General features: G+C 35.6%; 7 protein-coding genes, 1 long non-coding RNA gene and 1 other non-coding gene across 21 annotated transcripts in view; 6 read left to right on the top strand and 3 right to left on the bottom strand.

The window, feature by feature from the left end:
• LOC125678695 (protocadherin Fat 1-like) overlaps positions 1 to 49088 on the bottom strand; it is a 54469-nt gene extending 5381 nt beyond the window's left edge. For 2 of the 6 annotated variants that reach the window (XM_056155164.1, XM_056155168.1), the window contains exons 1-28: positions 48944 to 49078; positions 39007 to 42378; positions 32731 to 33045; positions 28977 to 29038; positions 20854 to 21159; positions 20169 to 20382; positions 19526 to 19665; positions 17037 to 17247; positions 16365 to 16640; positions 13116 to 14611; positions 12831 to 13008; positions 12318 to 12539; positions 11847 to 11867; positions 10446 to 10567; positions 9549 to 10365; positions 8963 to 9316; positions 7796 to 8850; positions 7517 to 7676; positions 7040 to 7273; positions 6561 to 6706; positions 5890 to 6127; positions 5564 to 5778; positions 5255 to 5392; positions 4937 to 5080; positions 2521 to 3574; positions 2178 to 2345; positions 818 to 981; positions 60 to 465 (exon numbers count right to left, since the gene is read on the bottom strand). In XM_056155164.1, coding sequence (XP_056011139.1) covers positions 60 to 465; positions 818 to 981; positions 2178 to 2345; positions 2521 to 3574; positions 4937 to 5080; positions 5255 to 5392; positions 5564 to 5778; positions 5890 to 6127; positions 6561 to 6706; positions 7040 to 7273; positions 7517 to 7676; positions 7796 to 8850; positions 8963 to 9316; positions 9549 to 10365; positions 10446 to 10567; positions 11847 to 11867; positions 12318 to 12539; positions 12831 to 13008; positions 13116 to 14611; positions 16365 to 16640; positions 17037 to 17247; positions 19526 to 19665; positions 20169 to 20382; positions 20854 to 21159; positions 28977 to 29038; positions 32731 to 33045; positions 39007 to 42358 — 12208 coding nt within the window. In that variant the 5' untranslated portion in view covers positions 42359 to 42378; positions 48944 to 49078. Of the gene's footprint in view, positions 1 to 59; positions 466 to 817; positions 982 to 2177; positions 2346 to 2520; positions 3575 to 4711; positions 4730 to 4936; positions 5081 to 5254; positions 5393 to 5563; positions 5779 to 5889; positions 6128 to 6560; positions 6707 to 7039; positions 7274 to 7516; positions 7677 to 7795; positions 8851 to 8962; positions 9317 to 9548; positions 10366 to 10445; positions 10568 to 11846; positions 11868 to 12317; positions 12540 to 12830; positions 13009 to 13115; positions 14612 to 16364; positions 16641 to 17036; positions 17248 to 19525; positions 19666 to 20168; positions 20383 to 20853; positions 21160 to 28976; positions 29039 to 32730; positions 33046 to 39006; positions 42379 to 43458 lie in introns of all 6 variants that reach the window. The other 4 variants (XM_056155163.1, XM_056155167.1, XM_056155162.1 and 1 more) reach the window with 4 other exon arrangements.
• A 573-nt stretch (positions 49089 to 49661) lies between these two features.
• Trnag-gcc (transfer RNA glycine (anticodon GCC)) lies at positions 49662 to 49732 on the top strand. The gene has a single exon. It is a non-coding gene; the product is annotated as a tRNA-Gly (tRNA).
• A 10862-nt stretch (positions 49733 to 60594) lies between these two features.
• Positions 60595 to 61674, bottom strand: LOC130051918 (uncharacterized). Its single transcript, XR_008800185.1, has 2 exons — positions 61060 to 61674; positions 60595 to 60944 (listed from the first exon to the last, which is right to left on the bottom strand). It is a non-coding gene; the product is annotated as an uncharacterized LOC130051918 (long non-coding RNA).
• A 5430-nt stretch (positions 61675 to 67104) lies between these two features.
• Positions 67105 to 81288, top strand: LOC125681475 (uncharacterized). The gene is made up of 8 exons (XM_048921602.2): positions 67105 to 67202; positions 67834 to 68106; positions 68950 to 69087; positions 70473 to 70523; positions 71740 to 72027; positions 74038 to 74159; positions 79428 to 79647; positions 80058 to 81288. The coding sequence occupies exons 1-8, from the start codon at positions 67148 to 67150 to the stop codon at positions 80126 to 80128; spliced, it is 1218 nt and encodes a 405-aa protein (XP_048777559.2). The 5' UTR covers positions 67105 to 67147; the 3' UTR covers positions 80129 to 81288.
• Positions 81289 to 87692: 6404 nt separating this feature from the next.
• Positions 87693 to 93263, bottom strand: LOC125681900 (uncharacterized). 5 transcript variants are annotated; one of them, XR_007372354.2, is made up of 5 exons: positions 91485 to 91806; positions 90053 to 90769; positions 89713 to 89901; positions 89365 to 89491; positions 88921 to 89032 (listed from the first exon to the last, which is right to left on the bottom strand). XR_007372354.2 is itself a non-coding variant. In XM_048922155.2 (4 exons), exons 1-4 carry the CDS (start codon positions 91540 to 91542, stop codon positions 88055 to 88057), a joined length of 1017 nt encoding a protein of 338 aa, XP_048778112.2. In that variant the 5' UTR covers positions 91543 to 91806; the 3' UTR covers positions 87693 to 88054. The 5 variants fall into 5 exon arrangements, 4 of the variants coding, with proteins under 4 accessions (XP_048778112.2, XP_048778109.2, XP_048778110.2 ...); XM_048922155.2 differs by lacking the exons at positions 88921 to 89032; positions 89365 to 89491 and adding an exon at positions 87693 to 88107; XM_048922152.2 differs by lacking the exon at positions 89365 to 89491 and having other exon boundaries at positions 91485 to 93263.
• Positions 91892 to 97457, top strand: LOC125681901 (uncharacterized). Its single transcript, XM_048922156.2, has 5 exons — positions 91892 to 91977; positions 92156 to 92431; positions 92728 to 93111; positions 94275 to 94385; positions 96209 to 97457. The coding sequence occupies exons 1-5, from the start codon at positions 91911 to 91913 to the stop codon at positions 96265 to 96267; spliced, it is 897 nt and encodes a 298-aa protein (XP_048778113.2). The 5' UTR covers positions 91892 to 91910; the 3' UTR covers positions 96268 to 97457.
• A 167-nt stretch (positions 97458 to 97624) lies between these two features.
• LOC125682275 (uncharacterized) lies at positions 97625 to 101681 on the top strand. 2 transcript variants are annotated; one of them, XM_048922741.2, is made up of 5 exons: positions 97625 to 97876; positions 100004 to 100246; positions 100392 to 100787; positions 100981 to 101058; positions 101331 to 101681. In XM_048922741.2, the coding sequence occupies exons 1-5, from the start codon at positions 97822 to 97824 to the stop codon at positions 101525 to 101527; spliced, it is 969 nt and encodes a 322-aa protein (XP_048778698.2). In that variant the 5' UTR covers positions 97625 to 97821; the 3' UTR covers positions 101528 to 101681. The 2 variants fall into 2 exon arrangements, with proteins under 2 accessions (XP_048778698.2, XP_048778699.2); XM_048922742.2 differs by lacking the exon at positions 100004 to 100246 and having other exon boundaries at positions 97628 to 97876.
• Positions 101682 to 108773: 7092 nt separating this feature from the next.
• LOC125681096 (60S ribosomal protein L28-like) lies at positions 108774 to 119445 on the top strand. The gene is made up of 4 exons (XM_048921018.2): positions 108774 to 111990; positions 115287 to 115410; positions 115866 to 115984; positions 119330 to 119445. Exons 1-4 carry the CDS (start codon positions 111907 to 111909, stop codon positions 119408 to 119410), a joined length of 408 nt encoding a protein of 135 aa, XP_048776975.1. The 5' UTR covers positions 108774 to 111906; the 3' UTR covers positions 119411 to 119445.
• A 3016-nt stretch (positions 119446 to 122461) lies between these two features.
• Positions 122462 to 130382, top strand: LOC125681573 (ATP synthase subunit C lysine N-methyltransferase-like). Of its 3 annotated transcripts, none has more exons than XM_048921724.2 (6): positions 122462 to 122561; positions 124620 to 124689; positions 126219 to 126415; positions 126733 to 126870; positions 130008 to 130058; positions 130161 to 130382. In XM_048921724.2, exons 2-6 carry the CDS (start codon positions 124626 to 124628, stop codon positions 130308 to 130310), a joined length of 600 nt encoding a protein of 199 aa, XP_048777681.1. In that variant the 5' UTR covers positions 122462 to 122561; positions 124620 to 124625; the 3' UTR covers positions 130311 to 130382. The 3 variants fall into 3 exon arrangements, with proteins under 3 accessions (XP_048777681.1, XP_048777682.1, XP_048777683.1); XM_048921725.2 differs by having other exon boundaries at positions 122475 to 122561; positions 124608 to 124689; XM_048921726.2 differs by lacking the exon at positions 122462 to 122561 and adding an exon at positions 122796 to 122854.
• Positions 130383 to 144179: the final 13797 nt, after the last annotated feature.

Below are 144179 nucleotides of genomic sequence, written 5' to 3'. Positions count from 1 at the left end.
GCAGATAACCTAGCAGTTCCTTAATCTTTTTAAACACTAATAAATGTATTTACACTTACTTGAGCCATAAGGAGGAGACACTGTGTTCTTACAGTGGAACTCCACCTCCTGAAATTCCTGTGACTTGACCACAGCATTCTGTCCTTTCAGTGGCAGCATGATGCTGAACAGCTTGATTTCCTCCATACAACCATCAAACCCTCTCCTCACCTCTGGGACGCCATTGTAATTGACAAAGACATCAGCTCCAAAGTATACATCATTATTTCGAAGGTTCAGGACCCGGCTTTTGCCCGGAGCAATGGCCATGTTGGTGTATTTATTGTCCAGGGTCAGCTCCGCGTGTTTATCATTCCTCTCCACATTAATGGTGTGCCACTTTCCATCATCCACATGGATTGGGATCATCACCAAGCCTGCTCCACTTCCATAGTTAAACTTGTACTGCACCATGCCATTGTAAATCTGTGGAAGAGATCAAGTTTATGATATCTTGTTTTTTAGCGAGAAATTTCCTACCATTTTATTTTTGCCCATTTCATCTTCATCCTGAATGGTCAAATTCAAAACTGGGCAAATTTATATCCAGTCATTATCCTAGAGAAGTAAATAATGAATGGATTTGGGTGAATACTAGACTGGGCAGAATCATTTCTTAATGTGTCTGGTTGTGAACACTAGACTGGGCAAAATCATTTCTTAATGTGTCTGGGTGAAGATAACACTGGGTGAAAAATTTCCTGGTATACAGAACATACCAAATATGAATGACAATTAGAAGCTGAACCATTCAGCTGAGTCGGTAGAGAAAACAAACCTCTAAAATACTGTAATCCACATCTCCTGTAGCAAACATCAGGGAAGCAATGGAGCGGTGAGTCTTGATTTTTAAAGACAGACTCAATCTCTTCTCTATCGCAAACTCTTCCTTCAGAGTCCATTTGGCAAAACTGTTCCCAGAAAAGGTCATTGGTTTGATACCTATTGTAAAACGAAAATAAATTCATAGAGGAATGGTACCTATTGTAAAACGAAAATAAACTTATAGAGGGATGATACCTATTGTAAAATGAAAATAAATTTATAGAGGGTTGATACCTTAATTTGTAAAATGAAAATAAACTTATAGAGGGATGATACCTTAATTTGTAAAATGAAAATAAACTTATAGAGGGATGATACCTATTGTAAAATGAAAATAAATCTATAGAGGAATGATACCTATTGTAAAATGAAAATAAATCTATAGAGGAATGGTACCTATTGTAAAATGAAAATAAATTCATAGAGGAATGGTAACCAGAGTAAAATGAAAATAAACTTATAGAAGGATGATACCTATTGTAAAATGAAAATACACTTATAGAGGGACGATACCTATTGTAAATCGGAAATAAATTCATATAGTACAAATGATTTAAGTCTAATCTGGCCTCCAGCGTTGGGTGTTATTTTTACACAAAAATGCTGGTGTCCTTATGATATGACATCATATATGTATGAATGTTGTGTAAATGTGCCTAATGATGTATTTCTTCAGGATAAGCCTGTGGTATAGACATACATCATGTTCTCCCACGCGCTCAATGTTACAGAAATAAAATACAGACACTGAAATGCTTTATTTCTCACCAAAATTACAAGAAAGGGCATGAAACTACAGAGTTATTAATATTATAGTATTATCATATAAAAATTGAAGTTTGAAAATAATACCTGTAGGACCTTTTCATCTATACATGTATTACTTCAGAAATCTACCCCCTCTCTTTTAGTCAAGCATCAATAACACACACACCACTTTGGTATCTAACTTATCATTTAAACCACGACCGTACTGCAATTTTGTGGTAGCTTACCATTTAAACTAGTCTTACTGCAATCTTGTGGCAGCTTACCATTTAAACCACAGTCTTACTGCAATCTTGTGGCAGTTTACCATTTAAACCACAGTCTTACTACAATCTTGTGGCAGCTTACCATTTAAACCACAGTCTTACTACAATCTTGTGGCAGCTTACCATTTAAATCAGTCTTACTACAATCTTGTGGCAGCTTACCATTTAAACCAGTCTTACTGCAATCTTGTGGCAGCTTACCATTTAAACCAGTCCTACTGCAATCTTGTGGCAGCTTACCATTTAAACCAGTCTTACTACAATCTTGTGGCAGCTTACCATTTAAACACGATGCATCAGTACACCTGTCCTCCTTTTCACAAAACTGTCCCTTCCGTCCCTCGGGACAGGTACAAACAGGGGTCTGGTATGGTTCATGTCGACACACCTGGTGGGGCGGACAGGTAACAGAGATACAGCTATCATGCACCTCGGGGCAAAACACATCTGTAAAAGAGAAGTGAAGGAATGTCATAAAAACTCGCCTGATGTGATGATTAAATGATCAGGAAGATATTTTGCTTTCAATCATGTCTGAAGTTCACTCTTTCAGAGTCTACTTGTTTAAAAGTCAATCTTTTATACACAGAAACTTAGTATAAGCTCCAGTATTCATTATTACCTTCAATGCCATTAGAACACAGACATTTGTAGGAGTAGGTGTGTTTAGCTGTGACAAAACTCTTTCCCTCCACTTTAATGGAGGCCAAGCTCTTGTTGAAATTGATGACCCCTATACACTGTCCATCTCTGCAGGACTCCTGGGGACATATGTCTCCAAACACCTTGATGACCCGGGCATTCATCTCACTCTGTATGTTGTTCATGTTCTGTCTCAGTTTCCTCTCCAACTTCTTCCTTCTGAAGAAACCTCCATTGGCAGACTTCTTCACAGCAAACAACACATCCAGATTTTTCTGATCAACGCTGCGTTTCACTCTGGTCTGGGGCGCACTACCGAGGTTACTTGATGCTTGGACATTGATGATCTGAACATCATTGGCTCGCACATTGAGAGCTCTCTTGACAGCTTTCTGGAAATTCCTTTGATGGTCTACCAGGAACCGCTCCGGTGACAGATTCTGAATTTGCATCGTCACAGAGGATTCAAGCATGGCCATAGAAATCAGAACTACATCAATCCTGATTATTCCATAAGCAATGTTCTTTTTATCGGAGACACTGACATTGACGAGGTAAGTCCCGGAGTCCAGACCAGGATAGGCAATGATTCTTCCGTCGTTAATTCCCACGTCAAACAAATGACGATTAGGAGACACCACCTGGTAGCTCAGGGTATCAAATAAATCTTTGTCCGAGGCGTCAACTGTCCCAATAACACCGCCTGGAAATCGGTCATCATAGGAACTGATGGTGATGTCTAGATTTTTCACCTCCGGGGGACTCATGCCTTCTTCTATGATGTTTATGGTGGTGAAAACATCTGAGTAGAGATTCGGTGTGCCATTGTCGAACACTCGCACTACCAGGGAGTAGGAGTCTCGGATGTCTCTGTTAAACTTTCCTGCTGTGCTGAGGATTCCTGTGGGCTCGATGCGGAACTCCTGACCTTCATTGCCACTGACAATGTCAAAGGTGAAAGGTGGGCCATTGGGGTCAAGGTCATTATCTGTCACTGTGTAATGTATGATCTTGTAACCGACGTATTGGTCCTCCTGTAATAGAAAACTTTACTGTTACCTTGATGGATTGCTCATTTAATCAAACGAGTCAAAAAGTTTTCAGTGCAAGAATTATTTATATGTGAAACATTTCAAAAATATTATGCAGCTTCCATATTTGTGATCTCTTGGTATTGAGTGCACAACTGAACTTGAGCTGACAGTTGTCAAAGAAATACATGCAAAAATATGACAAATAAAGCAAAATATTACAACATTGATGTGCTTGAAGTAAATCTGACAAAAAACACAAACACATGTAAAAACTTACACAGGATTCAGATTTGAATTTGACAGCTTGGTTGGATGTTAGTGTACCCAAAACCATCAAATTGTCATTAATGATAAGCAGGCAATCTAACACAGAACTAGGCTGTGATGTGTTCCAGTATCGCTATATAAATATATATATACACCCGTGCCCCATTACTAAACATTTAGGTAGGTCAGATCAGTATAATGCTATAGCATATCAAACCAGTGTATACCACAAAGAAAAAAAAAACAACCAAAAACTTTGTTCTAAACAGTCATGTTCTAAACAGTCATGTTTTAAACAGTCATGTTCTAAACAGTCATGTTTTAAACAGTCATGTTCTAAACAGTCATGTTCTAAACAGTCATTTCAAGATCTCTCAGGTCTCACTGTCAATTATTTTGTAGAAAATCATGTTTATTGCTTTTTACAACATCCAGTGTCCGATGGTTTTATTGCTTTTCACAACATTCACAGTGTCTGATGGTTTTCTTGCTTTTTACAACATTCACACTGTCCGATGGTGTGATCAAAGTTTAACCATTCTACTGTCTGTCCTCTTTAAGATTGTGCCAAAAGCATTTGTTGGTGCATATTGTTGATACATATCTAAAAGTGCTTTGTTCAGTGAAAATGCACGAGACTGACAAGGTTTTATCTTTCTGAAAATGCAAGTTCTATACCACTAAAATTGCATACCCTGAGTTAGAATACTGAAAACTATATATACATGTACATATACACGGAATCCAAAAAAAGAGGGGTTAATATCAAAACTGAGTTAAACACTTGTATATTAGCAAAGTAAATTCTGCAAATATGACATGCCAACTGAATCTCTCAAAACAAATTTCTAAGTTGGCAGCGAAACTTACAAGTCCAGTCGGAGGTTTCTGTTTAAACAAATTCCAAATTAGATATAATGCTGGTTTTAATGCTGACAAACAAGAGAAAATTTTTTAAATAGAATCTGTTTCCCCTCAGTCCATCTCCAAAATTTCTATAAAAAATCTGTCAACCAATCCTTAAGCCATATTAATTGAAGAAAAATGTCTTGGCATAAATTGAGATTTGTAAAGAATACTATTTATTGTACTGACCTGGACAGTGGCATTGTAGCTGGGCTCTGAAAACAGTGGTGGACAATCGTTAACATCATCAATCTCCACTGTGACGTAGGTGGTGCTACTCAGGGGAGGCAATCCCGAATCTTTGGTCTCCACTAACAACTTGTACTTATCCACCTAGATAAAACAATATGTAATAGTAACATATTGCAATAGTCATGTGTTCTGTGGAATCACAATGCAGAGTGCTAATCTCTATCAGAAGTGTCTATGAGGCTTGGACTGTCTAAAACATTGCAATGTGATTCAATCCAATCCTACTTGTCGCATGTAAACTTCTACAGAACTCACCATTTCCCTGTCAAGTGGTGTTCGGATGGAAATCTCTCCAGTGACAGGGTGTATCTCAAAACTGTGCCAGTTGTCTCCTCCAATGATTGAGAAAGTGAGCAGAGCATTCTGTCCCTCATCAAAATCATTAGCATTCACCTAAAACAAAATAATTCCCTCCTTATAACCGATACAGTAAAAACAAAATAATTCCCTCCTTATAACCGATACAGTAAAAACAAAATAATTCCCTCCTTAAAATTGACACCACTACAGCTTTACTTCTGAATACTACGTGCAGACGATTATTATCATTACAACAATACTTACCTCAAACACAGTTTTTCCAACAGGTGTATCCTCCGACAGACTCATTCTGTAGGAGGCTTGGGAGAAGAACGGCTTGTTGTCATTGATATCAGTGATGTTGATTGTGACATACGTAGAACTGCTCAAAGGAGAGTCACTCAAATCTGTTGCCATGACAGTCAGAAAGTACACAGCAGTTACTTCTCTGTCAAGGTCATTGGCTACTCTAATCACACCTACAAAATAAAGGAATTTCATTTTAAAGAAATCCTCACGTCAATTCTAAATGGAAATCATGGTAACTATTTTTTGTCTTTGCATCAAAAATATCGGTTCACACAACTTGCCTTCACTTTCATCGATGACAAATTTCTTATTGTTGTTGCCTCCTATGATGTTGTATGCCATTTTTGCATTGAGACCTATGTCTTTACTGGTGGCCAGGACTTTGATGACCTCTGTACCTACAGTGGAGTTCTCAGGAACTGCCGCTGAATACTGGGACAGAACAAATTCTGGTGGGTTGTCATTCTCGTCTTGTATTTCTATGGTCAATGTTGCAGTTGATGTCAGGCTGGGTATACCCTAATAAATAGAAAATTTAACTGTCATGATATTCTTTTTATATCTGACAACAAAACTGATTTACTAGTTTTTATCAATTCTAAATACACCAAAAATCTCACAGCGAAAATACATACTTGTATGTTGCCGTATATCACATTTATATTTTGTGATACTTTATTATTGGAGAAACATATTTTTGGCAAATGATCAGTTTGTTCTTTAGCATAATAGAATTCATGATTATCTTATTTTCATAGCTAAGATCCTCATTAACTTATGCCTAATATAACTTTCAATATCCAAAGAAATGTAACTCACTTATGCTCTAAACAAATCTGTATTATGGGCGACATCTGTTGATATGTTATTCAATTGTGAATTGAAACATCAAACTAAGAACCATATTCAGAAAGTTAATGGTGCAACATTTTGCCTAGTACTTATTACAAACCTGATCATAAGCGTAAATGTTGAGTGTGTATTGGGAGATTTTTTCTCGGTCCACAGGCGTCATCAGTTTGATAATTCCTGACTCGGGATCAATAGAGAATGTTTCGTCGTCCCCCGACATTCCATATTTAACCTGTCTGTTGATACCTGTATGTTTCAAAGTATATTTCATCAATAGTGTATTTCAGTGAAGGCACTCTGAAAATTTCCAGTGAGTATTCTTGCTTCAATGATAATCATATACTATAAATGTACTTATATTGGAGCAACCAAAATTTACACAGTGTAGTTTTATATTAGCACATTTCGGGACTTGTTGTACTTTTTGTGTATAAGTATTACATATAAATATCTACAAGGACAGGTGTACGGTGATGAGGAACAAGTGGTATTCATTCCACTTCCTTGCTCCAGTATGAAAAATTAAAAATCAGACAACGCAAATTCATTGATTATAATTTGAAACTGAGCGTTTGATACCCAGATCTGGATCTTCAGCGGTGATCCTCAGCAGCAGTGTGTTGGCTGCAGTTGACTCCAGCAGACCAAACTTCTCGGGTAGGTCTACAAACTCAGGGGCATTGTCGTTGACATCAGACAATTCTACGTAGACATCCACATCACAGGACAGTCCCCCGCCGTCCACAGCACTCACCACTACATGGTGATGGGACTGTTTCTCTCTGTCCAGTGTCGTCTTAGGTGTCAGGATACCTGCACATTGTCCAAATAATGGTCAGTGAAATTTGGACAGGCTTGACAATATTGGTACAAAGACAAATTTCAAACAGGCACGTATCCTGTAGGTCTAGTTTTCACAAAATTACTGGTAAAAACATGCAATTTACTCCATAGGTATTTTATGTTGCTTATGTATTTGCTCAGAGAGAAATATTCTCACATATAATCAGTAATACATTTCTGGTAAAAACAGAAATGGAGAATGATCAGGCCTACCTTTCTCCCTGTTGATGGTAAAGAGTGCACTCTCCTCCCCTTTGATGATGTAATGGATTTCCCCATTAGGAGTGTACATGCTGTCTGCATCCGTAGCCTTGACCTGGGTGATGATTACTGAGGTCCCTATGTCCTCTGAAAGGACGTGCTGATGTATTGGCTGAAAAGACAAATGTCATTAGATGTACTGCTAAATACCCATGAAAATTTTTCTGTCTTTTACATTAAAATCATAGGGACTTGTACCCCAACAGAACTGAGAATTTTGAAGAAAACTACCTCATCGCAGACTGGCGAGTTGTCATTAGCATCGAGAATCTCCACACTGACTTTAGCCATGGATACCAAAGCTCCGTCGGTCGCTGCCACTGTCAGGTCATAGGAAGGAACAGTCTCCCTATCTAACGGCTTAGTCACATAGATATTCCCATTCTTGTGGATTTTAAACCTGCCCATGATGTCTCCCTCAGCAATGAAATACTCCACCTCACCGTCGGAATCTGCGTCTGTCGTCGTCAGAGCCAAAAATACCGTTCCCGAGAAAGCGTCTTCGTTGACCGCTGTCTGGTATTGTTGTTGGCTGAAGATAGGCGGGTTGTCATTGCAGTCTGTCACTGTTACTGCGACAGTGGTGTTACCGACCACTTTGCTGGTGAAGCCGAACTTCTGCTCCGCCACCACAGTGAGGTTGTAGACCTCCTGAGTTTCCCTGTCTAGTTCCGATACCAAACTTATCCAGCCAGTGTATTCATTCATTTCAAACAAATGCTCATATTTGACAGTTGTCTGATGATCAAACTTGTACTGGCCAGTTGTTATAAATTTTCCATCACTAAGGAGTCTGCACTGCACTACACTGGTTCCCTTCTCCTGGTTTTCAGCCACAGATACAGCATATAAACTGGTCTCAAAACTGGGAGGATCTGATTGGAAGTTCTGCACAGTGATGGTAATATGGGAGTGTGCAACAACCTGTGGATTATCTCTCAATGCAATCTGTACTGAAAACTCATACTCGGGCAATTTCTGTACCCTCCATAAATCCAACAGAATGATTTCACCCTCACTATTAATAGCAAAAGTTTCGGGACTATTCCTTTTCTGGGTGAATCCAGAAATAATGCTGAAATCCACCAGAGACTTTGTCACTACTACCACTTTGCCGACAATGTCTCCGACTCGTTTGCTGTCTGAGATGATGAAGGTGGTTTCTGATTTGGTGAGAGGAACTTTTTCTTTATCGCTGGTGATGTAGATCTCTATGGGAACATTGCTCTTAAGCTGGGGGCTTCCATGATCCTCTGCCTCAACAAAAAACTGGAACAAATGGCCAACTGAAAATAAAAACGAAAACATTGTTCACGAAAACTCAAAACATGAAGACGGCCTGTCCCTTCACACTTTATAATGAGACACATAACTGAACAGATTTTCCATGTCATTTACCTCTGTCACTTAAATCTGCCTTCACACTCAGAGTGCCCGTATCAGGTTCCACAGTAAATAAAGTTCCTGCTATGATCAGTGAGGCATCATATATATTGTAGGTAATTCTCCCAGCCTCCCCGTGGTCAGGGTCCGTAGCCTGGACCTGTACCAGGGGTCTGCCCTTCCCAGCATTCATTGGGACTGAAACTTTGTACCCTGTGTGGAGGAACTCGGGATCATTGTCATTGACATCGGTGATGTTGATGATCACAGTTGTGTACCCCATTCGTCCACCATTGTCTGTGGCTGCTATGGTGACAGAATACGATGACTGGTCTTCTCTGTCAAACAATCTCTCAGCAAATATTTCACCTGAAAAGAAGAAAGCAAATATTTGTGCAATTCTTGAAATGTTTAATATGCAGTATATCAATCAAATTTAGTACATGTATACTGAATAGAAAGAAAGTTTAACTTCCAATTTATGAATGCCCATTTGGTCCATATCCTATACAAATCTAAATTTATTCATTATTCTGAAGAAGCAACAAATAAATTTGGGCAAATTTTTTAAACAGGATGATATCTTTCTCGAAATATTTACCAGTGTCTGCGTCAATGGTAAAGGACTGTCTCATTTCTGATGACATTACAGAGTAGGAGATCATGCCAAAATATCCGCGATCTTCATCCACAGCCTTCACCGATGTGATGGGTATCCCTCTCCCTACATTTTCCATCACTCTGGCCTGGTACAGAACCTTAGTGAAGATCGGGGAGTGAAGGTTACTATTCTCTAGAGTAATCGATACTGTCGTAAAGCTAGTAAACACTCCATCAGATACCGACACGTTGAGCGTGTATGCTGGATAAAGGATCGAGTGTCTTCTTGGGGAGATCGATATCAAGCCAGACTTGGCATGAATCTGAAAAACCTGATCACCATTTCCACCTACGATAGAGTATTCTAAGTTTCCTTGACTACATTTGTCCGGGTCTGTGGCTGTTACCTTGGCAACATGTAAGCCTGGGGTAGAATCTTTTATGATACCAGAGTATGTGGGCTGATCAAAATAAGGAGGGTTATCATTGAGGTCACTGACAATAATGTGAACCAACACACTCATGTTCAAGGCTGGCATGCCACCATCAGTTGCCACAACATTGAACAAATACTCTGGCATTTCCTCATAGTCCAGTAACCTTGCAGTATGGATAACACCTGTGGTCGGATGGATCTGGAACGTGAAGACACTTCTGGACGTTTCCAATGGAGACAGGTCATAATGGACTTGTCCATTGATTCCAGAATCCTCGTCCGTTGCGGTGACCTTGAGTACAAAGGTTCCCACGGATACAACCTCTGATAGGACCTTGGTGTATTTATAGTGCGTAAAGGAAGGACTTTTATCATTCACATCCTGTAAACACAAACATTCTACGTATTGAAAGCATATTGAGTACAAAAAGTCTTTCTCTTTCTTTCTGAAAAAGTACTCACCAAGACATTAATCTGGAGTTTTGCCTCCCCGTATGACCCAGTTAAAACATCAGTGGCTCTCACAGTCAAGTTGTACACTTTTGTTGACTCATAGTCCAAAGCCGTGGTTAGAGAAATAATGCCTGCAGGGAACAAACATATACAAGTTACTTCCCTTTCTTTATCTTACAATGAATTGATTTCTTGCATCTTATCAGTGCAAATAAACAGGAGTAATTTCTCAAATTTCAGGCCTCCCTGCTGAATCAAAAATATTTAACAACTCTGAACAAGAAACAGAAAGATAAACTTGTATAAACTTAATTCTGCTCATTATTAATCTTTCGCAATTCTTCATGAATGTGATATACAATGAAATACTGGCTGCTCACTTGTTATACTTGCAAGGAAATTCTACCTCTTTAGCAAAAGCTGCCAAAGTCTGTTATGCGCCATTATGTAAAGTCTCAACACATTACTTGGCTCATATAACAGCAAAACTTCCTGATAAACAATTTCATACATGTCTAAATTTCTAACATTTGTTTCATAATGGGATACAATTTAAATTGATATGCAACACATTACAGCGTTTGTAGCTAATGAACTTTGTAAAACACCTCCTATAGTGTGTGCATGTCTCTGTCATTCCTAGTAAACCTTATTACGGGAGTGGTATTTCAAACATTTGTGTTGAAATGCTATCAGCTCACAATAAATGGACCATGCACTTAATTTTACATGCATCCAGTATGAAAAGTATCAAATTTTCTCTACTTCATTAATTTCTCCCCATCAAATTCATCTGGACTGAAATGAAACATTTTTTATTTACAAAGTGAAAATAAAAACCCAGCATAAGGTGTGTGCATGGAATACAAACTGGAGCTTAGCCATACTAATTATAAAGTCTCTTCTGAATTTTAAATTCTGACCTATTGCATGCAGTTTGCACTACGATAATCTCATTCATGAGTCACATTTTAGTGTATTGTTTAGAAGAAATACCATAATGTAACTAAGAATGACTCATATCAAATTCTGACCTCTGTATGGCTTGTTGTCGCAGGGAGTGACAACTGACAAATACATTCATGGTAAATTACCGACAAGCCAAATCAAATTTTAGTGCACAAAGTAACAGAAAACCTGGCAATCATATCCAAGCATTGAACAGAACCAAAATCAGAAAAATAAAACGAAATGAAAATCTGCTGAAAATGGCTGCAGTGCTCATCATCTGTGAAAGTTATCATTTCCCCCAACTATTGATTTTCAAAAATGGCTGGCAATAATCTCTTGTGGGTACAAGTAGCACATGCAAGGCTTGAGAGACCAAGATGCAAAGGTTATGGGAAGGGTAATTCATTTATAACTGTCAAGCACAGAGAAAAAAATTGACCATTCAAATCCCATACTTACATGGACCCTGATGTTCCATGCCTTCAATTGAATTTTGGGTAGAAAACAGACATTACAAACAATATCTCACAAAGACACATACAGCATGTATCACAATGTTGTTATACAAACCAGATCACAATTTTGAAGTATTTAGTGAGGAGTTCTCATTTACAAGCTAGGGACAACTATTACTATGCAGATTATTTGGGAAATTTGTTCTTTGTTTTTCATACAATAACATTTTCAATCACATGACTTTATATATACATGTACATAAAATATCTATTAACGATAGACTGAGACTTTGATGATTCATGATACAGAAGCATGGCGGAATTTTGAAAATTAGCTGCTTTTAAGCTATGGCATGACAAGGATGTGTTAATGTACTGATTGACCACCACCACACACATACACCCTAACCCCAGGTCTCATAATGCTTGTCCAACAGATAATGGATTTTATGTTTTATGGCATAATTTTGTTTACCAATGTTAAAGTCCACTGTGAATTCCTTATAGGGATCACCATCTGTAATGGAGTAGATCAGCTTCTGGTTGCTGGGACTGACAGCCTTAAGGCTCCAGATCGGTGTCCCAGCAGGGACATTCTCCTTAACATCCACAGAATAGAAATACTTGTTGAAAATGGGATGACTACGGCTGATGATACGTATAGGGACTGTAACCTCGGCTGACTGCGAGGGTTGACCTAGACATGAAAACAGAGGAACACAATCAATACACCCTGCGACCTAGCGTCTGAGACTGATAGAAAATAACATGCTAAAGTGCCTCAAATCAATCCTCTCAGTAAGACAAATCACTCTCCAATTCCGAAATCCGAGAGCTTCCACTGAGAGATTCCTAATGGATGCGCGCTTACTGATGAGGTGAATTGGAGCTTTTATAGCAATAAAATTTGCCTTTATTTCCCTTTTCATCCAACAAACCAGACAGTTTTTCTATTAAGTTATTGGTTCAACACTTGTGTTTACAATACCTTTATCTGTGGCCTGCACTACTACTGACAGAGTCTGGTCCACTTCCTGATTGGATAAGGAAGTTTTCAGTCGAATGTGACCACTTCCTGCATCTATTTCAAAATTGTTTCCCACCTGATTTTTAATGGCATAGGTCACATTTCCATTTAAATCAGCATCTTTATCTACAGCCATCACCTACAAGAAATGATAAAATGTTGCTCAAACAAAGTATAGCTATTGTTATTTGTGAATGTAAAATGTTTATTAAGAGTCCACAACAACCAAGCCTCCTGATTCCTAACCTGAGTTACAACAGTCCCCTCATCTGCGTCCATAGATACCACAGCGTCATAGGGCTGGTTCACAAACAGTGGAGCATTGTCGTTTTCATCCAGGATGGTAACGTGGATCATAATGTGCAGTGGCTTCCGTTTTCCACTGAAATCCTCCACTTGGGCTATAATCTTGTACTGGTCCCTCTCCTCTCTGTCAAATGGTTTGCCTGTTGTCTGTAAAACCCCAGAGGTCCTTACAACATCAAACATGCCTTTACCATTGAGAAGTGTGAAGAGATTGGGCTGGTTTAATACACTGGCTACTTGGAGTACTGTGAGAGACTGTGGCACAGCGACATTTTCATGTATGTACAACTTGTATTCATTATGGTGTAACAAGAGACTGACATCATCAGAGGCTTGGATAACTGTTAGGACTACAGATGTACTGGTAACATATTTTCCATCTGAAGCTTGAATTGTCAGTTGATATTCATCAGACATGTTAGAATCATCCACAACATATATGGTTCCTGAATTTTTGTCAATTTTAAACTTCCCACCATTATTTCCATCTTTTATAGAGTACACAATATTTGCGTTGTCATCCAGATCTGTGTCTGTTGCTGTCAATGTGACGACCTCTACATCCGAGGCTGTGGGAAGAAGGATCTCGACCCGGAATTCTGGGAGTGAAAACACAGGTGGATTGTCATTAACATCGGTCACATTAATCACAACTTGGGCTGGTTCTAAGGCATGCAGTTGTGGCTTACCAGAATCTTTCACATGAACTAAAAATTCAAATGTTTTAAATTTCTCCCTGTCAATCGAAACTTTAGATTTAATTGCCCCAGTCTCCCTTGTAATGGTAAAGAATTCTCCCGCCTCTTCATCAACTATTTCATATACTAATTGTGCATTCTCATCAATGTCATCATCCTTAGCTGTTATAACCAATGGTTTTCCATCTGCTCCCAGAATGAGGCTGCCAGGAAGTGAATTTTCACTTATACTTCCTGTGTAGAAGGTCTCTGTGAAGTAAGGCTCATTGTCATTGGCATCTAAAACATGAATCCAGATAAATGTGGAATCAGCTTTACCCAAGGTGTTGGTGGCGAGAACAGTCAGATTGTAAAAGTCCACAGACTCATAGTCTACTGAATCTTTCAGGTACACCACTCCAGAATTCGGATTCACGGAGAAGGTCATATTATCATTTCCTGCGATTATTTCATAGTTGACTGAAGACTGACTTTCAGCTTTCACTGAAACAATAGGTTTTCCTATCGCTGAATTCTCTATCACTTCAGTTACATACTTTTTGAGTGAGAACTTGGGTGGGGCATTATTTGACATAGTGATGTGAATGTTGACTGTAGCTGTACTACTGAGTGGTCGAATGCCTTTGTCCGTGGCTTGGACAATGACACTGTAATCAGTCCGCTCACTCTTGTCCAGTTTCTTGGCCACAGAAATAATGCCTAGGGTCTCATCCAGTGCAAATGCCATGTCGATGTTTCCTGGATGTCAAATAGAAATATATCAACATTAATTTCGGAATTGATTTTTTCAAGAGATTAAGAAAAATCTCTGTGATGTGAAACCATGAAAATGAATCATTCTCTCCACCAATTAAATGGGTTTTTTTTATGAATTCAAGAATAAGTATCTTTGTGGATGCATGTAAACATTGAAGAAGAATGCTTGAAATGGCTTTCAGCTTATTCTTTTTTTCAGACAGCAGAGCCGATATCATATCTCTTTTATCAATGAAATGGAGAGGAATGAGAGCAATTTTTCATTACTTAATGAATGGATTGACAGCAAAAATGATAAAATGCGCATGCATAAAAGATTGAACAAATCAAAGCATATCAAAATAGAGACGTCTGACAAGCAATTTCCCTGTTATCTACATGAATATACATGGGTCACTATGCTTTTATGTTCTTTACAACCGGCATGAAATAAATGTCTACTGCTTTACAGTTGGAAAGGCCAATAAACAAGACATTTAATTTATGAATCAACACACATCTATCAAAATTTTGAATTTACTACATTAATAAATCAAAAAATCACATTTAAGACCTTGTGCTAAGAAATTCAAGCCAGAAATAGAGTATTTTTCACTCTAGTTGGTTAAAATTATTACAATCCATAAAATTGTGATTAATTTTCTTGCTCATGCAATACATGCATATCATAGGTTACCCTAAAATTAACCAGAAAATTAAAATTAATACAAAACAATTTATGGCATCTGTAGTGGTAAACACATAATATATATAAATTACATATGCCAGGCATCAATTATAAAGAAAATATGCAATGCCCTCTTTCATTTCAAAGCTTCCCATTGTTATAACACATGTAGGGATTTTGTTTGGGAATTAGCAATCTGATTAAGATCTTTGTTTCCTGTTATAATCTCCTGTACATATTTCTAAAGTCTGATGTTCATACTAAATGAATGATATTCTTAATTAATGTTTCTCTGTTACAATTAATGGTGTGTGTGACAATGAAACCCAGAAAACAAAGATTTCAGTCAGATTTTTCTTTCTTTTTTCAAAAAATAGGACATCGGGTTCTTTAGGAAAGATAAAACATTCAGCATGGACAAAATAAAACACAAATACATCATGTGCACTGATACTTTACCAACATCTGTGAAGAGACAGGGACAAGTAAAAAATACAATGTACTAAAGTTCAAAGACAGCAACAATACAGTGCAAGTATTTCTACAAAACGACTCAGTGTTAGAATTAAGTGCAGATCAAAACTACTCCATGAAATTTACGAGATGAAATTCATTGCCGTAAACTGACATCTTCTTAAAAATCTCCAGAATAGGTGACCCTTATAGACTGACACTGTATAAAGCCAGTCATGATGAATTGTGAAACAGCTAAATATAGATGAAGAATGTTAAGTTATGCACACAATGTTAATGAATACCCAAGGATACTTATTAAAGATGCGTAAAATTTTACAATGACCAAACACAGCAACATGACAAAACATTTACGAGGAAGTACCATCCTGGTCACATAGATAAAATACTGCACAAGTGTCAATATGCTAACGATCACAACTCATTAACCATCGCATCCATAGACGTAATTAACAGGTGACCGTGTTAAATACTAATTGTGTTTAATGACTGCCGAGTTAGTGTTACTACCCACATATAACATTAAAACAGACGAGGATATACAGTCTGTGAATCGTGATGATGAGATTGCTGAACTGAATTAGTCGTTTTTACCCGAGACGATGGAGTAAGCTATCTCAGCATTCTGCCCCTTGTCTTGGTCAATGGCCGTCAGTTGTGCTACAAAAGTCCCGATGGCTGATGTCTCAAACACATTGGTCTCCATGACATCAGAAATGAATTGTGGGGGGTGGTCATTCTCGTCCAGCACCCTGATGGTCACCCTGGTAAAGTTCTTGTTGTTGGGGAATCCCTGGTCTCGGACCATAACAGTTAATACGTGTTTGGTCATCACTTCTCTATCAAGAGCTTGTTTCACACTGATCACACCTGGAAGAAACGAATCCTAATTAGTCTAAAACTTTTAATTAACCTCAAACCAGTGTTTGTTTCCATGATTTGGTTTTAACAGGCTATTAAATATTGCCATTCATGCAGTGCACAGTTATATGGAAACTGGATGGGGTCAGCACAGAAACCACACCAATTAACTTTTACGCTTCAACACAAAGCTAAAAACAACCAGGTCCTACTCTCTGTTTCATTCATAAACCTGCAAAATCTGGCAATATGTTCTACTGTTTCATTCATTCATAAAAAACAATGACCCCCATCTTTTGTTTTAATGTGCAAGGGTGCAACATGGCATTTTCCAGATGGTTAACAGAAAAACATTAAAGGCCTCCTCAACTATTAAACTGTTATTTCAAACAGAAATTTTTGTACCAGTTTCACTGTCAATTTCAAATAATTGCAGGCTGATTGCGTTTGCTGCTCCTGAAAGCTTGTAGAAGAGTCGACTGTGTAGATCTTTGTCTGTAGCCGAGATGGTAAGGACACTGGTTCCCATGGAAACAGACTCCGATATGTCCTTTTTGTATACAGCTTCCGTGAATTCTGGCGTGTTGTCATTAATGTCTAACACCGTTACGTAGATCTGTATAACATATAAGACAGTATAACACATTGAATTTTAATACTTGTGAAACAATATTCGATATTTTTCATTTATAAACATTATACAATAAATAAAACAGTTCATAGAGACTAGTAGCAGTTATCCAAGGTACCTCTGTCATAAAGGTAACATTTTGTTTCTTATCAACAAAACAGTTTGCAGTTAGTTAGACCAATTTGTGAATAGACGTTCTTTTTTATGTCTAATGATTTCCAGATGCTAAGAAAATCCATTTATCTAAATTTAATCCATTCTCTGCATTATTAAGCATTAATCAAGAAAAATTTGTGTACTGCTGAGAATAATGGAGGCGGATACACTGAGCTTTTCAAGGCTTACGTCTTAGCTTAATTAACAAAGTATGAACTCAGCCCACCAAATAGGAAACTCTCTTCCACCACCAGGAGAATGGGGTCCATCACTATTTACAGTCATGGTTATGTCAGTTAAAATGCATGCTTTACGTTTTACTTTCACATTATTTATGTGGTGTTGAATCATAAAATATGGTTTAATTGTTTAACAACACTTTTATGTCCCATTTGTATTAAATTCTAAAATTATAGCACATTCTCCTTTGAAAATTGACTTCTATGAGCTCCTTGTTGAATGTGTCTGTGTTCCAGTATAATGGATATCTTATTCAACAACCCTGTATCAATTTGTTCAAACAACCCTGCATTAAAGGACATACAATAAATCTGAGATTCTCACTTTTTCCTTCAACAAGAACCCCATAGAGTGAGAAATGAAGGCTCTGAGCATACACCTGTAAATTACACCAAGAGGTTGAAAAACACAATCTCTATCACTTCTCTCATTGATGAGTTGTGAAAACACTTGGAAGTCTATGGATGCTCTTCAATTCATTGTGAGCAAGCACTTCAGATTATCAGAGTTCATATTCCATAAAGTACAGTGTACACAGTCCAAGACTATTCTCAGATTTCTATATCTCATCATTACCTGGGTTTTTTTGGTAAATGTTATTATTTTTAGTGAACGGCAAATACAGGAGGATTATCCCAGATAAACATCTAATAAACTGATAAATCCGGGTTTCCTACAGGCAAAAATTTCTCCTTTTCTCTGATGTACTTTTTAAAAAAATCCAATCTGCGTAGGAGCTATGCGATTAGACGGTCTTTTTCCATTTATCAACTGTTTCTTTTTAATTTTTATTCAAGGTGATTAGAGGGGGAGACATTTGAGATATGTCGAGCAATTGAACATCTAAATTAAGTGCAATTTTTGCAGCTCATGAAAAATTAGAAAATAATGAGTTTGGTTTCATGCCAGGATGAAAATATACCAATGATTTCGCGTAAAAAAAAAAAAAGAGCATTGCAGAACATTTGCTTATAGTAAAATACAGCATCAGAAATATTTACATTATATAAGGTTAATCTGCTCCCTAAAGCCACTTGATTTATTTGAGCCATCCATTAAAAATGAGGAACTAATTGGCAATTCAAAGTTTCTCTATGCTTCTTGTCGGTTAGATTTGTAAACAGAGTGATAACATAGTCAGCTTGTTTTTCTGTTGTCTCTCACTAACGGAATAAATTTGGCAGCTTCATTTCCAGTGATTCTATCTTTAAATGCATGAAAGAGCAAATCTTTTTCACTTCAAGGTGTGGGTTGTAAATAGGAGAACTTGTGCAGATTTTAAACATCACGATAGATCAATTTAAAGGGCTTTCATCACACTGATTCTCCGAAGAACTGTGCAACTTTGAAGCATTTTGACTTCTAACTGCGGTTAAATGCTCTCACATCAACTATATGAAGATCTTACTTCAAAATGCTTGATAAAGTCTTCTTGCCTACTTAGAATGCAATTTTCCTCAAAATGCCTGATAAAACTTCCTGTATGATAATGAGGACTGATTGTAATCTTTTCATCAGTGTTAAAATTAACCAATATTGCCTCAATTATCAAACTTGGTATAATTTGGCACCTACAGTTAGATATCTATTGCAAATATTAAACATTTATTTACACTTCACACTTCTGAAATATCACTATCAAATAATCATGGTTAATCTAAGCTTACATTGTAAATATAAGAATGAAATAGGTAAAGCTTTGGTAATTAAGGTGATAATCAGACACTTAATCCCTAAAATGTGGAGGGCTTAAAACAGGATGAAAGGGTATTTAACATCAACAATGGCCACTGTCAAGTTTTTCTTCTTTTATTTGGATTCTCTTTTGCAGTGAGGAAGATGAATGAGAGTTATAAATTGTTATAACCTTGACAGCAGTTTGATGGATGCCATCAGTTGCCATGACAGTCAGATTGTAATGGTCCCTTTTTTCACGGTCTAGTAACTTTGTTGTCACTATACTTCCAAACTCAGGATTAATACCAAACTGGTTTTCAGGATCACCATCTACAAAGAAAAAAATTCATATAATTATCCATGTTAATATAAGCAATAAGGTAATACATCTCATCTGGGGAATTTTTTCTTTCATATGTGTATGACAAAAATGCTAACAAAGCACAATGGAGGGCTATGAGTGACAGGTCACACTCTGTATTTTGTCTAAGCGCAACCTCAGCACCAGGTGGGGGCTCGTGAATGGCTGGGGAAAGCCATGATCTGTTGTGGATATAAACCTGACATTTATCAGTATGTTACGTCATAACTGACATACTCAATACAACAATAGTTGACTTTTACGGAAGACACTAAACCTGCACATCATATTCACCTAACATGTAAAGTCATAATCGTAACATGGGAAAACCATTAATATTTGTAGGGACCGCAATTCTAGGTCTTTGATATGACACCCGATGACCTGGTCTTGGTTTATTATAATAGCCCATCTGCTAATCACTGACATTGGACAAAGCTAGTGCTCGTGAAGCATAAAAACCTTTCTGTACCTGTCAAAGAGTAAGAGAGTTTGTTCCGGTCAATGTCCTCAGCTTGGTACACGTCCAGCACCTCCCCGACCTTGCTGTTCTCCATAACCTGAACCTCGTAGTAAGGGATGGGAAATTTGGGAGGGTTCAGTGAGGAGGCCGGGACAGGGAGCACCTCCAGCCTCACTCTGGCTGTGGCTTTCTTCTTCTGTTTGCCATTGTCAAAAGCCTGGACCTACAGATTGAAAATGAAAATATTCTAATCCTTCTATCTTGTATGGTGACTGAAGGAAAACAAAGTGACACAAAACACAGTATTAGTCAACAGTAAAACAGTAATAAAGTGTCTGGGACTGACAATTTTGCTTCCAGTTAAGGGTTATTTCTGCTAATTATCCACTCCCTGTGCTTCAGTGGGGTCACAAGTTTTAAATAATTTTGCTAAAACATCATCGAAATTTTGGGAAAAATGCCTCTCCAATTTTTTTAAAAGAAATAAAGTCTTAATTGTTTGTATTATGTGGGTATTTAAGCAATGGAGGCAAAGGGGTAATTTGTATATTAAATCGACTTTTGTTATCTTTCTAGCAATGAGGACAAAAATTCACATTTTGTTACAAAGTGTGGATTCATTACATCAAGGCATGTTTATTATAACAGGATTTTGCTGTACAAAATAAAAAAAAACAACTTTTCCTATATATACCTTTAAATTATAGCTTCCCACTCTCAGTGCACCCTTCGCAAAAATCATCCCCGTGTCTCTCTCTATACCAAATATCTGTTTCTTGCCCTTGATTTTGTAAGTGATCTGGGCATTAGGTCCTTTGTCATCATCCTTGGCAGTCACCTTCAGTAATGATGTCTTTCCACTGTCTTCTGTAATTGCCATCAATCTGGTTCTGTAGACTTTCTCCAAGAACTCTGGCTTGTTGTCATTTTGGTCGAGGATTTCAATGACCACATGGGCAGTGGAAGACAAGGCAGGATATCCAGAATCGCTCACCACAACCTGTAGGGAAAACAACTGTTATAGAAGTTCTGTGTCCATTTTCAATTGTTTATCAATATACTGTAGGATCTTAATTTTATTATCTTGTAATTTAAGTAGAAATAAAATTACTTCCTTTCCTTTGTATATGGCAGAAATACATGTACAAACTCTTGATTAATAGATCACTTGCAAATTCATGTTCTTGCAAATTTGATGTCTTCAAGTCATATTGCAATATTAAGTACCCGCATAGGAATCAATAGTAGTTTATGAATACATGTATATACATAATCTTTTTTATAAAAAGGAACACTGTTTTATTACAATGTCCACAGATTTGGCCCCAGAGCAATAAAACTGAGAGGAACTCCATTTTCATGTCAGTCCAGCTTTTTATAAGGATATAGATAAAGTGAAATCTGAGAATGAGATCAAAATTTGTCTTGACAATCTAACTCTTCAAGAGTTTGAATGCCACAAACAATTCTGTTGAAAGTTGTTTATTTGTCACTTGAGGATTCCAGAAAACACAGAAAGTTCCCTCTCATGACGAGGATGGCACTCTCCTAAGATTCATTCATCAACTCATTAAGGTAAAGACAAAATTACTGTCAATTTAAAGCCTTTTGATTATTCACCGAACTCTGAATTCACCAACTTTTATAGGTCTGTGTGTTCAGTGTTATTCATAAAAGAAATTCTACGCAGGAAAAAAATTTTGATTCCAAGAGAAACCTACAGTGCAGCTAGTCCTAAATGAAAGTGAGTTTGACAGGCTCGACCTAAAACACTTCACCATAAATCATTACAAAATAAAGAGTTCCGACAAAGTTGCATAATTTCATGTCAATTTCCTCTTTCCAAAAAGATAATTACCCTCAAAATACCCGATAATTGATCCCCATGAAACCTTGCACTTCCGTTTCATTAACGAGAGGAGGCTCATTTCATTGCTTTGTGTCGGTTCAAGATTTTCATTATTAAAGATATACCCACACTTCCAAGATGTCAAAAACATAATTAAACCTATTCTTCTGATGTCAACAAATTTTATCTTTTAAAGAATGCGACAGGTGATTCAAAAGTGAAAATTGAACATTAAAAAAAGCTAGTCTTTGACAAAGGAATTCCATCATCATATTCATCATTTGACATATAGCTGACTGACTATTTTGAAAACAAACACAACTGACAGAGACAAAGTCATAATTTTATTTTATTGCTATGCTTGTGAACTTTCAGAAAAAGGTCACCAGTATTATATCATTTCATCTAATTTCCCCTCTTATTTGGAGAGGCGGTCTTGGCAGACGACTGGCGTTGTCGTCACATAGGGATCTAACTGGAGACATGATCTGACACCCACAAGTATACTTTGAGCTATAATAAGATTTAATATATACGTAAACAGTCTGTGCAAGGGCCCCCCATCAAAGCTGACTGCCTCTAAAACGAAAAACTGGAATGTCTATTTTGTTAAATACCACAAAAATAAACTCTGCAGACAGGGGTGGGCATTTTTTTTTTATACATCATGGTTGACATGAATTTAAACTTATCCACAGATTAAAAAAAATCTCATCTAAATTTATTTGAATTTTTCTCTTCAGTTGACCATTAACATCCATCATTCAGTGAACTTTGATAGCAACACTTCATCTCAATACCTTGTCACTTTTTAACATGAATTATAGGAAATAAAATCAAATGGACTGTACAATCATTATAAAACTCTTAAAAAGTCCAGCTTCCATGGCTCACCCAACACCCAAAGTGTAGGACACTGCAATGCCCCCTGTGGCTTTGTGTAGCAGTGGCCCTAGTTTCCATCCATGGTCTATAAAGCAGATGGTGTTGGGAGATGTTAATGAAACCTGTATTTTCTTTTATCCGTCTCCTTGTCCCCATTTATGTTAAAGTTGTGAGAGGTCATGTGAAGAATTTCACCCATTAAGATTTATTCAAGAGATCTGTGTTTGCCAGTCAGTGCTTTTAATGAAACATGCAGCCCGCTGACTTCAGTATATCCTTTCAAAATCTCCTGCATCTCTACTTCACTGACCATTAAAGTACATCTAACAAGGAACAAAACTCCATCAAACCCACCTGTTGTTGGCATCAGCAGGAGAAGTGATGAAGGCATCAATATTATCATCTTGTATTTCATACAAATAAACTTCCCTTACACACACAGATGGAGTTGAGATAGGAGCAGAACTATTTAATCTATACTTAGATTGATGTTACATAAAATTCAAATAAACCTCATGAACCAGTAATTCTAACCCTTGAGTGATGTACCAAAGAAAACATGACCTATGACAAAATAGGACTCGATAATAAACAACCCTAATTTTCTGTAGACATGCTGTTTCCCCAGCCTGAATTTTTAAACATCAAAAACACCTGGAAATGCACAAAATTGACTTTTTAAAAAAAAAATTAAATTTGCAATTGAAGTATCAACATATTTCTGTAAGTCATCAAGACTGCTTTATTCTAATTTAAAAAGGTATTTAAAGATGCATTACAGAATGACAACAAAAACATTTGAGAACCTATGTAAAAATACATTCCTCCATACAAGTCAGTACCACAATCCATTATGTATATCGATTCAGTTCATTAAGAATAAGGTCCATACCTTGACATATATTTCAAAACTTGATGGACTGATAATTGATTTCAAAATGGGCGATATTTCAATATGAGCAATTTCAATTTAAGACCAAGGTGAAAGTTGCAGACATTGACATGACAGAGACACAAGAAGAGAAAGATCTAAAACACCATGCCGCCCTATCACTGATCTCACAGGCATCAGGATGTTCCATGTGAAAGGGCTTTTAGAAATCTACTCCTTTTTTGCAAATACTAACCCTCTGTATACAATTCTAGATATTTTAAGAATTCAGCCACACCAATTGTGCCAAACAATTGAAAGAATATTTTCAGTAATATATTTTATCTATCAAAAGCAAGAATACCACAGATACCACTGATACGTCATTAACAATCAGATGAAGCATAAAGAAACTGCCAATTCTTTCAACACCCTGGAGATTTTTTTGCCGCATAATATACATATGCCAAACTCTCTTGGTTTACAAGAACTGATCACTTCCATGGACCCCGAGGTCACCGAGTGACCCTAAGCTACTGCCTCTCATTCTAGGTTACTTGGGGGACAATCTTGGCCATTACTCAGGCTTAGGTCACACAGAATAACCACAGAGAATCTCTCTATTGGATGAAAGGCAGCACACATTCATCTAATATACTCTCCCTGCTGAAGACACTTGAGCTGGAAATTGAAATCCAAGTGCCACCTTTACAGTCTTCATAATGCCGATGGGGGAATATAGAGGAAGTGCTTACACTTTAATCAAGATTATTAATATAGTGTTTCTTCATCAAATCACTTCCATTTGACAGTGATGAAACAGATTATCCCTGAACCGTAACCCCCAAAATGTTCTGTATGTGCTATTCTCAGTCATAACTAAAGTCTAGTCATTCCAATATTGAAAGGAAATGGACCCATTTTTTCTATTTCAATGGTAATATAAACTGAACTTTGTTTAATTGTTTTGCCTTGGCTTTCTTCAAATGACTCCTCAATTTCAATACATATCTATTACTTTCTCAGATCTCCCCTATTTCCTAAGGAAGTTTTATTTAATTATTTCACTATCTTAATTAATTCACCTGACAGAACTTATGAATTTAGTGAATGAAAATAATCAAAGTATACGCAAACAAGCTTAAATTTCACACCCACTCCATTCATCCAACTTATGTAAGATGCAAAAATATTAGTCATACAAATGGCAAATAAGCCTCTAAAACGCAGAGAATGAATAACAAAAATAATTTACATGCATAATTTTATTACAAAGTCACCAGAAAAATATGTTTATAAAACAATTTAATTATACCATTTTACCGTGCTGCATTCCAATATTTTAGAGAGCAAGCTGTTTTATAATCACCCAAATTGCTCACTTTGATTTTTTTTCTGTATCATTTAGTTGCAATTCAGAAACAATGAAAAATTCAAAATTCTCTGACACGTCTATACTTCACTCTATAATGTTCATTACAATGCACAAGGAAACCACTTTATTTATCTCAGAATCTAACATTTCAAATAAACATTTTTGAATTCAATCTTTCAGCTATGATGAAAAGTTAACCTTGCCAAACAAATAACTCCTGGAGTTTTTTTTTTCTTTCTTCCACAAAATCTGTAAATATGATTCCTACACACGACGCCACGGTGGGGGTTTAAACCAAGACTTCTCGTTCATTGAACAATCCCTCTTGATCCACACAACCCCGATTTCAAAGGAAACGGAACATTATTTGTGGAAGCTTTTAATGCTGAACGAAACAAGATATTGTTTTTGATCAACAGGCTAGGAGACTTTTTTGTTGATATATTTTAAACGGTAAGACCAACAGTTGGAATTAAAAACCTTTATTAAAGCTCTTCCTTTTTCAAATAACATTCACCTGAATGTACAAATACCACAGATTTGATATGATGTAGAAAAAATATTTAAAAGATTTTCAAATGTGGCCATTAGGACCCCATCACAATTGTTCATAATGTCCATTTAAAGGAAACATGTACATGTATCCCCTAAGGAGATCTGAACAAAACATTAGTCTATAGGCAGGCTTTCAATATGGTGATGTGAATGTGTGTATTATTGTTGTTTTTTTTTCATCTATTGACTCTGTATAACGAAGTGTTAGGAAGAGATCTCGCCATACATCATGCCCTCAATAGTACCATTAAATCGAACCTGTTTGCTCAGCTCATCAGCAGAACAGTAGGGGTGTCTACAGCAGAGGTGTGATTGTGGACCAATTATAAGCTAATCAGCCGCATGATGCCAACACCCAAGATACATTCTGATAGAGAGAGCAATACTGGGACAGGCAGCCCTCCTCTTTCCCCAGAGTGTGTAATGATTCTTTTGTTCTCTGGTGTGCACCACATAACAGAGACTCTGATAGCATTCAGAATAAAGGCTGCTTAAAGTAAATGTCTGTTGGAGAAAGGCAATAATAAGGGTATATATCTCTATGCAACTGTTGTGTGCAATTATCCAACACGTTGGCACGGCTCGATCCATTTCCACTCCTCTGTGTAGGCTACCCCTGCCAGATTGCTTTGTGAATGTTTGCTGTTTTACAAACATTTCTGAGATGGTTCCCTTTTCAATTTGTAATAGCACTTCCAGAAATCACATCAAGCATTTGACAATGGCAATGGAAAACTCAAGTCTACTCTTCTTTTTAAACAAAATACCTTCATGATTTAAAATGGGATGGATTATAGAACTCAAGACTCCCACTAAGAAACCAAATTTTGAAAAACAATGATCCATCCATATTGGTATTAAAGCAATAGAACATGTTTCTCTCATTGACTTTGCCTTTATATATTTTGCATACCACCAAATCACAAACATTAATAATCACCACATTGTACATGCAGAACCCATCTCTTGCCCAATTTCACCCCATGGTTCCTTTCCTTAGTTAATGCAAATCTGCAAGCTGTTGTAATTAGATTTACTTAAAATCAAAGAGGCTGCATGTCTGGATAATTATAGAGAACATCCACCTCTCTATTAAGCCAACAATAGTGGGTCTGATCTCAGGTATATATTCTAAAATGTGGGGGCGCTTTCTGCATCAGAGGAGCATCATTCTCTTTGTAATTCTCCTGACCTTGTCAAATTTAAACAACTACAAAAACAGAATCGTGACAAGACCCAAGCACAAGGTCAAACAAATTTGACATTCCAAATCTTGCTTTTGTTCCTAACCATACCCCAATGGCTATCAGAGCATTAATTACCTAACTCATTGTCATAGTTTAATCGATTTCATACAGATAAAGAAAAAGTTTTGAAAATGACCAAATCAGATTTTCTGCTCTATCTCCTTCCCTGGGTCAGCTGTAAATGTCTTCCACACATCATAAATGGCAAGCAAGCACTCAAGGAAATTAAATGAAATATCCCCAATTAGTCTTCTCAATATTTATTCCTTTCAGACTGTCAAATTGCTTGAGGGAGTCTTTACTCTCTTTTAAAATCCTTGTAAATCTTGACAAATTTAATCTCAATCTAAACATGACTTAACATTATTTAAAATCCGAACAAGAGGAGTTTTATAAGGTGAAGGGTAGTGTCCATCCATAAGCCTTCAGACTATTTATAAACCCTTCTGACCTAAATTTTACACAGAATGGGTCCATTTGCATGTCTAAAATATATCTATCATTTTGACATATCAAATAAGCCCTTATCAGCTATTTCTCAAGAAAAGTGTGAGTTTTAAACAGGGCAAAAGTTGAACACCATTTAAGGTATTTTGTTCACAATGGTTTCTTTGTGTCCTGGTACCCCCCAGTAATTATGCCACTCATGATAATATCAGTGGGAAATGTAATTTTTAATACCAATGCATATTATCAATTCATGACTTTCATAATGTCCCCGGACAAAACTTTTTTTTTCTCTTGAGTATGTTTCAATGTGCAATTTTGTATGCTTCCAACGCCTGTGTCCCTCTTACGAAGAATGAATTCTCCAAGATTGAAATCGATATAGTCTTCATCAATATTATCCATTTTATTCTCCTCTGTGGAGTACACTAAATTGATGTATTGTCCAATTTCTTGCATACCAAATTAAACATCTAAATACCCTCTATTTTGCTAATGATAAAAACAGGTGCTTAACTTGTTTTTTTTTTTTTTTAATTTATTACAAATTCACATCTGAAAGAAAAGACTACTTGAAAATCAAATTATCAGAACCATGATAAAATGTCTGCCTTTAATAGTGTCCCCCCAAGAGAAGTCTGAATAATTGATTTACACTTGCATCAATAGCATACGGCTTCAAAGTCACTTATCAAAAGCAAACAATCCATGCAGAGATACATGGAAGTTCTGATTGACTTGTTTGAAATTGAAAGAAAACGCGGGTCCGAAAGTGTCCAAAGGCATGCACATACAGTCCCACACTGAATGACACTGCTCTTTTGGATAGGTTAACAAACATTCATTTTATACGCGACCTTTTGTACCGGTTTCCAGCATTTGATCTTTCTTTAAGTCAACTTAAAGGTGTCCCCACAAACACCTGGGACAATAAGTAAAGAAAATAAGTTTTATTTTTTTTAAACGCAGACATACTTTTAACCCAAGCAGTCTCTGCATGACTTCATTATGTTCAAATAGTTATTTTATTGGGCACAATAATTGATTGATCTTTCATTCTTTTAATCACAAACAATTTATGGAAATGCTCATAAAAAATGAACAATTTACTTTATATTAATGTTCATTCAAACCCCTATGCTTGGTTTGTTGCTTTGATTACAACTTTGAAGTTTGGCATCTTTAATGTAATAGAAGTTTAATGATTCATTAAGAAATTCTTTTCTTTGAATGATTTGAGCTAAGCTGTCATGTGACTTTGGTGTCTCTGCCCTTGTGTTCTGTATGCACTGACAGCATCAGAAGAACTGGGTTCCTCTTGACAGAGCCTGCTGTGAAGCATACACCAAGGATTGTTATAAATTACCTGTAGAATGTGTGCACCTGAGATTGTTATAAATTACCTGTAGAATGTGTGCACCTGAGATTGTTATGAATTACCTGTAGAATGTGTGCACCTGAGATTGTTTTGAATTACCTGTAGAATGTGTGCACCTGAGATTGTTGTAAATTACCTGTAGAATGTGTGCACCTGAGATTGTTATGAATTACCTGTAGAATGTGTGCACCTGAGATTGTTTTGAATTACCTGTAGAATGTGTTTCTCTTGTCTTTCTCTGTCCAGCCTTTTCCTGGTAGTTGTGATCACTCCTTAAAAAAAAAGAAATAATTTAAAAATTTTAAAATATTCAGTATTTATGTCAAATTAGAGCAATGAGCAACACCACTACACTGTGTGTACACAGTGTTCAATTGTAGAAATAAGTGATACATTACAAAAAGCACAAAGTAATATGAATTCAGTATTTAAAAAAAGTACATGTATAATATAAAACAGGATCACAGTGATAAGTTTCACCATGTAGTCAACAGAGAATATGCTACAGGAAAAAAAACTTTCTTCAGTCATATTAGATTTCCTGGTTTGTGAATATAAAACACATTTTTTCACAACTTTCAAAAAAGTCATGAACTTGGAATATGTATGAAAATCATGCAACAGATAGTAAAGAGACAAGAAAGGTGTGAATTTCAGTTTTATTACGTAGACAAAAGATATTGGAGCAGGTTCTTACAGCAGGAATGAATGACCCCTACACAGTTGCTATCCAACTCCTCCCCACTCCAACCTTGAAGTGGGACAAACAAAGAGCCCTATCCTGTTCACCTTTGCTCTCAGTAAGTGGATATGCCACTCTGAAAGTGAGCTCCTGGGCCCCGGAGACTCTACTAGATGGTGGGTATACACTTCATACACCACCCCTAGAAATAAATCATCCAGCGTCGATGAATAGCATTCACAGTTAAACTTAATACTTGCTGATAACAATCTGGTGGGGATAATTAATCATGTGAGTTACTATCAAATAAAACCTGGTAGATCACTACAGCTGTCAGACCAACCAACCACTTAACAAATCTAATTATGGTTGTCATAAGATTTCTTTAGATTTCTATCAAACGTTATACATGCAACAATTGTGATCATCTAACAATGGAGTTTATCCATTTTCTGAATCCACAGGTGTGCTTTATGAAAATTTATCAGGTCTATCTCGATATTGTTGTTCATAATGCACTAAAACAGATACTGAACATTGCTCAGGGCTGCTCAGCAGTAATACACGATCTCTCTAGGATAGATTCTACCGTTAATTTACTTTCCTAACCCAAGGGTACAGTAAACAGGACAAAGCACCTGGCGTTGTCAGGGGAGCGAATCAGCTAGTGACAGGTTCTCAGATTGGACTTCCATTGTGTTTTTATGGCACATGTGCATGTGTCAGGCTGGCTCTCTTCTGATGGAGAGATCAATTTGAAGTACAGCTTTTGATTTACTTATCCTGGTGATGAATTTTTACCTCTGACCTATCTGGTCCCTGAAAATCGGTCTAAAGCTATCGTGCAACACCCCACAATTCAAGTCAGACAACGAAAACATGATAAATGATTCAGACTTGCAATTTAGTTTGCTTTATATAACATGGCACACATTTCTATGTCTTTTTAAAGTTCCCTCAATTTAACCCCGATTCCAAAGATTAAAAAGAGATGACAAAAATATTGTATGCGATTGAAAAGCTTTGTGGCTTATGAAGTAATATGGGATTTTTATGCCATGCTTGATGACAGGGGGTAAGGAACACAAAGCTAGCTCTGGCTTAGCATGTCTGTCACATGAAGCTTTTATTCAGCCTTAGATAATTTCTTGTCTGCCATTCCAAGACTTTAATTACGTAAACAAAAATGTAAATAAAATACTTCAAAAATCAAAAAATCATGTTTGTATTTTGAAGTCTTTTAAAATCCATAATGTTTGCTGAAAGAAATGAACATCAATATGCTGATTCATAGCTTAGTGCAAGAAAATCATAATACCACCGCCTCTTAGTATTTTTATTACAAAATTATACTTGTTACATATTCTCCAGGCACCATCATCATTTATTCCGCCAATGGTGAAATCATAACTCTTTATAGTGTATTACAGAAGGTAAACACATTTAGAGAATGCATCAAAGGCTCTCGTTCTCAGCAGCAAAGAAAGTAAACACACAAAAAAGCATACAAATAGTAGAAATTGAAAGTAAACAGACTCCAAGATCAGAAAAGGGACGGGACTCTCTTACTGAATAGAACTTGGTCACAGAAAATAAACTGACATATGGATGAGTGGCCACAAATAAAATTTCTCAATGCAGCTCAATCCTTCGAGCTTCCTACAAGAACAGATGGTTAAGACTGGTCCCACTCCAATGTTGACAAAATATTTTCAGAAAGGTGTATCAGAACTTATTTGTGCTCTGTCAATGGCATCAAGCTTCATCAGTGGAGTAAAAAATTGAACAGATGAACATGAACAGACTAAATCTTAACACAAGATCATTTTCTGGGTGGGCAGAACTATACAATGCTTCATTATTTTAGTGCAAACAGTTAACACATGTCATAGTTCTCCAAACAAAACGCAGTCTGTGTCAGTCAGAGGCTTGACAAGCTGAATGGTAATCCTTGATATGGGGGGGCTGACTATGGATAATGTACTCCGACGAATTGTGAAAAATGATAACATTTACAAGAATTGATAAAGATTCGATAAATTCAAATTTGATATCTGTAAGGCACAAAGTCATTCATGCTGCTGTCTATTTCATACTTTGGTACCCCGATGTGGTTAAATTGTTTTGTCCTTGTAAGAAATCTGACTCCTTGGCCAGACAGTAGTCAAAGTACCAGAATAATAGCTGCTAGGCAAATAGACAAGCCGATTTAATCCTGTACACAGCAAAGTGTACCTGCATTCACATGTATGCATAATCAATGAGATGCAACGAAGACCTTATGAAATTTTCCCCATGAACAATTTCTTGGGAATGCAATGGTCATATAATACATCAGCTTATAAAATCTGCATGCAACAGTTTACTTGCTTCATTGATAAAGAGGTGACTTAAGTACTTGAAACCATGCCCCTAACGTAATTAAGACTGATTTTTTATTTTTACTTTGCTGCCAAAAAATTAATATCGAAATTATCTATGCTATTGTCTTTACCTCAAATTAACACAACATTCTACTGCAACAAAAATATTTCCCATTTTCACCGCTTTAATTAAGAACTTCAAACAGGATATTCTCTTTAAAAACTTCCCAAACATAATTAAAAAATGTCTGTAATTCATTCCCAGATCCATGTTTTAACACCTTCATCATTATGTTTTGTTATTAAGTTTAAAGCGTTTGATCTATGGAGGTTTTTAATGTGCAGTAAAGCAGATACAAAACACCATGTGGTCTGATAAAAAGTAGCAATATTGTATACAGAATGCCTGCTTTAAGATATGGGTGTCCATTTAAAATACATCCACTTCTTTATGTAAGAGAGCAACAACGACTTTAGCACCCCCCACCCGCAGGAAGATCCGAACATGTGACAAATTGTTCCGTTTTGTTTGATTTACTTGGGCACCCCATTAAACACAAGCCAGCTGATACCACTTCATTTTTTGTTCTCTCTCGCTCAACTGACCCCTGTTAAGTAAATCTGCTGCTACAAAAACTGCCATCATATATCTTTAGCTTAGGGCACAACATTTTATGAACTTGTTCTTAGATATCTCTGAATGGATACAAAAAAAACCTCCCTCAGTGGGAGTTACACATTCACATCTTACAGAAATACCTATGTCGTTCTAGCCATCAATGAAAATAAAAAGAAAGTTAAAGATTAATCCCCGATCCATTCAAACACTTAATTTTCAAGCTATGCTTTGAAGTCAATGCATGGTCATGTCTCTAAAGTGTAAACAGACTAAAGTAAAAAGGGGGCAAGATTTCGTTACCTGTGATTCCATTAATCCTAAAGAACGATGAAGGAGCTGTCTCCGCTATGCTGTAACTCAGTTCCTGCTGCGATGTGATGTCATCATCGTAACCCTGAACCTGTCCGACCACTGTGCCCTCTGCCGCATTTTCTGTGACATTCATGAAGTATATTGGCTGCTGCATCTGTGGGATATTGTCGTTGACGTCCGTGATTTTGATGTAGACTTCGTGGCGTGTGTGGAGGGGGACAAGGCCTCGGTCTGTGGCATATATTGTGAGCCAATAGTGGGAGGTGCTCTCACAGTCCAACACCCGACTGGTTCGAATGATGCCTACAACATAGATATTACACAATCAAGAAAAATTGTGGAATAATCACCCTTTAGAATGTAGAAAGTCATGTAAATCTGGTATAAAATGCATAGTATACTAAACGCAAACTATTTTTTCTTTCAACATTCCAGAATTAATATATACTTTTGTTTTGTATCACAGGCGAGATATGGGCATTTTGTTTAGGCAATTCGTCCCCTTGCCTTTAGGACAACAATGCAAGGGTAGGGAAACGAGATTGATTTCGCTCCCAGAGTTCCTCACCCTCATATTCCCATTACTTTCCTGGCAAGTTCCTATTTCCTTACATTGTCACCCTAGCATGCATATAATTAACTTCTACCTGCAAGGGAGCAAGAATATACGGATACAAAAATGAAAGAAAGGCCTTAGAGAGCAAACATGCCACTGGAATCTTGTTCCCTCAATCATCCTCATGTTCTTACTCCTTCATACTTTTATGCTAAAATTGAGTGTTAGAGGAAGCAGTACTAATTCAGAACACTATCGAACATTCAACCTCACTGGGAGTTCTTAGGGAAGTTTTTCAAAAGAACAACTGTTAAAAACTGTATCTAAGATTGTCCACTTTCTCATTGATTTTTATGCTTATCAAAACCGAGATAAAGCATCAATTAACAGCACAATCGCCACGATTCTTTCTTTTTTTCAGAAGCTAAAATCCATTCTTCCCCCTACAGAAAGCAATCACCATGGATTCCAATATAAATTACAAGACCATTGTCATATTGATCAAGAAGCAAAGGAATTGCCAACAGATGGCTCAAAGGTTCACACTACATTGATAAAAAATTCAGACCTTACTCTGAGGATGTGAATCTACAAAGAGCTAGTTATTAGAAAGTTCCATATCCGGAAAGGTTCCATTTATGCCCCCTGCTGTGTCGGAGAAACTCAAGTGAACAGACTGCATATCATAATATTGTAAATATGGATAGGGCAATTAATATATTTTTAATGAACAGTACTTTCTTCTTAACAAACCTTTATTTCATTTGATTATGGTCCCCAGAAAAAATGACCCAAATTAAAAAAATTACAGCCATTTCTCTCCTTCTTTAAAATATTAAACTTGCCCCCCCCCCCTCCCTCATCTGTAACTGACTCTAATTGTAATTTGTAGTGTATACCTACACTATACCATTATTTCAAGTGTGTGATTTGCTCCTTGAATATTCCTTTCACTTTCTGTCCCAAATTAAAATATATTTCTAATCTATAGACCAAAACTGACGGGACATAAATGGGAGACCAACAACATCCTACCTTTAACCTCAAATTGAGAGACAAATGGATGGGGTGGGAGTGGGGGGTGGGGTGTGTGCACTTTATGTGGACAGCAGCACTTACTACAGACAAATATGATTATTCCTTGTAAATCAGGAAACCTATTTATCAGGACTCCAATCATGGTAAAGGATATAGAGTTGTAATTTACAGTTTACTAATCATGTGAAGGGAATCTCCTATTCTATAACATTAACGCTTTAATTTTCCTATCTATCCATTTGTAGAACCCTACATATCTCAATCACCTACATGTTGTCTATATACACCTTGACCTAAATGTAGCTGGCCATTAGACAAGTTTTCAGTTTTCTTTCATGCTTTTTTTTTCTCTATAGAAACTGGTCATCAGACAAATTTTAAATATTTTCTTTCATGGTCCCCCCCCCCCCCCCCCCCTTGTATTTCTTAAATGTCACTAAACCTTGTCTTATTTCCTGATGATAATGTCATAAAGGTAAATTATATATCAGTAGTTTAGAGATGATCAAACACATCAAATTACACAGCAAACTGTATAGTTCACAGACAGTGAATAACAAAGTAACTAGCTCATATTTCTTACAAGGTGTCATAAAAAATATATGACAAATTACAAAGTCTACATCTAATTTATTTCTCGATCATGCAATTGTAGCATGCATGTGCTTTCACTTGAAACGTATATTACAATCCTAGTAGATATGTTATAAATAATTTCCTTGGTATCTTAGACAGCACAACTTCACAGACATGACAAATTGCTTTATATATCACAATCATTAACCTACCAAAAACCCTGGGAAAATACTTTAGCTAGAAATAATACCTAATTGACTTGCGGATTCAAAGCTGCACTGATGACCTTTATACCCATTGTTTTAGATGACATTTCGACTAACATTCGACTAGTACTCAGTGCCAAATATCGGTGTAACAAGCTAGCTGGTCTACAATTGCACATGTATTGTTGTCATATTCTGTACGTGGCATGACTCCGGATTTATCTTCAAAGGACAAACAACTTTATGATGCCTATCTCCAAAAAAGTACATGCACTATTAATTAGGAAAAAATAACATCAAAGCAGCCAGCTTGGTGACACTATGGTGCAGCGCGTGCACATCTAAGGAAATATTAGACTACTTCCAGTACATCTGATACAAAGAATTTGTCCCACTCATTATTTGAGACATTGTCTGAATAATAAAAGTGCATTGGAATATATTTACAACACATTTCTAAAGTTATTTGTCTCGTAAATTTTGAATAACAACTCCTTTTATTCATTTGTGGATTAACTTTTTTTTGTAAACTCTTATTCAGTAAAAAGTCCCCATCTTCTGGGGCGAAGACCCTGCTGTTTTTAAACATATGCTGAAGTTTACTGGGCACACAGACCAAGAATGCCTGGCATGTTATCTGTTTCAAATGACCATAAAACAATCCAACCTGTTTATTTTCAGTAACACTCCAGCAGAGTGGTCCAAATTTCCATTTCATTTCTGTACTTTATAACCCTTGAATGGCTTTGGTTCATGTGCAGTGGAAGGAATTTGAATCAACTCATGTGTTGCCTTGCTATCTTGTAAATGGATTGATATTTATAAATATTCAATTACTCTGCACTTTTGATGTCCCTGTACATACTCTAAAAATCCATTTGATGCTTTCCTTTCGTGGACAACCAAAGTTATAACACATTAAAGTTGAATAAAAGTCCATACTCTACGGTGTAAATATTTATTGCCAACAAAGAAAAATATTTTGAAGGCTAAACTACACAGACAAAGAGTTAAAAGCTATAGAGGGATTATGAAAGCCAATAATTAAAAATTTACACTGTAAGAAATGTTTAGAGGAAAATTAGAGAAACACACTCTGCATTTGTTTTGACAACAAATTTCCATTTCAGAAATTGAAAATTTTGATATAGGACTTGTTGACTGGTAAAACAAATATTTTCAATGCCTGAACCACAAGCTGATTATTTACTTATTTTTCAGTGTCAGAATGTTTAGTCAGAGTAAACCTGCTCCTTTCACTGGATAAGTAACCCCCAATCAAGCAAAGTACCTGCTGAAATGCTGACTGATCCCGCCATTATTATAATTGCTACACCTAGGAATCCGATGGAAAGATTAATTTCTTCCTGGACAGGTAATAAGATTAGGGGCCTCAAGCTGCACCAATGACCATTAGGACATATCATTGCTAAATCAGAGGCCTTGCTATTTATTAATATGTTCATTTCATTCATTAATTAATATGATACTTAGACAATGTATCTGTACAATTTGATGTTGAATGATCTAACAGAGAAATACTGACAGCAGATTGATGTCAGCTGCTCAAACACTATCATTGATCATGTCAATTACAAGCTTATACTAATTGTAATGTCATCATGCTACTTAGGCTGTGAAACAGAATTGTCAGAAGTCTTTCCAACCCTGACATTTGTCATTCAGTGACCCTGACCTACTACTTAAGACACTTCCAAAACTGTTTAGGGCAATAAGCTATACCGTACATCAACCGTACATCAAGACAGGACTCGGCTGTGACAACCAAACCTCCCCTAAGACACGACCTTTAGCTTGGCTTCAGAAAACCACAAAGGTGTAAATAGAGTTCATATTACAGGTAAAAAATTGACATGTCTCCGGCTATCCAACCACTAGTGATGGGATAAGTAGATACAACAGTGAATGACTGATAGGCCTGTACTGTGCATACATTCAAAAGCTTGTAAAAATACAACTGAAATAGGCTGAAAATGCTCTTTTGCCAATTGTTATTTTTGACAAACTGCGAGGTTTCTTAACAACAGGTGTAAATGTTATACGATGTGATAACCCAACCTGTGCCGAAATGACTGTACCCGAGAAATACAATCCACGATGGTGGCGATAAGTGGCCATGACATATGACAAATTATCAATATCTCTTCTACAGCGCAGGGTGATCTAGACATTTTGATAAGAACACAATTACTGTGATTTTCGGAATGACTCAAAAGAAATTTTGTGCATCGTGACTTTCCATGTTTTCTTTCATTACTTATCCTGTTTATGAGTATCATAAAATTACATGTAATTACACCATGCACCAGCAGATAAACCGATAACACCTTGATCAATAAACCTGCAGTTTTCATTTCTTTGAGAAAGCATATAATTCAAAATTGCTATAATATCAATTTCAAATTACTATGAAAATAGCTACTAAATACTTTTTTATAAGAGAAAATTTAGAAGAATTAAATGCTCACATGAACTCATCTATAAATTTATTTCAGATTATGAATTGACCGTGAGTGGCCCTTTAGTGTTATGGTTTTCAGCTTTGTAATTAGTTTCATGCAGTACATGAATATGGAGCATTCCTTGGGACAATATTTTCACATTCCAGGTTTTAATGTGATCAATAGGAATAAATAGAGTGTCAAGAGTGTTTCAGACTTGTAAGAAATTAAGACCTTTTGGTACAAAATCTGTCCACTGGCAATTTTCATAACAAAAGATGACAAATTTGAAGTGTTTAATTGTTCAATGAAGTGCGAAATATTAGAACATTAGAAGTGTGAAATATTAGTTTAATAACCTTTTGCCATTTACCTCCAGCACTCCAAAACATTGTGTCTTCGTAAATAGTTCAGAAAGCTACTTTACAATAGTGTTGCTGCCTTAAAGATTATTAAACGTCTATGAGATCTATAACCTATTAAAATAAACCGTAAAATATATTCTGACCTAAAGCTGTATATTTTAATAGAAGACTTTGTATCAATGTTCATGGAAAAACAGTAAATCTGCTTTACCCTCTTATTTCACAAATGTGTTACTTAAAAGATATGACTGTATTAAGAAATTTAACATTTGAATTTCATCAAGTGGCTATTCAATTTAATATTTTAAATTCAAACCTAAAAATGTATTCTTTTAAATGACTGTCAAGACTCATTTGGACATTACAAGGCAATTATTACAATTGATGTAGAAGGGGCTGACAAGATTTTAAAATAATTTACCAGGTAAAAGCACCTGCAGATCTTTTCCACCTTGAGGGTAGTTTATATCATCTAATGCAATCAACCAGATGTTTTATTGGAACAAATTTTTGTATGCTATAAAGCCCCCAACTTTGAATGGTAAGTGTTACGATAACAACTCTAATATCATGCTCGAGTTTGCTGGGGATCATCTCAATTTTCTGCATACTGCCAAATGATGTAGAAAGTGTTTGTTGAAAAAATCCTGTGAAAAATGATCAATGTTATGCAACAATAGAAGTACTGTCTTACATAAATTACTGCTCTTTACATTCTGCATTATGTCTCCAAGAATCTTGTTTATGGATTTTGCAACAGGTGCACCTAGGCATGAAGATTCATGTTAGTCTTTGAAGAACATATTTTGTGCTAATATAATTGCATCCCTCTTTGATTAAATCCCTACTAGTGACACAAGCTATTCATCTTGTAGAGGAAGGTGTAATTATTTCTCAACAAAACCATACCTCACAGTCTCAATAACTTTATAGTCATGCATATCAGCCTTTAATGCAGTCTTAAGCTTTTGATTTGTAAAGAACATGCTAATGAGTGCTGACTTTTTGTCAAACAAGCACTGTCTGTCACACTGACAGGTATTGAAGGACACAATTCTTACCTTCATTGTCAATGCTAAAGAATCCCAAACCGCTGCCCTCTCTGATGGAGTAGGTCAAGGGGGTTGCCATGGAGACGATCCAGGGATCTACATCCGGGTCACGGGCTGTGACTGTCATCACTTGTGTACCAATAGGAACGTTCTCCTTCACAATGCCGTATCCCACAAAGTCGTCAAACTCAGGTGCTTCATAGTTCTCATTAACATCTACAACTTCAATATTAATGAAGCAAGCAGATACCATGGAGGGATTACCTCCATCTTCAGCATGGGCACTGATGTTATACACTTGCTTGGTTTCATAGTCAAGAGATTTGATTAAGCGGATGACCCCTGTATCCCCATCAATCTCAAACATGTCCTCGACACCGTAGATGAGTTTGTAAGTGAGCCTTCCATTTTCTCCTTCATCTCTATCCTCTGCCTTGATGGTGGTGACCACAGTTCCCACCGGAATGTCCTCTTGGATTTTGATGTCATAACTGTCTGGGACAAACTTGGGAATGTTATCATTGTCATCTAATAGAATCACTTTCACAGTAGATGTGGAGGACAGAGGTTTCTTGCCGAGATCCGTGGCTTTTACGTGCAGATGATACACACCTTGTATTTCTCTATCCAGAGGCTTTTTCACAGATATTATTCCACTTTTTGAATCAACACAAAACTTATCCTCATCTCCAGCCAGTGAGTAGACTACTTCTCCATTGTTTCCGATATCCAGATCTGTAGCTATCACCTGGATGACTGTGGCATTCACGAGCAGGCTTTCATACACAGACACCTCATAGTTGTCCTTCTCAAACTTTGGTGCATTGTCATTCTCGTCTTTCAAATTAATAGTGATGACAGTAATATCAGACTTTCTTTTCGCTGGGTCGGCCATGTCGGAAATTTGTATTTCAAGGTCATATTTTGGAATATTTTCTCTGTCCAGTTTGGAAACGACCATCAGCTCACCTGAAGATGGATGGACTTGAAACTGATCAAGTGAATCACCATCAAGAATAGCAAACTGCACCAAGCCATTAAAGCCTTTGTCTTCGTCTGTGGTCCCTATTTTTAAAATGCTAGTGCCTACAGCTGTACTTTCCGAGATTTCTAATGTTTTAGACAGTGTTGAATTGAATTTGGGTGTGTAACCATTGGGTGTTTCTAGGGCTCCTAATTTGGGGTCAGATGATGGGCCTTCATCATTGTTGTGACTAGATACCTGCAATATTTTCAGAAATCTCTCTGATGCATCTGTGGATTGGCATTGTACATTTGCATCTTTGTTTGATAATTGTATATTTTTCTTATTGTTCACCAAAGTCAAGTTAACAAAAATTGGATCGGAGTCAAATTTTCCATCGCTGACAACAATAAGAATTTGCCGTTGGTCTTGATTGTGAAGTTCCACACTACAGTTCAAAATTAACTTCCCAGTGCTTGAATCAACTTCAAAGCAGCCATCTTCATTTCCAGACTTGATAGAGTACGTGAGATCACTATAATCAAAATCAATAGCTGGGGTGGTTACAATGTCCGTCCCTATAGGGGCTTCACGGGAAAGGTACCCCGAGCAATTCACTTTCTCAAATAGTGGACTGTTGTCATTGACATTGTGCAAATGAAAATAAAGCAGGGTTTCTGATTCTCGGCTGAATGGACTGCCCCAGTCTGTTGCTCGGACAACAGCTCTGTAGTCTCTTTTCATAGTCTCATAGTCAAGGCTTTGTGCGAGTTTGATGTCACCAGTAAAATGATCAATTTCAAATGGCAATGCATCTTGGTTGGTGATAGAAAAGCTGACTCTTGCATTCATGCCCTGATCAGCATCTTCAGCGACCACTTTGTAGATTATGGTACCCTCAGGGGTATTTTCATCAAAGACAATATTAGTCTCATTTACTTTGAAAACTGGTGCATTATCGTTTGTGTCTAGGATGGATATAGTGACAGTTGCAGATGCTTTATTGAGAGTACCTACTGATTTGGGATTGTAGGCATTGATGACTAGTTCAACAGAAGAATCAGTTTCTGCATCTAAGAGTGAGGCCGTTCTAATTAAGCCGGTTTCTTTCTTGATTTTGAATAGATTTTTGTCATTTCCGGATAAGATTTCGTACATGAGCTGAGATGTCGCCCCCATTTGATTTGTAACACTGGGCTTTACATAGTACACGGAGGTCTCCACTGGCACATCCTCTGGAACTGAGCTCTCATAGTGGTCAGAGACAAATATAGCACCATAATCATTTAGGTCATCTACATGAACATGAATTTTTTCATGAGTCACTTTAGGGGGATTTCCTGAATCAGAGGCTTGAATGGTTATATAAAAATTATTAAAAATGGAACTCTGTCGCTGTGAGTTTGTGTATAGTAGATGATATTCACCTATAGTGTCCTTGGATGGAAGCACTTTAAAAAGACCACTTGGATCATTGTAGATTGAAACATCCTTAATTTCGCCATTTTTCCCAGCGTCATCATCACTAACAGTTAACACAGCATATACAACTCCCGAATTCCCTGTATTTTTAATTTTACGGAAACTTTTCACACTTATTTCTGGTGCTTGAAAGTTCGCTTGTGTGACATATATTGTTATTTTCGCATTTCTTTGCATTACAGCACTGTACACTGATTTAGGCCCTCGATCCTGGGCAGTCACTGTAAGATGGTGTATTCGTTTCTCAAAAAAATTTAGTGGTCGAGTTACGGTTATAGCTCCCGAGGATGGATGTACAGCAAAAAATTTAGTTTTTGTCAACAGGCTATAGTAGACTTCTGCATTGACCCCCTCATCACCGTCCGACGCAGACACAGACAGAATCGTGGAATGTAAGCCAGTGTCCTCAGACACAGTCACGTTATAATTCTCCCTGTCAAACAATGGACTGAGATCATTCTTATCCTGCACGCGAATTATCACATTAGTGTACGCCGTTAACACATCCTTCTGTGTTACCTGTCCAACAGCTTTCACTTTTAAATAATACTTACTAATCAACTCACGATTTAGACTCCCATAACTACTAGTGTGAGTGCGAATTCGTAAAAACACAAAATCTCCAACTCTCTTATGCTCCACTTTGAAAATGTCTGATCGATCACCATCGACAATTTTGTAATTCACATCTACTTTGGGGTCTGTAATGTAAATACCCATCTTCTGTGAGGCCGTGATGTAGCTCCGGCTGGGTGCCCGCTCCGGAATGGTGGCATTGTACAGCTGCGAGGTGAAATGAAACTGGTCTTGTGACATTACTTCCCCCTGTATCCATGGTATATGGAAGACCAATGCAATCAACCACAACTGGAGCCATTTTCTGCTGTCCCACCAGGCTTGGGCAAAACTACCCATACTGTTCACTCTTCACATCTCTGTAAAAAAAAAACCCAGAACAAATTCAAGTTAAACTGCTTACTTGGTGAAAAGATTAAACGTCATTCTGAAATTTAGATCATGAAGATTGACAGTTTTTACAACTGAACACAATCCATTTAAGGGCTTTAAAAAAACAAATTATCAATCAACACAGCTACCCCACGGAGTGTCTAATTGTGGCATTTGAGGAGCAAGTCCATATCATTACATAGGACTTGGAGATCTTACACAACAATGCTGTAAATGATTAGTTTTTGTGCCTCTCTCCTGAGGCTAAATTGTAATTAAATTCAGGACAAGGTGACTTGTCAATCACTAGGCAGGATATGTTAATCGAAAAACCCTGTACATCTTTTTTTTCTTTCAAGACGACTTACAAACAATATACAACTATATCCAATGATCATACTGAGAATTAATTTCAACAGAAAATGACAAGTATACACTGCACAGGGATATTTTAATATGCATGTTCAAATATACATTCAACTGGTGGACAAATGTCACACTTTACGAAATCAATAATTACGAACTCGAGTTCAAAATAAAAATGTGATTTCCAAATTCAAAATTATTACTCGCCGTCAATTTAATATCAAGGATCCAAAGCATTTGAAAGCTCTTGTAAGCTTCTAAGTGTTTCAATCTTTTAAATCAGATTAAATCATATTTTCCATAAACTAGATCATAACAACAAAAGAAGATAAACAGTTGAGAAAGGCCGAGCTGATTTGTTAGTGCCCATTATCAAATGACGGCACATTATCCTCTGCATTGTATTATCTCAAACTGCAGGTAGTGGGCCAAAACTAATATGTACCTAACTCCCTTGAGACTCATTCATCGAATTGATATCGTTTTATCAGATGGACTTGACTTAATACTCATTCATAAAGACTGTGAATCAAATATAGTGTCATTATTTATATTAAACACACCTGCAGTCAAACCATATTTAGAATGCCTGAAATCAACACAACATGAATTAAGTAATGGTAGTCATATTTCACCATGAAGCATAATTCACACAGTTTCAAAAACTGGTAAAACATTGTCTAAAAACTAATATGGTGTACCTTTTAAGGTAAATTCACATGTAAATCCATTGAGAAAAAGTGAATTGTCATTAATCTCCACTTTAGCACCTCATAAAACCCAATCAATCACTAGATTTTCAGATCACCTGTTCCCTGACAGAGCTCACACTCCAATACTCTACCAAGCTCTTATCAGATGTGTTTTCAATTTTCCCAGGTGAAATGGCCACATCTTGAAAAGCGAAAAACGAAAGACTTGTTCCCTTGCAAAATGCTCTGAGCCGTGATAAAAAAAGACAAATTAATTTACATAACAGACCGTTGGTTTCCTGGGCTTTATTGAATCGGTGTCAGACCAAAACAACAAAATGTAATGCACTACCTAACCCCTAAACACACCTGTAAATTACCTTTATCAACAGCACACAGTATATCCTGCTTGTGTGCACTTCGTCAATGAATGAAAAGAGTACCGCCAACAATTTAAACAATATGGCTCCTATATCCTTTTAAAAATTGAATTCAGAATCTATTATCTTTCTAAAAACCTAGTTAACTGGTTTATTAATGTTTACATACATTATAGGTACATTAAATATACAGATTAGAAAATGATAATTCAATATGCAAGTACAGTTATAAATTTCTTCTTGTATGAAGAGACACAGTGCAAGTACATTAAATTTTTGATGAAAAGAGTCCAATGACCTTATTCTGCAATTTGAAATTTGAAATGCGAAGAGATGGTCTAATTAAACGTTTCTGCCTCACTTCATTTTCAAATTTTATACTCTATAATTTGCATAGGGTCCCGATTTTAAATCAGGTGAATTTTTTATTACCTGTGGCAATACACAGGACACAAAATCAACTTTTTTGTACCTGGCACAAGGTAAAGTATTAATTTACTGCTGTACATCATGACCACCCACTAAGCCTTTGCAAATCTCGGTCATTTTTCTTTGGGCTTCCACTTTAACCTTTCATCAATGATTTTTATTTGCCAAACCAGATGAAAATCATAGGATCTGATATAAACAAAGAAACCTGAACTAATAAACTGTTGATTGTAAAAACGAAGAAAAGAATTGATTGAAAACATGGCAGCTAAAATTCGTAATCAAATACACATTCAAGCACATACCTATAAACATAATTCTTTTCTAAAGAATCATATTAACTTATTAAACAACATAAAATACAATATCACGTGCGAACAGCCAGACTTTCATCAATACACACTAGACTCCTCCCTCACAGAATTGTCTATATTTATGGACAGCTAAAGGTCTTACTTTTATTTTCTTATCAAACATAACACACCCATGATCAACTTGTAAAATGATGTTAACCAGAATTTGCACATACTTGCAATGGAAGTCCCAGAAATAAACGAAACATAAAGACCTGACAATGAGATGGGTCGTACACAGCTGGCCGAACCCTAATCCCATTGACAAATTGGGACTTTAATGGCTGTGGTTTACCCACGTCACCTTGCAGTCTTTGTATCATGTCAAACCTTGTCTGCCCCGTGTCTATAGTCTGCTAATAGGAACTCCTCTTAACACTTCAAAAATACATCCAAACTGAAGTGAAAAGTCAACAATAATATACTTGCAAATAATCGATGTGAATTGAATCAGACAGTTACATAAATGTTGGGTGCTACTCAAATTCAATAAATTTCATACATTTATAAAACACAATTTATGCAATATATGAGGTGGGGGGGATTATGTAGTCTCTGTCTATCAAAATCATTTCAGTATGCAGTAAGATCTTCGCTAGCCACAGGTTAAATTTCTATTTGAGAGGAGAGAAGTGTTCAGAAACCTAGTAGGCTAGCGAAGATGTGCCATAAGATGCATATTTTCTATAACTGAAAATGACAAACCAAATGCCCATTTCATATAACCAGATTTTCATATTTTTGAGACCAGTTGATTGACAGCTATGTTGTATAGAGCAAGCATTATGTACTAGTAATTTACTATCTGTCCTATCCAAAAGTCAATATACTTTAATTTAACTTGTCCAAATAATGGCGATATATTCTGTCTACATTGCGTATGTACACAGGTGTGCAGATAAACATGTCTCCTATGTGGTAACACAATGTGAAACACGACACATACAGTCTGTCTGGCATTCAAAGGCTGCAATTAGCTGATTACGACACGTTCAACATAATCGACATGTAAAACATAATCATGTTAATTTGCAGGTTATGTGCATGTACTTTGATCACCTAGAATACAGAATTTTGGTAGAAAATACATTCAGCTATAGCACATTTTAATATAAGTGGGTTTTTTCTTCTTCATTTAAACAATATTTTTTCAATGAATTGATGGGATTGGAAAGCAAAACAGACTTAGCCAATATATACGAGACCTCTCCCTTTTTACGTAACGCTGATAGTGCTAAAAAATTGCACAATAGAGCAGGTACTGGCCGAAAAGACACTAGGAACTACAAATATTTATTGAATTCCTTTATCAATACAAGAAAATAATCCCAAACATGTAAAAATAAACATCAGTAAAGTCTGGTTGATAAGTAGGTAAATCACAAATATTTTAACTAGGATTCCCTCACAGAACAACATCTGAGAGAAGCCTTTGTACCATCAGCAACCTGTAATATCATTAACACAACAAGCAATGCTGATGCATTCAGGTAAAACTTCCACAAAACAAATCGCCTTCCTCTGATAAGAACTTTTGACCCCCACAATCAGGAGAGATATAGACAACACAAATTAGGTCTGAATTGCCTGTACAAAAGATGACATTTGTTAGACCTATCAAAATAAAACACAGTCATTGTACTTATCACAACAAACCAACACCTTTGCATAAAACCTTACAAAAATACTGAAATAATACTTGTTTGTGGAGGTGAAATGACTTCACTATCAGACAACCCCTTACAACAAAGGAGTAAAACTTGATATGGGCAGAGAGCGGGCGATGTAGGCACTCTAAACATGACTTACAAAGCTGTCGCAAAAAAAAAAAAAGATGGCAAACTCTGATAGTATTTATGTCATGTGTGGTGGTTTATGAGTGAGGAAGTGTGGTAGTTTGCTGTGGTTCACTGACCACTGATGTGATGTCGACAGGAGGAGACAGTGCGACTGCCCAGCATTGTCACAACAATTCATCAACTCCAACCCCAAAATCTACAAAAACACAGCCCTTTGAAGAAAGCAAACAATTTGGAGTGCACATGTAACCCTGCAATATTGATAATGTACAAAATCTTTTGTGTATTATACACAGATCCACACTGCGTGACACAATCAAGACTGACAGAACTCGAGATGATCAATTGCTCTGGTCTTTTCTTGATCTTCACTCTTGCAGAAGACTTCAGAGTTATGTTAAAATCGTAAAAAAAAATATCTGCAGACTTCAATGCAGAAGGAAGACTTTCAGATGATCTGCAAAATCAATAGACCCGGGGATGAATCACTACACAGGCTGTATCCTTATGGCTGTTGTCTCCGAACTTCTTGTACTAACCTTTATAAAATTCAGATAGATCACCCATCATAAATCTATTCCTTTCTTTCATGGATAAAGACAGTTTAAATATTTATCTGGATGACAGAGCACATGTAAAAACATGAAAATGTATATCCTAATCTATCTACATGATCTATAATCATATACCAATAAAAAACAAGATATGTCATGAAAAAAAACCTGGACTGTTCACAGCAGGAGTTTTTCCAAGTACTCTCTCTGGTTACTCTCTTTGATGGAAGTTATAAATTCTCTTTCGTTCAGAAATAAGAGGAGTTTTATCAAATAATCAGATAAATCAAAAGAATTTTATGTTGTGTATTTCATGACTATTTGTCGACACCTGCCTTTCTCTCTCCCTATCCCATTTTCTAACTTGAGTCCCCTGGCTAGAGTAAAATGGTTGCAGAGTATTTGTTCTGGACCAGTAATTGCTCAACACTTGGCCAAGTATAATAAGCACCTTCAGCACGATAGAGTGACTGATAAAGATAGAAGTAGCCCAGTGTTTTGTCCAGGGTCTACTCAGAACATCAAACAGATCATAATCACATCCTCCCTCCTAGTCTCACTAACAAGGTGTGGAGTTTTACACGACTAAAATGACTTATACCTGTGTCCCAAAAAACTCTTGGGCGTCAACGAAACACATGACCAAGACTCTATATATTCTGAATGTTAACTACATGACCAAGACTCTATATATTCTGAATGTTAACTACATGACCAAGACTCTATATATTCTGAATGTTAACTACATGACCAAGACTCTATATATTCTGAATGTTAATCTACATCATCTGGTGACTTGGTACTGAGCAAAAAAAATCATATTTGGCTGAGCGACACAGGGGGTTATAACCATGCCGTGATAAAAACATGCTTTGGTAGCAAAATCGAGTCATCAGACCTGTAAGGACTTCCGCCTGTGATTTATGTGATTAGAAAACTGTGCAGACTTACCTGGCTCATGCCAGTTCTAAATCACCAGCTCAACTCAAAGACCCCACTGAACGGCAGGAATCACAAAGAAAGTACGAGTAAAAAAAGACTTAAATCCCTCAAGATTTAAAATATGATTAATCCATGCTTCATGTTTACCATATCCCTCAGTCTGGGCCAATAACCTTTCCTGAATGAATCAAGAAATAATATCCTTTATTTTCAAAGTCTTTTCATCCCAATTTTGCAGAATAAATAGTTTATCTTTATACACAAAAGGTGTGTATTTTCACGTATATGTCCTGTCTGCGGTGCTCAGTATCACTTAACAACATTTGTCAAGATTTTAAAATCAAATACATTAATAAGAAAGTGAATCTTAAAGTCCAACAAACCACTATTCAAACAAATGAATCACCCAAAACTAAACGACTGTGCATTATATCATATCCGATGACAAATAACAAGAATCCGTATCAAGATTTGTTGCTTAATCCATTTAATCTATTAATTAATGCACTGGGACTTAATTACCAACTTTTAAGAATATAATGTTGTTTTTTCATTATAATGAACAGCAATTATAAAACTCATTTTCAAACAAAATTATGAAATTGTGGGCAATTTATGAAAATATTGACAAAATAATTTTGTACATCATCAATTAGATACATATTCAAAAGACAACTACTTTATTATCTCTAACTGATTAACAACTGATACAAAAGCGTGTTCTCTAATCAAAATAAAATTCACTTTCACAGTTCTGATTGACCAGTATTAGTACCATACCGTACACCAGAGTGAACTGCACATAAAATGCAAAAATTTTCTAAAAGCGGTATATGCAATGTTTAATCATTGATTTTTTCCATTCCAAAATATCTTTACCAGCTGCTAAGTAAAACATCTTTCGCTTTTTTTTAACACTGTCAAACGTGTCACAGAGTCTGCTTTGACAAACATTACTAGGCTACAAAAATTGTATATGGATCCAGTAATATTGCGACAACAACAAAAAAATCCTTGAATATAGAAACCGTACAAACCTTTATTAGGATTCTCAATTTTCCTTTTTTAATCTCAAGAATAACATCATACTGTGCACATTTTTTGCCGACTTTCTTCTTTCCAGTATCGTCAAATGTTTGAGGTCGGCCATGCTACACTCGAAGTTGATTGAATGGGCGGAGTAATTGTGTGCATATTCAAATAGTTCGTATTTACATATTTATTTTTCATTCATAATACAAACCAAAAGTTACAAAAACTCATAGTGAATTTCTAAGATGATTTAATCGACTGATTTGATTTTTTAGAAAATAGTGTATGACAATTCGATGAATATAAAAAAAAAAAATGTTTATGGCGTATGAATAATTTTCGCTCCGCCCATTTCAGGTGAAAATACACGCAAAGGTAAAGGTCGATGGCGACACGGTGACATGGAGTGGGATTGTTTATAATATAACCTAATGATTTTCTTTATATAAAATTAGAGTCGTTGCAATCACTAGTATATTATAATAATGAATATAAAGGGACAGAATTTTGGAAAACACGTGATCTGATGCATGATGTGAATATTCACATGAGCTTAAGAATTCATACGCCACTTGATCAAACTTTCTCCAGCTGCATGTACTAGCTATTTGGTCTAGAGTCACTGTAAAATATAAGGAAAGCTTCGTGATGCTAATGAACAATGTTCGTGGAGCCTATTGAAGGCATGGAAAAGACTTCGGGTGTAACTTCTTTTGACTGTAAGCATCGGTGGTTCAGTGGTAGAATGCTCGCCTGCCACGCGGGCGGCCCGGGTTCGATTCCCGGCCGATGCACTATTTTTTCTTCTTCTTAAAACAGGTATCCTTCTTCAATATTTCTTGTTTCGATGCTGCTTTACGTCCCCTTTGATAAATTTTCACTGATATTGGGAAATGAAGGACCACAGAGTTTGGTATGCATAATGAAAGGTGAAGATAACGTACACCGATCAAAGTAAAACTTATACTGTATCAATTTTGATGCACCAGGTGCGCAGATGCTCAACTGAAATGTTTGAAATCCGAAATAACAATCAATTTGCTAGAGCTATTTTAGGGAAAAACAGAGTGCAAAATGTGGAGTCAAATTCGTCTAAGGATACGGATAAATCCTATAAGCGATACAAAATAGATGGTTGGGCAAACACAGACCCCTGGACACACCAGAGGTGAGATCAGGTGCGGCCTAGGAGTAAGCATCCCCTGTCAACCGGTCACACCCGCAGTGAGCCCTATATCTTGATCAGGTAAACGGAGTTATCCGTAGCCAAAATCAGTGTGCCACGAACGGTCTACACAGCACACAGCATTTGACCCAATGATAGGTTGTATTGGCAAACTAGATCGTTATAACGACCATAGAATTTGTGAAATGTTGACTTTAACGAGACTGTTGAAACCCCTGTACCATCAACTTGTTTGTCAGCTATATTAATAGCTTGCCTCGATTTAAAAACTGACCACACGTACGCAGAACAAGCTCTTGCGTATCGAATCAATTGAGAGATATAAACACCATACATGCAGGAGATAATGGACTGTTGCTACGTAAATATGGGAAGTTGACGATAGAGAAGCTGAAATCATCCCGTTTGTCATAAAGTTGAGTTGTTAGTTTGCCGTTAATATCTACTTTCAATAAAAATATCTAAGTATGAAGCAGAAGTGGTCGATTCTGTGGTGTCTTTTATTTTGAGTTCACTGGGACATATCGAATCAACATATGAATGAAAATTATTATTGTTGATAGATAAAACGTCGTCGATACATTTTTATCTAAATGTCGAATTAAAGACAACAGCAAGAGATTTTTCTTCTCACGTAGAAGTTTTTGAATAAATTCTGCTTCATAGGAATATAAAAACAGATCAGCTAACAAAGGAGTATGTAATTCGTGCTCATGGGGATTCCAACAGACTGTTGAAAGACCTGGTCACGAAAGATCATGAAGATATTATGAATGAGGAACTCCAGCATATTTTCCAGAAATCAACATGAATCTTTTTCTTCCACTGTCTATCATTGTTGCAAGTATAATACTATTTACCTTATAGGAGTTATCAGTTCGTTATCTTGACCTTTTCTATAAAAGGTAACTTAGTTAATTAGTGTTCTTTAGCATGAAAGGTGAAGATAGCGAACATCGATCAATCTCATAACTCTTATAAGCAATACAAAATAGAGAGTTGCGCAAACACGGACCACTGGATGTACCAGTGGTGGGATCAGGTGCCTAGGAGGAGTAAGCATACCCTGTCAACCGGTCACACCCGCCGTGAGACATATTTTGATAAGGTAAACGGAGTTATCCGTAGTCAAAATCAGTGTGACAAGAACGGTCTAACAATCGGTATGAAACACGTCAGACAGCATTTGACCCAATAATAGGTTGTATTCGCAAACAAGCTCTTGTGTATCGAATCAGTTGAGATATATACACGTCATATGCAGGTGACAATGGCATATTGCTACATAAATTAAGGAAGTTGACGATGGAGAAGCTGAAATCATTCCGTTTGTCATAAAACTGAGTTGCCGTTAATGTCTACTTTCAATAAAATATCTAAATATGAAGCAGAACTGGATGACTCTGTGGTGTCTTTTATTTCGAGCTCGCAGGGATATATCGAATCGGCATATGAATGAAAGTTATTATTGTTAATAAATAAAACGTCGTCGATATATCTAAATGTCGAATTGAAGGCATGTAGTGCTTACGGCCATAATCTGTATTGTGTCAACGCCTCCGTTTTTAAGGTCTTCAATGTCGGGCACTTGGTGAAAGGACATTCACAACTTAAACTGGAGTTTTACCTTATACTGAGGTTTTACCTTAAATTGGGGTTTTACCTTAAACTGGGGTTTTTACCTTAAACCGGGGTTTTACGCGGCGGGATCGAGAATTGAACTCGTCCTGGTTGCGAAAGGAGCGTCCTTGATGAAATTCATTCCACATAATATAGTACAATAAATACATTGAGCAAGTTTCCAAAATGACTACAAACTCCAATATTGAAGTTGGACCTTTATTTGTACTTCTACTGAGCACACTCTGCTCTGTGGATATTTCCCTTCGGTAACTTGACAGGACTTTTCCTTATCCAAAAAACTCATTCAGTTGTGGAATCTGATTTAAATTGTGCCTATGATGTGAAAGACTCGGTTAAAATTTAACGATATTTACCAACTCTGAGTCCTTCAGATAGCTACATTACAGGAGTACGCCACCACTCCCAGTCATGTTGTCATTTGTACAGCAGATATTATCTTAATAATAGTTTTTCGTGAACTGAAGATTTCCAATTTATTGCTTCACTTTGTCAATACTCAGATGACAATTATAAGATGAAAAAGTGAAAATAACGAACAGTGATCAATCTCATAAATCCCATAAGGAATACAAAATTAAGAATATAGGACAAACACGGACTCCTGGATACACCAGAGGTGGGATCGGGTGTCTAGGAGGAGTAGGCATCCCCTGTTGACCGGTCACATCCGCCGTGATCCCATATATCTTGATCAGATAAACGGAGTAAACCGTAATCAAAATCAGAATGTAAAGAACAGTCTAACAATACGCCGGTTTCGAGATACGTCAGAGTTATTTCCCTTTGGAGAACTCTCGTACATAGTAATGCGCGAAAGAATTTGTTTACACGCGGGAGTGGGACAGATATTCATCAAAGCGTAAGTGAATGTACTCAGTAACTTTCTCATACGCTGTTTGATGACCCGAATTCGACTGATACACAAACTAAGTAAGTGATAAGTATTTAGGGAGTAATTAGATACATAGAATTCTTATCCTATCACGTTATCTCGCTGGTCATAAGTACCATATCCAAGATATTTCTTGCAAATATGACATTGTTTGTATGTTTCCACTTCGGTAAAACATTTCTTTCGATAGTATATTTTGTATTTCCCACATTTACATATTTAAAGAGAAGCCGCTTTTAATACATTTCATCGTCTTCCTCGTTGGTTGTATATCCACTCTGTCCCACTTAGGCATTAAAAGTTCCACTAAATGCACCTCCTATACAGAAGAGTTCGTATCTCGAAACTGGCGTATTGGTATGAAACACGACAGACATTTGATCCAATGGCAGGTTGTATTTGTAAATTATATTGTTATAACGACCATAGTATTTGCGAAGTGCTGACTTTAAATGAGCCTGTTAAAACGCCTGTAACATCAACTTATTTGTCAGTAGCCTACCTCGATTTAAAATTTATCATACGCAGAACATGCTCATGCTTATTGAATCAGCCGAGAAGACATAAACACCATAGGCACGTGATAATGGTATATATTGCTACATGAATAAGATAAAAACTCAAATGTCGGTTAGATATGGTATATACATAACTACCTATAGGTCTACTAATACATATTTGCAAATGCATTTATATGTTGGTGTTATGTAAATTCCATGACTGCCTTCTCATCGTTTCGTTGTTTTATCTCTGTGGACTGTCACTTCGGACTTCTTTTTCGTGTGCTCCTTAGCTGTCCCAGATTGGTTGAATGAGGAGAAAAAAATAATCAATTCAAAATGATTTGCCCTTTTATTGCATTACATGTCTACATATATATAAGTACCATGACACACACTTAGTGATCTAAAAAAAAACCATGATACTAGTACTCATTAAAACAAATTTATATTAAGATGATCTAGTTTATAGGAGATTTTCCCACAGTGCTCGATAACTGCCAAAGAAAGAAAGACAACTCTGTCTGCCTCATCATCCCCTGTCATTTAGTATAAGTTACGATGAATTGAACGGATGTATTGGCAGTTTTAATTAACGTTAGACGATATAAGGTTTTTTTTTAATCTTCTGCTAGATAGACATTTCAATTGGTCGGATGAGCGAATTAAATAACGCCAAAGTAAAGAAAACACTTATAAAAAATAGTACTGAAAACACTTATTTGACACTGAATATCAAATCTATTCATTGAGCATCGTCCGTCGTTTTCTCTGCTATACATGTACAGATACATTATATATTTTGTATAAGGTTGATCATGTGATATCGATAGTAAACACTCCAGTAAACTTTCAAAAGTTATATATACAATCTCTAGAATATAAAGTTATATATACAATCTCTAGAATATAAAGTTATATATACAATTTCTAGAATATAAAGTTATATATACAATCTCTAGAATATAAAGTTATATATACAATCTCTAGAATATAAAGTTATATATACAATCTCTAGAATATAAAGTTTGTACACTGTAACTTAATAACGTTTTGCAATATTACAAATATGGAACGCCACAACTGCCTTATGTGGATGATATTCATGTTATGACGATGTTTTAAACATTACATGTTGATACTTTAACATTATATGCTGATACTTTAACATTATATGCTGATATTTTAACATTACATGCTGATACTTTAACATTACATGTTGATACTTTAACATTATATGCTGATACTTTAACATTACATGCTGATATTTTAACATTACATGCTGATACTTTAACATTATATGCTGATACTTTAACATTATATGCTGATACTTTAACATTATATGCTGATACTTTAACATTACATGTTGATACTTTAGCATTACATACTAATACTTTAACATAACATGCTGATACTTAAACATTACATGCTGATACTTTAACATTACATGCTGATACTTTAACATTACATGATGATACTTTAACATTACATGGTGATATTTTAACATTACATGCTGATACTTTAACATTACATGATGATACTTTAACATTACATGGTGATATTTTAACATTACATGCTGATACTTTAACATTACATGATGATACTTAAACATTACATGATGATACTTTAACATTACATACTAGATCTAATACTTTAACATTACATACTAATACTTTAACATTACATGTTGATACTTTAACATTACATGCTGATATTTTAACATTACAAGTTGATACTTTAACATTACATGCTGAAGGTTCCCCATGCGTAGGATCGCTTCCTACTTGTACTTATAGTAAGAAAAAAAGGTCATTTGAGTGGTGAATGCTTTAAGCTTAAGAGAAAAAATGACCTTGACAAACCACAACGACATGCCTGTACAACATTTAGAAATGATAGGAGAGCCTTTGTTTCGTTTTGTTCTGACACTCCTGATGTTCAGTTCTGTTAATTCTATGGAGGATTATAAGCCCTTTTTGTCTCAGAGATTTGTTTCACACAGTGGCTCTAGTAAAGTTAAACTTGTTCAGATCTTAAAATTGCCTATGTCTGAGCAGACTTCTACTGGTGGGTCAGTTTTATTACAGGGTGTTGAGCTAGGCGTCATTGATGTTCCCTTACTTAGAATTTATCTGAAATCAGATTTAATTAATGGACCAGTAACCGTGGGTGTTCTACCTACTCTTTCCTGTTCAATGCGTTTCCTTGTTGCTAGACAACGATTTAGCTGGTGGCAGAGTTGTACCAGATCCCATAATTTGTGAGAAAATCCCTTCTAATGTCGCGTCCGATGATGAAGACGACGACTTATATCCAGTTTGTGCTGTTACTAGATCGATGACCAGAAGAAAAGAAGTTGAGGCTGACCATGTTCAACCCCTCAACACGGCTGGTTCATCTCATAAAATTGACCTCAGTGATACTTTCTTGTTTGACCTTGATGGTAGTTCAAATGAAAACAGACAGCCATATAACAGTAAGTCTCCACTGAAAGCCAGTGATGATGATGATCCCAATATACAGTTAGACCAGTGGCACCCTCAGTAGAGAGCAGCTACTGTCCGAGCAAAATAACGACCCTGATATTATCCAACTGAGCAAGAGGGCACTGCCACCGGAAGAGGCCGCCTAGGTTGGAGAGTGCTTCTATACTAACGACGGGATCCTTATGTGAAAATGGCGACTACCTGATGTACCACCGGATGAAGTATGGCGGGCTGTTTACCAGATAGTGGTCCAAGTTATGTTTCGTCGGGACATCATGAGTTTAGCTCACGATGCACTCATGGCAGGTCATTTAGGAGTAAACAAGACTTGTCACGGAATTTTGAGTCATTTCTATTGGCCTGAATTAAGAATGTTTCTGTATTTTGCAAGTCTTGTCATGTTTGCCAGGTGGTAGGTAAACCTAATCAGAAAATTCCATCTGCCCCTCTCCAACCCATTCCAGCATTCGAAGATTGATTGATTGAATATTGTTTAACGTCCCTCTCGAGAATATTTTACTCATATGGATACGTCACCACTGCCGGTGAAGGGCTGCAAAATTTAGGCCTATGTTCGGCGCATATCGCCATTGATCAGGGAGGGATCTTTATCGTGCCACACCTGCTGTGACACGGGACCTCGGTTTTTGCTGTCTCATCCGAAGGACCGCCCCATTTAGTCCCCTCTTACGACAATCAAGGGGGTACCGAGGATCTATTCTAACCCGAATCCCCACGGGAAAGCATTCGAAGAACCATTCAGTCGGTTGTTAATAGTTTGTGTAGGACCTTTGCCAAAAGCTATGTCAGGGAATCAGTATTTACTTACTATCATGTGTACGTCCACTCGATTCTCTGAAGCTATACCTCTTAAGAATATTAAGGGAAAGACTATAGTCAAGGCCCTTTCCAAGTTTTTCAGTTTTGTAGGAGTTCCTAAGGCTATTCAGTCAGACCAAGGTTCAAATTTAATGTCATGGTTGTTTCAACAGGTCAGGCATGAGTTAGGTGTTAGACAATATAAATCTACTGCTTATCATCCCGAGTCTCAGGGGGCACTTGAACGTTTCCATCATACCCTTAAAACTATGAAGGCATATGATAAAGAAACTGGGGTGAAGGGGTTCAGTCCCTTTGAAATACTTTTTGGACATGCAGTTAGAGGTCCTTTGAAATTGCTGAAAGAAAAATGGCTTACTGAAACTAGTGCTCTTAATCTTTTAGACTTTGTATCTAATTTCAAAGAGAGGCCACATAGTGCTTGTAAATTGGCACAAGAAAACGTCATGAGTTCTCAAGCTAAAATGAAAGTTTGGTATGACAAAGATGCTAGGAACAGAGTTTTTAACCAAGTGATAATGTTCTTGTATTTTGTCTGTTCCTGGTCATCCTTTGCAGGCAAGGTATTATGGTCCTTATGAAATTTAAAGCAAGCTTAGCGATTTGAACTGTGTAGTTAAGACACCTGGCCGGCGTAAAGAAAACGAGTTTGTCACATTAACATGTTGAAAGAGTATTTTGATAGATGTGGCCGAAATTCTGTAAAATCAATTTCCACTTTAGCCAATGTTAAGACATTACAAAATTGCACTGAGAATGAACTCAGTGTAGAAACTAGTGAAAATGACTTCAACCAGAATGTCCGTTTAAAGAACTCTGGAATTATTGTCAATCTGGATACCTAACTTGAACATTTAAAAATTCACCAGAGAAAACAAGTTCAACGTCTTATGGCTAATTATCCTTCAATCTTCTCAGATGTTTCATAAAAGACCAATGCCACTTGTCATGATGTTATAGTTGGTGACACTTTCTCCATCAAGCAGCATCCCTATCTTTAAAATTCATTAGAATTACAGTACTTAAGAAAGAAGTGCATTGCATGGTGGACAATGACATTATCGAACCAAGTAAAAGTGACTGGAGCTCACCTTGCATTCTCGTACCGAAACCTGATGATATTTACCGATTATGTACTGACTTAAGAAAACTGAATTCTGTCACGAAAACAGACTCTTATCCGATTCCTAGAATTGATGACTGTATAGACAAAATCGGAAATGCGAAATTTGTCAGTTTTGACCTGTTGAAAGGTTACTGGTAAGTGCCAGCGATCTGAAAGGACCAAAGAAATATCTGATTTTGTGACTTCCGATGGTGTCTTTCAATACAAAATGATGCCGTTTGGTATGAAAAATGCTCCAGCAACTTTTCAGAGGACGATTCATTCCCTTCTTCATGACCTTCAAGGATGTGAAGCCTGCATTGATGATGCTATATTCTACAGCGATACATGTGAGGAACATCTCCAAATCATGCGTGCATTCTCTGACATTCTGGCAATAGTAAACTTAACGGTGAAGTTTGCACAGAGTGACTTTTGTCATGCTACTGTAGAGTATTTAGGGCACAAAGTATGTCAGGGTTATGTTACACCTATTATGACTAAACTGGAGGCTATTGCAAAGTTTCCTATTCCTACAAACAAGAAGGAGTTAATGAACTTTTTGGGCATGACAGGCTTTTACAGAAAATTTGTCCAAATTTTTCTTCAACAGTTGGTCCACTGACCAACTTATTGCAAAAGAGGGTTAAATTTGATTGGACAAAGGACTGCGACGAATCATTTTGTAAAATTTAATCTGTTCGCATGAGTAGTCCAGTTCTTTCAGCTCCAGATTTTTCTAAGCAATTTACGCTTACTGTAGATGCTAATAATGTAGGAATCGGTGCTGCTTTGTTTCAAGAACATAGTTACAATGCAGATAGAGTTGATTCTTGTTTTTTAAAGAAATTCACAAAATGTCAACAGAATTATTCAACTATTGAAAAAGAGTGTCTTGCTTTGTTGTTAGCTTTATAACATTTTGATGTTTATTTGAATGTTACTGTGCATCCAATTCTTGTTTTTATCGATAACAACCCTCTCACCTCTTTTTTTGCATAAAATGTCAAACAAGAATCAAAGACTCACAAGATGAAGTTTATTATTGCAAGAGTATGATATTAATATCAAACATATCAAAGGTAAAGACAAATAGCAAATGCCTTATCTAGAGTGTCTTGAGTATGTTTTGTTTTATTGCTTTGATTGATGTACATATGCATATGTTTATTAGAGAATTTAAGTTTTCATTGCCATTCAAACTTTTTAAGGGGATGTTGTACACTATTATCACTCAATTGACACCTGTGATCTAGAATGTTCTAGAGCTCGATGTTTACTTCTTGCTGTGTACTACTTGCACTCAATTGACACTTGTGACCTAGATTGTTCTAGAGTCCGATATTTACTTCTTTAGTAGAAAAATGACGTAATGGTTCCATCATTGTTTTTCAAGATTGTACTAGGAAATACTTTCGTATCATAAATACACTGTGAATTTCTATGAAAAAAGCTCTGATTAGACAAGCAATAGGCATTTGTATTTTATTATACTGGGAACTAAAATTTTGGAATGAACTATTGTGTGTGTGTAGATTCAGTTCGGCACGGATTTTGATATTTATTGTTCAACTACCGTAAGTTGGTATTTTGCTATTGTTACAATTTTGAATTATTAATTGTAAATAGATATTATTAATTGTTTGATTGCCTTTGTAAGTAAATTCTGTGTCTTTTTTATCAAGGCTAATTCTGACCCATACCAGTGTGTGTATGTGTGTGTGTCCCACACACATGCGTATAGACAATTTTGGTGTAATCTTTTCACAGTTAACTGCATGTTGAAGACCAGTTTTGAACAATGAAATGCTCATTTAATTAATATTGGAGTAGACAAGAAATGATAGTAATAATTGAGATTGTAATGTATTCTGTTGGGTTTAGGACATTACAGAACAAAGCATTGTTGATTCTTTCATTCAAAGTTGTAATGTTACGTTTCTTGATAATTCATCCAAATGTACATGTATTCTATCAGACTGGTCTCCACAGCACTAGTAATCCTCATCACGCAAACCTCATAAAACACGTTCTTTACAGATCAAATGTTTATATTCTTCACATCAGTTTTAGACACATTGGATATCCCAGTCGATGGGATGGATGAATATGAGTTACCGAACCTGTACTGGATTCCTAAACTTCAGAAATCCCTTACAAACAAAGATACATTGCTGAATCCAGTACATGTTCTTCAAAGCCCCTATCTTTGCTTCTCACGAAAATATTAACAGCTGTGGAGGAGAAACTTCAAACGTACTGTTCCACAACGTATGCCAGAAGTGGTGTAAATTAAAAGTGGATTCTAAAAAATCCTAAAGAACTTTAGTAAATTTGAAATCGTAAAACTTTTCTCAAATCAACACCAAAACGTATGACTTTTCAACACTTTACACGACCATTCCGAAAGAGAACTTAAAGACTAGACTTTGATATCATTAACAGCTGCTTCTTCAACAAAAATGGAAAACGAAATATTCATATATCTAGTGATCATTACTTTGTTAAACACCACTCAAATTCTACGAGTACTCTGAAGTTGAAATTCAAAATATGCTGGAGTTCCTCATTGACAATATCTTTGTAGTCTTTGGTGATCAGGTTTTCCAACAGTCTAGGAATTTCATGGGCACGAATTGTTCTCCTTTGTTAGCTGATCTGTTTTTATATTCTTAGGAGGCATAGTTTATTAAAAAGTTTCTAATTGAGAAGAAAAAATCTCTTGCTTTGGCCTTCAACTCGACATTTAGTTATACATGTATCGACGACGTTTTATCTATTAATATTTACATTTGCAACTGTTTTCTCCTACATAACACTATTACGAGCAATACGTATTTATTTCTGGATAAATCTACTACGGGGTCAACAGAGGTCACGACTGTGCGTATGAACATTTGTTAAAAGTAGGTAACAGGTACTACTTTTACTAAGGCAATACACATCTAGCAATCGCTCTCACTTACTACAGAAATCTTTCAATAGATGAAATCAACATCACAATATGTATTTACGGTTTTATTTGTATTCCAAGCAGTGAACTTTCATCAATAATTGATAAAAACATTTCTGTAAACAATGTCTTTAGTTACTAGCCTACTAGGCCTAATGTATGTCTAAAATTTCGTCTGCTACAACTTCACCCTGGTCATCGGTGATGCGGAATTGTACTTACTGCTAGACGATGGCATTAGGCTTTAGCAAAAAGGTCATTCACAGGATGTATGGCCGATAAGTCGTCAAAGTGCATTAAGACCTACACACCACACTGCTTCCGTGCCACAGCAGCCATAGTGCTTGATGTCGGTTTCCAAGTTTATGTCGGGACATCGAAGCGAGGCGTCGTTAAAAACCTATTACAAAAAATTATCGAGTCAAAAGAAGCGCTCAGTGAGCGCTCAAAGTATTTTAGGAGATAGTGCCAGTTCAACGAGTCTAGTTTATCAACAAATCCAAACCGTCCCTTACCTTCGTGCAGTTCCACATTCTCTGCGATGTTCAGTTCTTTCCGGAGATTCATCTGAGCTGCGTCCTCTGTCCTGTCTATAAAAGATTTGCCTACACCTGACGACTGCCGCCCTGTTCTTCATGTTCCTCCATCTCAGTCTTCTGTTAACTCCGCAATATCCACAGAATATCTTTCAAAGTCGGTTTTCAACGTCTTCACTTTTCAAAAGTCAAAGCGCATCACAACTCTAAGTGTAACACTGCGCATCCCCGTTTAAATCATAATTCCCCCACCCCCTAAAATTAGACATATGGAAGAGGTTTCCATTATATACTCCCGAGTTAATGTATAAGTATATGTTGATATACTTCCTTTCTAGCGTCTTAATAATTAAAACAGTTCTTCATTTTATATAACTTTGTTTTGTGTTGTCGTCATTTTGAACATCTATGACGCTTCGTTGTGGACGTCAACAATTTGAAATGTATGGAAACGTGTTGTTAACACAATTCAGCAATGTTACCAACCAAAAATGTAAATATAAGTAATAAGGTATCATTTAAAAATATTTATCGGGATATAAATACGGGTTGGTACATGATCAAATTTTCCATAAAGCCCTTCGGGCTTTATGGAATTTGATCACGTGACCAACCCGTATTTATATCCCGATAAATATTTTTAAATGATACCTTATTTCTTAAAGAATACATGTAATAATTTTCATTCATATGTCGATTCGATATGTCCCAGTGAACTCGAAATAAAAGACACCACAGATCCCTCCACATCTGCTTCGTACTTAGATATTTTATTGAACACATATGCTAAAGGCAAACTAACAACTCAACGTTATGACAACTGGGATGATTTCAGTTATGATTTCAGTTTTTCCATTGCCAACTTCCCATATTTATGTAGCATTTCTCTATTATCACATGCGTATGGTGTTTATATCTCTCAACTGATTCGATACACAAGAACTTGTTCTGTGTAATCTCAGTTTTTAAATGGAGTTGGGCTGCTGACAAATAAGTTGATGTTACTGGGGTTTTAACTGCTTATTTACAGTAAGCATTTCGCAAATCTATGGTCGTTATAATGACCTAGTTTGCGAATACAACCTTCATTGGGTCAAATGCTGTATGATGTGTTTCATACTGATTGTTAGGCCGTTCTTGGCACGCTGATACTGACTACGGATTACTCTGTTTAGCTGATTAAGATATAGGGCTCACGGCAGGTGTGACCGGTCGACATGGGAAGTTTACTCCTCCTAGGCACCTGATCCCACCTCTGATGTGTCCTGTTTGCCCAGCTCTCTATTTTTGTATTTCTTATAGGGGTTATGAGATTGATCAATGTTCGTTATCTTCACCTTTCAACAAACAATGCATCTAAATACAAAAAAACTGCATTGGTCAATCATTAAACAATGCCATCTTCTGAACAAATACAAGTGATTAATCGTGTGAATGATGAGAGATGTAGCTATTACAGGATATAAAAGGGGAATAACTCTGGTAAAGAGAAAATACATGTAGTATACTTACTCCCAGGAATTAAATTTTTACTATTGCTGTAATAACATTAGAAGACCAGGAATTAAATTGTCATAAAATCATTTGTCAGGATTTTCAATTGTCATTTGTCCAGGTATTGTAATCAAATGAAGAAGTACATAGTTTCTTTATAATGATTGTGATCATTTGTCAAGAAATTCTTTTTGTACCCATGTTTCGTTTTTGTTCTGGCACTGATGTGAAATCTCTCTCTCCTCAGCAGCTAGGAATTAGCCAATCAAATGGTAATTTCTGACAGGAATATTCATCTTAACTCATGCAATATAAAACTGTCATTGTGCTACAAAAAATGATACACTGAGGACATAACAAGCAGGTTATGGAACATTCCTAATATATGTAAGCATATCTATAGTCATTGAATGTTACTTGGCAGATGCATTTTATTCATATAAAACATATGGAAAACAAAACACAGCTGGACCTTATGTTTTAAAAAAAGAAAGAAAAGAATCCCTGCTGACCCAAGGCGGCCAAGGAACAATGATGGACCAACAATATAACTTTCTACATTATATAGTTTTCTCTTAAAATTAACATTCGGTGTCTATTCGAAAGTAACCTTGCGTTATATTTGCTATGTTTAAAAATATGTATTTAAAGACCAGCCCTTACCAAACACACAAGTAACATTTAAGAAAGAAGACTAAATTACATTATGTTATACGATGAAAATAGTTCCTGAGATTTGTATACAAAGCTATTCTGCCAACCGTTTTTCATTGAAGGAGAGAAAATATTTTGCAAATATCTATGATAGATATTCAACGCTGTCAAAGGTGAGTATACGTATCAAATCCTTTATAAGAATCTTTCATCTTTAAATATTAATTAAGTACCAGTAATGAAACCATATTCAACAATGTAAACTATAGTTTACAGAAGCATAGTCACCCACAGATAATCATATTCGACGATTTAAAATGTAAAACCAAGTGCACGTTTTGATATAAATGTAAATTTTGATTTGCATACACAATGTCATGTACTGTATATATTATAGTTATACCTATAGTTTTATTAGTTTATGAATGTAACACTAGTACTAATGTTCTAAATGATAGCGAACTATGGCTGACGATTGGGAACTATCTGCGAGTGTAAACTAACATGGAGCAGCAAAACACGAAGAAGTCCATGGTTTGTGTCGGTAGCATTACCAGCCAGTTGAGAAATGACTGATAACGATGTTTGTAAATACTATCTTCATAATCTAAGTAAAAAGGTAGGGCACGCAAGAAGTTTTTCATAAGATGGTTAAAGATGATAATGGATGTACAAAAAACCCTAATAGTGAATCTGCACAAAATCTGCAATTATATTTACACTGCAAGTTACACATTTATTGTTTGTGTGGTTTGCTATTCAATGTGCTTTCTAAGGAGCTAAATGGGACACTTCCTGTTCATTAGACAAATAGAGCGAATTAGGACATGCCCTGCTCCCTGCACAAATAGGACACGCCCCTTCCTAGAAAACATTCGTTGTCTATTCGAAAGCAATCGATGAGCGGAGTTCCAACTTTTTATCAATAGATGAGAGAGACCTGAAACTGAGAGACCACCTGTAGTATAGGGTTATGGGAAATGGCTAAACACCAGCCTGTAGAAATTAAAGAGAATAGGGCGCATCTGATGAGAGAATATTCTCTTTGAAGAAACTCGGGGTTATATCAGAACCTGTTACACGTATTTCATGAATATCGAGCACACGTCTCTGAGACACCCCCATTTGGTACATTATTTGCTGATATCAAATATAATGTCAGAAATAATAAACCTCCTATCTGACTCTAATGTTTCTAGCGAGAACGCTTGATAGTTGTATTACCTCCCTTGTGTCGGATCGACATCAAATCTCCATTGCATTAAACAACACCATTGCTGGTGAATTTCTAATGCCATTCAATGGCGAACAGTAGACTCGCGGGCCACATTGCTGACTTGTAATACAATGTTTAATGGTTAGCGTTTTGAAGTATTTGATCCAAGTGCTGCTTTCTTTTCTAGCACATGGACATATAATTGATAATAAAATATTTAAAAAATGATGCACAAGTTGTTTGTTTCATTATTGCCTAATATCGACAATTCATGGACCTTAAAGAACCTATGAATATGTCTTATATATACTATAGTCATTGTGCTATATTTGTTCTTCTTTTCTTTTCGTTATATGCCATTTGTTTTGTTATATTGACTGTATATGCCAACATGGTGCAGAGCCGTACATTAACCTTCAATTTGGAGGAGGAAGGAAATTAGGCGGGGGCCTGGGCGCCCAGGCCCCCAGACGATGAGCACATTTTGTGCACACTGAACACGTTTCGTGCAAAATCCTTGATTCTAGGGCCTTCTAAGATGTTACTTGACTAACTCATTCTAAAAGAAAGATTTGGAATGCTTTTTAAGGGAGGTATCATGTTCTTAGTTATTGGAAACAACATAAATTCTAATGAACTTTAAATTTTAATTTTTTTTGACTCAAAAGTTGGAGGAGGCAGCTGCCTCCTCCGCCTCCATGTAATTTACGGCCCTGATGGTGATGTCAATAAATAAATTGAATTGAATATCCAACTCATCTGAAGTGAACAATACTTGCATGACAGATTTTTCATGTACTCACTTCACAATGTAAATATGCAATACTTACATTTACTGAATCTTTTCTCTTATATTTCTTTTTGAGATTGAAATTCATGTTTGCTGTAAACAACCCTGGTATTTCGATCTGATCTCTTCGGCACCATCCGTCCGCGCATGGAGCGTCGTCACGGTCAAAGAGTGTATTGGCTGTTCTGTTCAAAGCAACGATATGATATTTCAGTACTTAAATCTGGTTTATGTTTTTTTTTTAAAATGCAGAAAATTTGTTCATAAGATTTTTTTCTTCAATGCTAGCTACCTTCAGCCAATGAAGCAACAAAGAAAAGAAAGGATTTTATTGTTTAAACAATACTTTTAAACTTATTTTCAATGAAACACCTCCATTTGAAACGAATATATGATGGAATGATTCCAAACTTTCTGATTGACTGAGATTTATTTTTAAGCATATTTTATTGAGAAACTCAACAGGATTGGGCAACAGGCAGAGCCTATGTAGGCCCTTTCCCAACTGAGATTTTGACTACGGATTACTCTGTTTACCTGGTCAAGACATGGGGCTCACGGTGGATGTGACCGGTCGATAGGGGATGCTTACTTTTCCTAGACACCTGATCCCACCTCTGGTATGTCCAGGGGTTTGCTCAACTCTTTATTTTGTATTCCTTATAGGAGTTATGAGATTGATCACTGTTCATTACATTCACCTTTCATCCATCAAACTAGAAAAGGTAGAACGTTATATTCAACTGCACGTGACTTCGAGGTGAATATAACATTTGATTTTCCAACATGTACTAAAATAGATTGGGAACCATTTGAAAAAGACTTGAATGATCAGATAGAGAAGTATCTGTGTGCTTTAATAGTTAGATTGCTTATATCGAAGCAGGCTAATAACAAACAAGGTGATGGTGCAGGGGTTCCAACAGTCTCGTTTAAAGTCAGCATATTGCAAATCCTATGGTCGTTATAACGATCTAGTTTGCCAATACAATCTATCAATGGGTCAAATGCTGTCTGATGTATTTCATACCGATTGTTAGACCGTTCTTGGCACACTGATTTTGACTACGGATAACTCCGTTTACCTGATCAAGATATAGATCTCACGGCAGGTGTGACCGGTCGACAGGGTATGCTTACTCCTTCTAAACACCTGATCCCACCTCTGGTATATCCAGGGATCCGTGTTTGCCCAACTCTCTACTATGTATTGCTTATAGGAGTTATGAGATTGATCGATGTTCGTTATCTTCACCTTTCATCCATGCCAATTTGAAAACATACAGGAAAGGGCAAAAACATGCGAAGGAAAACATAATATTGTTACACGATTGATTTATCGCTGTTTGGTCGTTCATAAAAAATTCGTGTTTCTGCTCACTTTTGCCTAGGTCATGCACTCTAGCTGTAAACAAAGATGGCTGTCCAGGTAAACAAAGCGTGACGTCGATCACTGTTTTGAGTAACAATTATTGAACTATTGTAAAATTGAACCCATTTAAGGATTTCTGAGATGTATTTTGTTTGGTAAACTCTAGACTCTAGATGCTGGTTTCGATGTTTAAACTTATTCATTCATATGATAAACTATACCTAGTGTCTCCAATCACTTTCGACTAGGTATTGCACTGTATGTGTTCACAAAAATGGTAGACCAAAGAGCGTTTGATAAACTTTAGTAGCCAGTCTACTTTGTTTTGAATTATTCAATGACAGGAAAATACAACTATTGACATGAGGTCAATATGATGCTTTAGCTACCTGAACACTTCAATAATCAGCTGGCTGGAGACTCGAATAACCATATTTCCTTAAGGATTTTCCAAAAATTTAAAAGGAAGATAATTTTTATTTCCTTTTGGCCATTATGTATATGTTCATCTCCGTTGACGGTTCGGTCCACAGCTTCCCCAATGAGCGCCTTCTGTGTGTGGTGTGTGATTTGTATCGTTATAGTAGGGGTTCATGGTGAGTCTTACTGGTTCATGTAGGTGAAGAAAAGGTAAGGATATTTAAGTTGATGTATCTAAAGACTGCACATAACATAGTGTAGGTTTCTCTTTGAGAGTATTCTTTAGAAGTTTGATGTCAAGCGTAAGATGCTCTCTACAGCGGTTGCTTACAAATATATCATATCAACGCGTCCAATGAATATGAGAAGAATCCATCCTTTAGCTATGTTAGGAAATTATTTTCCCGGAATTGTATTCGTTAGGATTGGTACGGTAGGTGTTCATGTCAGTGTAAGTTTTGATAAGTGTTTCGTACAGACTTTTTATGAACTGCTTTGGAACTTTGATAGACTCTCTGATCACACAACATGAATTCTTTTCCCCCCGAGTACTAACATGTCCTAGCATATATTCTAGAGCGAATTTTGTAGATCATGCACCGGTAAAATTTTTGTTGAACAGTATCTTGGAGAACTTTGTTAACTTGTAATTAAAAATATCCTAGCACTGTTCAACCCAGCTATAATTTCTTATGAATTTAAAGATGTATCAGGGATCTTTCTTCTTCTTTCGATGACCTATATTAAAATGATTTTTTGCTGTAATCTGTCATGTTTTGATGAATAAGCTAATGATTGTTTCACCAGACTCGAGACAGCATGGCGATGGAGCCTTGATTTCCAGAAACACCTTCAGAAGACGAAGCTTCATCACCCTTAAGTGCCCTGAAGGGTACCTGTTTACCAATTTGAAGTTCAAACTAGACCCCACTGCTGACAAAGGATCCAGCAAATGTGACAGAAGAGGAACGGAAGCTCGGCGCAGGTGTCGGTGGAGACAGACGTGTAGGGTGGACACCAATCTCAGAGGATGTAACGCCGCCCACATGCAGTTGTCGAACTTCAAATGTATCCCCCAAGGTGGGCATTTTTTCTCTCTCGTAAAAGGTTCCCGTACACCCGGCATAATCCATTCATTATCATCGAAAACTTTACTTAAGGATGTTATTTATTTCCTGTCTTGTCACAAGGAACCATTATAGGGCCCACGTTCAAGTCTTACGTTCATTGACCATGTGTTTAGCGATATTTTTTATTCTTGTGGGGATCCGGGTTAGAATAGGTTCTCAGTACCCCTTGCTTGTCGTAAGAGACGACTAAATGGGGCGGTCTTTCGATTGAGGCTGCAAAAAACCGAGGCCCCGTGCCACAGCAGGTGTGGCACGATAAATATCCTTCACTGCTCAAAGGCCGTAAGTGCTGCGAGCATAGGCCTGCATTTTGCAGCCCTTCACTGGCAATGGTGATGTCTCCATATGAGTAAAAGATTCCCGAGAGGGACATTAAACAATATTAAATTAATCAATCTGAAATCGACACGCAAGTTTATGAAAACTAACATACAGTTCAAAAACTGTAAGCATATAATTGCCTTGCCATATTGATAATAGGATTTTTTCGGAAAGAGCGAGATCGATTTCCAAGAACACTTCATTATGATTGTTGCACTTTAATTTGTAATACTCCAAGAATGAAGTGCACCAATATTGAACGAATCGTGGGATGTTGGAATCTAGGGATGAATATTTAGGGAATGGGTCCTCAACAACATTGAATTATAAAATCTAACTTGTTTCTAATCCTATTTACGTCCTAAACATTTTCACGATTGCTTTACGATATGATATGGATCTGCAGAAAATATTAACTTTGATATGCAATGGACTTCTCTTGCAATATGATTATAAGTTATGTCACTTGCAGATAATGTTTTGACCATTTGCCGCTCGGATAATGGCGCTGTTTGGATAACCAATTTCGGTCGCCTTAAAAGAGGTCAAGTGAAAGCGAAGTGCAAAAGAATACTTAGAAAGAATATATCCACCTTTAGAATACGCAGAGGTAACTATTAGTCAGATACAGCAAATCAACACAGGTTTACATGCAATTGTTTGACTCGGGCTTGATGTTTCATCATGTCCGACACAGAACGTATCAGTACAAGATTGACCTACCAAGGGACCCGGAAGGCATTGTTGACAAAAGAAGTATAATTGATCACTGTTCGTTATCTTCACCTTGCATAATTTAAACATTATTTTTATAGAAACTCAACAATATTGCTCACTACATAATCATAATCAGGCATCATTGTCTCTATTGTTGATGATGAAATTTCGTTATACTTTTGTGTAAAAGTAGATGTTAATAAATGTACACATTGTATTCATACATTTAAATGTTCTATTGCATCCAGCAACAAAAGATAAACTTCCAAAAAACCTGCATGCACATGAAAAATACATATGTTTATACATTGGTTCTTTTACTGTTTTCAAAAATAAATTTTCCAAGCAAACATAAAATTTCTTTAATTGTAACCTCTCATTGTTATATTTTGGGCAAAGAAATAAGAAATGATGTTCGTCTTCAACCTCCTGTATATCACATTGAAAGCATACTCTTAACTCAGGGGAAGTCCTGTATATCTTCCCTGTTCAATATCTAATTGATGTGCAGACATGCGGAGTTTAGTTATACTCTTCCTCTGATCAAAGTTATTAACAACATAGAGGTAGTGTTCTCTTCCAAAGTTGTTTTTGAAAGTAAAATAAGTTCTTAGTTTGTCATTATTTTGTTGCTCCTTTTATTTCACCCATAGGTTTATGAAATAATGTCTTATAATATTTGACAACTTCTTTTTAAACGAATAAGGACTTTGTTTTGATAGATCTATATTTTTAAGTTTAGATAACTGATCCAACATTGTTTGGATAGTTGCAAGCCATGATGGTTTATTTTGAAGATAGAGGTTCTTTGACACTAAATATGCTTCCTTCAATAAGATAGAAGATGGATTCTGTAATGTTTCGAGTCGAAACCAGTAATTCATTATGGCTTTAAGAATTTGATAATACAATGGAAACCATCCAAGTTCAGATAGAGCTGCAAAATTAGTCGACTTTCTCTGTACACCAAGAATAGTCTTACTGTATTTGATATGCAGTGTTTCACATTTCAGTTTGTTAAACATTTTGTCCATAGTTACATCCCCCCCCCCCCCAAATTTCACACCCATACAGAAGAAATGAAGGTTGATATTGATGTTATGACAGTTGGATGTGACTTCCCTCTGTAATTTTGAGCATGTCTTTAAGGCCTTTTTATACAATTCATTTTGAGCAAAGGCAAAAGTTACAGAAGTAGACACCAAGATATGTGTACTGTTAAACTTATTCAATGTTTTATCTGAGACTATATGTAATTCTGTTTAAATGTGATTGTAGATACAAATCGCAAAAATATAGACGTAAAAGGCGTGGTTACGCAAGTCAATGGTAAGATGAGATTTTAAGTGTGTTTTAAATGTGTTTAGAGATGAAATAAAACGCATGTTCGTTCCAAAGTGAAGTCGCTGCTGTACCTAGGTATATGTGGTTGTCCGTATGTTCTCGGCACTGCTACACTTACATGTAAATCAATCCGATATCAATACGAAACCTTCGGGTTTTTTTTAAGGTCATATACGAAATACCTGGTGCTCAACTACATTTTCTTCCGTTCCCCTCTCTTTTGCATGTGTAGTACAGCCATCTGATGTCAAAGCCAGGAAGTATTATGAAAATGCTATACACTTATCAGCTAAGTAATACGAACACAGAACACGGACGGACATGTATATATACACAAATATACATCTGTTAAACTCCACATGTTTCTCTATTCAGGTTTGAGATCAGACTGTTGTGATGTGAATAAACCGTAGTCTTGAAGATACCGAGAAACCATTGAGAAAATATTTAGAATGCACTTCCTTATTTTCACTATATACGTATATTTATCTCAACAACAAAGGGAATATGACCATTCATTTGAATAGACTTTAAAGGGTCATTAGCTGTCAACAAGGACGTAAGACATTTTTAATTCTTAACCGTGATCAAAGTGCTAAAATATGTTAGAAAATAAATCAGGGAGTGAGTAAAGTGATCCCCATTCAAATTTTATGAATATTGTGAAAAATTTCCCCGCGATGAATAATTTACTTTCATGCAATAATATTTCGGTCTTTGTTTCTATATGAACAAAAGAAATTTTAAAAATATAGCAAAAGATTTCAATATTAAATGTGTCCGTGGCGATTGTGTACTGTAAAACGGTTTTGGTTACGTTGGTAACAATCGGAAAATATTACTTTAGCAGCTGATGTCAATTTAATGGCGGGGACTTTTACCAAGTTTGATTGAATTAAGTCGGTGATTATTGAAAAGGTCGAAACTCAAAATATTAATTACAAACATACAGTCATACAAGATACGTATGTCTAGATAGATTAATTGAAAATCCGACTTGATTCTATGATTTACGTGAGATGGAAACGTTATTTACAATTGAATTGCACTGAAAGAAGAAAAATCAAATTCAAATCATACTAATGAATAATTTCTTGAAAAGTTACTTGTTTTCTTATTTAATTATAATCCCTAAACAGGCAATTGAGTACACTTTTCTGGCTGTGAATTAAAATATTGAGGATTTTCTTTTCGCTATTAGGAATAATCCAAGATCGCATCGGGTGGCAAAAGAAGACATACACATTTTCTTGTCCAAAGGACTCAGTGATTCATTCTATAGACTTCTATATTGCTGGAAGAAAGTCGACATCAGCATGTCGAGGGATTTCCCCGCAGCTCCTAGTGCAGAAGAACAACTGCTTCTGGAAAACATCCTGCAAGGTCAGCTGGGAAATGCCCCAGGTTATAGCCATAGGAAACCATGTTAGATGTGTCGGAAAAGAGGGATCCCTGTTTACAACAAAAGGACATCAATGTATACCAAAGAGTAAGTATTGAAAGACATTGTAATACAGGTAACAACTAAATTAAATACGATTTCATTTTTACATTCGACAACATCGCTGTTGCATTTTATTTTTTAATGTGGATGTAGGGCAAGGATATCGTGTTTTCAGGGTAGATAGAAGGGTACAATCAATCGTGGCATCCCTTCGCAACATATGAGCATTAAATTTGGATTCATATGTTGTTGACCTATAATTCAGACAATATCACTACACAGAAACCAATGCAAGTCTTTCTTTTCAATCTGTTATTGCTGCTACAAGTACACGACTAAAAGTTGAAATGTATTCTTTATATGGAGTCTTCAACATTGTTACAATCAATCACTGGGAATGACCTTGAACTATGACATTTTGATCAGTTATTAACAAGGATGATTTTTCTCTTTATACCTACTATTCTTCTCTAGTGAGTATGATATTTTCATATGATATTTCAAACATTCAACCACTCTTATATGACCAATGACTTTAGACCCACAAAATCAATCCGGATCTTTCATCCTTATCAGTTATCTCTATATGAAGCAGACAACTGGAATTATAATTTTTATGAAGTGCCCACAATGGTATTACATTCAGTCTTTGACTATGACCTTGACCTATGTCCCTTTGACCCAGAAATCAACATGAATCTTTTTCTTCCACTGTCTATCATCGTTGCAAGTATAATACTATTTACCTTATAGGAGTTATCAAATCGTTATCTTGACCTTTTCTATAAAAGGTAACGTAGTGAATTAGTGTTCTTTAGCATGAAAGGTGAAGATAACGAACATTGATCAATCTCATAACTCTTATAAGCAATACAAAATAGAGAGTTAGGCAAACACGGACCCCTGGATGTACCAGTGGTGGGATCAGGTGCCTAGGAGGAGTAAGCATCCCCTGTCGACCGGTCACACCCGCCATGAGACATATCTTGATTAGGTAAACGGAGTTATCCGTAGTCAAAATCAATGTGACAAGAACGGTCTAACAATCGGTATGAAACACATCAGACAGCATTTAACCCAATGGTAGGTTGTATTGGCAAACAAGCTCTTGTGTATCGAATCAGTTGAGATATATACACGTCATATGCAGGTGATAATGGCATATTGCTACATAAATTAAGGAAGTTGACGATGGAGAAACTGAAATAATCCCGTTTGTCATAAATTTGAGTCTCCAGTTTGCCATTAATGTCTACTTTCAATAAAATATGTAAGTATGAAGCAGGAGTGGACTTTACCTCTGTGGTGCCTTTTATTTCCAATTCACAGGAATATATCGAATCGACACATGAATGAAAATTATTATTGTTGATTGATAAAACGTCGTAGATCTATCTAAATGTCGAATTGACGACCACAGCAAGAGCTTTTTTTTCTTTTCCCGTAGCATATCATATTTAAAAATAACAATAGAGAATTACAATAGGCATGGAAAACAACATATTACAAAAGAATATCGTATTACTGATAGAACCATGGTTACAATTTACAGTCTAGAAATTCGCACAATTTCGTTGGTTTAGAATGAAATTCTTGATACTAGATAAAAAATATACACAAAGAAATGAATATTCTAGACTGTAAAGATAAGGCAATCCTCACAACAGGAGGCCTGCTTTTCTGCCCATAAGCTGGACAATAAAAATTATATCAATTATTTTTAGCCATATTGATTCAAGTTTACTTTGTTCTGTATTCAAACATGTTTTGTATTTCATAGTTTGAGATATATAGTATATGACAGCCTGCTTTGTCCATTCTGTCTTTCCTTTAAAACAAACTGATCAATACTCGATTCAAAATTATTTATGTTCTGAGTGAAAATGTTTGCTATAATCCAAACCAAAGCCTCTATAAAAAGACTTTATAAAATGACATTTGATATAGTTTTTTCATTTTCGTCCACCACACTTTTCTGGACGCAACAGGGTCGTAAATCGTGACAACAACTACAAGTATATGATTTCTTTTCAATGTTGCATGTTTGATTTACAGGGAAAATTCATGATATTTGTCGTAAACGTGAAGCAAAAGGAAGGAATGGCCTTCTGAGAAGTCACAGTAGCCATCCATGGAATTACAGAGCAAAACAGCGGAAGTGCAAAACAATCATCAAGGTCTGTATTTGCAGAATAAAAGAATCATGGGTGATAGTTTATGTAGTCCAGTCTAATTGTGCAGATTTCGGAAAATGCATAAATTATGGTAAAAGCTTGAAACTTGATACATTCTTGATACATTCTTACGTCATGAATTAAAGTTTTAGTTTGGAACCACTTCGCAATTCGAAATGGTGACTTTTATCCAAAATGGCGGACAGTCGTTTTGAAAACATTACACCTTTAGAAGACCTTGGTATGAATTCTGCATGTTTTTATTTAACATAAAGCGTCATCTGGCATCTCTATTACATTAGAATTTTCCAATTCTTTATAACTATCAAGATGGTTTAAAATGGACCTGAAAAATATGAAGCCGTATCCTACATGGCCAATGGTTGTTTGGTACACTGTTCTTTCTGTTGAATCAACACTGCATATCTTATACCATAGCTCAGAGAGTGGGATTCTAGATCAGCCGGTCACAAAATTGTTTAGTTTGAGATCCACACAAATCACATCTTGTACTCTGAAATTGCTAGCCATTGGGCGAAAATCATTCGTCATTTGGATAAAAATGTACAACACAGAGCCAAATGTCGCGACAGACGTTTTTCATACGATACATTTTAAAACGAATCCGTGTCAAAGTTGGTGTTGGTATGATGGAAAATCCTCAATGCACTACCCTTTCTCCATTTCGCAGGGATGGAATTTATGGTCGATGTCATCTCCAAATGAAGTGTCAATCAGTGAAAGTGTGATGGTATTGCTAAGTAGTTGACATTTTTTTCCTTTTCTGGTTGAAAGAGATTTCTTTGCATTGCCATCCAAAGGTACTCACTGCGAGTTATAGTCCAGTTCCAACAAGAGAAAGGTACTCACTGCTATATACATGCCTGCGAGTTATAGTCCAGTTCCAACAAGAGAAAGGTACTCACTGCTATATACATGCCTGCGAGTTATAGTCCAGTTCCAACAAGAGAATCTCGTTGGTGAGCATATCTGTAAGCTTCAAAATCTTAAATCACACTTTCCATAACAGAATAGGCCTTCCAGCACACAGGTTATATGGAAAGTGTAAATACATGCATATGGAATATCAAATGTACATGATACTTATACATTCTATTGTCGGACTATTCCATGGTTTCAATTGTGTTTGCAGTAAATGAAATCTAAAAGCTCGCTTGAATTTATTGTTTATGAATATTACAATATATGAGCCAACTGAACTGAAAAAAAAAAGATTATTCAACCCATCGTTTCTTGAATATGAAATTGTATAAAGCTTAGATGTGGTCAAGTTTGCCTGCATTTTGATAAAATTCCTTAAAAGTCTGTTTTGATGTCTCTCGAATACTTTCACTAAAGTAAACAAGATACAACTGGTGTATCACCCTCAGTATAATGCACTAGCATATCAGAAACAGTAAAGGAGTAACTCACGCTGCATGGTCAGCAAGAACATTCATGTATACTTATATTGGGACGTCAGCAGCTTAACCTGGAGTGCTACAAAATTTCCCCTGTGATACAGACCCTGGCCAACACATCGAGGGACCTTTATTGTAGTAAAGGCTAAATGTGTGTATGACAGGACCGACGGTGAAGGAAATGTCTCTGAAGAACCCATTAGTCCCGGTATGTTACAGACTTATAACATCGAACCATTGAGTAGCACGAGGAGAGTCATCTACCAAAACATCGACATCATCCGTCAAATGAAATAATCTGCACCAAAACATCGATCTTCATCCGCCAAATGAAATCATCTACACTTGATTTAGCTTCAAAAAATTCAAATGAACATGGGATTGTACAGTTTTTCCACTGCCACATCTCTGTGAAGAGCACAAATTCATTTTTGCGGTTAGTGTAACGTGGACTTTGGAGTTTGGAGACGTGAAACATTGTTTGCTTTCTTAATGTATGTAGAGGACGGGTTTATGTCAATTTACATTCATAATATATGTAGAGAGAGATAGATAGTGAAGAAGAAATATAGGTACACCTGATATATACCTTATTCCATCTCTGGTATATCCAAGGGTCCGTGTTTGCTCAACTCCCTATTTTGTATTGCTTTATAGAATTTATGCGACTGGTCGCTGTTCGTTGTCTTCGCCTTTCATAGAAGAGATACATACAAACATTATGTCCTCCATCTTCACAAAATTAAGAGGAAATAATTGATGTATATCTCTTAAAAGCTGGTGAAAGTATATCTTATCACACGAAACCTAATCCTAGAAATGACAGTTCGAGTAATTTTAATAGCCATTGTAAATATGATAATATTGTCTTTGATGGCAACAAAAACAAAACATGATGTAAATGAGTTTCACATTGACCTTACAATTGGAGACTTTCATAATAAACTGGTATAAACACCTTTAAAGTATTCAGAATCATTATATTCGCCGAAGTAATTACAACCCATGTTAATGCGCTCTGTAAATCTGTCGATTACCCTGAAAGTAATTAAAAACCATGTAAATAAAATGAGCTCTGTAAATCTGTCAATTACCCTTTAAGTAATTACAAACCATGTTAATGAGTTTTGTAAATCTGTCAATTACCCTTTAAGTAATTACAAACCATGTTAATGAGTTTTGTAAATCTGTCAATTACCCTTTAAGTAATTACAAACCATGTTAATGAGTTTTGTAAATCTGTCAATTACCCTGTAATAAATTCCCGATGCTTTAATCAAAAATGTCCAAAGCTTGTATCAATCCCCCCAATACTACAGCATTCCCCAGAGTTTAAAGTGTAGATAACACAGGGGTTACAACCGGAATACTAATTATAAAGATTCTAAATACTTTCTCGATTTTAGGATTCTCACGCGTGTACATCAATTCGTCATACTCAGTTTTGCTTTTTATGAAGTAATATGGATTGATGTTGACTCATCCTCTGCATAGATTAGCGACTCCACCCTCCCCGCGTCTCCAAACCCTAAAGTCCACGGTCAGCCTTTTACACTACGCCCATCTTTACAGACACGTGTTGTTTAGTGCGTGTTGCAGTAATAAAAGAATATAATGATATTCACAGGCTGTACTCACCAGCCTTACACCTTCGAGTCAGAAAACTTATTTCAAAAAGATTTATGTTGTGCATATGCTGTAAAACTGAACAGGTTAAGAAATGTTTGAGACCTATCTCCACTTGTCTTATCTAATTTTATTGGATCCGGAGCTAATTTGATGGAACAACATTGTTCAATGTAACGAAGTGAGTCTATCTGTTGCTGCAGTTATTCCTCTATCTGTCTGACAATCTTGTTTGATATGGATATCAGTGTTACGTTTATAATACACATTCTTAGAACGTGAAGATTCCGAGAGAAATTAGAGGTAGCGGTAATACTACGTCTATTTGTATCTGATACATAATTAGTCGGGTGGAAAGATTGGAAGAAAGTTGGGCAAACAGAACAACAAAGCAGAAACTGAATTCCTGAATTATCACGTTTCTTTCTTTTCTTTCTTTCTTTTTTTTTTTTTTTTTTTTTTTTTGCGTATCGGACAATAGAGCAAAAGCACCACAAGATAAAACGAGTGTGTTCATAGGAATACATGCAGCATTAATCCCGATACTAAATATCAAAGTCCTACATCTTACAACATTCATAACATTATTGAATAATATATTTTCCGTTCTGTTTTCCGTTCCGCGTTATATATATATAGTTATATATATATATATATATATATATATATATATATATATATATATATATATCTAATTGAAAGAGATATCTCTTAAAGTATAAGAGATATCTTTCTAAGTGAAAGAGATATATCTCTAAGTGAAAGAGATACCTCTTTTTTTTTTTTTTTTTTTTTTTTTTTTTTTTTTTTTTAGAGAGAGATAGCTCTTAATCTTTAAATATCTCCAAAAGTAAAAGAGATATCTCTCTAAGTGAAAGAGATATCTCTTTTTTAGAGAGATAGCTCTTAATCTTAAGAGATATCTCTCCTTTTAAAGAGATATTTCTTAAAATAAGAGATATCTCTTTAATTTAAAGAGATATCTTATTTTTCGAATAAATAGTAAAAGGGCTTGCAGTACATGTAGTTCTAATTAATTCAAGTAAAAGTACATGTATTTAACTCAAGTTTAAGATAAGAGTAGATAAGAGGTATTAATCCTTCAGAGAGTACCGCACACCTACTGTTTCTTTTTTCTTCGTAAATCGCATTGTCGATACCGTTCTTGCATCAAAGTACTGGAAGTACTGCATAGTGTTAAGCGTGTGACTCTGACATTCATATAAGATATGATTTCATTTTGGCAAAATTAACATGCAATACAACTCATGATTATTTTACCAGCAGTTCGAAATATGCATTATAGTAAGACTTTGATAAAAAGGCAAGGAAATGAAAACCAGATCAAGTTAATTTATCATAATCAATACCGTGTATGCAACACAAATGAACTAGAAACAAGTTGAATTTGAATTTGCTTTTTTGTTTGTTTGTTGAAAAAGAGATTTTGTTCAGATATGCATATTTTGGTAAACTGTAAGAAACTGACGATTTTCATTTTGACAATGATTTAAATGTGGTCTTGTCGTAATACTACCTGTCACACCCCCGCATGAATTTCAAATCTGTGTGTTTAAATCGTTTTAGAAATATTTTCTCAAATTTATCTTTTATGAAAGGTTTTTATGTCATTGACAGGCATTTTCAACTATCGATTTTATGATTATGTAAAACAGTTAAAGAATTCATATTTGTAATACGTCATTGCCATTTTATGTGCATTATAAACCCTTGAGGAAAACATCTGTTTTAGAGATCGAATGGACAAAAAACACCAAACTTTTCATATGTATTTCAAACTAAATAATTGTCTATTCAAAATACTTATCAGAATTCTATTTACAGGCAAATGAAATCATAATCTCCATAGCCTTAATTTGCAACAACTCATTTTATGATATTAAAGTGACCCATTTTAACGTAAATATTTCGTTTCGTCGTGCAAGATCTGGAAACACTTGCTTATATATATAGGAACGCTACATAATTATTGGGTTTTATTTATTTATCCAAAGGTTATTTGGTTGTTCGGAATCTCTCGACAATCTTTCACTCATACAAAAAAAAAAAAAAAAAGAAGAATTGTGCAATGTCATTGCCGTTAAAAAAAAAATCTTCCGTGCAACAGCCTCAAATTAATGTTAAACAGTGCAGAATTGAACATTTTTAATTTTTTTTTCTTGGGGAGAATATCATCACGTCAAATATCTTAATTTTACTCTAGATAAATCACGAAGGAGGTCTGTACCTTCGTCTTCACGACATCGACTTAGACTTCTCACACGATGACCTAACTATCGTGCACGTGCGGAGGAATAACACGTGCACGCTGAGGCACATTGACGTACAAGAAGGTGTATGGCTTCATGGTGGACATGTAGAAATTTTGTTTAGGGTCCTGTATCAGTCAAAGTCTGGACGAGGATTCATAATATCTTACAAAAGTAACTATTTTTAGATACGATTTTATAAAAGAAACTCATGTTAAAAGATTTCATGATTTTAAAACGAGGAAGAATTTTGTTCCAAAAAATTAATAACCTATCACACCGATACCGAGTTATGAAATATTGACTTTAGCAGATGTATGCAATCTGTCTATATGAAATATTGACTTTAGCAGATGTATGCAATCTGTCTATATGAAATATTGACTTTAGTAGATGTATGCAATCTGTCTATATGAAATATTGACTTTAGCAGATGTATGCAATCTGTCTATATGAAATATTGACTTTAGCAGATGTATGCAATCTGTCTATATGAAATATTGACTTTAGCAGATGTATGCAATCTGTCTATATGTTGAATTTTGAATTTGTGCATTGAATAATAGTGTGTTTTTATGTTTTAGATGTGAAAACAAAGTTACCACGGTCATTTCGGGACAGGAATGACGTGTGTGAACAGATTACCAGCCATTGATATGGTATAACGGTACACACAAATCTACTGATTACATAGATTATTTAACCAATATTTGATTTATTTATTGTAATGATTTTTTTGACTACAAATACGTGTATCTGTGAGGGAGATTGGGACTCTGTGTTATAACACATGTTAATCCCGCTCTTATATACATTGTTCAGGGATGGGCTACTAAACTCTGTAGTACACAATTCAAGACATCTGCAATCTCCATATTTTGTCGGATTTATTTGTAAAAGATTGCATGCATTTATTTTTGTGAAAATTCTTGAATTCAAAATTACCCACTACATATCTGAGGAATTGGTAGAACAGTTCCTACTTTCCTTTTTCTGTTTCACCATTTATATTTTTATTATATCGCTTACAGTGTGCGTGTATTTAAGAAATAAAAATTGCATATTTGAAAGTACATGAGGGTATGAACTAAAACAGTTTATGCCGAAATACTTCATGAAGCGCTTTTGCATTTTTTATAGGAGTTATGAGATTGATCACTGTTCGTTATCTTCACTTTTATAGGAATTATGAGATTGATCACTGTTCGTTATCTTCACTTTTATAATATTTACATTCACTGAAACTTTTCTTTTATATTTCTTTTTGTTGAAAATGAGATTGCTTTCATCATAGACAATGAATTCATGTTTGTTGCAAACTAATTCGATCCGGTTTTTTAGTACCACCTGTTTGAGTCATCATTATCAAATATGAAGCGTCATCAAGGTCAAAGGGTGCATTGGCTGTTCCGCTTAACGTAACGAATGGGACAACCATATGGTATTTTAGTACTTAGATCTAATTTATATTTTAGAATATAAATATAAACAAAATAATGTCTTCGTTGTTTCATCGGGTTTTGAAGGTAGCAATCATTGCAGAAAGAAACTACACAACCCGCTTACGCTACCTTCATCACCCGATGAAACAGCATTTTATTGTTTAAACACGTTAAATGAATACGTAACAATTGATCTTTTCAAATGTTACTCTGTGGATTGGATCTTTGATATCTCTCGGAACTCACATTTGGCATTATATCGGACGGGTTGATATTACTAAATTATATTCAATCTTTCATCTGTACATATATTTTACTGACACATCTGTTGTTTCTTCTATTATTTAAATAAAATCAGTATACATACACAAAAGCTTTGTCTGATGTTGTATTGTTATGGTAAAGGAATATAGCTTGTGAGCACTTGTATAAAAGGGAAGACTATTCTTGAAACTAGGCGTGTCGCCACTGTGGAGTGTGGAATTGATGTGTAATAATCACACGTGTTGCTTGTCAGCTTGGTATTATCTGAATAACAGTCGATTCCTTTCACAAGGTGCCTTCATAAAACCACAAGACACCAGTGTTTTCCCAGCGCCTCTGCGATCCCCGTTTGGTAAATTACTCCGTTTATCTGATCAAGATGTACATGTAGGGTTCATAGCGGGTGTGACCGGTCGACAGGGGTACCTATTCCTCCTAGGCACCTGATCCCGCTTCTGGTGTGTCCAGGGGTCCGTCTCTCCCTAATTCTTCATTTTGTATTCGTTATAGGAGTTATGAGATTGATTACCGTTCGTCATCTTCACCTTTCTAGGAGTTATGAGATTGATCACCGTTCGTCATCTTCGCCTTTATAGAAGTAATGAGATTGATCACTGTTCGTTATCTTCACCTTTTCATGCAAATCAAAATGGTCTCAGTTGTTGAGGGGTTCTGATAATGAAGAGGACAGAAATTGATGATTTAAAATGCTAAGAAAAATATGATAATAATAGAATATAATCCAACTAGTGCAAGGCACTAGTCTTCTGTGGGGCTTTCTTCAAAACATGATTAGCACAAATTACATTACACAATATGTATATGAAACATGAGCATCATACAACAGAATAGTAGGACATAAAATCATAGTAGTCATGTAGAGCTACGTTTTGTTCGTATATAGAATTATAGTAGTCATGTAGAGCTACGCTTTGTACGTATATAGAATTATAAGTCATGTAGAGCTACACTTTGTACGTATACAGAATTATTGTAGTCATGTAGAGCTACGCTTTGTACGTATATAGAATTATAAAAGTCATGTAGAGCTACACTTTGTACGTATATAGAATTATAATAGTCAAGTAGAGCTACGCTTTGTACGTATATAGAATTATAAGTCATGTAGAGCTACACTTTGTACGTATACAGAATTATTGTAGTCATGTAGATCTACGCTTTGTACGTATATAGAATTATAATAGTCATGTAGAGCTACGCTTTGTACGTATATAGAATTATAGTAATCATGTAGAGCTACACTTTGTACGTATACAGAATTATTGTAGAGCTACGCTTTGTAGGTATATAGAATTATAGTAGTCATGTAGAGCTACGCTTTGTACGTATATAGAATTATAATAGTCATGTAGAGCTACGCTTTGTACATATATAGAATTATTGTAGTCATGTAGAGCTACGCTTGTACGCATATAGAATTATTGTAGTCATGTAGAACTACGCTTTGTACATATATAGAATTATAATAGTCAAGTAGAGCTACGCTTTGTACGTATATAGAATTATAATAGTCATGTAGAGCTACGCTTTGTACGTATATAGAATTATAATAGTCATGTAGAGCTACGCTTTCTAGGTATATAGAATTATAATAGTCATGTAGAGCTATACTTTGTACGTATACAGAATTATTGTAGTCATGTAGAGCTACGCTTTGTAGGTATATAGAATTATAATAGTCATGTAGAGCTACACTTTGCACGTATATAGAATTATAATAGTCATGTAGAGCTACGTTTTGTACGTATATAGAATTATAATAGTCATGTAGAGCTACACTTTGCACGTATATAGAATTATAGTAGTCATGTAGAGCTACGTTTTGTACGTATATAGAATTATAATAGTCATGTAGAGCTACACTTTGTACGTATATAGAATTATTGTAGTCATATAGAGCTACGCTTTGTACATATATAGAATTATTGTAGTCATATAGAGCTACGCTTTGTACGTATATAAAATTATAATAGTCATGTAGAGCTACACTTTGTACGTATATAGAATTATTGTAGTCATGTAGAGCTACGCTTTGTAGGTATATAGAATTATTGTAGTCATGTAGAGCTACGCTTTGTAGGTATATAGAATTATTGTAGTCATGTAGAGCTACGCTTGTACGTATATAGAATTATTGTAGTCATGTAGAACTACGCTTTGTACATATATAGAATTATAATAGTCAAGTAGAGCTACGCTTTGTACGTATATAGAATTATAATAGTCATGTAGAGCTACGCTTTGTACGTATATAGAATTATAATAGTCATGTGAGCTACGCTTTGTAGGTATATAGAATTATAGTAATGATGTAGAGCTACACTTTGTACGTATACAGAATTATTGTAGAGCTACGCTTTGTAGGTATATAGAATTATAATAGTCATGTAGAGCTACGCTTTGTACGTATATAGAATTATTGTAGGCATGTAGAGCTACGCTTTGTACGTATATAGAATTATAGTAGTCATGTAGAGCTACGCTTTGTACATATATAGAATTATAGTAGTCATTTAGAGTTACGCTTTGTACGTATATAGAATTATTGTAGTCAATTAGAGCTACGCTTTGTACGTAGATAGAATTATAATAGTCATGTAGAGCTACGCCTTGTACGTACAAAGAATTATTGTAGTCATGTAGAGCTACGCTTTGTACGTATATAGAATTATTATAGTCATGTAGAGCTACGCTTTGTACGTATATAGAATTATAATAGTCATATAGAGCTATGCTTTGTACATATATAGAATTATAATAGTCATTTAGAGCTACGCTTTGTACATATATAGAATTATAGTAGTCATATAGAGTTATGCTTTGTACATATATAGAATTATTGTAGTCATATAGAGCTACGCTTTGTACATATATAGAATTATAATAGTCATGTAGAGCTACGCTTTGTACGTATATATAATTATAGTAGTCATTTAGAGTTACGCTTTGTACGTATATAGAACTATTGTAGTCAAGTAGAGCTATGCTTTGTAGGTATATAGAATTATAATAGTCATGTAGAGCTACGCTTTGTACGTATATAAAATTATAATAGTCATATAGAGCTACGCTTTGTACATATATAGAATTATAATAGTCATTTAGAGCTACGCTTTGTACATATATAGAATTATAGTAGTCATATAGAGCTACGCTTTGTACATATATAGAATTATTGTAGTCATGTAGAGCTACGCTTTGTACATATATAAAATTATAATAGTCATGTAGAGCTACGCTTTTTACGTATATAGAATTATAGTAGTCATTTAGAGCTACGCTTTGTACGTATATAGAATTATTGTAGTCAAGTAGAGCTACGCTTTGTACGTATACAGAATTATTGTAGTCATGTAAAACTACGCTTTGTAGGTATATAGAATTATAATAGTCATGTAGAGCTACGCTTTGTACGTATATAGAATTATTGTAGTCATGTAGAGCTACGCTTTGTACGTATATAGAATTATTGTAGTCATGTAGAGCTACGCTTTGTACGTATATAAAATTATAGTAGTCATGTAGAGCTACACTTTGTACGTATATGGAATTATAGTAGTCATGTAGAGCTACGCTTTGTAGGTATATAGAATTATTGTAGTCATGTAGAGCTACGCTTTGTAGGTATATAAAATTATAATAGTCATGTAGAGCTACACTTTGTACGTATATAGAATTATTGTAGTCATGTAGAGCTACGCGTTGGACAATAGAATTATAAGTCATGTAGAGCTACACTTGGGATTCTCTTACACTAATAATCCACGACTCTTTAATATTGTAGAGAATTTTGAAATGTTTAAAATGTTTTGTGCTTTGGAAGTTGTGAATTAACATATATGATTAAGAACTCTGCAAAAGAAAAAGACCATGAATATAATCTGTAGACATAGCATGGGAAACTTTGAACAATAGAAGGCTTTTTTGTAACTAAAGTAATTCATATCAAATAAAGGCATTTGAGATGCATCATATTTTGCATTCAATATACGTAATCCTAGCTGATCGTTTCTGAAGTTTGTAAAATCTATCCATGTATGACTCCAGAGAGTTACCCCTCATGTATTTACAATATAACTTTGATGGTAAATAAAGGCATTATTATATAGAAGAGCTATCTGGTTCATAAGAGAATTTTTTCCGTAGAGTGAATAGCATGAGACATGACAGGGATTGTGTAAGATTAACGTGAACACCTAATACTTTCTTCATTTTTTATGGAAATGACCGAAAAGTTCAAGGTGAAGATTAAGGTTATGTATTTTGGATTTTTTTGTGTTCCCATTAGCATTCACGTTGTTTTATTAATATTCAAAATCATCTGATTTTGTGAACACTAATGTTGAATATTGTGCATGTCCTGTCTAAGAAGTGCTTCTACATATGACGTTATTTCCATGGATATGTATCGTGGTGTTATCAGCAAACATCTCAACATATTCGATACGCAAGAGCTTGTTCTCCGTATGATCAGTTTTTAAATCGAGGCAGGCTACTGACAAACAAGTTGATGGTGCAGGGGTTTAATTAAAGTCAGTATTTCACAAATTATGTCGTCGTTATAACGATCTAGTTTGCCAAAACAACTTGTCATGGGTCTAATGTTGTCTGACGCGCTTCATGCCAATTGTTAGGCTGCTCTTTACATACTGATATTGAATACGGTTTCCCCCGTTTACCTGATCAATATATAGGGCTCAAGACGGATGTGATTGGTCGACAGGAGATGCTTACTCCTCCTATACACTTGATCCCACCCTTGGTATATCCGGGGGTCCGTGTTTGCCTAACTATTAATTTTGTATTCTTTTTAAGAGTTATAAGATAGATCACTGTTCGTTATCCTCACCTTTTCTTTACAATGTTCAACAGTCAACAATAAACCATTGATGTAAAATGTATATACGGTGTGACCGTTGGACCGAGCGAAGCATGAAATGGTCTTTGGTGCGGCCAAGTGATAATTATTTATATAGTAATTAAGTACGGTAAATATTAGAACTAGAAATAACCATTCTCTTGAAAACATTCATAGTCTATAAAATTCACCTTGTGCTAAACACCCAGTAACATCTAAATATAAAAAGAGGATGTATGAGGAGAACTACATGATCCGCCTGTTTTTTTTAAGGCGGGGAATATAACGTCACATTTAACTTCGCTGTTTTGTCTTTGAACCCAAACCATTATAGACAACAACAATACATCTCGTTTGTAATTTAAATGCAATTGAAAATAAACAAATTTAACTGACGAAATTCAAAGTAGTTAAAAGGTAAGCGTTTGTATATACTATATATTTTTATCTAATAGATAGAGGCTCATGAACTCCTTCATTTGTTTAGTCGTATAACTGTTTTTCTTTTTGATAGTTTGCTAAAAACTGCTTTAAAAATAATTATACTATTCATTTTGAACAAAGTGAGCATTTCAGTTACAAATTACAAGCCATAGTCTTGTATTTTCGGCAATCAAAATTAAAACACGAATAATTGTTGAGGTAACTAATGAATAAAAATGGCGGCGCCCATGTGGATCATGAAAATTTCATTGAACGTATGTAGAGATGATATCTTCCTTTTGCTGATTTTGAGTTTTTCCTTTTACATACGTGTTACCTTTAGAGCCTTGCTTCGTGGTCCGTTCGAACTTCGCTCGGTATAATAGAAACAATAAAGGATCTAAAATAGAACCCTGTGTCACACCTGTTGTGATAAAATTAACATGGATGACAAGGATCCTCTATAGATCTGCAAGGAAATATAGAACGCCTTTCGCATGGAGTGCTTAATGGACTGTATTTGAATGTCTGGGGTTGGTTGGTTGTTTTATGTGCCGCCGAGAATTTTTCACTCTTATTGAGATGTCACCAACTGTAGGTGAAGTATACCACAAATTTAGACCTATGCTTATCGCTCGTTATCGTGCTAACGCCTGCCGCGACACGGGACCTCCGGTTTTTAGGCCATACCTGAAAGACCCATGATTCTCACTTTTGAAAGCCAAGCGTTTGGTGAAGAAGCAATCACTACCTATGTTTGACGCGGTCATGGCACTGGCAGGGTCCGAACTCACTACCTCAACCGGTTTGGGGCTTACGGCCCGTAAAACTATGTATGACCTATAAAGATGTTTAAGTTCAGTTATTTATATCCAATTCGGGATAATATGGTTCAACCTTGTCGCATTTTGTGACAAAATATCGAGGCATTCGTTAGGGTGCCATAACTATTCTGCAACCGCCTTGATATCCTTTCATTTCTGTGTGACGTGAAACCAAACACTCCCGATTCGTCGTAGACATTATAAGACATGGTCAAAAGTCAATAGGCACGTCATCGACAAAAATTACGTCCGATTGCCGTTTGGCACCCTATATTCCGATATATGACTTCAACATATTGTGCTATTTAGAGGCACCGGAAGGACGTCGCATAGTATCCACACAACTTCGGTACCCTTTTAACAGTGTACAGATGTATATACATTATAATCATTTTAATAGTAAACCCGTGTTGGATTGAGTCAAACGTTATGATACAAAGTGATAAGCCTATTTCAAAACTTGAAAGTTTATAAGCTAATAGCCTGCAGTTTTAGCTAATTAGGAATGGAGTAATGTTCATGTCGACATATCTCACGCATGGAAAGAGCTTTTGATGGCACCGCACAGGTCAGACTGTTGATGGCACTGCGCGGGTCAGACTGCTGATGGCACTGTGCGGGTCAGACTGCTGATGACACTGCGCGGTCAGACTGTTGGTGGCACTACGCGGTCAGACTGTCGATGGCACTGCGCGGGTCACACTGTTGATGGCACTGCGCGGGTCACACTGTTGATGGCACTGCGCGGGTCACACTGTTGATGGCACTGCGCGGGTCACACTGTTGATGAAGCTGGTGATACCTTCGATTAAAAAATAATTGCCATCACCCGTAGAAAATTCGTATTGGAACCAATAGATGTATGACACGGCCCTATAAGGTCCTGTTCCACGACGAGGAATAAACACTATGACTCCCCTCATGGCAGTCTTAGCATTCCATTTGTGAAGTAGAAAATTTATTGCTCAAACGATATGTTTGAACAATTTTGCAATACATGGAAACCTAAGTTGGACAGATCTTTATTTTTGTAAGTCTATGAGACTGATGTCTGGTAATACAACTTACAATCTCTATTAGAATGTAAGTACATGTAATCAAATTGTAGATACCAGTTAAGTTTATTAAAGTACAGAAGGACACCTGTTTAGTACAATTATGAACAACGTCTAGTGAATGTACTTTGTGCTGAATTGAATGTTATCTCTATGTATAAAATTGTGAAAAGAGCAGATAAAAAGAAATGGGAACATAACATCAGCGTCCCTTACAGATATTGTGAGATTTGTCACTTTCTGAAACTATACAGTGTGTGGATTGTTAGTATTCATTTTACCAGAATGTAGGAATCCGGTGCACTCGGTGTCCTCGTCGTGAACATGTGGGTGTTTTATAAGTATGGGAAATTCCTATATTTGCATGCTAGCGTCCGTGTTTACTGATACAAAACTAAATACCACACAAATGAAGCATTATCAATCTGTTGACTTTCTTGTTTTTACAAGGAAAAATTACATGCTTTATTTTTGTTTAAATTATATCGTTTACATAAAAAAACGACCACACCTACTGTACTAGATGAGGAAACGTACTATGAATTTCCAAGGGAAATACATTGTTGTGAAAATATCATATTTATTTCTGATTTAAAATATACAATCATCAAAAGCTGAAGTAGTGATACTCGTCGTCTGTTGATTGACATCCATAGCCCGTAGAATTTCCTGCTAAAAAGAGGACATTATTCAACTGAATGAAATATTTTCTCCCAAATCATTGTGTTGACATGTAGAAAACAGAGTAAATATACGAGCACAAAATTATCTAGCTCTCTTAACATCAATACACATGATGTAAAATACATAAAGTAAAGGTTTAAAATGCTAATTATGTTAAAATGTTCTTTGGGTGCTTCAAATAATCGATATCCACTCGGGCTTGAATAATTCAATATTTTATCTTCATTTCTTTAAAAAAAAAAAAACTACCAACTTTATTTTTAAAAACCTCAAGTGCTATTGCATAGAGGATTGCTAATAAATGCAGTTCATCTATTTACAGATTTCCATTCTCTTTCCTTAAAGCACTCTGATGTAATGTTACGATGACTGTTATATAATCTCTCCAATTCGAACGTATCGCACACAATCATATGCAATGATATCAACGAGTACATTTTCCATCGTCTACAAAAAATTCAAATTTTGAATATTCAATAAACTTCCAAAATGCATAACACGTGTTCGCATCAGTAAGCGAAGCAGCATGTTTTAAGTTTTGTGATTTTACTAACATTTCTACAAGAAAGGTATATTTCTCCTCCTTTGAATCGCAGAATATGTAATAAAATTTTAGCGAAGATATTTTTTAAAAAACGAAATCTTGAATTCGTTCCTTTGACTCTTACCCTGAAGCCGTATTGTGTCGTCATTCAGATCCATGGGCTCCATGACAGATTCACACGCGTTTTTCCTGTTTCTTGCTTTTCTCTTTGCCCTGGATTGTCTACCCTTCCTTTTATTTTTCGTCCTTTTATTCCGTGTTTTTTTAGTACGTCCTTTCTTTTTACCCTTCCCCCTTTTCCTTTTCATTTCTTCTAAATTGAGAAAGAATAAAATTAGAAAATAGATTGGGATTTAACTTTATGCAAGTAAAGTTTGTAGAAGATTTTTAACACAAATAATGGATGATACTAAATAAATTTTGAATTCGAAATTGTTCTTGAAGTTCAGATCCAATACACGTACGTCGATAACAGATCACAAACCCCTTTCCTGATGAGGTAGGATTTTGCGAGTTGGTTACAAATGCTATCTTGACATTGGATTTAATATGTCGAATACGAATGTTACAAGTCTTCTTCACATCTTCTTTCACCTCTTTTCTTTTTCCTTTCGTTACAAATAAATGGTGGTTTGCATTAATGTCCAAGTTAGCGATAGTTAAACGAGTGGAATACGACATTTTAGGCGACAGAGGATATGCGAACGTCAGGCTGCAGCTTGTCTGGTTTTCTGGGTAGTTCCAGGGCCACAAATCATGGCTTCTTATAATCCCCATACTGGGACCCCTTTTCTCCACTGAAACTACTGACTTCCCGTTTTGTGGACAAATATTTCTAACATCTGATGTTTTTAGGTTGGTACATGAAAGTCGGGTTACGTGGAATGACTTTGGTGTTACAAAACAACTAGCTTTTTGTTTGAATGGCGTTATGGTATTATGAAAGAATACCATTCTCTGAGCCGGAATTTTTACGGAACAGTTTTGTTTCCAGTAACATGACATGGCATCTGATTGAGTGACAGGGGAAAGACCCTTACATCTGGAACGGAGATTGCAGTCTTCATTACCGGCAAACAATTCTATTTTCGATATTACATAACCCTCTTTGCAGAACAAATTCAACTCGTGACAGTCTGTTATATTGTGTCGTGTGTCCACGCACCATTCCTTACCATCCGCTACAAGGGAAAACGTGGGATTAGTGTATGCAATCATTTACTAAAGCAACTTCGGATTGAATTAAAAAGAAATCATGTATAGATTGATTTCAAGCTATGCGAAAAAAGTGGGATTAGTGTGTTTAATCATTTACTAAAGTAATCTAGGATTGAATAAAAATGAAATCATGTACTATAGGGTTATTGAACTTATATTGGTGAATATTGGCACGAGTTGGCTGTCAAAATGCACGAGCTTGCGAGTGCATTTTGACAGCCAACGAGTGCCAATATTCACCTATATAAGTTCAATAACCCTTTTATTATATAGCTAAAGTATTTAGTTGTTAAATTATATCCCTTTTCACTCAAACTACTCCAAAACAGACGAGAATTTATCAATATTGGCATCTAAGGTGAAGGTGTGCAATAACAGCATATATTGATCTCAAGTTATGAGAAAATTTTGGGATTAGTGTGTTTAATCATTGACTAAAGTAACTTAGGGTGAATGAAAATGAAATCATGTATATTGATCTCAAGCTTTTGGTCAAGTATTTGAAATATATATAGTTACAGAAACATATTAGAAGAGAGAAAAGAAATAAATGGAAAGAGAGAGCATGTGTTAAAGTGTTTCGCTTTTATCTAAAAATCTGATAAGTTTTCACTGGTTGTATATTCAGAAAGCTTAGAGTGTACATGGTTAACTATTTGCATGCTTTTAAAGTCTTACCTGTCAACAAGATAATGGCCAAAGATGACAATATCAAATATACAAGCACTCCTTTCATGTTCACCAACGCCTGCACAAAACATTTCTATGTTCAGAGAGATAAGGAGTAAAATGTAGATCAAGGTTTGAAAAAAAAAAAAACAAAACATCGTCAAAATGCCAAGAGTTAAGTCATAATTCAAACAGGCTGCATTGTGGAAAAAGATAACATTTTGTCTTACATAAATCAAAGTTTCAATGGTTTAAAAACGCAAAATGCATACAGAACATCGAGTTCAATAAGACATTGAAGTCAAAAATAGCAAGCAGCCTTGAAAGAATTTTAATGACGCGAACATGCCATTGTATCAGGCAACAAGGGTAGCCACGTTCTGTAGGGTTATAATTATGCCGTAGGAAGCCGGGAATCAGCTAAAGGTTGAAGTCATGCCTATCATTGACAAATTGATTGTGATTTTCTTTCTTACCGTTTTCTGCACTTCCTCTGGCAAATGTAAGTAAGATATATACCATCTAATTGTACACTGATACTTGAAATAGTAGAACTTCGAGTGAGTAGCATGAATATGAAGGTAAGGTGTAACCAAATAATTGCACATATCGTTATTTGCTTATACTTTCAATAAGATCTATGTCAACATTATACATTCTGATGGAGGTATACTTTCCAGGTGAAAAGAACGATACCTGCAGGAACTTCAGACGTCGTCATATACTTAAACTGGTTTGTACAAATGGCGGGAAAATTTTCATGCCTGAACTGGTGGGTTTCTATGGTGAGGACTGCACGAATTGTGAAGGTCAATCCCCAGACCTTCTGGCTCAGAAGTATGGATGTACCTGGCGAAACCGATGCAAAGTAAAACTGCAGAAGAGGTCCATGGTGACTGGCTGCTACCGCAAAATAAATTCTATTAAGGTCGTTAAGGGCCCGTGTATTCAAAACGGTGATTAGAAGCTTTTTCACATTCTTATTTCAAAATTACAAAACAAAATGTTTGTTGATTGAATAGGAACCGAGTTGTCATCTGATATGAAGAAGTACATGCATATTGCAAACCACAAAACTATACTAGTATTGCAAAGTGATGAATTGGTAATATATTGTCGATAAAAATGGAGGTCGTTGCTTGCTGTTTTCAGATTTAATGTCTATTTTACCTACAAAATTTACGTGTTCTTGTTTAGATAGGGTGAAACGATCCAATATTAATTAGGCCATTTTATTCATTTTATTTTGCAGCAACAGAAATTTTTGATTTGATAACAAAGAAAACTTTGGCTTTTGGTAAAATAAAACATCTTCCCAACACAACCTTTATTGTGAGAAGTCATCGACATTTTCCGTGGAATTACAAATATTTGACCGATTCCCCCATCCACAGACTCCGATTTAGCATGAAGAGGGAGGACATTGGACAACAAATTGTTCTCTCCGTTTCCTATTTGGACATTCACTCGGCCTCGGACAGCCTGTACATCATGTATAACGAAAGGATAAACATAACAAAGCAATGCACTCTAGCAATAAGCATTACAAACATTTCCTATTTTGATATCTATTTCCACTCTAAATCCAATTTCCCCTTCACCGCCAGGACCAAGGGATTCGTCATGTGTCTGAAACGTAAGAATATCTTTATTTTGAATGCATCACTAAAAAGGTGAAATTGCTCATTTTACGAAATGATAAATGAACAATTTTGAATGATTTAAATCAACATAAATGTTTATTGTCAAACAATGATGAAAGTGAAGTAGATGAAAAAAAAAAAAAAAAAAAAAAAAAAAGATTAGTTCTAAGCTGACCTTCTGCACTATTTTGAAAAGTTATTCGCCCTTGGTAAATATAAGAAAAATCTAATTTTCTAAAAATATGTGCGGTAAATGAATACTTTTATTTCATATTTTCATCAAGAGAAAGTGAATGCAACTTTTTACTAAGAGATTTGCATGAAAATATTTCTTTTTAAAATATTTTATCAAATCATGCTCTACCCATATACTTTAATAAAGGGACTGGTTCACGATTTTTGAACAAAACATTTTTTTTATTTTTGATGTGAAACATTAAAAATATAACTCATTTAATGTTGTCAGCCAATATTTTGACCTGATGAATGCAAGAATAAAAGCAATATTTTAGCCTTAAATCTGTGTTATGTAAACAAAGACTCGAGTCTTTTTATGTAAACAAACAAACCAGGGAAATATCAATTTTGTAATATAAAGCATCTTAATTTTGCATGATCACAAATTTTAACTTTTAGATGACACATTTTACCCGAAGAAAGCTTGAAATGTGAAAGATATAATAAACTTAGATCGATATCCATTTCTTCTGCAAATTTCGTAAACAATAACATACTGCAATCTTTATTTACAAAACAAATAATGAACTCTCTAAAATGAACTTCTGTGATAATGTATAACCTTAATTTTTATGTGAAATCATTTGAACACATTAGGCAGTAGACTCTGGTCATTAAAAGTGAAAAACAAAATTTTGGGGAAAATCGTGAGTCAGTCCCTTTAATGTAAAATTCTAGGTGAAATAAATCAAGTAGTAAACAAAATTCTGAAAATTCCTTTAATGGATTATTTTCATTTTGCTGTACCCTTTAAAATGATACCATGATTACAAAAGTCCCACCATCCATTTACTAGATAATGAAATATGATCGGTATCCATTAAATACCGTAAGTGGTATTATTTAATAACTATGAACTTGGACTTGACTAACATCATAACGAATGCAGTAACGAGCAGATGCCTCTTATTTCGTACAGTGATGAATAAAACTGGTCAAAACTTTGGATCATTGTGTGATGACATCATCAGTTATGACAAACTGCAGTTTTCATTGATCAAATCTGGCTCTAGAAAATGTGATAGGAAAGGTAAGCTACTATGAAAATGAACTTACTTAGTACTTGAGCATCTCTCTCCAATTCACTCTGTCTCTTTTTACTATCTTGACCTCATTCCAGCTTCCAGCATGAAGATGAAACTGTATTCTATCTTTTCAACATTTCCAGATCAATACCATGTTTGATTTAAGGACGAATCATCTATTGGACGTCTTGAATTGTATTATTTTGTTCGTAGATCTTTACATATATACGAGATTTGCACCAATTCACAACTAAAGTACTAATATTATGAAAAGGTGAAGATATCGAACAGTGATCAATCTCAAAATTCCCATAAGGAATACAAAATAGAGAGTAGGGCAAACACGGACCCTGGACACACCAAAGGTGGATCATGTGCCTAGGAGAAGCAAACCCCCCCCCCCCCCCCCCCCCCCGTCGACCGGTCATACCCGCCTTGAGCCCCATATCTCGATCAGGTAAACGGAGTAATCCATAGTCAAAATCAATGTGTAAAGAACGACCACAACTGCTATGAAACATGTCAGACAGCATTTTACCGAATGACAGGTTGTATTGATAACTTAGATCATTATAACGAAAATATATGAAAACATTTCGTATTATTCTACAAAGAAGAATGATAAATACTTATATCTAACCTAAAAAAAAATGATAAAGAATGGACCGAATTTTCTTATTTTCATGTTTTGCACATTGGCCTCTATTTTCGCAATACAAATCTTCCAAAGAAAATTAAGAGAGGGAATCTAGCGTGGCCTACAAAAGGGAAGGTAGAATTATATATAGATCTATATCACAGAAAATTTCACTTTATTTGGATACCCACTTCCGCCCCTACCCGGGGTTGAACTCACGACCAGCGGAACCAAATTTGGTTCCGCAGGTCGTGAGTTCAACCCCGGGTAGGGGCGAAAGTGGGTATCCAAATAAAGTGAGATTTTCTGTGTTTTATATTAAATATTTCTTGACTTAGGGCAGTTATGTTCATTTAAGAGTTCATTGCTATCTCTGTGGTTTATATATATATATATATATATATATATATATATATATATATATTCTGTTACTTATGCAAATTAAAGGTGGTTTCCTTAGTTTTGGAGCTTTTTATGTACTTAAAACAAATATTGTTTGGCATACGAATAAAGCATTTGGTATGGATGTAATAATGAAAAATAAATAATAAAAAAAACAAAAACATGCCATTTAAATTTCCCAAAGTTGGCAGTCTGAATTCTATCGATAATTTGATCCCCACGTGTACTTTGCATTTAATCCGCTCATTTAGTGTGCATTTGATCCGCTCATGTAGATTGCATTTGATTCGTTCATGTAGTTTGCTAATCAGAATTATGCAAAAGGACGTCAGATTTCGATTTTCAGATTGAAAAATTAGAGTACATCATATTACCGTCATTGTTTTCTCATATGATATAACAATTTGTGCATTCTTCATGTAGATCTCATTTATGTTTTTATAATCTAAAAATATAATGATACCTTCCTGCAAAGCATAATAGATAATATAATTCAAAGCAATTGAATTCCCTTCATCTATGTAGTTTGCAAAAGTCTGAACTTGGGCTAAGAATGACAACTGCCAAACGTATTGTTTTTAGATAAAATTGACAGAGCTCTCTGGCAATATGTTTTTCTTACCACGGTGTATTATACATTTCATAATTGATTTCAAAGCACCATTGATCAGACACTTTTTATGCATAAAATCATGCATTGAATGTAATAAAGTACAAGATGATATCCTTTTCCTACAAATCAGTAGTCTCTATGGATATTTTTAACTTCATACATTTTTTTTATTCAAGGGGGAAAAGGACGCCGAAAATGTAATAAAAGAAAACCCACCAAGAAGAAGGAGACCTGACGTCAATCGTTATTCAGACCTGACGTCAATCGTTATTCGTTTCGTTGTTATCATATTATCATTGCCGAAGTAAAGCTGTACACAACACCAGTTCTTCTCCCATGGAGTGTATATTATCATTGCCGAAGTAAAGCTATACATAACACCAGTTCTTCTCCCATGGAGTGTATTTTTTATTATGAATCCAGAAATACTTAAGTAAACAACATAGGTTGCTTTCAACGAACAATTTTCTGATTGATTATACACTTCTCTAACTTAGTAATGGGGTAAATTCTCGTACCTTATAATAAGCATATAATGGGTTACTTCTTTATACATACCTTTAAAAACACATTATTCTAGTTGTCCAAAATGCTTTTCTGCTTAGTGTACAGAGGGTTCTCAAGAACGTTTGAATGTCTATCAATTCAAATGCAACTGTATTTTGGTGAATACTTGTTGGCAAAACGCTTTAGGTGAAGACTTTGTGTATGTCTAAGATTAGACAAGTAACAGCAAAATCGTGTACACTCTGCCATGTGTTTCATAAACTAGAAATGGTGAAAAGTTTAGATAGGTTCCACGAGGAATATGTACCGCTTCCAGCCGAGGAAAAGCTTGAAACAATAGTCTTTGTTTGTAAGGCTTATTTTTACAACAATAATTTAGAAGATCTTGGCAAAGACGGAATTTGATTATTCAATTCATATTTACTGTTCCCTTTCTTTTCAACACTTTGTAATGCAAGGTGAAGATAACGAACAGTGATTAATCTCATAACTCCTATAAGCAATACAAAATAGATAGTTGGGCAAACACGGACCCCTGGACACACCAGAGGTGGGATCAGGTGCCTAGGAGGAGTAAGCATCCTCTGTCGACCGGTCACGCCCGCCGTCATAGATCGATTCGATATACATTGTATCCCAGGGAAATTGACATAAATGACACCAGAGCGTCCTTCACATCTGCTTCATATTTGGATGTTTATATCACACTCACATTCCATCACTATAACTTATCCCTTCATGTACCCCTTTTGTCATGTTAAATTTAGCACTTTAGATATACCCATTGCGTACCTCAGACTCCTCACCTGGACAATTCTGGTGATTTTTTCTGTTATTAGAGAGTAAATACTTGTCTAAGATTCACATAATTGTTACTATAAATAATCACATTTTGCTAATTGAATTCATGGATTTCAAGAATGTCAAGAATGTTATTAGTTTGCTAGAAAAAGAATTGTTTGACCAGAATATTTTGTAGGTGACATAAACAAATCTACAGTACTGCGAACTTTGTTTCGAGGGTTTGTGCTTTTACCATGGATTGTGTCGGAATGGCTTAGACACGGTACCACTGCAGTGTCAAACCCCTGCAATCACGGAAATCAAGAATGTGTAGATTTATTGATAAGATGAGAACGGAAATTCGTTGCATTTCACGCCTTTCGCTGGTTTTCCCTTTGATCTAAATCATGTAGGATTTTGTACAAAGTATTCATATAAGAGAATCACTCAGAAATAATTGACATTTTGTTTGAATTGTCTGATATCCACTCCAGTCGACATGAAAATATACACAACAGTCCAGCTGTTCTCAATCTGTCTCATTCTGATAACAGGTAAGTAAATTGGTGTAATGTGTTAAGTCTGAAGGTACAGGAAGACATGCCCTCTAAAAATTCTATTTGTTTTTCAGGGAGGGGATTAGTGTTTTTAAAAAAGATGTATTTATCTGATTATCTCGCGTATCTATGTGCTGTTGGTTTTCTATATACCGTATCAGTTTTACATTATGACCCCTGGGTCGAGGCCTCTGCTGGTGGACTGTTAGTCCCCGAGGGTCTCTACAGCCCAGTAGCTAAGTACTTCGTTACTAGCTTGAAAATACGGATGTATATTTAATTGCTGTTATAAAATTTAGAAATTCATTTCAAAATTAAGGATTATTTCCCTCATGCATAGCTCTTATCCTTAGACGAATTTGACTCCACTTTTTTGGCACACTGTTTTTGCCTATAATAGCTCTAAAACTTCATTGTTATTTCGGATTTCAAACATTTCGGTTGAGCATCACTGAAGAGACATAATTTGTCGAAATGCGCATCTGGTGCATCAAAATTGGTACCGTACAAGTTTTACATCTAAGGATTTATTTACATGAACGTTGTACAGTCAAATTTTGTTCAAATTTGCATTTTTCTTCGTAAGATTCTTTAACAATTCCAAAATAAGATTACAATCTTAATAATTGATAATCTTCATTAATACATGACAAAATTAGAAGGATAAACTGCACCCCGTAATTTTGCGTATGGATTGAACATGTATGTACGAGGGCTGTTCGATATGTAATATGTATTGTACCAGAGCACGATAACGCTTTGCACTATTTCGTGGATGATGATAATCTTGAATAGCTCCATTCAATACTTTTCCAATGGTATAAACATGAGCCTTCAGTTCCACATAGTTTTGAACTTATAGTCATTCAATAGAGCCAGTCGTTGATCACTGTTGTAAAAATGTTTGGGAAACGGGTTGAGAATATTGAATATATAAATATATTAAATATTGAAGAGGTTAGAGCTTATATAAAAGTTTGCACAAAACTCGGTCATTCGGTAATGCAGATTTTTGTTTTACTGAATTGGGGTAAGTATATGGGTCTGATAAGATATCTTATGAGACAGTTAGTAGGTGGAGAAAGAAATTTCTGACTGTCACAGAGTCCGTCAAAGATGCAGCAAAATCTGGCCGACCTGTGACTGTAACAGGCAAGGCAAATATCTCAAAAGTCAGGGGAAATAATTGAAAGTGATGGCAGATACTCGATTTGTGATATTGCCAAAGCTGTTGGCATATCGCTATCGCGGGTGCATTTCAATTTGAAGCGTATTTTGAAAGTACGAAAGATTTCTGCCAGATGGATACCACATATATTGACAGATGACCAAAAACGGGTACGAGTACCAACCGCTAAGCAACTGTTCAAAATGTTTCCCAAACTCAATCAAAGACAATTTGCAAACATTGTTACTGCTGACGAAACATTGGTTCACTATTTCGAACCAGTAAAAAAAATTGGAAACAAAATATGGCTAACTAAACACGGTAGAAGGCCTGTAGTTGCCAAATGAACCATAAGCACAAAGACGGTTCTTTATTGCATATTCTTCTCATGTGATGGTATAGCCGTGCAAATACCGGTGCCGAAAGGCAAAAGCGTTATAGGTCTTTATTACCGAGATGTTATACTAAAAAAGCTCAAGAATTATTATCATAAACGACGCCCTGTGTCAGGATTTAGGCATGTTTGTCTACTTCATGAAAATGTTTTATCATACACACCTGAGCTTGAGGAGCAATTTTTGAAGTCAGAGGAGGCTACCGTCTTGCCACACCCACCATACTCTCCAGATCTAGCCCCATGCGACTTTTTCCTTTTTCCAAAACCTAAAAAGTTCTTATCTGGTCGTCGTTGCAAGTCCCGACAAGCCCTTGGCTCAGCCATCAGCCTCAGAGGTCTACCTAAATCAGCGTACCGTCCCGGTACGAGAAGAAATGGATTCAGAGATTGAAATTATGTATTTCAAACCGCGGATAATACATTGAAGGGATGTAATATTCATTTCACTATTTGAGCCGAATGCTTTTGAGATATCGTACAATACACATTACATATCGAACAGCCCTAGTATCAATATAGATTTACAAGTACGATTATTTTCTTCCATAATTCAATTAAGGTACAGTGAAGATGAAGCGAAGAAATACATGTATACAACATTTTAGTTGCGAAAATGAGGATCGGTTGATGCAGGTGTCAGGTTACGATCGTCCTTATTTTGATACAACGAGCAGCAAATTACTAAAACACAGCTTGGAGAATTCACCAGTATTCTGCATGTGGAAACACAAATGTAGGCTGAAGAACATACGAGAAGAAATGAAAAGATGGTTTGAGGAAAACATGAGATGTCTTAAAAGTGGTAGCGTTTGTTTGTGTCTAATATGTTATTAATAATAATTCATATTGCTACTCAGAAAAACTGTTATATATATGTTAGGTCTACATTTCCGTCTTTCAGGACTACAATATTTCGATTTTAACGTACCTCTACATTTCTTTTATAGAAACAAACATCTACGACTTGGTCTCCAATGAAACTTCCCAAAAATGGTCACAGGAACGGGAAATTTTAAGTTTAGACCACGCAATTGTTGTCAGAAGCCAAAAGAATTTTCCTTGGAATTATGATTATGTCGATAATCATTTCAGCCACGTGTTAGAATTCAAAACTGAACAAAAACACATCTATAAATCCAAACTAGCGGTGCGGGTTCTGTTGTCGGAAATCAATGTCAACGATCGTCTGTTCATTCAATACGGGGAAACTTTAGAAAATATCACACCAGAATTTGGACAGCAGGATATCAATATTACTAAACTGCAGAGCATAACACTGCAATTCCAAAGGAAATCCAGTAACCATCTGAATTCTGATAAAGGATTTCTCTTATGTATGGAAAGTAAGCAATCATACAAATCTTATCTATCTGTCACTACAGAACACAGGTGCAAACTGAATGACAGAACGAAACACAAAAAGCTATCATAGAGCGCATTTTTTAACAAATAAGTTCTCGCAACGTCATTTGATTGTACAGCATAATTATAATTATATTTCTTCAACAAGTTAATGATGTCTATGGGTAAATTTAGTTATGGATCTCGTCGACCAGAATAAGACAGCCTGTGATGCGGTGTTGGAAGAGATGACAGTGACAGAATGTTCAAAAGGTGAGTGTAACTGATGACATAAAACTCGGTATAGATTATTACGCAGTCATTTCATAAGTTTGTCTTTCTCGCTCTGTTTGATACATGTGTGTTCTAATAATGAATTTTTACATTTTAGAGAGTACTCTGAATTCCCTGATTTTTCAATATTTGTTTACACTTGGAGAAGTCTAATCCATTCTTTCTTAGCAAAATCTTGTACTGATCGAAATAAACATACATGAAATTGCATGTGGTATACTGGTATGATAATGACACTCAGTTTTTATTAGGTGAGGACAAAAAATTTAAAAAGGGAAAGAAAAATGAAAAGAGGAAGAAAAGGAAAGAAAAGGGGAAGAAAAAGGAAAAGAGGGAGAAGAAAAGGAGAAGAAAAGGAAAGATAGGGAAAGCAGGAAGAAAAGACAGAAGAAGAAGAAGAAGAAAAAAAGGAAAGAAAGAGAGAACAAGGGGAAAATCAGAGACATAATTATTTAATGTTACTGTAAGAATTGTCGAGTCGTATTTTCTCTAGAGAGTAAAACTAATCACCAATGTTATATTTACTTCAAAAAAGTTTTCATAATTTTAAAACTTCAAAGATTGTTACTAATATTTTTCTAATAAACTGAATAAAAGTAAAACTAAATTGACAATTAATTCAAATAAAAACAAATCTAAGTTCTTTTCTCGAAAGTTATACCCCCATCACACTAGGCCACGTTCGCACTACGACCATGTAAATATTGATGATCGTAGTGCGATCGGGTACGTCGTAGTAAGGTCGTAGCAAGAACGTAGTAAGGTCTTTATGGTCGTGGAGCAACTTTGAACATGCTCAAAACAAACGTAGTGCGGTCGTGGTCAAATTTGATCGTAGTGGAAGCGTAGTAAGGACGTACTAACGTCGTATCTAGATCGGCATGGTCGTAGTAGAATCGTAATGGGATCGTGATGCAGAAGAAAACGACTGCACTGCGATTCCACTACGCTCTCTACACGACCATCCCGTTTTCACTACGTTCTCATTACGATCATCCCGTTTGCACTACGTTTTCTTCACGCTTCCGCTACGATCACGGCACGTCCATACTATGTTGTTGAAGACTGTAGTACGTTTCTACCAAGCTCATCTCGTCCTTAATACGTCCTCACTACGATTTCACTGCGCGCAAGCCACGACCGAATCACGTTCTGTTCTCCCCCACACACTGGTATAAAAACTGAACAAAGGTTGCATATGACCATTGCTTCTTTGGAATCATGGAAAGGCCAGACCAAGAAATATTGATGGAGATGTTGATGCATATTCAGTATATGGCACTTAACGACCAAGCTGCTAGACAAGAAGGTTTTGAGCTGTATTTATACTGAATCTGGATCTGGTTCAGCTGCTGCAAAGCGTAGCGACAGCGGCGCGGAAACGTGGTAGAACCTTAGTAAGATCGTGGTAGAATCGTTGTAAGATCGTGGTACAATCGTGGCAGAAGCGTAGGAAACTCGTGTTGCAGTCGTGGGAGTCGTGGTGAGAGCGTAGTTAGAACGTGATGGACGTAGTGGGAGCGTAGCAAGAATTTGATGAACGTAGTGAGAACGTGGTGAAATCGTAACAAGGCCGTAGTTTAATCGTAGTGGAGTCGTGATAAGAGCGTAGTGAGGACGCAGTAACATCGTGAAGACAGACAAAATTACAAATTCATGCCGTTCGCACTACGATCTCACCACAATCTAAAAAAATGATAGAACGTAGTGAGGTCGTGATGTATTGTGACAGGGCCATTAATGGACGCTATCTCTTCAGAAGGCACTGACCAGTTTGGCAGCTCGTAAAACGAATTGACCTCACGAAAGCAATGGCAGCACACAAAGTTTATCCTATTGGGAATCTATCTTATTTTTCCTCGCTGTACAGTGTATCTGTATTTGAAAGAAATTTACATTTAATTAAACAGTCCTGTACATGTATGACATATTGACTTATAGGCACTATAATAGTAATGTACATATATAACATATTGACTGATATGAGCTATGACAGTGCTGTATATGTATAACATATTGACTGATAGGAACGTAATCACTATTTGGAACTTTAACAGTGCTGTATCTATCAATCTATCTATCTAAAATACTTATTTTAGGAATAAATACACTAATAGGAACCATGATCCCTGAAAACAGACGTAATCGTAGATTTAAAAACTGATATACCATTCTACAATGGGAGAATTATGGGTACTTCATTGAGATCCGATTGTTTTTGGAAATAAAAAGATTGAACCGTATTCATAATGATATCTATCTATACATCGTAAGTTTAAAATTTCAGTTTGTCTTGTGAACCAACATCATTTTGAAAATCTGATAAAAGACTGATATTGTAAATTCTGTGCACTAGAGTTTTCTCCTGGATTATACTGTATCCAATAATAGCCGTTCCTTCAATCAAACTCACAAACCTATAAAATGTCGAAGCAAATATCATAAGTTGGTTTTGACTTCAATTGAAAATAAATGTAACCATTGAATTCTTATTTTAGACCTTGTCGATAATCAACAAATCTTCTTGATTTCAATGTGGAACAATAGTTGAATGTAAATAAAACTTCTTAATAATTTCAAAAACTTTGTCACTTTTAATATATGATCTCATATTAAACAGTCCTCTTACTTCATGGAATCCTGGATAAATGATTTAATTTCTGATAATGAATTACCTCTTTGGTAATGTAAACAAGTGAAAATAACGAAGAGCGATCGATCTCATAAATCCTGTACAAAATACAAAATTACGAAAAGGGCAAATATGAACCCTAGGACATGCCAGAAGTGGGGTCAGGTGCCCAGGTAGAGTATGCATCCCTCTTGACTTGTCACACCCGCCGTGAACCCTGTATCTTGATCAGGTAAACGAAGCAATTCGTGGTCAAAATTAGTATGTAAAGAACGGTCCAAGAATTGGTATGAAACACGTCAGACAGCATTCAAACCATTGACAGGGTTGTATTGCAAATTAGATCATTATAATGACCATAGAAGTTTTCAAAAGCTGGCTTTAAACGCGTGTTGAGACCCCTGTAGCATGAATTCATTTATCAATAGCCTGTCTCGCTTTAATAATTGATCATACGCAGAACATGCTGTCCAGGATCGAATCAGTTGAAGGACATAAACATCATATACAGGTTGTAATGGAATATTACTACACAAATACCGTTTTCAATACTATATATAAAAGCACAGAATTCCGATACCTATAAGTGTCGGATCCATCACGTGGGTCAAATACAAAAAATATACAAGCACTCAAATGGCCAACGACACGAACAATTAGATTGACAAATTTGGGGGACGACATGTCCCTTCCTCAGGACATACGAAATGGTTTACATGAAATGGCTAAAGATGTACAAGGAAAAAACCCACTAGCACTAAAACTACACCAAATCTACAAATTATTTTAGCAGCAAATTACATGTTTAATGTTTTTTGCTTGCTAATCAATATTTCTGGGGGAGTGAATTAGAACATATCCTATTCGTCTAACCGCCTGATCCACAATGCGCGAAGTACTAACGATAGACTTAATTAATCTCAAGTAGGATGAGTTAAATATTTATGTTAATCAGTGCAAAAGTCAACTTGTACCCGTTGACATTTTCTCGTTACTTTGCACTAAGAATACTAGTAAATAAAAAGATAAATGTATAATATTCTTTAAAATTTCAAAAATGATAAATAAGAAAATCTAAAATAAATAGAAATTTTGAATAAAAAATAGACAATGTGGACCCCACTCAAGAAACAGAAATAGCAGCCTAGAAAGTCAGACAATCATTGGGTGTCCCCGCACTGATCATGTCTAGGACAGAAAGATAAAATGAAATATTATCAGATAACAGAAAACTGACCAATGGGTTTTGCACATAACCAATTGGTTATGTTATATGATGGTCAAAGTCAAACTGTGGATAATTCTGGCACAAAAGGTGCATGTAAAGCGTTTGTAAGCTAGACCAGTACACCGTACGTCTTGTAACCCAGTTTACATGTACAAAAATATAGTTTCTCAAGTAAAACTAGTAAATGAAAGGCGAAGATAACGAACAGTGATCAATCTCATCACTCCTATAAGCAATACAAAACAGAGTTGGGCAAACACGGACCCCTGGATATACCAGAGGTGGGATCAGGTGTCTAGGAGGAGTAAGCATCCCCTGTCGACCGGTCACACCCGTCGTGAACCCTATATCTTGATCAAGGAAACGGAGTTATCCGTAGTCAAAATCAATGTGCCAAGAACGGTTTAACATTCGGAATGAAACACGTCAGACAGCATTTGTCCCAATTATAGGTTGTATTGGCAAACTAGATCGTTATAAATATGGATTTAAGCTAGTAATAAAATGAAAAAAGAGGAAAGCTGATAATGAATTTGGTAAATGTTTAAACCGTGATGAGGTCAGTATAGGTTTATTGATTGATAACTTGAGGGTTGAAGGACTACGGTCGATACATCCAGAATTTTTCCTTCTGCTTTCTTTCGGTATCTGACCAACTTGGGTCATGGTCAATAACCACTACAGTCATGTCCTCCCATTCGTGATTATTGCCATTCAAATGTGTAGCTATGGCAAATCTTTCTAATCTTTCTTGGTTTTGCCAGAGGACACGTGGTGGTTTACCCGTTTGCGAAGGTTGGTTGTTTCTCCTACGTACATTTTCTGGCAGACATCGCAACTGTTAAGATTTAGCTGATGAGATAAATGCAGTTATTGGTCTTGCAGGAAAGGTTTTTCAATATTTTGTAACTGCGACCTGTGATAGGACTGCTAAAGCTCTTAGTGTAATTGACATCTGAGGAAGGTAAAAGTTTATCCTGTCTAGTCAGTACTACCATGTTCTTCCGCTTTCTGCGGTGTCTGATTGGGTTCCTTGAAAACATCAGCCAATCGTTTATTGGCGTACAGAACGGCTAAATGTTTTCTCAGAATACCAATGAGGTTCTTGAGGGCAAGATGGTAAGTAGTGACTATTGGAACCCCGTCGTTTTGAGAATTTCCTTTGTACTCGAGGAGGGACTGTCGGTCCTGTCGTGACATCTCATCAACTGTGGACTGTACCTTGCAAGGATGATGTTCTCTGTTTGTCAGATGAGTTTTGAGGATTTGTCTTTGCTCTTGGAAAGTAGTAGGAGTACAACAGATGCGGCAGATTCGGGTAGCTAAATCTTGGGGCACAGTTTTGAAAGTATGAGGTGGATGACAACTGGATGGAATAAGGTATAAATAAAAGTCAGCGGACTTCGTGTGGAGATTGAACTCAATTTCCTTGTCTCTATGTGTGGTTGGGGTGTCCAAAAAGTATTCTTGGAGGTGAAAATTTTCACAGTGAATTTTATGCAAGAGAAGAGTTTGCAATCTTGATAAAGTTGAGGCTTTCACGACCGTCAACTTACTTCATCCCAATGTCATATCTAACACGAAGCCAACTATGAGGTTTAACTGGTGAATAATGTAGGAGACTATGTTCAAGTCTTCCAATAAAAATATTGATATAAGATGGTGCCATTTTCTCCAATAGCTGTGTCCCTTATTTGACAATGGGATTCGAATCCACGATATAAGGATATATTGGGACGATACTCTCTAACCACTACGCCACACGGGAAACATTTTTGATCTTGTGTTGATGTTTTCTGGTATGAGGTGACGTGTTCTTTAGCCAAAGAGCGAATTTGATTGAAATAATCTTCGGCATCCAATGTGAAAAAAAAAATGTTCACGTTCAGGAAAAAAAGTTGAAAAGATTGAGCACATCACATAGGCGTCGGAAGCAAATTGAAGGAGGAAGGGGGGGGGGCTAAAGAATTCATATACAAATTGTAACTGAAACTACAGTACTTGAGTTAGCTGCAGGAATTGGCTATTGGCTCATCAAAATGTCACAAATTTTCAGCCCTTTCGTTAGAATTTTCCAAAAGCAAACAAACAAACAAACAAACAAAACAACCCCCAGATAGTCTGTGTTAATTCTCACTAACAAATTCATTTGCCACGCTCCGTAGATCCAAATTCTCCGTCTCTTCTTGATATATATGAAGGATCATCAAGCTATTTAGTCTAATTTGGGTCATAGTTGATCGCAGATACGATTTGATGCGGCGTAGTGTGCTAAACATTTTTCACTGGTAGCATTTGTTGCGGGCATTAAAGGTAGCAGGGGACAGTTTCGCACTTTTTTCCAAAAATGGAAATACCCCATATTTGAAGTGATATTACATGTGTAAAAATGTATACAATAATTTTAGGATGCATGTCAAATGTAGCTGAGTGCTTCATAAAAATGTTGATATGCAACATGTAGGTGTCACCATGATTCCTAGCATATAGATGGGTGTGTAACGGGAAGGGAGAAAATGCAACGGACCAGACCGGGATTCGAACCCGGGCCCCCTTAATTCTCTAGTCAGGTGCTCTACCAACTGAGCTAACTGGCCACCTGTGATCGAACCCGGCCGACCGCTACAGGTGCAAATACGAAACTAAGACACGTGGTCAGTTGTTGAAATTTCATTCTTCAGAGATTTTGTTACATTACCAGTTACTGAAAGCGAAGTCTCATAAAAATATGGCATCAAGAATGCTGCACTTTCCGACATTTTGCCTAAAATTTCAGCAATCAAATTATGAACCAATTAAAACTTTACTTGAACTGGTTCGCATGGTTTTATCCGCTTTTAAAGTTGTAAATAGCCGCATGAACCCCCTTACATGCTTTTTAACCTTGGAAGTGAGACAATACCGTAGTTCGTCTGCAATTTGTTTTGAATCATCAAAGCATGTCTCGAATTCGGCATCAACCTCTCTATAGATTTCTTTTCGAAAAATCGTCTTTTATTTCAAAGCATTGATATCTCACATTATGAATAACGATCTGTTCAATCACCGCTACGTATGGGACCTCATTATGTATTGAAATCTCACATTATGAATAACGATCTGTTCAATCACCGCTATGTATGGGACCTCATTATGTATTGAAATCTCACATTATGAATAACGATCTGTTCAATCACCGCTATGTATGGGACCTCATTAAGCATTGATATCTCACATTATGAATAACGATCTGTTCAATCACCGCTACGTATGGGACCTCATTATGTATTGACCTCGGAGTTTATTCAGCATGAATCGTTCTAAAATATGATGTATATATAAGAGAAAACTTTGGAAAAATAGACGATAACATGTGTTGCCATGAAAACAGTTTGACAAAAACATAGAATGGACAACTTAAAAAAAAAAGATTGATACTTTCTATTCTAGAAAATATATATGCAAATTAAAAAGTATCATCTTCTTGATGCCATTTTGAAGAAAAGTTATTTAAATCATGTGATCTCGTGTGTTAAAAACCTATAAGGTAAGTATTGAGCGTTACACTGTACATAAGAAGTTTTGAGTTCTTTTCGAATAGGATGCTCACAAATATATACTTTGTGGTTGGATTGTATTTCTTGTTGTCGATCGAGGTGGTAGTGCTATTGAATAACAAATTTTGTTAAGTTTAGTTTCCAGTTTCAAAATATGTTTGTACATATCGTATATATCAACTATAGCTTTGGCTTTAATACACTTTGATTTTTCTTGTAATGTGTCAATGTACAGATAGAGCGAAAATATATCCACTGAACGAGTTAATGAAACATTACAAAACCGGATATCGGCCTCTTTTTGAAGTTGTAAGTAAAGTCAGCATGGTTTACTTTTTTCAGGAAGATATTTCATCTCATAATTTTGTTACATGAAACAAAACACATATAGAATTGGTTTTAAAGATCTGTAGTATTCTCATCGTTTCTGTCATAGGATATTTATATGAAGTAGGAGTCACTTAAGTTAACGTGGAGGGAATATTAAGGGGGGGGGGGTGGGGGGGGGGGGGTCTGGACTAGAACCTAAACTTAAGTTAGTTTTCATTGTCTTGATTTCAAAATCCGCTACTGTCCCACGAACGTAACATTAGGTGTATGTAACAGTAAGTGCAGATCTATCATCAACATAACTTATTACCTACGATGGGTAAAGATATTTGGTTGCAGAGCTCTGAGCTGAACAGGTTGAACCTGATCTGAAATTCTCGGAATCTCCTAAAGTGTAATCACGAACATGGCTCCATGCTTCTTCGATGGGGAATAAACCGTTTTGACATGTATTATTGAAACGTGTGATAAAATTCTTGAGTTTTGCAAAATGTACAAGAAGATATAATTCAGTCTATGCGAAAGTTTTTTGGACCACACTGTAATCAATGAACACTCAGGACCAAACCAAATTTTGTCTGACAGAAAAACCTAATGTAAAGTGAAACCAAGGAAATCTTATTTATTATACTAGTAATACTATTGATATTTTATCTTGAGTAGGCCTAACAGCTTTTCTTTTACTAGGGATCGCTCCTGGATAATATTTTAGACGGTCCATGCGGGTTTAATCATATTCATTTACGTATTTCGATTTGTGCGATATTTTTTTATTGTATCAAATATTTAAATTACGCGGCGTCAAAATAGTAAAGCTCAAAACGATACAATTTATAAAAGAAACGAGTAACAGCATTGAAGGGAACATCGAATTTAAGATTCACTGTCACAAATTAAAGATGTTTTCTAAAATACAAAATGGTAAGATGCCTGGGTTCTGTTGATTAAGTGTTTAAGTTCATAATTGTTTGCGGCTGACCACAGCCAGGATGTTTTCAGCCACTATTTTATCCCTTATGCAGGGTTTTCACTAGAAATTATTGAAGATGAGTCCCAGAATCGTGGTTTATTTAAGCAGGTTGAGTCCCATGAAAATTTGATGCATCCCATGAAAGTTTAATTAAGGAGTAATTTTTCCTTCACCCCTATTTATACAGAGTGAACACAAGCTGAGACGTACCTCTGTTCACTTTCAACTCCAACAAATTGTAAAAATTGGTGTATTAATTGATTCTAATTGCCAAGCCCATGCCTAACAGTGATCACTTTGTACATGTCACATGAAATTAAAGGTAATCAATCTTGACTTGGCCTTGTACAACTAATTGTCCACGCCAGCAGAATAACTTCCCCGAATCTCCAATCATCACAACAACCCATTCAATATCAAACAGCATTTTAATGAACTTCTTATTGTGATAAAAGAGATGCGTACTAGTTTTGTTTTAAAAACCTGCTAAAGTTTACAAACTACACTACTTTCAATTCCAATAAAAATGGCTAACGGAAGACAAACATTAATATAGATCCCGATTTGTAAGAAAAATAAATACGAAATAAAAATAAATAACTGCCAATGGCAAAATGGTTTCCACTTTGCATCTTATCTAATTATCTTTTTAATATTATATTCTAATTCACACCTAATTCACTGATGCTAAACAAACAAGTCGGATTGGGACATTGTGAACTCTGTTCAATAGAGCGTACCGTTTTACCTAGATTTTTTCCTACTACAAGTTTTACTGTAATTAATACAGAATAACGGGGCTTCTAAGTAAAATTGTGATTTTTACTCAGGAGTCCGACACGCGTCCGCGGGACTTGCCATATCAGACAAACTTGTGTCCCAAATGAATTTTCTGTGTCTAGGACACAGATTCTTGCGTTAGTGACAACCCTGTCATGTATATAAAAATAATGTGTACAGGTAAAGCCCAATGTATTTAACCTTGCCCAAATTTTTAAAAAAGTATCAAATGGAAGATGAGGCCATGAATCAAACATTTCTATTGAACGTTATCATTCCTTAAGTTGTTTCAGTTCTACTATCACCTCGATAGTTAATGATTTGAGAATAGACAAGTGAAGTATGAATGTATTGACCAATTGCAGTTATACCCATCTCTTCCATCAGAAAGACTTGTGGACTTTACAATTCTGATTTAGTTTACCAAGTTCACTGATTGACGATTCAACTTACCCGGTACCCTCGTCAGCATAATTTTTGCCGCATCAGCGACACACTGCAATTCATGTGTCATATCAAGGGTTTATTACTAGTTGTTTTGCAAAACCCAAAATAATCCCACACTCATGACTTGTGTGCCTTGTAGACGTATTGTTGGTGTCGCCATTATTGTCGTTTAAGCTTTCATATTCATGGGACTCGCTTCTCTTCATCCGTAATGTTCAATGTTGATAAAATATTGTTAAGGGGCAAGATCAAAAGATCGATGTTGGACAAAAATCTTAAATTCAAATAATTGGGGGGAGGGGGTATAAAATCTACCATAAGTTTCTGTCATCCGACATCGATTACACTTTAGTAGAAAAAGAAAAAAGACAAGTGACTGTTAAAAACTATGTGATAATTGATATTACATTTTAATGAACTTTTAATAGTTTTAATGTACACTTTCATTTGTGAATAAACTGTAGAAAAAATATGCAGTGTTATTTATAATCATGTTTTTACTTGTTAATCATTTAGTTTCAACACTCATCTTATTTAGTTTTAAGGGGGGGGGGGGGGGGGGGGTCTTGGTGAATACTATGTGAATTTAGTTTTTTGTCAGACATTGAACTTTTGATCTCGCCCCTAAGTTGTATGAAAATAATTTACTGACAATGACCATTTTCTATTTTTAAAAGAAGAATTGATTGTTGATTGCTATACCTGCACCGACTGCTAATCAATTTTCGGTGATCATTGTTGCATCACTAAATATAAGGCTCACAATGGGATTACTTTCTATTCAATACACAGCATCCATTATTGTTCTGTTAACACTTAAAATGCAGATATTTTGATAGAATATTATTGCTATAAAAGATATGTTTGTTTAAAATGTTGTTTGTTTCAGACAGAAGCTCCCAGAATGGCTTCTACAGACTTGCAATGGTTGATCATCAGAAATAATTCCAGTTTTCTCTTGAAAGGAAACAAACAGACCTACAGCAGGGTATGTAATGAATACAAGTGAGATACATTGAAAAATTTACTTTGAAATCCCGGTTATCTTTTGGCACTTTTGGGGTCGTGCAGAACCCCAACTCTTCCAAGTTTACATGTCCACATTGAGATTTACAGCCCCATATTTAAAAACCCAAAAATAATACCATATGGTTTCTTCATGGATCACTGGATGTGGGCGGAGCTCATCTATGGTCATTGTTATTTACCTGGCCAAAAGATCAGGGTGTTATGATACTTTTGATATACACAGTGGTGATAGTGGTTGTATCTCTAACAGTAGCTGACAGTCTACACCCACCACCCCTTTTTTCTCCTCTCTCTCTTACTCTCATTCATTGGTCGAATGAATAATTTCTTTTATAAATATAGAGCTATCATAAAATGATAATATTTAAATTATTTCAGTAAGTTACAAGTTTTAGAAATTAAGAATGGTTTGATTTCTGATAGTGTAATTTATAATACATGTATATAGAGGAGAAAAGAATACAATTATATTAAAATTACATTGTTAATAATTGTGAGAAAACAACAGTTTTGGACAGGTCCATACTTGGGTATACTGGGTTTCCTCAAGATCTAAAGAATGCCTGTACTAATTGACTATTATTGCTATCAAATCATCTCTCTGAGGTCTCTCCAGACCAGTCTTTGCAGATGTCACTCCACCTGAGATCTATTGTTAAATGTTTGAATGACAGGTGGCTTACCATTTGGGGGTGTTAACTTAAAATTGGGTCTTTAACATCTCCATAGGAATGAAACATTCTCAAGAGGGACGTTAAACAATATACAATCAATCATTCACTACCAAAAATTGATGAAATGTGAAATTTTGATTTATTTTATTTACTTAGTATTCTGATAATCCAAGTTATCTCTTATTCTTTCAAAAGGTCTCCTCACTTTCATTATCAATTTCTGTCAGAATGTTTCTCTCACTTATTGTTCTTTTTCAGTTTGGATTTCTGGGATGTTTTTTTCTTCTTAAGGACTATATTTTGAGGCTTTAAAGGACACAATGCATGTTTCTAAACTTTTTCATTTTTTCAGCAAAATTAACTCTTTTTGTGCCTTAAACTACTTTAAATGTGTTTTAAATGAAATATTTTGTGTAGTTTTCGAGTTTGAAAGCGATGAAATTCAAATCTTGCGATATGCATATTTTCTTTCGTTAGTTTACGCGCCATTTTGTGTGACGTCATATGCGCCCTTGGGTTTGAAAACATCTATTAGCCATTTCATAAACAGATATGACAAAAATATGATATGACAAATATTAATTGACAAAAAACCAATTATTACATTAACTGCTTTTAAATAATAATGCATTAAGATGTGTTGTGCCATGCTCGGGTGTACTAGTTGTTGGTAGAAAGGATTTAGACTGAGTATTTTTCAATTTTTCGAAGGAAGGTATGAGAAAAAAGACATGGATAATTTTTTTGTTGGAGCAAGAACTTTACCTTAAAAAACACACCCAGTCACCTTTTCAAAAACTGCCTGGACAGAGACCCTGATAAACTGCGAGAAAATGGATATATCGAAGCTATAAGCATTGGTAGGCCTATAGCATACATTCTGTTTTGCTCTTCACATTCATTACACACTCGGATCAACTGACCTTCACCTTGTAAAAACATATATCGACGATACAATGTAACTTCTACCAACTGGTAGATTTACCCCAAAAATTAAAGATACAAAATAATTGAACTTTTAATTATACAAATAATATATTGTATTTCCTAACTTTAAATTGAATTATAAAATTATTTCCTTATTGAACTCGTAGTTCATCTTGAGTGCGTCAGTGTTCCCTCTTCGTACTTCCTAAAGACGTGCAGATCACAATTCAAAAATAGTAGTAAGATTGCTTTATCAAAATAAAATAATGTGATTAACACTTCAAAAAATTTGAATAATTTTATTGATTTGTGTGTGTGTTGTCTTTTTCTTTCCAAAATGCACTCGTGACAATAGCTTGGCATAGGGCCTAGTTGTCAACAATTTAACGTATCATAATTTGCCTAATCCAAAAATAATAATGATTGCACTGTTTATTTTAGAAACACAACGTCAATTACAGATGTATGTAGGAATAACATCACCAAACAGTTTGTAGACAGCGACCCATATAAACATTATTTACTCACAATATTGCCGATTTCATACACACTTTACTCGCTATATTTGGGTATTTACATCATTATATGTGTGCACTGGTGGCAAACACATATAAAACTTGGACAATTTGTCAACATCGATTTAAATGTTGCTCATGGTAAATAAATTAAGCCCCTAAAAGTTGAGTTTTTAATAATATCTCGCAGTACTTTCACAATCCGAAGGGCGCATGTGACGTCACTGTACCACGTGACTACCTACTAATTAACTAGACTTTTTGAAATCGGGGCTTAGATTTTTTAAGTCTGTATTGTGGTTAATTATCGCAAAATTTCGGTGATCAAACTATTAGAATTAATTACTATAAGCATAAAGAAGACGAAATGCATGTAATGTTGTATACTTTGAAAAAAAATTAAACATTGTTTTCATACAAGTGGTCTTGGTTAGTAAAGTATTTAATGAAAGGCAAAGGTAGATTTATAAAATCTGAGGAGAGAAAAACATGGTGGTGTATTGGAAAAACTAAATTTGAGTGACTTGGTTTTCACCACATGAAATTTTACTTGAGTCTGTGGGTGAGTGGCAAACCACAACTGTGTATGTGCTAGACAAGAAGTTTGCACTCTTATTTTAAAAAAACGTCTTGGGGTTTTATCCTGCTTTTAGATGTTACTACCCATTTCTGATCATATTTATGGAGAATTTTTGAAATTGCAGAACTTTGTGAGTTTCTAGGGGAGGGGGTGGGTGACATCCTCAGATTACTGATAATTATAAAATATGACTTCTGAGATATAAAAATGATTTTTGTTGAAATTCTCATGCACAATTTTGTGTAGTAAGGAAAATTTTTACCTGTGGAAAGGAAAATATTCATTTGTTGTCAAAGGGGAAAAGGTACCCCTTTACAGGTAGTAAAAAGAATATAGATAAATCCTCTATATTAAGGTACAGTAAATAACTAATAGGCAATAGCCAAGTCGTAAATCTGGTTTTCTTTTTTATTAGATTCATTGAAGTATTTTTATACACCATTACTGAATTTAAACAGACGTCTAACAAAGTAACCATGGAGTCCATAGCGGAATGAAAACCTTCTGTTTGGTAATACAATATATGTGTACTGTATTGTAATGCATTTCACTGTTGTAGGAGCCCAACAACCTGAAGTCCTTGAACTCCTTCCGCTACAATGGTCTGATTCATCCCAAAACAGTTGGTGTTGTCCCAGCCAAGGATGGAAAGGGAGTTGTCTTAGTGACAAAGAGGGCCAAAGGTAGGGCAAGTTCTCTTCTGCCAAATGATTGATTTATTGGTTCATATGAAACTTTGTATTTTATAAATTTAAAATTCATTGATGAGCAAATTCCTAGTAGATGAAAGTTCCCATCACCATCAGTTGAATGAGTGGGAAATTTTATTGAAATATGAATATTCATAGTTGTAGTTTGTATTCACCAATCAAAACATACTCCCATAAACACATGCACAAACAGGATCAAAAACTTAACTTACTGGATGGCAGTAACTGCAAAAGAAAATATAAGAATGTATAGATATAGAAATATCAAAGTTATGGAAGGTAATTTTGTGGAAATGTATGTGATAATGGAGGTACAGTAAGTTAATCCAATGTTCAAATATTGGAAGTAGTACAGTGTACATGGTACACATAATGGAAGAAATTGAAATTCTGTGTGTAAGGAAAACATATTATTTAATTATTTACAGCTGGTAAACGCCCTGGAAAAAGCTTCAACAAAATTGAACTGAAAAGAGGCTCTCGGAAAACTTTCGGTACCATCAGAAAAGTCCTCCGTAACAACCACTACAGGAAGGACCTGAAAATGGTAAGAACTTCAAGGTTATAAAAAGGAGTAACATCCTCAACCAAGTCTCAGGGATTCACAACAAACAAATTGTCTTAAAACTTGTTATTTCAAAGATGAGTCATTAGGAGGGGTATGGGTGGTATTTATGTAGTCTTCTTTAGCCAATGTTTATGTTGACCAAATTTACTTTTACACTACTATTCTCGCTTTAAGGTAACTCCATACTTGTAGTTTTATCTGATACAAGTTTAAAAGTGTATTTATTTCCATTCATTAGACTTAAAACCAACAAATTATCAAATAAAATACATAGGTCATCACACTGAAAATTACAATTTTCCTTAAACAGTGTTATCAAAATTTCATACAAACTGGTTTTGACAATGTAATAGCATTCATAACAGTTTCATAAAACTGTATATTCACAAAAATATACAAAACGTCTGTAAAAAAAAAAAATACAGGAAATCTATCGCATAATAGACTTGATAAGGAAATCATTAAAAACAGTTATTGCCCTTAGATTCAATATTTTAAAACTTATCATTGATTATTCATTTACAACTTAGAATTTGGAAATAATTTATTTTTAACAAGATTTTTTACAATACCTATCGGAAAAGACTCCAACAAAATTTATGTTCCTATCATGCATAAATCTAAATAAATCATTGATTTCGCAAAATCTTATGACATCACAGGAGGTTGGAATTACTTTAAGTGCTGTGGTTTATCTTTTTGAGTGAGTGATGAGATAAATTTTTGATTAAATGATTGTATATTGTTTAACATCCCACTTAAGAATATTTCACTCATGGAGATGTCACCATTGTTGGTGAAGGGCTGCAAAATTTAGGCCTATGCTTGGCGCTTATGGCCTTTGAGCAGGGAGGGTCTTTATCATGCCACATCTGCTGTGACATGGGGTCTTGGTTTTTGCGGTCTTATCTGAAGGACCACCCCATTTAGTCATCTCTTATGTCAAGCAAGGGGTACTGAGGACCTATTCTAACCCGAGTCCCCACGGGCTAGAAATTCAAAGAAAGTGCTATAGTCAAACACTTCAACCTTTTTTCAACTAGATTTTTTAAAAATGAAATCTCCAAATGTTTTAAAGATATATTTTGAATTGACGCCAACAGTATTTAAGATTTCAAACCACGTGATGTTGTAAATATTTGGTTATTTAACACTGCACAAACATACCTTATGACCCCAACCATGCACCAATGATTTGTTGTCAGATAATTCATTTAATAGTATTAAAATGAAAAAATTCTCACAATCTTCATATATTTTAAATTAATATAGAAGCATGTTTGTTTCTTAAATTTCTGTAAAAAAGCAATCAATTGAAAAATGCTAGTAAAAGCTCAATTTTGCTAGTAAGAAAATAATCCACAAGCTAAAATTTGTTAGAAGAGAAAAAAGATCCCTGGGCATTGGCAAGATAAAGAATCCTGCTACTATGGTTTTGATCACTATATGTAGATCAAAATTTGTTGTACTGCACTTACAGCTGGTGATGCCTCTGAGTGAAAAATTCTCTAAATGGTTTTGGAAAAAACACCATGCAATCTAATGCACTGGATGTTGCCTATGACCTCTACTGTCTGAATTACTGTCCAGGTTTAGAAACATTTCCTGTCTGAATTACTGTCCAGGTTTAGAAACATTTACTGGCTGAATTACTGTCCGGGTTTAGAAACAATTACTGCCTGAATTACTGTCCAGGTTTAGAAACATTTCTTGTCTGAATTACTGCCCGGTAGTGTTGTCATGATGATCGATTTTTAATCGATAATCAATCGGAAAGGTTGTTGATTTCCGACAATCGATTTGCGATTTCATAATCGATTATAACCGATTAAAATACAGTATTAGTACCTATTTTAATTCAAATAAAAGCTTTCCAGTCTTTTTACAACTGTTCAAGTTCTGTCTTTGTCCGCCATGTTAACTTGCTAAAAGTAAGGTATAGTACGGTAGGAGTCGGTTCCGGATCCTCATAAGTCTCCTTAAAATGTCAAAAATAAATATAAAATTCATTGTATTAATGAAACAAAATGTATTTACATATTGACTTACAATAAACTGGATACAGTTATTTTGGAAGTTTTCCAAAAGTAATTTATCACCGATTATAATCGAGAATGATACAGACTGATCAGATAGGGTTTCTCAATTATATGTGGGGGGGGGGGGGGGGGGGGATGGACGAAGAGACGTTTTCGACCACCCAGGACGAAAAACAAAATCTGTTGTTCGGAAACACTTTGATTTCCAAAGCAGAGTGCAGTTGGGGCGCCCTCAATGAAAACCCGATTGATTGGTTGAATAACAATATTGTTTAACGTCCCTTTCGAAAATATTTCATTCATATGGAATATCACCACTGCCGGTGAAGCTGAAGGGCTGCAAAATTTAGGCCTATGCTCGGCGCTTAAGGCCATTGAGCAAGGAGGGATCTTTATCGTGCCACACCTGCTGTGACACGGGACCTCGGTTTATGCAGTCTCATCCGAAGGACCGTCCCATTTAGTCGCCTCTTACGAAAAGCAAGGTGTACTGAGGGCCTATTCTAACCCGGATCCCCACGGGATTAAAAACCCTCGATATGGAAAGGACAATATTTTAAAACTTGCAAGAAAGTATATATATTAAACAGTTGTTTCAATTGGCTTTCCAGATTCAAATAAATCTTGTGCATATGAAAATTTCAACATTTTACTTGACTCAGAAAACATAAGTGAATAATAATTAGGATTTTTATTTTCTAAAAGACGTGTATAGTAATATACACACTATAGTGACTACATACAGTGAGTGTCAATGATTGTGAAATTTTAATACTCTATTATAATAATAATTTTTAACCCAAAAAGTTTCCGATCCGATTATATGCCGATCATCGGTTACAGTCATCCGATGCTACCGATTAATCGATTATGATTTCCAACCGATTTGACAACACTACTGCCCGGGTTTAGAAATATTTACTGCCTGAATTACTGTCCAGGTTTAGAAACATTTCCTGTCTGAATTACTGTCCGGAATTTACTGTCTGAATTACTGTCCGGGTTTTAAAACATTTACTGTCCAGGTTTACAAAGATTCATTTGGTGCGATGGATTATGAACTGTCCTGTTTTGATATAATTTTCTGGAGGATGCGTTTAAGGATCGTTATCAAATGTATGACAGGAAATGAACATGATATATGAATACATAGAATGTTAGGGGGAAATACATTGTGTTTTTTGTATAACTATATAAATTGTTCAATTTTCAAATAAGATGGTACTCGCTACTGTGGTGCCATGTTTTCTGTTCTGTATTGTATTTACATGTCTTACATTTTCAGGCTGCTGTAAGACGAGCCAGTGCTCTGTTGAAAAGCCAGAAACCAGTTGTTGTAAAGAAAAGTGGACTGAAATCCAAGTAGACATGATATACAGCAACAAATAAAAATAAAATCAATGTGAAGTCTTATTTATTTTTTATATTCGGGTGTAGAGATATTAAAGATAAGTTTATTCCAGTTTTGGCACAGAGGGCATAACAGCAAGACAGCTTATAAAGAAATTTTATGTAAATATCGCTTGGAGTATTTTACTGTGTTGAGAACCGCAGAATTTAGATAAAACAGCAATGTTGATTTGTTGGTGTTGAGATATGTAGCTTTTATATTGGAAATGCATTTTTAGATCACATGAGTCACCCGGATGACATTGCTATCCATCCCTGCCTTTCTTTGTCCATTGCTACTTTTGAACATTTTCATAAAATGCACGGCAAAGTTTTACAAAATGGAAAATATGCATGAAGAACTTTTGGGGTCCTAAATGTAAGGCTGGAACCTGGAAATGTAGTGCAATCTATAAAACAACTTTTACACAAAGCTGTGTATTTATAGGTGGGACCATAGGCGCTCCCCAGCTTAATTGTTAAAAAAATATATATATCTACTATACTACATGTATTTTTATAGTATTGTAGATATATATATTTTTTTAACAATTAAGCTGGGGAGCGCCTATGGGTGGGACTAGATGGGTTGTATATTGAAAATGGATTACATACATGTATAATTGTTTAAATATCTTCTTACTTCTGTAGATTTAGGAAACAAAGTAGATGCAGTTGTATTTTAAGCATGATGGCCTCTACCAAAATTGTAAAATCCATGACCGGATAAGTTTATGACGGCTTCCTAATAATTCAATGTGACTCGCACCAGAAACTTGGCAACTACCTAATAAATTCCATTTCCATTTGACTTGCACAAGAAACTTGGCAGCTACCTAATAATTCTATCAATCTAATTAAAATTAGATCTTTGATCCACTCAGGCAATCGCTACACAAGTCAAAGATCTAATTTTAATTAGATTGTAATTCTATGTGACTCACACCAGAAACTTGGCAGCTGCCTAATAATTCTATGCGACTCGCACCAGAAACTTGTTGGGCGTCTTCTGTATGTAACACCAAGAGATCCATGCATGGGCAATAACATGCATGTGAAGCACCTTGGCCAGGCTGTTCTTAAGATTAATCCTATGACAATTTTGACTCTAAGGGGATATGACTGAACTGAACTTTAAGCCACACAACTAGGGAAGGCTTCAATATGATTAAAATAGCAATGCTGTTTTTTAAGAAGGTTTTCTCCCCTGTATTTTGTAAAATTTGAATCCTACTTTTAGCCCCATCCTTATTCCAGGGTCCATAACAAGACCCCTGATTTCAGAAAGGTTATATATATATTTGAATTGGTGTGGCCCTGCTAATATTAAAAATATTTAGCATACTTGATTTGGATAAAATCCAGGCGAATCGAACTAAGGCGGGTTTACCCGTCGACGCGTACATTTATGTCGCCTGTGTACATGCCTTAGATAAAGCAACTCTCTATACTACTGTCTCAAGGGATGCCTTTGTCTATAAAATTTATCGGCCTACCCGGCGGAATGCGTGCGCGATTCCGGCTCGCAATCGAGTGTTAATATAAAAATACATGTATATGTCATAGGCGTAGCTTGGGTTCGAATATTACTGAGTCTGGGGGGCACAGCCCCCCAGAAGCTATCGACATTTTAACAACGTAAAAGGTGGGTTTTTTTTTTTACCGAGGCAGCTGCCTCGGTTGCCTCAATGGAAGCTACGCCACTGTATATACTTGAAAGTATTAAGTTAACCGGAGTGCGCTGGATTGTTAGTATCAAGTATGCTAGTTTTTTTTTTAATTACATAAAACTTTGATTCCATTAGTTGTAAATGAATCTGCATACACTACATTTGAATGCTTGCATATAGTTGTTGCTTAACGTCCCTCTCGAGAATCTTGTACTCGTAGGACTTGTAGATATTTATATCTTAATCAATGATACTTGATAAGAAAATTTTCTAAAATTATAAGATATATAATTTTATATGAGAATATATTGTATTTTTGTGTAAAGGTCTGATCTTCTATTGAGGCCCCATCCTGACCCCGAGCTAAGATTTGAAGAAAATTGAAACTTTACTAGTAATGCCTAATTAGATGCTGGTCTTTAGAGTAATTATTTCTATAAACATTTTCAACTTCTCAAGAAAAAAAAAAATGTAGGGCCACGATTAGTGATAATATTATATGCAAGCTGCCTTTGGTAGTGTAGATTCCAGTTTGTTAAAACTGTTGCTCTGTGAAGTAGTGTGACGTGTACACCACAATGGGGAAACAATTTTTTTTTACCTCACCAGAGCCGATTGTCTGTAAACTTCTCACATTTTCATTCCAGTAATGGCCCAAATCTGTCAAACTTGGTACACATCATCCATGGGTGAAAGGGATTGAAGTTTTATTCAAATGAAGGGCCATGCCCTTTTCAAAGGGGAGATAATCATGAAATGCAAAAATAGGGTGCGGTCATCTAAAAATCTAAGAACCACTGAGCCAGAACAGTTGAATCTTGCATGAAAGCTTCCCTATATATAGCAGATTCAAACTATTAAAATCATGGCCTTGGGGGTGGGGTAGGTAGGATAAACAATAGGAGTTCCAAGTTTTACATGCAACATGGGCTTCCTATGAGAATACACTAGAAAACTGTACAAATCTTTTTTTCAAGAGCAGTTCAGTGCCATGATTCATCATATGAATACACAAGCATCAAAGATGGCATATATTCAGGGTTTTTTTTTAAAACAAATGCCCCCCCCCCCCCCTGCCCGGGTAGAGTGGAGTTACAATAGGGACATGCACATGATGATGATGATATATATTTTGGTAAAAATAATATTCTCAAGAATACCTGTCATTATCATTTAAGCATCCTCAGACCTGTAGTGTGGATTCAAGTATGTACAAATTTACATGTACCAAGGTGTACATACTGTTTAAGACTAAAGTTAATTGCCTTCTTCAACTGTTGATACAAATAGATATTCAAATAAACTTGCATTATCCATAGCTGTCGTGAAAAGGTGATGTGCAGTGTGACTAATGGAATAATTCCGCGTACGTGTTAACAAAACTGTCTGTCATGCCGTTGCTCACGACTCGAGACAGCCTTTAGTAGAATTTTTAAACCATCTGGACATATAACGTTTGTAAGTAATAGTTGTGTAGTTATACAATGATAAAAAGACTCATGTACATTGCCACTACAATGAAATATGTTTAAACAAGAGATTAAGTATGATTATTAAATAATAATAATGCATGGAGGAAATGCGGGTGTAAGGTTGCTATCAAGGCCTTGGTTTAGCATACTAAACACTTCAGTCTTCTTATAAACGCGTCATCTTATGAATGTACAAAGGCGTGTTGCACACTTGTGAATGAAGAAAAAAAAAAGAATGTGTAACCCGTCATAGAAAATGCAACGAACCATTTCAACCAGGTCGGTATTTCAACCGGGGACCACTGAATTTGTGTAATGTGGTGGTTAACGAAGCTGAACTGGCGGTCGAATTGGTTTGATCACAACATTTGTCCCCCCGAATTTCTGTCTTCAACCTTTAATGACAACGAAGCTATTCCCTTTCGCCGTTGGCAGGCTATAATATCCTAAGAGTATAATATCCTAAGAGTTTTTACTAGTCCAAAATATCTGACGTTTTCCAGGCTTTTTTATGATTTTGATATTTACGACATGCCAGGGTAAATATCAAAATCATAAAAAAAAGCCTGGAAAATGTCATATTCCGGACTAGGTTTTGACACAATCTGAGCAAACTGGTATATATTATTATAGTATAAAACCCGGCCTGTGCTAATCTCGGCTGAGGTGTATATTGTAATGTCACATATGAAAAGGTTCTCAAATCTGAGTGAAATGGAAAATGCTGGGACTTTCTGCTTGCTTTTTGTCTTTTTAAAATTTCTCTGCCAATTTTCATTTGACTTTCATGAAGTGAATTAATACAACAAGATATAGGGCTCATGGCAGGTTATTCTCTTTAGAGAAGTCGAGAGGCATAGCCTTCATCGACTTCTCTTCGCAAGCATTCATATTTTGATTCTGGAAAACGTGTAAATGCCGGAGTCCGTGACGGTTTATGCTTCGACCGATGTTTCGACTCAGATGTGCCTGGATTTACGCAATAGACAACTTGTTTTCAAACATTTAGCAGTAATGCACAAAACCGTCACAAGGAAATCAACACTTACTTGCTTTTAATCCATTTTCAACATGTCCCCTGTCCCGGGTTTACGTTAACTGGTCAAAATAGGGGACCAGTTAAGAGAAAGTAAACAGAGTTGTGATTTAAACCCGGGACAGGGGACATGTTGAAAATGGATTAAAAGCAAGTAAGTGTTGATTTCCTTGTGACGGTTTTGTGCATTACTGCTAAATGTTTGAAAACAAGTTGTCTGTTGTGTAAATCCAGGCACATCTGAGTCGAAACGTTGGTCGAAGCATAAACCGTCACGGACTCCGGCATTTACACGTTTTCCAGAATCAAAATATGAATGCTTGCGAAGAGAAGTCGATGAAGGCTATGCCTCTTGACTTCTCTAAAGAGAATAATGGCAGGTGTGACCAGTCATCAGGGGATGTTTACTCCTCTTAGGTACCTAATCCCACCTCAGGTGTGTCCAGGGGTCCGTGTTTGCCTAACTTTTTATTTTGTATTCCTTATAGGAGTTATGATATTGATCACTGTTCATTACCTGAACACCTTTCTCTTTGATTTCAAAATATTGAGGCATCATTCTTGTAAGTATATGTGATGATAGACCGTTAGAGTAGTTTGTTTGTATCTTCTTTTACATTGAAGAATTTTTCATCGTTTAGAGATGTCACCAGCATCATGCCAATATCTATCTTGACAAGAGGGCTTCCATTTTTAAGTCGTACCCATGACAAATGATATTAAGCACTTGGTGATGGAACAGTCACTACTTATATTAGATGTTTTAGATTTGACATCGCGCTCGGATCAAAAATTGAACCTGTGACTTTCCAGTTTCAAAGCAAGTGCCCTAATCGCTGGGCTACCATTTATTTTTGTACTGTAGTGAGAGAGCACAATCTTTAATGCATTATTTAAATCCATTTCAAGGATGTCAACAAGTAGGAGAAAAATTCAGTAATTCATACCACTTTTTTGCCTCGAGATCTCCTTATTGGTTTAATACAAAAGCTGTAGTTTTATTTTCAGTGGGCTATGGAATCTGTTTTAAACGAGACTAGCTCAACCGAAAGAAAACCAGAAAAAAAGTCCTACACAGGTATGAAAGTATTCTCACCTATGAAAGTGTTAGGGACTCTAGGTGAGAGACTTGTAGGAGTGAGACTTTGCAGATACTACTTGGCAATGTTTTCTATTTAATGGTGCACTTATGTTATCATGTTGTGTGAATTCAAGTTTGGTTATGTCATGAACTTTGGGGTAGGTTGGGGCCGCAATATGGAGTCAAAATTTTCATGGGAATAAAGACTGAAAATAATCTTTTAAAAACCACAATAGCTGAACAACAGCAGGGCCATGGTGGCTTAGGTGAGTGATATAGCCCATAGGTCTCATGTGATTTAATGAATTTCATGCAGGTCTGTATAAATATGTTGTTACAAAATGGATATGAGGGAAATAGCATGGTCCCTGCAGAGACAAAAAAAATAAAATGCTAAGATTAAAAAGCTTGGCACAGCCACCAAGGAAAATAAAAGTTTTTATTTAAAGGGAGACTATATGTTTGCTATTTCATGAATTAAGCATTCTGTATAAATGGTTCTATTATATACCCATCAATGTTTCGTTTTTTGATACTGTGAATTTCACAGATTGTGATCTGGTTTTCCAGAGGAATTTATAGAATTTTTTTAAGCTTTAAATTTAGCAGACATGATCAACACTTGGCTGGGTGACCACTACACATACTACAAGTAATGATCATGTGGAAATATTACAGGCCATCTGACACTGCATTTTAAACTTAATTCTATTGAAATTTCAAATACCTGAAATTATTTTAAAAATGATGAGAGCCCCAACATCATAGATATAAGCAATGAGAAGAAAATATAAAGTTAGCTGCAGTGCATTTGAATTTTCAAAATTAAATTACCAAGAGATTTAGAATAAATATATATAAATTATTCACACAATCAATTATATATGCTACAAAAATTGAAACTGATTATCAAGCAATTTGATACATGAAGGTTGCACACATTGCAGAAAAAATGTGGGTTATGGGCATTTTTTCTGCATGCAATGTTTTGCGACCTTCATATCCTGTTTAATAAATGAAAGAAAAACGATTTCATATTTTAATCTTTTTTTTAATATAATGTACTTTTAAGTACATAAAATATAAATATCATTGACCTGTAAGTTATTCAAACACAACTGACCTTGACTTGTCTCCATATTTTTTAATGATTTCCATATTTGAACGATGGTAAAGGGAAAAAATAGTCTCAAGAAGGACAAACTGTAAACTCATAAAATAAACTATCGTATAATATAGGTAAGTAGTATTTGTACTAAATTCAAATAAAAGGTCAAAAATAAACCAGATATATCATATTTTTCTTTTAAGATCTCAAGGCCCTGGAGTTCATTGAATGTGTATATTCATTTGCAGACAGATGGGATCTAACTAGATTCAAAGTTGCAAATGACAAGCAAATTGGATTTCAATACTAGAAATTAAGCAGAATAGTGAATGCAAATATACAATTTTATTGTTCATGAGAAAATTAACTCATTATTAAAGATGATTAATTTGACTTATACTTATGATTTTCTCCACAGGTTACATAATCACGGGCACTCTAGCAGGTATAGTGTTTGGTATTCACCTGATAGCCGGCCCCTTTATCACTCCAGCACTGAGAAGGGTGTGTCTGCCATTTGTTCCAGCGTCAGAGGAACAGGTGGACAATGTGTTCCGGATGTTAAAAGGAAGGAAGGGAAAATTCGTAGACCTCGGCAGTGGAGATGGCAGGCTCGTGAGTAGAACTATTAGCAATTTATCATGTGCACACAACAATGTCTTCATGCTAGGGTACTGTTGTCAGGCTTGTAAGTAGAACTATTAGTAATTTATCATGTGCACACAACAATGTCTTCATGCTAGGGTACTGTTGTCAGGCTTGTAAGTAGAACTATTAGTAATTTATCATGTGCACACAACAATGTCTTCATGCTAGGGTACTGTTGTCAGGCTTGTAAATAGAACTATTAGTAATTTACCATGTGCACACAACAATGTCTTCATGCTAGGGTACTGTTGTCATGGACGGAATATTTTTATTTCCACTTCTAGGTTAGAGAAGCTGCTAAGAAGAGCTTCACCGCTCATGGAGTTGAAATGAATGTATGGTTGGTATTGTATTCAAAATTCAAAGCTTCAAGAGAGGGTCTAAGCTCAAAGGCTACATTTAGCAGAACAGATCTCTGGAAAGTAAGACAATTTGGGAGTTTGAAATAAAGATTTTTGAGGTACATGTAATCCAAGATATTGCAATTAAAATGTCCACTGTAGCTTACCTGGATTGAGCATTGTTACCCATGCTCTAATTCTTGCTTAGTGGTGTCTGTGTATCAGTATGAAAAAAAAAATTAAAACTTTGTGAAATACATTCAAGAAATAGAAGTGAGCAATATTTTATGAAATTGTAAGAAATATTGAAGTGTACAGTGCAGAACTTTTTACCATAAATCTGGTTGTGTTTTCTATAGATAAATGTTCAGCACATTTTGCAGATTTGTTGAATTCCTCCAAAATAGTATAGAGAATACATAATCATGTCTGTCAGCAACAAAATTAATGATTCACAAAATTTGATGCATACATTTTGAGATAATGACAGTAATGTTTGTTTGTTCTATGTCCTATTGAGAATTTTTTACTCATATTGAGACATCACCAGCTGTAGTTGAAGAACCACAGAACTATGCTTAATGGCCAAGGTCATAGCAATGAGGGTTCTTTAACATGCCAATGCCTGCCATGACACAGGACATCTGTTATTAAGGTCATTTCTAAATGCCGAATATTTGGCAAAGAAGCAATCACTACCTATGTTTAAGTCTTAGGTTTGATGCAGCCATGGCATGAATGGGACTTGAACCCACGACCGACCGGTTACAAAGTGAATGCTCTACCACTGAGCTATTGCAACTGGTATTGTTTAAAAAATAAGGTTTGTTATAAAGGTGTGTGAAAGTAAAACGAAGGTGCCCATAGGTTATAAAGTAAAGTAAAGTAAATTTTATTTAAAGTCGGCACTATATACATTCAACATATCAAACACAAGCTCTGTAGAGCTTTTTAACCGACTATCACATACATGTATATCAAGACAAAGACACGTAGCATGTATGTACACACATACACAGACAAAATAAAACAAAACATTTCATGCAAGAATATACAGATACGAAAGCATAAGATTAAGAGGAAGAAATAAAATACTACAAGCAAGAGTATATGTATATAAAAATCATCATGCCAATTAGCTGTATGACACAAGGTCAAATGTCAAGGTCACAATAGGACCTCTTCAAGTTCCAAGCTGACAGTAGTTCCTAGATTGCTCTACCAGTTTCTGCTTTTCCTGCTGTGCCTCTTGTATACTTTTTTTGTAGTTATCGCAATTCACTTTTGAATTAGAACGCTTTGGCCGATATAGCATTGCGTTTTGTGACGACACAATTGAATCTGTTTGTAATACAATTGCGAAATGCAACAGAAACTTTCATTGGTCCATATGTATAAGTCCGCCCAAATTCCCTTATACGTATGGAATCCGGATAGGGCCACGTAGTTCACTATCGCATCATCGAGGTTTGGGTCGATGGTGCGATACCGCGATGACGATGGCGCGATGATGATGACGCGATGGTGCGATAGTGCGATGACGATGGTAAGATGGCGCGATGATGCGATAACGATGATGCGATACTGCGACGACGCGATGGTACGATGGCGATGATGCGATACCGATGGCGCGATGGCACAATAACGGTATCGCGTTATCACATCATCGCCATCGTACCATCGCGTCATCGCAGTATCGCTCCATCGTCATCACATTATCGCGCCATCTTACCATCGTCATCGCGCTATCGCGTCATCATCATCGCACCATCGTCATCGCATTATCGCGGCATCGCACCATCGACCCAAACCTCGATGATGCGATAGTGAACTACTAGTCAGCATTTGAAAACATGACGGCCAGATGCTAGATGGAAAAAAAAACTTCAAAGGAAGAAAGAGAAAAAGTTATATTCTTGTGTTGTTGTCTCATAAATTTAATAAAAAAAAAAATTCCTAACATATTTTCCTACTATACTTGTGCCCAAACATACCTTCAAATAATTATTAAAGCCCCATAGGACCCAAAAACTCGGATCACAGCTTTTGATGATTTCGTTCGTAGACGTAGCCATGTTAGGTAGCCAGTCAATTCGAATCCCGGTTCATTTCCATATTGGCACAATAGCGTCTAGATGTGTACTAATACCCCACAAATATTTTAGCTAAATTGTTTAAATTATATACCACCCCAGTCCTATTAAATGATAATTATTGAAATAGCTAAACTCACGGTAGTGCGGCTTTCATTAGTCATGAGCGGCCGCGCCGGCCGGTCTCCATCTAATGTCCTTATGTAGCATTTTCGTTCATCTAGAGCTTATTTTACCTTTACCTTTACAAAAACAGGTACAAAAATGTTTTAATTTCTATTAATTATTCGTGTTGATAATAAATGAAGAGCAAGTACATAACTTACAACCGATTTTATGAATAGATACCAATAGCAAGAGTTCGAATATTGACCAGCTACCTAACATGGCTACGTCAACAAACGAAATCATTTGAAGCTGCGAGTTTTCGGGTGGTGTGTGGCTTAATGAATAATTGAAGGTATGTTTGGACGCAAGGATATAGTAGGAAAATATGCTAAGATTTTTTAATATTGAGTTTATGAGACAGCAACACAAGAATACACCGATTTCAGGCCTCAACCGTCCACAGCTTTTTGTTACCCGTAAATCGAAAGTTTTTATAGAGGTGGATCTCCAGCTACACTGAATCCGCTCGAGAAAGTGGATGGGCTGTAATCGGCCAATGAAAACTCTTGTTGTATTACATCAAACATGTCATTCAAATTGTTCAATCGTCTCATTCAATTGTGTCGTCACACAGCGCAATACTATATCGGGTAAACCGTTCTAATTCAAAGGTGAATTGCGATAAAAGATTTCCCTGGTAACAATGTGTTTTGTACATTTCCAATAGTTTTCCTTTTGATAACTTTAACAATTGCAGTGATAGTCATTTCTTTATGAATGTGTTGCAGTTGTGAACAATGCGCGTATGAATTTTGAGAAATATAGTACATCTATTTCAATTGCAGGGAATTCTTGACAGAAGTAAATATGTAAAATAAATGTCAATTTTGTAAATACATGAGGGTATGAACTGCAATGGTTCACACCGACATACTTTTCATGAAGAATTGTTTGGGTGAAGGGTCGTAGTTTATATCATGTATACTTTTCTTATGTGACAGAGCACTTCAATTTCAGCACAGTCTTCAGCAGTATGACAACATTGTAATATTTGGAGTTCAGAGCATGGTAAGCATTAATTACTCAATATTTCTGAAGATTTTCTCTCGTTTTTCATTACATATAACACATGCTTGTTTGTATAATAATATTTTTGTTCATCTTTTTCAGATGAAGGAGCTTGAAAAGAAGATCATTGCAGAGTGTAAAGATGATGTAAGAGTTGTTGCATGTAGATTTCCATTACCAAACATTGAACCCGAGGCAGAAATTGGAACGGGTGTGGATACTGTGTGGCTATATAAAATACCGAAAATGTGATTCCGAATTCTTCTCATATACAATATGAATTTTAAGTATTTGTGTTTGTCAGCCATAAATGATAGAGCAATGTTCTGGATTTCGAGTCCTCTATACTGAACCAGGTACGGAAGCCTGAGAAATGTCGTGAACTGTTACATACATGTAATTTGAATAAGGAAAGTCAGTGTATACACTTTATTGCAGGACAATAGTACTCAGATAAGCGTGTGGGTGTGGCAAAGCTTTGATGAGTAGAGACAGCTATACTTGAGCACTGCAATGTGACTGCATATATGATGGTAATGAGTTCAGACAACGTGATCTCAACGTGTTAGAACGTTTTTATGTGGTCATGTTTTCTGTTACTTTTAAAGAAAAAGTGTTATTCAGTTACCAAAATAATTCATCCTCATCATCTTCACAAGAACGTGCGACTCCAAAAGCGTGAAAAGCAACAAGAATATTGATTTTAAGGAAATCCTATTTGAGCTTTTTTCCCCTCTCGGCTTTCTGTGTTAAATCTTTTTTTAATAGAGTCTCAGTATTAAAAAAAATAATTTCCTCGCAAGTTTTTAACGATGGACTTCTATATACACGGACAGTTGCACTAACGTTGGAATGACAGATATCCCTCGACTTCGTCTTGGAGGCTATCGCCCGTAGACGTCATCTGCTGTCCGAAAATCACGCAGGGTTTTATAATTGTGGTAGAGCTTTTAGCCTTTTAATTTATTTTGCGTATTTGATTTTAAATTTCATTACGCACAACTTGTGTGTTAATTAGTATTAATACGTCACTATACCACATGAATGTGTTATGTTGCATACAATTCAAAATAAATGCAAATAAATTTAAAAAATACATAAATTGTTATTTGTTTGTAACCAAGTGAAATAAACATGCAGTTATCGGTATATTTTTCATCGGTATATTCTCACTGTGCACACAAACTCGCTGTTTCTCATAAAATCCATGCATCACGTGGCGTAATCAGTGGTCTAAATATAGTCATGCATTTCCTCGTGACCAAGTTCAGACTTTAACACGTGCTGGTGGTGTTTGTGGTTGATTCATGTCTTGGTTAAAACTCTTGTTCAAAGATGGAAACAATGCAGACCCACACCAAATGTCTTTTTAAAACGAACTTCGTAAATATAGCACTTGTCAAATGATTTTGACATTCACGGGACACGAAATCCATTTGTAAACACATGGTTCCGTACATTTCGGGTTCCTTGTGTTGTCGGGGCTGACTAGACCTTTCACAACCCGTGTAGGCGAAGTAAATCTTAGCGTGGGCAATGGAATTTTTTTCAGATTCAGATGCACCTGGAACTAAACGCTTCTCAGCCCACGTGCTTTCATACCTTGTCTTGGACAGATTTGTTGCTGTAAAGTCATTTGAATCATTTCAGGTTAACAGGTGCACCTGTAATTTCTTGGAATAAGGAACAAGATTATGGGGAGGAAAATGAAAACCGGTTTTTACGCGAGTTTGATTCGTAGATGTAGTCGCGCAAAATATCTTTTCAATAAACGATTGCTTTTCCACCTTTTTCGTACATGAAGTTAAGATATTTTTCGTGAATCTCAGTTTATGGAAATCAATCCCAACCTTGATTTATATATACTCAAAGATGATTGCTGTTTTCTCTAATGCATTGTATTTAAATGTACTATTGCGCATAATACATAATATTCAGCGCTCAAGCACTGAAGATACACAAACACTGCCATTGTACCCAGTGTCAGAACAACCAGGAATGGGTTGCAATCCTTTAGGTACAGTGCTCCTAAGATCTGGAACTCTTTGCCAAATGAAACTAGGCATCTTACCACCTTAAATCAATTTAAAAGTTTTATTTCCACTTGGTCTGGCCCCACATGTAATTGTAAATCATGCAGATCTTAGGTCCATTGTACATAGCTTTATATGTTGCTTCTGCTCTTTTTATCTATACAGCGTTTATGTGTGTGTCTTCATGGCTCAATAGACCTTTCTTTTCTATTTTTACTTTTATTATTATTTTTTTTTTTTTAGTAAATTCCATCAGCAATGAAATTTTAAATATTTATATGATTAATTTACTACCATAATTTATTTTAATTATATTTAAATTATTTTCAAAAATTCTTATACTATACAGCTTTTATTTGAAACAACAAACATAGCTAATTGGCTTGAAATTTAATGATGGTTTTTATACATATACTCTTGCTTGTAGTATTTTATTTCTTCCTCGTAGTCTTATGCTTTCGTAATCTGTATATTCTTGCATGAAAGTTTTCTTTTATTTTGTATTCTTTTGTTAAACTGTGATATGTCTGTGTATATGTGTACATGCATGCTATGTGTCTTTGTCCTTGATATACTTGAATGTGATAGTCGGTTAAAAAGCTCTACAGAGCTTGTGTTTGACATTTTGAATGTATATAGTGCCGACTTTAAATAAAATTTACTTTACTTTACTTTAAGGATTCAATTAAAAAATGCAACAGTTTGGAGAAAAGTAGAATATACAGCACAGCCCAATATATATATATATAATATATATATATATATATATATTATATATATATCGCAATGAAAACCCGATACCTAGAAGTGTTGGATCCACGAAGTGGATGCAAGGTCAAATACAAAAAAAATAAAAAAAATTATATAAAGCACTAAAATGAAATATCAACGACACGAACAATATTAGATTGTATTTGTGTAATTGTACATATATTTCTCACATTATCACCAGTGTGAGATAGACTTTACCCATGCGAGACAGCCATGTGAGATTTTTCTGTCTCACACTGCTGCGACGTCATTTGATTGTGACGTCATATATTTTCTATGATTTACGTTACACGGTGAAGATTTACGTTACACGGTGAAGCAAAAATATTTTGTATTGTTATCTTTAAATTTTAATGTATATAGCTTTCCGTTGGACAACCTTGGGTTTGTTAGTTTACACTTACAGTGTAAACCATTTTTGGGTATGCTCTTTCTGCCTATCTAATTAGTTTTTGCATCGAAGTTCAAATGAGGATTTTGATAATTTAGAATTTTCTCAAAGCTCCTAAATTTATGCACTAAACTGTAGGTAAAATGTGAGAAAAATAATCCTTCATTATTTACTCGTGTGGGATAGGGAGATTCCACCTCTGGAACAAGATTCGCTGTCTTGGACTCGGCAAAGCCTCGTCCTAGACTGCGAATCTTGTCCCCTCGGTGGAATTTCCCTATCCCACACTCGTACTAATGAAGGATTCTATTAATCACATTCATTGGAGATTTCAACAACACCCGATACCCCTATGTGTGGAAGTGTCGAATCTACGCAGTGGATGTAAGGTCAAATGCAAAAGGAATACAATGAAGCACTATAATGAAGTGACCAACAACACGGACAATATTAGCTTGTATATTGTATAATGGCCAATTCCGAAGTATAATGGACATACGAAAGGAAAGGAAAACGTTTTGCATAAATATGTACAAATAGATAGCACTAAATATAAAAACGTATATACACTGCAAAGTACATGTATGTTTATTAGTCCTCTACAGACGAAGTCGAGGGAGGGGGGGGGGGGGGGGGCTTTAGGTTTTCACTCCGTCCATCTGTCTGTCTGTCTGTCCAACAGACCAGTTTCCCCCTTCTGTTCTTGCAGATATTTACATGTGTTTCATATTTGGTACATTGCTTTCATGCTTTGCCATAGCATGTTACAGATCAAGTTTTAATTTTATGATTTTTTTTTTTGTGCTGAGTTACGGTCCTTGGACTTCGAAAAATAGTGAGAATTATCAGTTTTTTGGACTTTTGTTTTTTGTTGTGCTTATAGATATTCATTTGATATTTGGTACATTTTGAGTTCGCCTCTACAAAGAACTAGTGGAGTCACATCCACACCAGCTTAAAGTTTACATCCAAGTTTCTTATTTCTGTAGATAAGAGTACTACACTAATTAAAAAATAAAGCATAGCAATACATCAATGTAGCTAAATTATTCATGATCACCTATATTTCACAGTTCATTGACTTGGTTAAAGATGAATTTGTCGTTTTCCTGATCTAGTCTTTGTACCTGAATAGTAGTTGATTTCCAACCATTCCTGTCCTGGTTCCCCAACCTTTACCATAACCTACATTATGAACTTTGAATATTATTGCGTTTCAATAATTTTTGCGACCGGTAGGGGACTATTTACTGCCATGCAATACTCTCAGATGCTTGTAGTTTTTGGCTTGCCAACCAATATGCTTCAATTTGAGTCTATTGAGATCTAGCGTACAGTATATATTTCATTAGTTTTTATTCTTTTTAATACTGTAAGACCTTTCCAACGGCACAAAAGCGGGTGGCCCTGATACAAACTCTTGATCTACTTATCAGAAACTTAACCGGCACATTGAATAACCGGGATGACGCATATATAAGGAAGCCGGTATTGCTCATAAAATGGTCGAAGTAGTGTCTATATTATTGATTCAAACAAGAATTGGTAATTCGTCTGTTTAATAACGATTCACATATCCTCTATATATAGCTATGTACAGAATATAATCATGATAATAATAGTTATATCAACAACTATACAAAAGAAACCCAGTCCTGTGTACATCGTGTTGTTGTGCATAGTGTCAGCTCAAATAGGGATTATAGAAATGAATAGTAAATTAGTGATAGAACAGGAAATCTATGAGGCGCCGTTTTCATATTTTTGAAGTATTTTCTTTTTTTTTATATATCAGAAAATGATTTTTTGATATCATAAATTCGAATTCTTGATATCAAATAACAACAGTCATTTTCTGATTATTTGATATCAAAAAATAATTTCTGATATAAAAAATTCGAATATTTGATATAAAAAAAAAATCATTTTCTGATATAAAAAATACATCAAATTTTCTGATATCAAGAAATATAATTATTGATATTAGAAATTCACATTCTTGATATAAAAAATATAAGACATTTGATGATATCAAAAATTCGAATCCGTGATATCAAAAAATCAATTTCTGATATTAAAAAATCGATTTTCTGATATCAAAAAATGATTTTCTGATATCAGGAATTCAAACTGATTTCTTGATATCACAAAATATATTTTCCGATATAAGAAAATGGCGAAAAATCTTTACATAAATAATGAATACTCCATTGACCCGTAGAAAATCGCTGAACTACAGTCTACAGTACCCGATTTGCTTTCTAAAATTCGTTAATGTTTCAGATTCTTTGAAGATTTTTTTGAACGATAGAAAGAATTTTATAAGGGTTCTTGATAATTCTGGACATACATGTATTCAACATGTAGAAATGAAGTGTTGAAAACGTGATAGGTACATTACATCGTTTAGGAATATAGGCCTATATGAATATGATAGTTTCATCTTCCTGTTCAGTGCGTCTCCATCATTCTCCTCGGGTCTCGTTTGCACTTCTTCAGGATCGACCCCGTTCATTTCATAGCGAATCGCGGACAAAGTAGTTCTGACCATTGTAGATATGGAAGAATTTGCCATAATGAATTAGATGAACCATTTATTCCTCACATGCATCTACAGGTTCGCAACAAATTTCAGGCGGGAAGCTGAAGGTTGCATCACAGGGAGCATTTATTAAGTCGATCGAAGTTTGATACGAGTCTTATTTTCTGATATCAAAAAATCGATTTTCTGATATCAGAAAATACAAATAATTTTTTGATATCAAAATATAATTTTCTGATATCAAGAATTCGAATTCCTGATTTCAAAAAAATGATTTTCTGATATCAAAAAGTCAAATTCTTGATATCAGAAAAACACGTTATTTATTGGTATCAAGAATTTGAATTCTTGATATCAGAAATCTGAGTTTTTAATATAAAAAATTCCAAGTTCTTTTTTTATATCAAAAATTCGATTTTTTGATATCAGAAAATGATTTTTTGATATGAAGAATTCGATTTTTTGATATAAAAAAATCAACCTTATTTTCTGATATCAAGAATTTGATTTTTTGATATCAGAAAATGATTTTTGATATCAGGAATTGGAATTATTGATATCAATAATTTTTTTATATCAGAAAATACCTAAAAAATATAAAAACGGCACCTCATAAAAATTAAAAATGTGGTCATCAGAGGAAATTCAAGCTGAGTTCCTCATTAAAAATTCTTTTATGTCAACATCAATGTTACATTTTATATCAAAATAATACCAAATATTTATTTACATGTATATAATTCCAATGTTATTTATTATAATTGTTTTGATTTTACAAAAATAAAGCTTTTATGAGTAAAATGTCCAGAGTTTACACAAAAAGAATGTTTAATCTTGTAATAATTTTTAATGCAAAAATTAATCGAATATAAAATTGCAGGTTCAGTAATTGTATTAATGGTCTTTATTTTTCAAAGATATGAAAATTTACAGTAAATTACTATGACTCTATCTATTGTGCAAATGTCGATCATGAGTGAAATGAAGTTAAAAAAGGTTAACATGTTGCAAACTTTAACCCCACAATCTGATTAAAGTAAACTCCTGGATCCGCTCCTTTTTTTTATATATAGATATATATTGTTGCTACACGTGTAGCGACATACACGTCTAGCGACAATCCCCCCCCCCCCCCCCCCAAAGGGAGCGGATCGAGCTTATTCTAATTAGATTGACTTTAAACTAAGTTTTTTTAGTATCTAGTGTCACTTTCGTTCACACGAATGACGCATTCTTTGCATCTTAATCCTCTGATCAAAGGTTGAATTTGATATTGTGGTAGAGCTTGCCAATCTTGATACAGTGCCGTGTCACTTCATCTAATGTTTGAATTGGTGGTGTCCTTTGACAAACTCTGCGACCAGTTGTGTCCCAGATGTACTCATCAGCGTTCAAATCTGAACTTCGAGCAGGTCATGGTAGTGTCGCAACTAACTCTAAGCAAAAAACAAAATGATGCACAGCACAAGGACGATGTGGTCTGACATTGTTATATCAAAATAAAGTACAACACTTACAGCAAGAAAGTCCTTTCATTAATTTTGTGCATTAAGATTGCCCCGAACTGTGATAAGATCCTCAAACTGTGATAAGATCCAGCTTTCAGTCGTAGAACACAGTCCCACACCATGACTGATCCACCATCAAACAAAATCGTCTCTACAATACTGCGTTCAGCATATGCAATTCTAGGTTGCCACCATACATATGCATTCGTCCATCTGTGACATGTAGCAAAAAGCATCTCTCGTCCGACAAATGGACTTTACCTTAAGAGACTAGGTTCCAACGTTGGCGAGCTTGACACCATTACATACATGTACGTTCTGTTTAGTGACACCATTACATACATGTACGTTCTGTTTAGTGGTTGCTTGACACCATTACATACATGTACGTTCTGTTTAGTGGTTGCTTGACACCATTACATACATGTACGTTCTGTTTAGTGGTTGCTTGACACCATTACATACATGTACGATCTGTTTAGTGACACCATTACATACATGTACGTTCTGTTTAGTGACACCATTACATACATGTACGTTCTGTTTAGTGACACCATTACATACATGTACGTTCTGTTTAGTGGTTGCTTGACACCATTACATACATGTACGTTCTGTTTAGTGGTTGCTTGACACCATTACATACATGTACGATCTGTTTAGTGACACCATTACATACATGTACGATCTGTTTAGTGACACCATTACATACATGTACGTTCTGTTTAGTGGTTGAGTTTAGGCAAATGTCTCTTGATGGGTTCTCTTACACGACAGCCAGATGATTTTGAACAGTGGATTCCACGCTGTTGTCGTTGAAAGCAAACGATATGGTAAACATTCCCTTTTTAGGACTGAGCTACTGGTAAAAATGTTCCGTCGAACCATTCTTCTAAGTGCAGTGTCATCCCGAGCAGATGTTTTACGGGGTTTTTCCGATCTTGCATGATATTTGACGTCATTTGTTACCTGGTACATTCTGATAATGAATGGTGATGACGTACTTGATGACCAATTTGTCTCAATGACATACCTGCCCCCTTCCCATTTCAATAATCTACCATCGGATTGCATTTACCACTTGCGGAGAACCCATATCATAATTCCCATAATTTTGTTGTAAACCTTATTTGTCAAAATGTACAAGTTGTATTTATAAAGAGGTAAAGCACTGTGTTCAAAACTCGCACTTCTGTTGGAAGTGAGTACAACAGTCGCGCGGGCGATTCTCGGCGCACAGAGTGGACAATAGACAGTTGAATATAAGTACATTGTAAACAAAGGTACGGACTTAGTTGCTTTACTGGATTCAAAACAATTGCTCTGTTTAAAAAAAAAAAAAAAAAAAAAGATAAATATTTAAAATTTTTTTTTTTTTTTATAACTTTGGTGTTGCAATGTTTTCCCCATGAATATATAGTTCAGTGGTAGAGTATCTGATGGAGACCTGGAGGTTATAAAACTTTTTTGAGCACGTTTTCATATTTAAACTCAAACTCTGTGCTCTAAATCGTATTAATACTCAATAGTGAAAGTTATAAAACTCTTACAAAATTATTTTCATACTCAAATGGAGTACATGCTCAAGATTTTTTTTAGTATGCTTTGGAACTTGCTCAGAGTTGTACACAACACAAACTTGGCTGGGTTTAAGAATGACTATAGTAAAGGTTTTATAACCTAGCACCAGCCCAGGTTTAAATTCAAGGGGTCCTATGTTCGATTCCCGGCCTGGTCGGTTGCAGTTACTTCTTTCCAATTACAGAAAATGTACCGACAGTTTTTGAAATTGAAGACTAAATGGGATCTGAAAACCCAAATTACATGATTACATAAAAAATTAATCAAAATGTTTGTGTACACTGTACAATCAAGTCACGTGGAGATAAGGGTTAGAATAGGTCCTCGGTACCCCTTGCTTGTCGTAAGATGCGACTAAATGGGGCGGTCCTTCGGAAGAGACCGCAAAAATCGAGGTCCCGTGTCACAGCAGTCGTGGCACGATAAAGATCCCTCCCTGCTCAGAGGCCATAAGCGCCGAGCATATGCCTAAATTTTGCAGCCCTTCGCCGGCCAATCTCTACCCAGAGTTATCGTTCCCGCTACGCTCCACTAATACCTCTGTCAACGTCTAAAAAGTTATATCAAAATGTACAAAAACTAACTTAGCATATCGAACTGTAATGATAATATCTGAGCAAATCAAACACTTCTCTGAATTTTTTAAAATCAGAAGATGGTAAATATGAGACACCTGAGCGAATTAGAAGGTTTATATAAATATTCATTCATTCAATAATACTAGTATAATCATGGAATTCGTTGTTTTTGTGAACCTACTTTAAGATTTAAAGCATAAAACTTAAACTTATAAATTATTATCCATGATGCTATAGGTATAGGTAAGTTTTGCCAAGAATCTTGACATTTAGACGTTGACAGAGGTGCTGTAGCGCAGCGTAATATGCCCTCTGGTGAGAGATTGTTCGCCGGCAGTGGTGACGTCTCCATTTGAGTGAAATAATCTCGAGAGGGACGTTAAGCAATATTCAATCAATCTGTACAATCAAACATCTCAATAAAAAAGAGCTATACTGGTATCAAAAATTGAACTATCAAATCAAGGACAATTTCGTCTGCAAGATTTATGTATATATGCATTACGAAACGGCATCGGACACTGATCCAATACAAACGAAAAAGAAAAAAACACCCAAGGTTTGTCTCCGTTTCCACTGACAATGCTTTCTCAAAATTCAAATGTCAACATATGAGATAAACATACGTATATAAGATATCAGATATAAAAGCGGCGGGGTATAATGGTATTTTGCTGTGCTCGCCTAATGGTAACAGCGTCAACATACGAGTTACGCGATAACGCAACGAATCTACGTGTATTGCCTTTCAGTATATTACACAACGATTACTTCAACCCATGGGCTTTATCATACCAACCATGAGTAAGCTATCGCAATTTTTTGGTTGGTGCAATAAAGTCCTGGATTGATTCAACATGCAACAACTACAATGTACGTCAGTATATTTGATTGAAAATTAACATGATAGTTTTACCTTTTTCAGATCTATTTTTGAAACGTGATTATTATAGCACGTTTTACTAATTTTCAAGCCTGGACTTCTCGAAAATATCTTAAACAAAAGTTTGAGTTTTCTTTTATCCGAGCAGTCAAGATTTGAGTAAAATCTCAAACTTAAGTTCAAGTTTGGAGTTAAGTATATTTTAAGAAATCCAGGCTTGATCTATTTTTAAAAAAAACAAGATGTACTGTGAGCAATGCTCACTAAGAATACCCCCCGCTTACCCCAATCTCCCAAAGGGTGTTGTTAATAGGTATAAATTACCTCTTTCCTGAGTGTAAAAATATGGTATGCATTTGTAGAAGAAAATGGAAGATATAATCCGAACACACATTCATGGCATAAACCTATAATTTTGACCTTGAGATCAAAGGTCAAGGTCATATGGAAGTCATGAATGTACATGACACATCGTCTCATGGTGATACACTCATGTGTCAAATATGGTATGCCTATGTCAAAGAACAAAGAAGTTATGGCCTGGACACGAATCCATTGTAAAAAAAAAAGCCTTTAATTTTGACCTTGAGGTCAAGGATCAAGGTCATATAGAGGTCATGAAGGTACATGACACATCGTCTCATGGTGATACACTCATGTGTCAAATATGGTATGCCTAAGTCAAAGAACAAAGAAGTTATGGCCCGGACACGAATCCATTATAAAACCTTTAATTTTGACCTTGAGGTCAAGGTCATATGGAGGTCATGAAGGTACATGACACATCATCTCATTGTGATACATTCATGTGTCAAATATGGTATGCCTATGTCAAAGAACAAAGAAGTTATGGCCCGGACACGAATCCATTGTAAAAAACCTTTAATTTTGACCTTGAGGTCAAGGGTCAAGGTCATATAGAGGTCATGAAGGTACTTGACACATCGTCTCATGGTGATCTACCTGTGTGCCAAATATGGTATGCCTAAGTCAAAGAACAAAGAAGTTATGGCCCGGACACGAATCTGCACAGACAGACAGACGGACGGACAGACGGACAGACAGACAGACAGAGTGATTCCTATATACCCCCCAGAACTTCGTTCGGGGGGTATAAATATGAGACCATTGCAGCCCCCGGAAGCTCATGGATTTTACAGATTTTATGGGGCTTAAAATATTTCTCCTATTTAGTCATGTGTACTATTTTCTATCATTTTAATTAGGTGAAATTAATAAAATGACCCAAATTTTAAGGGTTTTTTGGAAAAAATTAAGTTCTCTCAATAAATTAATTCAAGAAATCAAAAGCTTTTGTCATTTATTTCTCCAGGAGTGGAAGAAATTATTGCTATTATCGTTTAGTACATTTTCCGAAACACGATACCGCGATTTACCTTAAATTTGAAAATTTTAGGAGGGGGGGGGGCGCCAGCTGCCCCCTACCTCTAAATCCGCCACTGAATACAATATCGCGTTGACTTTGCGATATTGACATAAGATCCAGAGAATATTGTACGATGTAAAAAAAAAAAACCAAAAAAAAACCCAAACACCCCCCCCCCCAGAAAAACAGGAAAAAACAAACAAAAACAAACAACCTCAACCCCCAACAATATCGTGTAGACATCGTGTTATTGGCATAAGTTCTTGAGAATATTATACGATGTATAAACAACGCGATATTGACATAACTTCCTACGATGTAAAGAACAATATCGTGTTGATATTGTAGACATTGCAATTTCGGTAGTATTATAATTAGAAATTTGTACGATATAAACACAATGAGTTGACCTTGTCCTAACAATGAGTATATTTTATTTTTAAAAAATTAAGTCGAGTGACAATGACTGAATTGACAAATTGTCAACAAAAACCTGCAAAACTTGCTGTTCAATCTACTTGTTTTTGGACTGAGGATTTTCGATATATCGAATCCCGAGATGCAAAGATCTATTTCCTCGACTGCGCGAACATGTCTCCCGATCTATTTACATTATCTTTTCCTAGTGTGTTTTATTGATTGTGTTGAAAGATCATTTGGTAAGAGACAAGTGTATTACCCATCCGAATAATCATTAAGCTTACTGCAGAACGAAATACAGGCAGATATGGGTTAGGAATGTGTGTGATCCGGCGGCGCACCTGAAAGAACTCGCCGATAACGTCTTGTTCACGTTTTATGTATTGATTTTCTATAGGTCAATGTTTCTGAAACAGAAAAATCCAATCAATGTTCTATTTATGTATACGAAATGTCAACGATCTATTGTTTTATACCAATCTATAGTCTGAAATCGCCCAGATTCTGCTAGTGAGATGCTGAGTAACTCGAATCGGTACAGTTCTTAAGTTATATATTAAACAACTTATCACAAGTTTTCACCATTCATGATTATATCCATTAAAGAGAATAAACGACGCTGAGTTAAAGACCTAATCCAAATTTGTAAGGAACTCTACCAGGTTAAAATTTTTCGTTGTGGTTCTGAGCACTTATCGGTTCCTCGCAAATATATCTACCCACATTACTAATGTTTTGTATATAACTACTTCGAATACTAAATACCCATATGTAACTAGATTACTAAATACACATATGTAAACTAGACTACTAAATACCCATATGTAACTAGACTACTAAATACCCATATGTAACTAGATTATTAAATACCCATATGTAACTAGATTATTAAATACCCATATGTAACTAGATTACTAAATACCCATATGTAACTAGACAACTAAATACCCATATGTAAATAGATTACTAAATACCCATATGTAACTAGACAACTAAATACCCATATGTAACTAGATTACTAAATACCCATATGTAACTAGATTACTAAATACCCATATGTAACTAGACTACTAAATACCCATATGTAACTAGATTACTAAATACCCATATGTAATTAGATTACAAAATGTCCATATGTAACTAGATTACTAAATACCCATATGTAACTAGATTACTAAATACCCATCTGTAACTAGACAACTAAATACCCATATGTAACTAGACAACTAAATACCCATATGTAAATAGATTACTAAATACCCATATGTAACTAGACAACTAAATACCCATATGTAACTAGATTACTAAATACCCATATGTAACTAGATTATTAAATACCCATATGTAAATAGATTACTAAATACCCATATGTAACTAGACTACTAAATACCCATATGTAACTAGATTACTAAATACACATATATAAATAGATTACTAAATACCCATATGTAACTAGACTACTAAATACCCATATGTAACTAGATTACTAAATACCCAAATGTAAATAGATTACTGAATACCCATATGTAACTAGGTTACTAAATATCCTTATGTACTTATCTACTCGATTTACTATTCTTATGGTTCTCTACCTTCCTGTTAAAAGTTTCTGCAGTTAAAAAAACTTTGTAGTTCATGATACAGTATTTTTCGAGAAATTATCATATCTACTTGAACTTTGACCCATGGAAAAGTACATGATAGGAACATCAAGCCTTTGTTGAATCCTTATAGTTATGGAGTTTATCAATGGAAGTTAATGTCCCTTATATCAAAGCTGCCTATGTAAAACTCGTAAAAATGGAGAACGATTTGTCGCAAGGGCATGGGACCAACTGAAAAGGATCATGGAGCTTTCACCTCGAAAATAGGTCAAGGTCATCAAGAACTAACAAAATTTAGACTTTACATCCTCTTAAATTACATGCATGATATGCATAAGTATTGACTTCCTAAACGAGTTCTATTTTACCACGACCCTGAACTTCGACCCTTTTGTGAACTTACGCTTAAAAACCTTGTTATTG

The sequence above is a fragment of the Ostrea edulis genome, chromosome 2, assembly GCF_947568905.1.
Source record: "Ostrea edulis chromosome 2, xbOstEdul1.1, whole genome shotgun sequence".
Lineage (NCBI taxonomy): Eukaryota > Metazoa > Mollusca > Bivalvia > Ostreida > Ostreidae > Ostrea > Ostrea edulis.
This window is presented reverse-complemented; position numbering and strand designations above follow the sequence as displayed.

What these genes read in the sequence shown, in the direction of transcription:
- LOC125681475 (XM_048921602.2), top strand. Translation starts at nt 67,148, where the DNA reads ATGAGCGCCTTCTGTGTGTGGTGTGTGATTTGTATCGTTATAGTAGGG. An exon ending in CGTGGTTACGCAAGTCAATG is followed by an intron (nt 70,524 to 71,739) that starts GTAAGATGAGAT and finishes TTTCGCTATTAG; the next exon opens with GAATAATCCAAGATCGCATC. An exon ending in ATTCATAATATCTTACAAAA is followed by an intron (nt 79,648 to 80,057) that starts GTAACTATTTTT and finishes TTTATGTTTTAG; the next exon opens with ATGTGAAAACAAAGTTACCA.
- LOC125681900 (XM_048922152.2), bottom strand. Translation starts at nt 91,542, where the DNA reads ATGAAAGGAGTGCTTGTATATTTGATATTGTCATCTTTGGCCATTATC. An exon ending in GTTTGTGATCTGTTATCGAC is followed by an intron (nt 89,902 to 90,052) that starts GTACGTGTATTG and finishes TTCTCAATTTAG; the next exon opens with AAGAAATGAAAAGGAAAAGG. An exon ending in CGACACAATACGGCTTCAGG is followed by an intron (nt 89,033 to 89,712) that starts GTAAGAGTCAAA and finishes TCCTCTTTTTAG; the next exon opens with CAGGAAATTCTACGGGCTAT.
- LOC125681901 (XM_048922156.2), top strand. Translation starts at nt 91,911, where the DNA reads ATGCCTATCATTGACAAATTGATTGTGATTTTCTTTCTTACCGTTTTC. An exon ending in CTGCACTTCCTCTGGCAAAT is followed by an intron (nt 91,978 to 92,155) that starts GTAAGTAAGATA and finishes TATACTTTCCAG; the next exon opens with GTGAAAAGAACGATACCTGC. An exon ending in TAGAAAATGTGATAGGAAAG is followed by an intron (nt 94,386 to 96,208) that starts GTAAGCTACTAT and finishes TTTTTATTCAAG; the next exon opens with GGGGAAAAGGACGCCGAAAA.
- LOC125682275 (XM_048922741.2), top strand. Translation starts at nt 97,822, where the DNA reads ATGAAAATATACACAACAGTCCAGCTGTTCTCAATCTGTCTCATTCTG. An exon ending in CATGAGATGTCTTAAAAGTG is followed by an intron (nt 100,247 to 100,391) that starts GTAGCGTTTGTT and finishes TTTCTTTTATAG; the next exon opens with AAACAAACATCTACGACTTG. An exon ending in AGTGACAGAATGTTCAAAAG is followed by an intron (nt 101,059 to 101,330) that starts GTGAGTGTAACT and finishes AGTTTTTATTAG; the next exon opens with GTGAGGACAAAAAATTTAAA.
- LOC125681096 (XM_048921018.2), top strand. Translation starts at nt 111,907, where the DNA reads ATGGCTTCTACAGACTTGCAATGGTTGATCATCAGAAATAATTCCAGT. An exon ending in AGTGACAAAGAGGGCCAAAG is followed by an intron (nt 115,411 to 115,865) that starts GTAGGGCAAGTT and finishes AATTATTTACAG; the next exon opens with CTGGTAAACGCCCTGGAAAA. An exon ending in ACAGGAAGGACCTGAAAATG is followed by an intron (nt 115,985 to 119,329) that starts GTAAGAACTTCA and finishes TTACATTTTCAG; the next exon opens with GCTGCTGTAAGACGAGCCAG.
- LOC125681573 (XM_048921724.2), top strand. Translation starts at nt 124,626, where the DNA reads ATGGAATCTGTTTTAAACGAGACTAGCTCAACCGAAAGAAAACCAGAA. An exon ending in GCAGTGGAGATGGCAGGCTC is followed by an intron (nt 126,416 to 126,732) that starts GTGAGTAGAACT and finishes TTCCACTTCTAG; the next exon opens with GTTAGAGAAGCTGCTAAGAA. An exon ending in TATTTGGAGTTCAGAGCATG is followed by an intron (nt 130,059 to 130,160) that starts GTAAGCATTAAT and finishes CATCTTTTTCAG; the next exon opens with ATGAAGGAGCTTGAAAAGAA.